We start from the raw sequence: 105,209 nt of genomic DNA on the forward strand, positions 1-105,209 counted from the left end.
CTTTCGTTGTTTTCTGCCCGAAACATTCTTAATTGAATTTTGCACAATATGGCTCCCCTAAACGTGTAAAATTACATTCTAAAAATATGGCTAATTGCATTTACAACATGATGAACAGTGATAAATGTAATTTGTGAAATTCTTCAACCTATTTAGATTTTATATCACGTAATTCCAATCGTTGGAAGGCCTACGGCTATTATTTTGCACTTTCCACATATGACAGAAAGGTCGAACAACTCATCCATTAAACTCATTTAACCTTTTGATTCATGATGGCCTCATTTTAAAATCAATTTATATTTTTTCGTTCTCTCCGGAATAGTAATTTTCAAAAGCATGTGGACTTTTTTCCTTTCATGTTTCAATGCTTTTTAATAACGCTTGGACGCTTTTTAACATTATTGTTAAAAGTTCGGAGCCCTATAATCTCTCTCTGTCTCTATGTGTTCGGCATATTCGGTATGTGTATTTCATGGTAAGAAGAGAATCGGTCTGTGGGTCGGTGACATAAAAATGTTGATGCTAATTCAAACTTATCAATTTATAATTATATATAGTTAATAATAATAATAATAATAACAATAAAATTATAACTTAGAGTAGTTATAGCAGTGACACCGGGGACGGCCATAGGTTTTGTACACGAATTTTTTCGTACTTATACTATTTCTAATTGACTCGTGTTCATTAACTTTGACATAGTCTATTTTCGAGAAAAAACGGACTTATAACACGCATGTCTATGGGGTTTTTTGAGGTCTTGACTTTTTGAATTTAATGAGGGATTTGTCATTTTAGACTTGTAAATTTTTTCGATAAAAACTGACTTATAACACGCGTGTCAATGTGATTGTGACTTTATGAATTTTACTTAGGGATTTTTTCATTATCATCTAGACTTTAAATTTTTCCGAGGAAAAATTGACTTTTAACACTTGTGGTTATAAGTCACTTGTGACTCCCACGTCAAAAAAATCAGAATTTCCATACTTTCATTAATCTCGACTCTCACACTTTCACCAATCTCGACTCTATTTATCTCGACTCTATGTCCATACTTTCACCATCTCAACTCTATTTCATACTTCCACCATCTCGACTCTTTTCATACTTTCACCATCTCGACTCTATTTCATATTTTCACCATCTCGACTCTTTTCATACTTTCACCATCTCGACTCTATTTCATATTTTCACCATCGCGACTCTATTTCATACTTTCACCATCTCGACTCTATTTCATACTTCCACCATCTCGACTCTATTTCATACTTTCACCATCTCGACTCTATTTCATACTTTCACCATCTCGACTCTATTTCATACTTTCACCATCTCGACTCTATTCATTCTGGACATACTTTGTATGTTGTACGACTATTGTGACGTAGAATACACACATCCATGAAATAAAACACTATGTAGTACATAATTATATTTTACTTTATTTTACTATATTTGTTTCCGTTTCAATGTGGACAACTTTATACAAAACCAGATTTGAATACAAAAATAAGAATTGGTCTTGACTTTTTGAATTTAATGAGGGATTTGTCAAAAATTGACTTATAACACGCGTGTCAATGTGATTGTGACTTTATGAATTTTACTTAGTGATTTTCTCTGTTGGACTTAGTTTTTTTTTCAAGCAAAAAGTGAATTACAGCACGTGTTTCTATGTGAATTTTGACATTTTGAATTTTACTTAAAGATCTTTAGGAATTATTGACGTTTTGAATAGTGGATAGGTATTTTATTTGTGGAACTGACTTTTAACACGAGTGTCTATGTAATTTTGACTTTTTGACTTTCTTTCTACCAGTATAATTTGTGTTTTACTTTCTAAGGAACCTTTACAACGCCGTTGTAGGTTGGATCAATATCTATTGTTCGATCAACTAAATAAAGGAACGTGTATTTGCCCATACTGTGATCCTCGCATGGCAACACGGGGAAGCGTATTGCAGTCTATGTGTATAAAAGGTATTGACTTTGTATAGGTCTAGTTTCTTTTGTAATTGAATTACCTCTTTTCAACAATAGAACCGTTCTTTCTTATTGATCGTGTATTGAGTTTATGAACCTCTCAACAGCCTTTCGACAAATGAAGCTCGTTTTATTCCGCCCTGTTCGTACCGTCGAGTTCTTTGGACTTTCACACAACACTTTGATACTTATAGTTCAGGGCTATTTTTGGACTCTCTCAAAACATCATCAAAACAAATTTGAATACACAGATAACAATTGCAATTTAGTCATGTTACTAGAGAACAGAGATAAAATATACAAAACATTTTTAACTAGAGACTAGAGAAATAGAACCCAAGTCACATTATTGTATTACTTCATCGTGAATATGTAAAAACTGTTAACACAACAGAGAAAATCACTAAGTAAAATTCATAAAGTCACAATCACATTGACACGCGTGTTATAAGTCAGTTTTTATCGAAAAAATTTACAAGTCTAAAATGACAAATCCCTCATTAAATTCAAAAAGTCAAGACCAATTCTTATTTTTGTATTCAAATCTGGTTTTGTATAAAGTTGTCCACATTGAAACGGAAACAAATATAGTAAAATAAAGTAAAATATAATTATGTACTACATAGTGTTTTATTTCATGGATGTGTGTATTCTACGTCACAATATACAAAGTATGTCCAGAATGAATAGAGTCGAGATGGTGAAAGTATGAAATAGAGTCGAGATGGTGAAAGTATGAAATAGAGTTGAGATGGCGAAAGTATGAAATAGACTCGAGATGGTGAAAGTATGAAATAGAGTCGAGATGGTGAAAGTATGAAATAGAGTCGAGATGGTGAAAGTATGAATAGAGTCGAGATGGTGAAAGTATGAAATAGAGTTGAGATGGCGAAAGTATGAAATAGACTCGAGATGGTGAAAGTATGAAATAGAGTCGAGATGGTGAAAATATGAAATAGAGTCGAGATGGTGAAAGTATGAAAAGAGTCGAGATGGTGGAAGTATGAAATAGAGTCGAGATGTTGAAAGTATGGAAATAGAGTCGAGATAAATAGAGTCAAGATTGGTGAAAGTGTGAGAGTCGAGATTAATGAAAGTATGGAAATTCTGATTTTTTGACGTGGGAGTCACAAGTGACTTATAACCACAAGTGTTAAAAGTCAATTTTTCCTCGAAAAAATTTAAAGTCTAGATGATAATGAAAAAATCACTAAGTAAAATTCATAAAGTCACAATCACATTGACACGCGTGTTATAAGTCAGTTTTTATCGAAAAAATTTACAAGTCTAAAATGACAAATCCCTCATTAAATTCAAAAAGTCAAGACCTCAAAAAACCCCATAGACATGCGTGTTATAAGTCCGTTTTTTCTCGAAAATAGACTATGTCAAAGTTAATGTACACGAGTCAATTAGAAATAGTATAAGTACGAAAAAATTCGTGTACAAAACTTATGGCCGTCCCCGATGTCACTGCTATAACTACTACTTAGGCTTCTATAGCGTATTTCTTCTTCAGAGAAAGTAACAATGCGCTTTACACTAATAAAAAAAAATCCACATAACTACTAATAATTCATGAACTAAAGAAATATCAAGGAAAAAATTACTAATAAATCATTATAAACAGTTGTAGGTAGATTGGATTGGTATGTAAGAAAAGTGGAGTAGCCTAAAGTAAAAGAGTGAAACTAAATGCTCATGATTCTTGACGTGAGAGCAGATCAAGAGATGGAATGATTATCATTCTTTCATGACCTTCTCAACCCTGCCAATACTCTCTCCAAAATGTCTCCAAGGACCCGGCATGTCAAGTTTCCAAACTAAGTCTGGCCTTGGAAAAATTCTCGGTCAACTGCATCTATAAGATTAGATGGTAGGAAGTGGTGTGACGGCCCCGTCTGAATGTCTAATAGAGAAGCGGCTAGCTGATGGAGTTGGCATTTGGCGTTGGCACAAGCGACATGCACCACAGACATTGTCAACATCGATAGAACACTCTGTGTAAATACCGTGAATTTTTGGTAATGCTGAGCGCGGAAAATTATAACTAGTGGTGTTTATCTCCTCCGCAACAAGTGCGCGGGAAAACTTGGCAGACGGATCGCTCTTTCCATCCTCCTTTTCATTCTCATTTTGGGTATCAGCTATTGAGCTGGAACAAAGTTAACAAGGAATGCACTTTACTCGAATGATTGAACTAATTACGTTTTACAGAGGAGATTGCCTATTTACAACGCATTTTGCCCTTCGTCATTGACCTTAATTTCATAATTACCACCACTACTAAATGGATGGTAGGGTCTCGTCACCTTTGTCCGTTAGATCAGAACGCATCGTTTCTAATTGTCAGACATGGCTGATAGGCCGTATCTCTATGGAATTACATATGCAGCTTGGTATTAATACTCTCAATGTTCTCAAAGGCACTTTGGTAGCTTAAGAAAGCAAGGCATGTTGTCTAATCCACTGGAAAAAAGACTGTGAAGGTTTATTTAACCTAATTGATGCTGATTAATTATCCATCCTAATTAGATGCATAATTCATACCTCTATTTGGATGAAAATGCAGAAGAGCCTAGGTTGATAACCATTAGGAGGATCGTTATTTTCAAAACCTGATTTTGATGTACTTATTTGAAGATACATGTATCTATTAGGTCTATTGAATTTCAAAATAATAAGAATATTTTATCCTTACACAATAACATAATATCAGTTTAGTTCTAACTGTTACTTATTAAGAAATGAAATTTGATAAATGAACGTATATCTAAATTTGTTTGTGTATACAAATTACTATCTTAATCTTGTCTTTTGTCATTATTTTCTTCATTATGACCATTTTTTTTTTCTCCATATTCCACAACACACAAGAAAAAACACATCCATGTTACTATATTGATGACATCAACATCATCATCGTCATCATCAACATCATCATGATAATCATCACCACATCATTGCCGTCATAATCATCATCATCATCAATAACTTTCCGATCATCATTGTCATCGTTTTTTAAGCACCGTTGCAACAGTCACCTAAATAACATTTTATATAAACGAAGGAGATCGTACTATATCACAAGTTTATGCGAGAATCCTTGTAATATACCACGACATCCAACATGCCATAAACATTACATAAACTACCGCTTTTCGACAAGATTTCTTCACTCAACCATACACATGGCTGAAAATAATATTTTCTACCATCTCTCTTTATTTGGAGGTCAGTTCTATCTGTAACGCCGTCCAAGAAGCGGATATTAAAAGGAAACCCTTGAGGTGTGTTTCCATCTCTCTATGGAGATCAATACACCTTGAGGATTAACACTGGTTTTCATTCATATCATCCCGTCACTCAGTGAAATATTAATGGCTTTGGTCCCTTTAGGGGGCTTCATGCATACACCTTTTATTGCGAATTAGCTGCTCTAGATTCAGTTGTATGCCCTTCTCATACCTTTATTTTTCTTTGTCATTTTTGTTGTTGTTGGCGCTGTTGTTTTTCTCTGCGTCTAGCGCTGTTTCTTATAGTATGACTATACACAGACCATCATATACATCTATGATACATGTCAGGTATCTTTTTCCCTCCTTTTCCTTCTTCTTCTACTTCTTTATCTTCTTCTTCTTCTTCTTCTTTATTTTCTTCTTCTTCTACTTCTTCTCCTCCTTTTTTCAATATTGCCACTAACTCGACCACTAACTTCTTGTTTCTATCCTTCTCGTGACGACCATATTCACATCTTCATTGGATCTCTGTAAAACGATTTTAGTCTTCATCCATCCCTTTTCTCTCTCTCTCTCTCTCTCTCTCTCTCTCTATTATATCTCTATCTCTCTCTCTATCGCTCTCACTCTATCTTCTATCTATCTCAATAGCTCTTTATGTGTGTGTGTGTGTGTGTGTGTGTGTGCGTGTGTGCGTGCCTCTTTCTCTCTCTCTCTCTTCAATCCTGATCTCTTTCTAATCCCTGCGGGAAGGTCAAGGCGGAGAGTGGACTGGATCCTCTCAAGTATTGATATCTAACACGGAGAAGTTAGCCCAGCTTGACTCAACGGACGTCATCACCGGTAGAGTGAGGGGATTCGATTGAATATAGCAGAACAGAAGATAATAGGACATCCTAGTTCTGTGTCAGGATCAATAGTCATGCCCCTTCTAATACCAGAAAAGCCTTTCCTTGCATTCTCCACTGCCCCCTCCCCTCCCCTTCCCAATCCCACCTCTCTCTCTCTCTCTCTCTCTCTCTCACTCTCTCTCTCTCTCTCTCTCTCTCTCTCTCTCTCTCTTTCTCCATCTCTCTCTTTGTCTCTCTCTCTCTCGCTATTTATTTATCCCTACCTCAGTTATGTTTTCACAGATCTTTATGTATACTTGTGAATATAATAATAATAATACAGCGCTTACCGCCGAAGTCTCTAAGCGCTATAGCAAACAAAATACAATGATAAATATTTACATATTAAGCGAGACAAAACAAAAATGCAAATCAACCTACAAATTACGAAAATATGAAATATACATCAATGTGAACAAAGTAAGTTAATCATCAAAAGCAATTTTGAATAAATGTGTTTTAAGACAAGTTTTCTAATTGGTTAACAGTCTGACAGTTTTTGCCATTTAATTAGTTTTTTACATACTCTATTTCTTCTCACATGATTGGCAAATAGTTGCTAATCTTCGCTAAAGCTATCGCTAACATTTGCGTACAGTCGCTAATAGTCGCCAACAGCCTTTCGCTAAATATCGCTAAACGTCTCTAAATGTCCCAAAGGCGAACCCTAATGTTTGCCAACATTCGTCAGAAAAGTGAGCGAATCCATTCGCAGCTCAATGAGATACACCCAGAATTGGTCTGGTGTTTGGTTGACAATAAAAATAATTCATGCTTTTTATGAAGATATCGATGGCTTACTGGCTGGTGTTTATTTCTGAGTAAATGATATTTGATTCTTTCGAAAAACAGGTCTGTGATATGGACATGATATTTTGATTAAGCAGAAAGGCCCTTCGTCCAAATATTCTATTCCAGTCCCTAAGAGGACATGTGTCAAAGAAGCTGCATCCTGAACGGAATGATAATGATAGCGAGGCTGTCAAACTTTATCACTCTCCCTTTTATTATCACGATGATGAACATCTCTCTCTCTCTCTCTCTTTCTCTCTCTCTCTCTCTCCCTCCGTCTCCCTCTCTATCTATTTCTCTCTCTCTCTCTCTCTCTCTCTCTGTCTCCCCCTCTCTCTCTCTCTTTCTATCTCCCCCTCTCTCACTCTCTCTCTCTCTCTATCTCCCCCTCTATATCTTCCCCCTCTCTCTCTCTATCTCTCTTTCTCCCTCTCTCTCCCTCTCTCTCTCTCTCTCTCTCTCTCTCTCTCTATCTCCCCCTGAAAGACGTCATATGCGACTATTCTGTTGTGAACATAAAAATATAAAAATCAATATTGTAAGAAACCTAATCTTCACTTTCCAGGAATGCAAACCTTTTCATTGAATCCCCACTCTCACGTTGGGGTAAGGAAATAGTTTTTCAAGAAACTATACGAAAAAATAGACTCAAGCGGGAACCGATGGGACACCGATCTTACGAGGTGAATACAATTCGAGAAAACAAAGTCATCAAGTGGGTAAGGCAGCGAATCTCATAAGCTTCATTTCGCCTTTGATATCCCTCTCTCTCTCTCTCTCTCTCCTCTCTCTCTCTCTCTCTCTCTCTCTCTCTCTCAGTCTCTCTCTCAGTCTCTCTCTCAGTCTCTCTCTCAGTCTCTCTCTCAGTCTCTCTCTCTCTCTCTCTCTCTCTCTCTCTCTCAGTCTCTCTCTCTCGGTATCTGTCTTGGTGTCCGTCCTTCCCCTTGATTTCATTACATTCTTTTAATATTTTTTTTAATTGGAATTTTTTTTTTTTACAGTATATGAAAACAATAATAAGAAGAAGTTTATATTCATGATGCCTAAGCGGCAAATAGGGTTGATTGATATTCGGGTCATCTCTAGAATTACTTAGTGAATGATTTTCACGTTCTATCGTGATGATAGAGCCCACAGTATTGTCAAGTCTTGAATTTATGCGCCGTCGCGTTCGACAATTCGCGGCTAAGAAACTCCATCACCGTTAAATTTGATGTATCTTGTACGTGCTAAATTGAAGAGATTTTGCGAGACAAGAATATTTAATACTTAAAATGCAAGAGGTATAGGGAAACGGTTCTGTGGAAGAGGACGCTTGGGGGCGGCATATCAGTTCAAGTCATTGATCCACAGAAGAGTGCTCATTTTTTAAGCTCAAGGATATTTTCTATTCAAAAAACTCTAAATCAGGAAAAATATAATTGTATAAATTTTATGTTGATTGAAACGAATTTAATGGGGAGTTTCTGTCAACTCTATGTCAATAAAATATATACATTTCTTTACAAGTCCATATGATGTTTATCTAATGAGTGCCTAATGCAGGTATAATGTAAATACACTATTCGCCCGTAAAACGTAATAATGCCTCATTATCCTGTTTTGATATAAAAAAAATGTAATCAAATTGTACTTAAAACATTGTTAAGCTTGTCGTATAGGTCTTAAGATACTCTTCGATCTTTCTTATTTATTTATTTTTTTTTTTTTTGGGGGGGGGGGGGGGCTCCCTCTTTAACATTTATGATATTACCATTTCCCAGGGCAATTATAAAAACTAGTGCAGAGGAAAGTGCCTTGTTCTATAGGCTTACCCTTGTTCGACTTTCTTTCCTAACTTTGTTCATTATTGACCTTCTAGGTCTGAGATGGCCATGTTTGCCGAGCTGAAAAGTGCAAGGTCATAGCTGAGAGAGATTATCCGTGAGCTTGTTTCAAATATTCTTCCAATCATCGTCCATGGCCTTCAAAGATTGCGCTGTCTTGAAGAGTTTGGTCACGCCTGGAGGTATGGTAGAAATTGTAAAGTGCCATCGGAACAGAGATGGTAAATTAAGCGAATATAGTCGCAAGGTCGCTTAAATTGAGGCTTTCTCACCCTCCGTCGTGTGATGAAGTAAAATGCCAGCTTCTGAAGTTTCTTTGTTCACAAATGAACTGTTGAAAGTACGACTAAGGTTTGACCAGGAAAGAGAGCTGAAATTTCAATTTTTGACAGTTTTATTGATCGCATTCTTCAGATACAAACCAATTTGTTTCATTCATCTGAGGGGTGCATGAAGGGGGTTCCATATGCTAGAAGTCGAGCAGGTCCATGCATTAAGACATTAACCCAATTATCTTGATTAGAGAAATGTCAACGCGGATGAAATCTACTGATGTACCAAAGTGGGCTGAAGTGAAAAAAGTAAAAGCAAGTGAGCGAAAAAGATGACCGAACACTAATAGGATAGGCTAAAGAAATGGGGAAGCGGGGAAATGAAAAAAGAGAGAGATTAATTTTAAGTGACACAGAGAGAAGTTGGCAATAGAGCGAGAGGAGAGTGGAGAAAGAGAAGGTGGTATTATGAAGAACGAGATATTTTGTAATCAAAGCGTAATTCGAAATTTTAAGAGGTTAATGACTTTAACACGGTTTTAATGGATTTAACGTTTGAAAACAACTTGCACTTTCTCTTTGCATCAGGGTGTATTTATATTCTCGTGTCAATTCCCTGTTTTGGTGTTCATTAAAGCCCCACTGCCTACTTGTAGCTACTTGCTCCCTCTATATAGAAAACTTCCCGAATCGGTGCCTGTTGGTCCCCCATGATCCTCTATTTCTTATGTTATTTGAGAACTGAGTTGATGAGATGGCCACCTGTCAGTGACCTCGCTGTGTGGTCTAATCTAGCCACACTAGTGTTGATAAGCTTTAAAGAGAAGGTTGAGTTCTGGGGAGAGGTGAAAAATAAATTTGTGAGGGTTTTCATTGTTATTATGCAAGTGCAGAAGAACATCAGAGAAAAAATGTTCCCTGAAAAGCATGGCTCTTCAAATGCCTTCATATGCTAAATATGACATGTATCTAAAAAATTGAGGAGCTCATTTTTATGCCACATGTTTGTGTAGTTCCATATATATCTTTCTGTATTCAGTTCTTACTTTAGCCAACTTGAAGACTGGGCCAAATTTCTTACATGAATTCATTTAGCGGAAGTTATTGTTTATTACCTCCTGTTTATATGGTATCATTCTACCTAGTATTTATTTGTGATTATTTCAGCCCAAAATTCAACTCAATTTTACACTGGTGCTTCAAATCCTCCCACCATGCCACAATAATGGTAATACCGGCTCCGAATTAAGAGGATTTAATGGGGTTCAGAAAACGTACTTGACCCAAATTAGGTGCGAAAGAACAGATTTTTTGGAGCGGGAAATTAATTTTCAACATGTTACGGGCGATGATATTTGTCATGGATAAAAAGTAATTTACGACATGTGACTTCAAAATAGCCATTCCACTTTTATGCACCGACACCATGAAGATGGAGATAATAAAACCATGGTCCATACTTCCAATAAATGCAGTAGAGGTATTGTGGTCTTTAGTGGCTAGGTCACTGGACCATATAGACTAAAAGTTACGGTGTTCGATTCCCTGCCACGGCACTAACGTCTTAGGCAAGATATACATATACGTTTACCAAATGATGCCTGTAAGGATTTATTCAATTTAATTTAAATTTTGATAAATTCTGTATAAGCATATCTTGTATAGATCACATTCTGATTACAAGTCAGATATAAGAAACAAACTAAAGACATTTTCTATACCGTCTATGTTTCCTTACATCATGACGTGGTGTCCCTCTTGTTTTTCGTTCTTTGTGGCGCCAAATTGAAGTATAAGAGATGTCATGGCCAGACCTGTCCGAAGGGCAATTCATCCATGGTGCTTTGATAAACAGTCCCAGGGCTAGGCTTCTCAGGGAATCGTCTGTCAATTTCCGTTGTAGGTTACATACCAAAGAGCTTCACTCTTTCTTTTCCCTCAACCAAGATGACAATATTTTAGGGGCTGCTTCTCTCTTATCCCAAGGCTATTATTCAAAAGCAATATAGACTAGCAGTGAAAATATAAGTAAGGGCTTAAAGCATGAGACGTACCCTCGTCATGTTGAAGTTATGTTTTCTTTTCATGTTTAATATGAAGCTCTGATGAGAAAAGATAGAGATGGCAGGTTAATAACATCTCCGTGTTAGACATTCATGTTACTATAGGTCACATCAGAACATGTATACTTCTGAAACATGCTCCATAAACATGGCAAACACAATCACACAAAATTTCACGAATCAACTATAGCTATTTCAGTAGTCCTGTGTATCACCTGTTGAAATATGCGAACACTACAGTGACATACGTGCGTGTGTGTGTGTGTGTGTGTGTGTGTGTGTGTGGTGTGCGTGTGTGTGTGTGTGTGTGTGTGTGTGTGTGTATTTGGGTTTTACAGACGTGTATCAATCTGATTGGTCAAAACTACAGGGATGTGATTCGCTACTGACTGATTGGCAGTATAACAAACAAATATTGACCGGGCATAGTTCTACTAATACTAATCCGAACATGATGTATATAGACAACACAATAGGGATTCAAATAGCCCTTGAGTTGATTTCTGGAATGTATTTGTATTTAACAATAATTACATTTCACACAAAAATTTGAGTTTCGAGACTTGCATCACACAAATGGTCAACAATTTATGCTCTCTTAGAAGAACTTTAAAATACTTATCAAAAAGTGCCAATCTATATAGGCCTAGGCCTAATATTCTAATTCATATACCGGGCATGAAGATTTTAGGCTTCTGATAGGTCAAAACTATAGGGATGAAATTCGCTACTGACTGATGGGCAGTATAACGAAAAATATTGACCGGGCATAGTTCTACTTGCGAGTACGATGCAAGGACGCAATGTTGAGATGGATACGTGCAGTGAGAGTGACACACGCAATAATCTGTAATACTTCTTAGAAAAGTACATTTCCTTTCACTCTACAAATCATACACCTTGGCAGGCATTTTTGTTAAATATCTCTTTATGAGAATTGACGCGGGAGATGCGGTATATAAAAAATATTTACTCCTTGTTATTAGGGTCACGGTTAAAACTATATAGCTCACCGGTAATTTCGAGACTGCAGTATACGTGCACCTCGACTTCGTCTCGGGGCACAGTACAGATCACCTTAATTGGGCAAGAGTTTAAACCGTGCCCCTCAAAGCAGTAAATATTTTGCCTAATATCCTTACTGACCTTTTCCTTGGATATAGGGAAAAGAAAAATGTAAGAAATTATAACAATCTCAAATTATCTTGCAGAAGATGTTCCTCGATTCCTCTCGTTCAGTTTAATCCTTTTGACGATATGCCATCCACCCCTCTTGTGGTGTTTGGTTACCATGGTTATATCTCATTTCGGCCTTCATACCAACTACGGGAACAAAACGACCACGATTTGGGTTATCACCTCGTGAAATTAATTTTAAGCAGTCTCGATTCACCTATACAATGACCGTAATGTTAGATGAGAAACCTAATACGATCCCAGCCCGATGGGAACGACTCGGTAATCGAACATGATCGACGTCACAAGCAAAGAAACTTCTTCATTTTCTTCTCGAGACATGACCCAGCTTCTCATATGTTCGTTCTTATTAATGTTAACCCTGGAAAGCGACCAAGTGCTAAGGGATTCGAAGATGAAGTGTTCTTTGTCTACCAAGTGCCGCCGAAAGGGAATTTATAGTTTTACAGAGTTGATAATGAATATTAATATGCTTTGATAGATGAATCTTCAAATAATACACCATGCCCACGGTGTAAATCTTGGTAGAGTTAATTTTAAAAGTGAAAGCATAAGTAGAGTGATACCCTCACGAGCTGAACAGTCAATAACAATCAAAGGAAATGAAAAATATATGACCGCCGTATTTGAAGAGAAATATACTTCGATAACAACTCCCTGTGCTGGAAATGGCTTGCTAATAAATATATTTCATGATGTATAAAATGGTTGCTCCATGTGATGACTTGAATCTGGAGAGCCTGAACATTTAGAATCGCGTTTTTTTTCCCCTTCTTTTTATTCAAAGAGGCTGACATTGAAGTATTGAAAGATATATAGGCCTAGTTGGAATATGATGAAAATGTGGTTGATGTTAGATAGACTTGATGCTCTATGCAGTGCCTATTTAAAAACGCAGCTGTAGGATATAAATATAATCAAATGGCCTTTACAAATTATCCTATAATCACTTCGGCTTTAGATGATCTACCATGACAAGACGCTCAACCATTCAAGAAATGTCTTCCTGTCTTCCTACGGTTACCCATTTACCTTAATTGGGTCGAGATTACCGTCTCGAAGGACCCAAATCACGTGACGGGGATTCGAACCACATATCAGTTTATCAGACTTATCCAGAGTATACTACGACAACTCTATGTATAAAGATGAGAGTGTCGTGGTCGCGTGGTTTAAGGCGCTTGACTGGAGATGCGAAGGCCGAGGGTTCGAATCCCGACTCGGCACTAATATCCATTGGCAAGATATTAACCTGCTTTTACTCTCCACCCAGGTGTTAAATGGGTACCCAGTACCAATTCGTTGGTCAAACAGTTTTTGAACGTCAAGTAACGCCTGGCTGGAATGCTCCCCAGGGAGCTCCCCCCCCCCCCCCCCCCCCCCCCCCCTGAGTGGATATTGTGCACACATTGTGTGCGGACAAGCACTGAATCCAATGACCGGGGTAATAGTATATTTGTAAAGCGCTTAGAGACATTTGTATTAAGTGCTATATAAAAGCTAAATATTATTATTATTAAAGATTGGTCTACCATGCTTTATATCCTTCCTTCGAATTTTAGAAAAAAATAAAGCTTGTTTATTTTATTTATACAACTTTTTAATGTGTTTGTGTAAAGCTTTCAGACGAGAGAAAATGTTTTGTTGCTGATATCTGTTTTATTAATGATTATTATTGAAGAACATTGTTACCAAAAAAGGGACTATAGGAAGACCACCATAATAGGTGAAATGTAAATATCAGAAATAAATCAGAAATAAATATATGAATAAATAAATAAACCATGAACTACTAAAAGAGGATAAAGAAGGTCAGGTTATTTCTTGAGTAATTCAAAAAGCATAACCTACTATTTACTATTCCAAGTGAAATGAATGATTCCGCCTTGGAGTACTCGCAAGGGATATTTAAAGTCAAATGATCGTTATTATTGTAATGTCTTTATTTAATGTGCTGGCCATTTTTATCTATGTTTTGTTTTGCCCGGAGCTTTAGCAGTTGTGGACGGACATTAAACAAAAGGGCAATAGTTGTTTACTAGAATATTTCTTGGAATATTATTCACTGGGGGAATATTTTCTTTCTTATCTCATATCCATAACACTTTTAATCGATTTTATGCCTTAGATAAATATCGTTAAACGTGTTTTGTTTCTCGTATTTTTCCTTCTTATCTATTCTTCAGGTCATTAGAACATTAAATTCCCACGCTATCTTTCAGGGGGAGAAAATATTCTCTTCTCTCTCTCGCCCCCATCTATTTTTATGCAACTATATTTATTTGATTGTTTTCCATTTCATTTTTTTCGCCTGTAGCTTTACAACGTTGTTGAAAAAATATCATTTTTCTGAGCATCTATTCAATTGTATCTAAATTGTTGTTGTAAAACCTCCAGCTGTTCTGTTATGTTTTTGTAGTTTTTACTTCTCTTTATAAATCTGTTTATGTTTTCATTTCAAATCATAGTTGAAATAATATCTCACCTTTATGTCACTCTGAAGCTCCTTTTATTATCTATGGAATTTGGATCGGGGTTGTTCTCTTTAAATCAGTTCTCTTTGCGATATCGACAAATTCATGAACAATTGTTATTTGGGGACAGGAATCAAATATTCCAGAACATTAGCCTCCGTGTTGGGGAATGCTAAGATATTGTAATGATAGTAACTTATTATTTATTCGGGGGTTTAAATAATATCACAGTTATTGCGCAAATACAATGTAAACCACAAAATAAATCCATGTTACATGTTTTAAAGAACAATTTACAGTACTACATAAACTATACGATGGAAGACAAAGCATATATCATTGAAACAGACATTGTAAACATTTAAACTGTTCCCCTGGATATCAAAATAATTGTTTGTTCTATCACAAAAAATAAGAGTTTCTTTGTTTCAATTGCACAATCATTAAATTGTCCTGACTCATATTTACGATGAATGATTATTGAATATCAGCTCGCATTATCTTTAAGCTAGATCGACGTCATGACTCAAGTCCTCTACTTAAATCTCTCGACTGGCTTCCCATAAAAGAAAGACTTCTCTTCAAAGTACTATTATTTGTTTTGAATCCTTCCATGACCAGATGGCAACATTATATTAAAGATTGCTTTACATCTCATAACCCATTTCACCCTAATCTTAGCTCTTCTCCAGACCTACTGTCTTTTGCCTACCATTCATATAGGATCCGTAGCAAAGCTGGTGATCGCATGTAACTGCATCCACAGAATGGAACAATATCCCGGCTCCTTTATTAAAGCATCAGATTCCACCGACCAATTTTAGAAACTCTGGAAAACATATATCGCTATCCTGAATAGCTAACTTAAGCCCCCCTTTTCCCTATCCCTTTCGAACATTGTGTATGTACCTATTCTGCTGAAATTCAGTTGCACGACGAGTGTTAAATATGATTATTTGTGTAAACGCTTTGATAAAGTTTATGGAGAGCGTACTTAATACTAGTTATTATTATTACAGATACTAGCTAGTTAACTATTAGTTTACAGTCATATATGTAACGGTGTCTATATAATTATCATCTTTGTTTGATGCTAAACTATTATTTTGGCTAATTTTTCTAGAAGAAGAAAGAAAGAAAGAAAAGGTGAAACCGAGCGACTTATCAGGGCCGCTCGGCTAATGCCGGGGTAAATAAAAGTACGCCGTTCAGAAACATTAGTATTAAGCGCTATAATTAAAAGTGTTACTTTTATTATCAATATAAACTGTTTTGCGAGCTAATTGTTTTACATATAAAATTCTTGGGACGTTTGTAACGTAAATGCAGTTTTGATAATCAGGTAGTGACGTGAAAGATGGGGAGGAAGAGAGGTAGAACAGGACACTGTGGATAGAGGGAAATGGAGATGGTAGAACTGAGAAGGATAGAGACAGAGACGTACGGAACAGTATCATCGCCAAAGTTCGAGAAACCTAAATTGAGAGAGAGAGAGAGAGAGAGAGAGAGAGAGAGAGAGAGAGAGAGACAGACAGACAGACAGACACAGAGAGACACAGAGACAGAGAGATTCCCCAAGTAATGACACTTTAACTGTCCTTTTTTTAAATTTTTTTTACTGAAGTTTCTTGATTTATCGGGTCTCTCTGAGGCTTGGTATTCTTCCCTGTCGCATTATCCGTCCTCAATACAAACACCGGAAGTTCTTATAGATTTGTTAAAATTTAACCCAATTTTCCTTAAAAAAAAGCTTGGATTTGTTTTGTTGACATTGATGAATATGTATTGATGTTGTCCTCCAGTGCCATGAGATGCTCTCTTTGAATCGGAAGGATTTGGTTGTTCTAGTTTGTCCATAGAGGGCCAGGTTCATTTAACATTCATGGAGTGCATGTGAAGTCGGCCTCGGTCGAAAATAACATCTCGCGTACTCCAGGGATATGTGTTTCTTTGATTTATATAAAAGAATCTTAGTGAAAAGAAGTGAAGGAGGAAGTCTTCCTATTGTCATGATTGTTTGAGTTCTTAAGATTGATCTGATCGTTCGCCGTCATTGCGGATATACCACAGACAAACTAAGAGTAGCTCTCGGCTGTTTTGTGCGTAGATTACAAGTATCGTTTGCCATGGTAACCATGTAGCGTACGTGTCACGAGGTAATAACTAACTTCGTGTTTATTTGATTTATACACGCATTAGGGATTCATCGTTTGTTTTGTTTTTTTATTTTTGCTTTTGTTGTTCTCCTTTTTCTTATTCTTGTTCTCCTTCACTTTCCATTATTCTTATTTTCTTCTTCTCACCTTCGTCTTCTTCTGAAAAATGTTCCTCTCCTCCTCTTCCTCCTTCTTTTTCCTCTTCTTCTTCTTCCTCTTCTTCCTCTTCTTCTTCTTCTTCTTCGTCTTATTCTTCTTCTTCTTCTTAGGGGGGAGGGTTTAGTGTGGCCTTCTCTTAAATAATAATAATAATAGTGGGTTCTTGTAAAGCGCTCATGTCTGTCATACGTGACACTCCTGGCGCTCCCAATTATTACTTTGGTTTGGTTTTGATTATGAATTTGTTGATATTTTTCGGTAGGGGGGGGGCGAAGGTTCTCACAATGAACAACAGGCTATTACGTTAACCTGATTTTGGCAGGAAGCCGGGAAGATAGCTTTTATCCAATTCAACCTTTACACACCTCCTGAAGCGATCTCGTCATAACATGAAATCTTTCTAAGATGGTAAGCAATTCTTTGGAGATGTTGTTTCCGCTATCTTGTTCTCGGAAATCGTTATATCTTTGTAGCTTGATATGTGAGCATCTGTTCCGTTCTAAATTGACCAAGATACCCGTTAAGAAAACAGAACGGAAACACTAAACACTAATTGAAAAGAACACCTACTCGTCGTTAATAGCTCTTTGATAATGAAGAAAAGTAACAGAGTACGAGTGAATGGCCTAATGAAATTATAAGAAACACACTCCTCTCGCTCTCATGTAGAGGGGTGGTATTCTGGGTTAGCTTGCACTATCAGATGGCTTATGACTCTATTCATGAGGCAAATTCAGTAGGAAAAATCTAATTTCTCCCCTTGAATTGACATTTAAAATGGAAAGGCCTATTACAGTGAGATCAATCGCTGGTGTGGACAGAAAACGTGTCCAAATTTTTTTTGGGGGGCAAAATGGAGTTTGTTAATTTATGTTGGCCTAAAATTACAAATTGTAAGTTCATTATTTTTTCCAATTTTTTGTCATCTTTATATAATCTTTTTTTAAAGATACGGAGACTGCCCACAAAGTATATTTTCTTAGTCTAATTTCTTAGCTAATTGTTGTTGTAATGTCTCCTAAAACTCATCTAAACAGACCATGGATGTTTAATCTTCCTGCTCTTTTTGTTAATCTAAGCTTCGGTTTCTCCAAACAACAGTCGTAATTAGGCGTCCTCATAAACATGTCTACCCATCTTCTCTGCGATAGACAGGGGCGTACGCAGAGGGGGGGGGGGTTGGGGGTTCAACCCCCCCCCCCCCCTTTTGTATTTTTATGTGTATAAACCCCCCTAAAAAACTATTAAAAAAACCTTTGTTTTTTTTGTTTTTGTTTTAAAAAAAAAAAAAAAAAAAAATTATGCCCACGGCTAACGTAAAGTGACCTTACCCCCCCCCCCCAACGAAAAAAATTTCAATTTTTCAAATTTCGAGACCAAAAAAAAAAAAGTGTCCGCTTACCCCCCCCCCCCCCCCCCCCCCCCCCCCCCCCCCCCCCCCCCCCCCCCCCCCCCCCCACTGAGCGACTTTTCGGCCGGCGCGATTTTCAGATTTTTGGGAGCAAAATATTTTGGGCCAGATTTTAAACCCCTCCCCCCTTGAAAAAATCCTGCGTACGCCCCTGGCGATAGACATCATGTTCATTACTCTTCACATGATCCCCCCTTTGCCAATGATCCTAAACTAAAAGATCTGTCGCCTTCCATGGTATTTTGCCCCTCTTTCATGTTAATTGGGGAAACAGTGAGATGATTATATCTTTGCATATTTATTCAGACGTGACATCTGTCATTCATGTTATTGTTTTTGATGAGGTTCATTCCTAATACTTCGAGTAGGCCTATGGCTCTTGGTGGTACCCTGAGCAGAGACTTGTGAACAGATGGGAAATGTATTTTCTTCAAAAGTCGTATTGACGTAAAGAACGGGTTAAGTCTAATGGCCACCTGGGTTTCAGAATCGATCGGGTCTGCATGCATGTCTGCTAGGATTGTTGTTGTTGTTGTTGTTATTGAAAGTTTGGGCTTTACACAACGCGATTTTATTTTGTAAGCGAGTTTCCCTACAACCAATCCAAAATTCATCTCTCTCTCTCTCTCTCTCTCTCCCCCCCCCCCCCCTCTTCCTCTTTTTCTCTCTTTCATCCTCTTCCCTTCTCCCCTGCCCCCTTTACCACCCATTCTATTTTTATCCCAGGACCCTAGCTGGGACGATTAATCGCCAAGCTTCCCTTAAAAAAGGCCTAGTTTCTGCAGATTTAGAAGACAATTAGGTCAAGATGACTATACGTTGATGACATTTGATCGCGTGAGAGCACGCTGTCAAACATCTCGCCCGCCCTCTTCTATCCCCCTCTCTCTCTCTCTCTCTCTCTCTACACCCTATACATCCTTTGATTACTTCGTGTGTATTCCTGGATATTTCTTAACACCAACTTATAATGCGCCCGTGTGCTTCCCATCTACATTCAATACATGGACGCTTTCGAATGTTTGTTCTCATTATTTTTGACAGGTTCAAGAAAAGTATTATGAATGATTATGATGCTAAGGATACCCAAATGTAGACCCATGTTTCATCAAAATGTACTGGCCCAACTAATTGGAATCAACTGCCCGAATCTAGTATGCGTTTCATAGAAACCTGACATGCCTTCAAAACCAATCTTCAATCACACATCAAAACATAAGCGTTCTCGAAATTAGATTCCTGTCTATTTGAATTGTCATCTAATTTGCCTCTTTTATCATTTAACAATGCTGAACATTTTTAAAGTCATGTGGACTATAATAATAATATAATATGGATGTTTACTTTATTAATCTATCTAGTATTTTACGTAATATATTTCAATTATTTTTGTATGAACGTCTACAAGCTGAACTGACTATCCTGTGTGACTATGTGATTTAAATAACTGAATAAATCAATGTGTTGCGTCTGAACAAGGATGCTATCGTAATTTTGTGGCAGGTGATACATTTACGATATGATTTACAGATGGTATTATTACCCCGGCCATCGGAATTAGGCTTGCCAGCCCACAAACTGTCCACATTCTCCACTCCTATGGACTCTTCCAGCCAGGTGCCATTTCACAGACACTCATTTCTTTTGCATCCTACCAGTTTCAAATATAACATGAACAAAGTGATTGTTGATGCCTTGCCTTAAGGATGTAAGTGTTGTGACGGAATCGAACCTATGACCAGTCAGTATATTTTATTTTTATTCTATTTTTATTGTTTTTTGGGGTTTCGTATTTCTCACGTTCAAATCTCTCATTGCCCCCATGTTCCATAATTAAAATCTCACTTTCTGAACAACATCACTTTCCCCATGTTCCCCTACTTCTCCCAAGCTATCGCACTTACTTCCATTTTCTTGCCTATCTCTCCTATAGCTCTCTTCAGGATCGGTTTTATTTCTTTCTTTCTCTTTCCCCTATTCATCTCCAATTACTTGGAGTAAATCTATAGTCTTGTCGTCACACAAGTTACCAGTCCGCCTCAGTGGTAGCGAGTAAAAAATAAATCGATGTATAGTCGAAAACGAGCCCTGGTCGTTCTTTCTTACCGCTTTCATTGAAAGCTTTCCGTGATTTGAATGTAAAGCACTTCTGTAAGTAGAGCAGAGGTCATTCTCTACCACTTTTCGCTTCGATATCTTTGACTTCCCTCAAGTTAATGATCATAGAAATATCCAGAACCTAATTTACTGATTAATAGGGGGTTAAAGGAAATGTTATTCGGACCTAGGGTGTACCTCGATAGCCCTGTGTGTGGTGCAGGTGGTGTTGCATTGTATTACCTTCAATTTTAAAGGTAGATGTGTACGCATCCCCCCCCCCCCCTCTGCCCGTACATTCGCTACGCCATCGATGTTGTTCCTGTCAGTCACAGTAGATAGCGCAAATGGGAGAGTAGTCGCTACGTGACCCAATTAATCCATATACAGCATCGTTATGATAGAAGAAGGAGGATTCTTTTTTTACCCCAAAAGATGATCAATCACCCCCCCCCCCCCCCCCCGCTCCCTCGCCAAAAAATTAAGAGAAAAGAAAAAAAAGTTCTTATACTTCATGCTTGCCGGGGGGGGTTTAAAAAAATTCCTATAGACGGTAAGAGAGTTTTAATATTTACAACCGAAATTTTAAGAAGCCATAATATAATAATATAAAACTTGTTAAATTTGAAAATAACCATCAGCCGCACTAAAACAGAAACACGTCTACTACTTTTTACTACTTATCAGAGCGTTTTTCTGAATCCCTTAATCGGAACACGATATACGTCCACGGTATAACCCCGTTGATTTCACATCTATAGTAATGAATAAAGTCCCTTTAATCGCATTTAGTATATACTCAAGCTCGACAAAGTCTGATTACTAGCATGTTTAAAAAATCTTACATAAAATGTAATTATATAAAAAGTAATAAAGGTTAGGAACCCTAAAGAGGCAAAAGCTTGTAAACAGGGCCCCCTGATTTTTTTTAACCTGATTTGTGGCTTTTCTTTAGGCCATAGTGACCTCATACTGTAGAGAGAGAGAGGGTGTGTGACTGGTCATTACCAACTAGAATATATAATAGTTACCTTGGGTGTATATACATTGAATTTTAGTAGCGTACGCATTGGTGCAACTAATTGTCACCTCAGGTATTCAAATAGATCTTGCTTTCTCTGGGACATTTTCTAGATTACTGTTGTTGAAGCTATATACGGTTAAAGCTCATGAATTTCGAGTTAGCCAGCTAAATCAGTCTATCGTTTTTTGTGATCATTGGTTTATTAAAGATAAACAGTTTCATATAATAGCAGAAGTTTGTTGTCTGTTTGCATCATGGTTTGTTTGTTTGTGTGTTTTTGTTTATTTTTTTTTCGTGTGTTTGTTTATTTGTTTGTTTGGATGTTTGTTTATTTATTTGTTTGGATGTTTGTTTATTTGTTTGTTTGTGTGTTTGTTTATTTGTTTGTTTGGATGTTTGTTTATTTGTTTGTTTGGATGTTTGTTTATTTGTTTGTTTGGATGTTTGTTTATTTATTTGTTTGGATGTTTATTTTTTTGTGTGTTTGTTTATTTTGTTTGTTTGAATGTTTGTTTATTTGTTTGTTTGAATGTTTGTTTATTTGTGTGTTTGTGTTTTATTTATTTGTTTGTTTGGATGTTTGTTTATTTGTTTGTTTGGATGTTTGTTTTTTTGTTTGTTTGGATGTTTGTTTATTTGTGTGGTTGTGTGTTTGTTTATTTGTTTGTTTGGATGTTTTTTTATTTGTGTGTTTGTTTATTTGTTTGTTTGGATGTTTGTTTATTTGTTTGTTTGGATGTTTGTTTGTTTGTGCGCTTGTTCGAGGTGCATTTTAAATGCTGCATGGTGGTAAAATAAATTAACGTTTTGTTCTGTTTGCGTGTGTGTTTGCGTGTTTTTCTCTCTCTCTCTCTCTCTTTATCTCTCTTGTATCTCCTCTCAAATTCCTACAAAACATTTTTCTAGTAAGTCCTTTTTTTTCTTTGTCTCAAAATATTCTGGTCTACAAGGCATTTCCTTTTTATTGTTATACTTATCACTACCCGACACAGTGCATTTTAATTTCAAAAGAGTTGTGCTGGGGAAAAATAGAGAGAACGAAAGAGCAACCTTTTTATTACTCGTTTATTTTGGTGCCTGGGATTTCGTACAACACCTTTAGATGCTTATTTCCCACCATCTCATTGAGAACTCTAAAATGTTCCGGTATATTGATCCAGCAGGTTTTACGCGGGGTTTTAAAGGGCTTAACAACTGTGATTCCTCCTCTAGAGTCTCATTTAAATTTGGAGAGATCCAGGCCAGGGGTATAATGTATTCCTTTCCCGGGCAGGAGGATCTGTTACATGCCGCATTTTATTCATTCATGTGTTACATGAGGAACATAAGTTAATTCACTTTACGTGTTACGTGCTCCAGGAATGAAGTTTATAGTATATCGACCATCTTCGTTAAGCATGCATTCCTTACTCTTTTTATTTCTTGATGAGAGCGGGGGATGCTTAAGTGAAATAAACCGTTAAAAAGGTGTAAGCATGTACGATCAAAACATCCCACATAAAATATTCTCCCCACCTCTCTCTCTCTCTCTCTCTCTCTAATTTCTCTCTCATTCTCTCTTACTTTACGTTAAGATTTTCTATTTGTAAAGCTCTAAAAATCTAAAACATAAAGATTTACCATTTCCTTAATACTTTTTATAATTCATCCATATATTATACATGATATACATGATGTGCATATATTTATATGATATTGCTCAGTATTTCAAATGGCCAAAGTAAACACATGCAGTAATATACATGCAGTCTTGCTCAATTTAAGCCAAAAGATTAGCATAGAATAGAAATAAATGGAGAAAGACAACAAGAAGATGGGGAGATGTGGTCGCCAATCGCCAGCAACTGACGGTGGCAGCCAAGTAGCCAGGTAGGTTCGTGCGGTGAAAAACCTATCAATCCTACAATTATATAATTTTAAGTTTTTTGGAAATTTTCACCACACGAAAAACCATGACAATTGAGTAAGACTGTACATTCCATGCGTTAACTTTGTTATTTTTCGGGACACCCCTGGAAAGTGCGTGTTGCTTACATGATTGTGCAACATCAACCTCGCGCACTCAGTGAATCTTAGAGCAAATGTTCGTTCTCTTCTGCATCAACTCGGTATCATTTCACCATGGCGAGGGTAAGCCATACAACACTCACTGGATTACGTTCCTTCTTCAGTTGTCAATCAGATTCCCCTCAGGAGTAATCATTCAAAATACCAAGCATGGCAACCTTAAACCATCAGACTCCTAGCTCTCTGCTCCTCTCGGTGTATCATACGTCTGATATTCGTCTTCTAGTCCATCTAAGGTCAGAAGAAAGTCGTTCAGTTTCCCACCATTCTCGAGTATACTGATCCTTCAGTCACAGTCATCTTCCAACTGACTGGAATTTTGGCCATTTATGGTAGGCCTAATGTGATTGTTCGGTCTAGTTACGGTCTCGTGTCGGCCTCGTCAAATCAATTCAAATCATATCAAATCATTTCGTTTCCACAGTCAGGCAAAAATCGATGACAAATTATTATTGTAAACAAAAGTGATGGGATCATAAAAAGCAAACAAAGCCTCGTTAGAAATGACCACTGAACAATCAAAGTGTCTTTGGGACTGGGGTATAGGGGGTCGGTGGGGGGGGGGGGGGAGCTATCGCACCAAATTCATGCTGCATCAACTGTCATCAGTACAAGCTACAGGCACTTGAAATGTTTGCGAATCCTTGTATTTGTTACCATAGTAATGAGCTTGCTCCCTCATCCTTCTCTTTCTCATTTCCTCTTTGGGGATGAAGCCACTGTCTGGGCTTTTTGATCTGTTGCTTCATTGAATTCGTCTCTCTTCTCTTTCCTTCTTATTCGTCTCCCTCTTGCTATCTCTTTGTCCCTCCCTCTCTTTTCTCTCTTTCTTTTCTCTCTCTCTCTCTCTCTCTCTCTCTCTCTCTCTCTTTCTCTCTCCTTCTTCCTCTCTTTCTGGCTCTCTTTCTCCCCTCATCTCCCCCTCTTTCTCTATTATTTATTTTCTATTTCTACTTTCCCCCGCACTCACTCACACGCACACACACACACACACACACACACACACGTAACTACGTCAATCAGCCAGGGTTCAGCTACGGTACTAGATGGCAGTCGGTATAGAGTGTGACGATCGCCCGGGATCGAACAGGATACGACAACGGAAAGCCCGGGTGCCCTCGGGGCTGGTAAAGGAGAGAAAGACCGAGAGAGTTGACAACAACGATCAGTTTGCTGCTTCAAAAATAACCTTCTTCAAAACATTCACGTGTTATCTAAGATCCACCGCGTCTACGATTCAGTTAACCTCGATCATGGACCTACTATCTACTCATTAACGGTTAAAATAAAAAGGAAAGACCAAAACCGCATCAGACTTCGACTTGGAATGCCGGCTACATCGTCACCCATTTTACATGATACCGAGAGGAAAAAGTAACACATTTGCCAACAAAGATCAACATAAATCGTATTGTTTCTCTCGCTCTCTCTCTCTCTCTCTCTCTCTCTCTCTCTTCCTGATTGAACACATACTTCCCCATCACTAATTGACCAACATAATATTAATCAAGGTCTACGAATATAATTAGAGTTAAATGTACTGTTTGGTGAGGGGGGGGGGGGGTAAGAGGACACTTTTTTTTTTGTCTCGAAATTTGAAAAATTGACATTTTGTTCCGTTGGGGGGGGGGGGGAATAAGGTCACCTTTTTAGGTCAGCCATTGGCATAAGGGGGGGGGGTTCCCAAAAACATACACTTAAAAAACTCTAGGGGGGTTAACCCCAACCCCCCCCCCCCCTGCGTACGCGCCTGACCTGGGTAGAGAGTGGCAAATGCAGATTAATATCTTGCTAAAGTATATTAGTGACGCGACGGGACTTGAACCGCGAACCTTGTGATCCACAGTCCAGAGACGAGTATACAGATGAAACTTTAAAGGGCAATCCAACCTTTGTTGAAAACTGAAAATAAGAGAAACAGAATGGCGATAAATCAGACCCATAATAAAAAAAAAAGTTATGTGTATTTGTAATACGGAATCAATAACTATGCGAATCGTAAATTGGCAATTTGGTCACTGGATTTCGACGTATTCACGGACAGCTCTCCCGTTTATCGTGTACAAAAGTATCACCATTTTGTATAGGGTTCTTTAAGCGCCTTCTCATTTGGGGCACCCCTCGAAATATATTTGCAGGTGGCTTGTGGAAGGTCTCTACAAAAGCCGTGTTGTCGTTTTGAGTTGGAAGAAATTTGAAACGCTGTCCGGAACATCGTCATAGTGACAATGCCAATTCAGCCTATTTGAAGTGCCCATATACGTACAGTGATTAAAACTTTCAAAAATTCATAACTCTTTTAATATTTTGGTCCGATTTCCTTCAAAGTTTTATCAATCTTCTTCTCTTAATTTTTCTTTTTCTAAGAGTAGCTAGTTTACTACTAAGGTGGGATTTCAATAATTCAGCCTCAGAATTGAGGAAAAGGTCCGTATTGCAACAATATATATATTTATCTTTGCGTTGTTTAACTTATTTTGTATTCCTTTGAAATAAAATGACACAAAGCCTTACATAACTTTTCCCCAACATACACTTTACATGTATTATTCTCTCAAACTTTAGCCTCAATGTTGGTTGCTCGGAGCATGATGCAATAGATATCTTGTGGAATGTTTTGACATATAATGATACAATAATGGGATGTATTACAATGGAATGGGAAATTCCCATTCTATCTTCCACTCCGAATATGCTGTATTCAAAGCTTTATGCATTGTCCGCTCGAGGTTCGTCAACACTGTCGCTAGATGGCGTACTTACTTCAATAAAATGCGCTAACTTTTTAATGCTGAACTATTGAGACAAATTTAATTCTAAAAAGTTTGTTTGTTTTTGTGTGTGTTTTTTCGTGTAAAATTGGCAGATGACTGTGAGTTATCTAATGTCGACAGGTTTTCCTTCATCTGTAGTTTGAAGAGAATATACGCCCAAGCTTATTTTTTATCATGCGGCTATAATGATAAATTCGCCTTTCCCCATTCCCACCTGTGTGCCCCCCCTCTCTCTCTCTCTCTCTCTCTCTATCTCTCCCTCTCTATCTCTCTCTCTCCCTCTCTCTCTCTCTCCCTCTCTCTCTCACTCCCTTTCTTCTTCTTTTTCTCTTGCTCTCTTTTCCCTCCCTCATTTCTCCCGCCTTCTTAATATTTCTGTATTTCGCCCTCTCCTTACTCCCGCTCTCTTTTCCATTTTCCCCGCTGTTTCTCATGTTTCTGTTACACCCTTCTCTCTCTCTCTCTCTCTCTCTCTCTCTTTCACTTTCTCTCTCTATCTTTCCATTTATCCTTCTTTTTCTCTCTCTTTCCCTCTCTCTTTCCCTCTCTCATTTCTCCCGCCTTCTGTAATTTCATCCTCCCCATACTCCCGCTCTCTCTTTCCTTTTCCCCGCTATTTCTCTTTTTTTTCTCTCTCTTTCTCTTTCTCTCTCTCTCTCTCTCTCTCTCTCTCTCTAAACACACCACACACACCTTTCTATATTTCTCTTATACCAAACAAAAAATCGTGTTCTGGAATAGGGACCTTGTTCCTATTCCTTGGCACACCCTTTGGAAGTACTCTCTGGACACTTAACAAAAATCCAGTTGTCCCGATGGAAAAACACTTGTCACAAGAGCTAAGTAAACTCTGCCAAATACCATCACCGGACCATCTTTCATCTCTACTGCATCTTTTCTGTTCTAGTCTTCATCTTCTCCTCATGACGTAGGCAAGCGATTAGTCCTCTTACAAGACAGAACTATTTCCAATCGGTGTGCAAATTCCACCCTCTTACTGTGAACTATCATCATGATGATGTTCCTCAATCTTTTTTAGTCAGTGGAGTTCTTATGTTCTCCCGGGTGCTTTGAGCAAAATGATCATCGCCGTGAAGACTGTCGGCGCCGTGTGATTGGTGTACTGACGTCATGTGACTATTCTACTGACGTCATCAATGATGTAGTTGATGTTATGGATTTGGTATTTGATGATTGTCATACGATTAGGAAAACTGGAGTAATTTGAATTACGTATACGTGTATAAAATGCGTAACATGAGTAAAGTATGGCAACAATATTGATTACGCATTAATGATACTCCAGCGTGCGTATATATTGACGCAAACACTGATACATGACACATTGAACTACTGTTTGTATTATCACTAATATATACTTAATGTGTAAATCGGGTGAATAATGGTTAACATTAATACATTAAGGTAAGGCCAGTATTGGAAACGCCCCAATTTCGAAAAATGAAATGGAAGCTCTCATTACCAATCATGTGAAAGAATATGTTTTGACTAATACATGATGATAACAAATTTGCCGGGAAACCGCCTAATAATTCATATATTTGGAAAATTTGTTTCTCTCATGGTCTGTGAGAGATATAGGGTAGTCATATATACATCTTTCTGTGTATAGTGCTTGTAACTTTACGAAGAATGGGCCAAATTTCTTATCATTTTGATGATTCCAGAACCTTCCAGATGCTAGACGCTAGATGATCAACCTTTTCTGATCGATTCCACAACGTTTCTTTCACAATGCAATCGCATGACCATAACTGGTCTTTACCTTTAAAGATAAAGACCAGTTATGGTCATGCAAGAAATGTGAGGAATCGATCAGAAAATGTTGATCATCTAGCATATAAGTATTGGTGTGTTCTGCAAGGTTCTGGTATCATCGAAATGATAAGAAATTTGGCCCAGTCTTGGTAAAGTTACAAGCACTGTACACAGAAAGATGTATATGGGACTACGCGACACATGCGTTATATCTATCAGGTCCAAATAGATATAATAATTTACCAATATATCAATTAGTAGGCGGTTTCTCGGCAAAATTTGTATTATTACGTATATTAGTCAAAACATATTCTTTCACATGATTGGTAATAAGAGCTTCCATTTCATTTTTTGAGAGGGGGGCGTTTCCAAAACTGTATTTTACCTTTAATGGTATCCTTACCGTTAGAATACGAATCAAATAAAACTGACACGTAGTGTTCGATGAAAGCGCAATATGAAGGCCATTATAGTGGCAGTTTTAGACCCTGACGGGAAACAGTAGAATGTTTGGAATCAGTGAGGAATGATCTCTCTAGAACAATCTTCCCGAGTGCCAGCTATTCTCTTTCAATCCATACTTCAGGTTGACACGAACATGCTTCATTAGCCTCTTTCTTCTAGCATACCATGACAGCAAATGGCCTCATCATAACATAAACAAAACATGTCGATTTACAAGTTTTGAAACGGTCTAATACTTGATGTAGTTTTCCTTAATTTTTCCGGAGGACAAACATATTTTGTATGCCTAATATAACAAATTCAAAAGTAACATCAGAAAGCAGAACATAATAGCTTTACAATTTGTTCTCTTTCTTTTGCCTCCTGAACAGTTTTTTCTGTCATTTCAGATAATACCTGAAAATAGTTGTAATTAACGAGGAACTATTCCAATGACGTTATAGCCCAATAATTCAATCAATTTATGGTAGAAGGTTAAAAAGCATGCAATTCATTTTAATCATCGTAGACCTTTTCAAGAATTTCACGGCCTAATAATTTCTAGGGCTTAGCATTCTTTTCATTTGAATCTTATTGATGTTGGTGAAGGAAATCAGGTGAATATCTTTTAATACTGAGCGATCAAACAAGTCTCCTTAATTTCATTAAATTACTGGGTCAGGTGTATAGTGATCATAACGACCGAACAATAATATTACAAAGGTTCTTCTTTTTCAAGTGTATTTTGCTTTCAATCTACTCTAAAGATATCCGAAATTAGGGCACCAAGCACCTAGGTAAGAAAAACACGAGTGAGACAAATAAATGAAATAAACAACGCAGAGCATATTAATTTTCCACAATCGAATTAGGGTAATTACAGCAAACTTTTGACTAACGTGTGCTAAACAAATGCAAAGGTATAATACTTAACAAAAGGAAGTGAAACTCGGAAGCAATATTAAAACCATTTCATTTTACTTGAACCTGTCCAATATCATGTTTAACAATTTGTTTATGCTTTCATAGACATAAATAAGGCCAACTTTACAAACTTTGAAATCGTAAAGATTCCCAAAGATAGATAGATAGTTTAGATAGATAGATAGTTTATTGGTTTCCACAATATCTCATTTTACAAAGAGTGTAACAACATATTGAAAATGATTATTTTATACATGTACATACAATACCGGTATACACTATTTAGAATATTGTCCATTAAGTTTAACTTAAGAGATAAAGTGGCGGAGCCTATGGAAAAGCAGAGCTTGTTGTGGAAAGGCTCCCTAAACTAAAAATGACTTAATTAACTAAAGTAAAGTTTATAAAATACAAATACACGCTAAAACAGGGAAAGGGAGATTACAGGGATACATGAACCGATACTCACAATTAACTACAAAAGACAGGGAAAAGGGAAGGGAATATATCTGCAGCTTATTGAAACAATATTACAATATAGTTTGTTCTCGATATGAGTATATTATAAACATAGTTGGTATGGTCATACCGTTAGTTACTCATTGTAATGAACAAAAGTATACAGTTTGGAGACAAGAATAGTCAGGAATCAGGAATGACAATATGTATTCAAATAATAACTTTTCAATTTTCTTCTGAATACATGTACATTTACAGACCTTTTAATCACAGAATCGAGAGAATTCAAGAACTTAGGACCTGTATATATTAAAGGAAACCAAAACCTTCAAACTAAGTTACTTTTATTGTAAAGTTTAAAAGATTTGAATAAAATCAGTGAAAATTTGAACAAAATCGGGCAAGGAATAAGGAAGTAAGAGCTTTTTGAAATGACTAGTCACTAGAGGGAGGTATTCAATTTGATGACATCATCTGTGAACAACTCCCCATGCCTTTTGTACATAAAATTTCACAATTTTTTGTTTTCTTCTTCGTATTTATTTGTGTTCTTGATCCAACTTCATAACATGTGAAGTAGAATATCATTTTGCATTCTATATCTTGCTTGCGGGGGAGTACAATATCTCAATCACAAGAATGAAGGAAAAACATGAAATTTGATGTACAAAAGGCATGGAGAGTTGTCCACAGATGATGTCATCAAATTGAATACCGCCCTCTGGTGACTAGTCATTTCAAAAGCTCTTACTTCCTTATTCCTTGCCCGATTTTGTTCAAATTGTCACTAATATTTTTCAAATATCTTAAACTTTACAATAAAAGTAACTTAGTATGAAGGTTTTGGTTTCCTTTAAGGTTTTTTTAGCAAAGTTTGTTCTCGTTCTAGGAAGGTGATAGGAAAACGCCTGTCGGGTAGAATATTCGTGGACTTGATTTCTTTTCTTAAACAAATAAGATAGTGCCTGGGGGCAGTTCGTTTCAGCTGGGGCAGCTGAAACATGAGTCAGCCTAATTGTTAATTAAAAATATCCCGAACTCTCAGTACTCTAGTATGAAAGAAAAGAGGGCTCGAGTGAGTACGAATAGGTACATTGCAAATTGTTCGTATTGCTCTTTTTTGAACAACCAGGATTTTGTCCAGTTGAAGTTTCAATGAACTACCCCAGGCAAGAATACCATAGTTCAAGTAGAGCAACATTAAAGTGGAGTACAACATTTGCAATACATATGATGGGAACATAGGTTTCAGTTTGTATATCACACCGGCATTTCTTGATAGTAATGAACACAACTAATTTGTATGTATTTTCCAGGACATATTATCATCGATAAACAGGCCAAGAAACTTGGTCGATTTTACTTTCTTAATTTCAACATTGTTGAAATAGATATCTCCAGGTAAATCGGAGATTGAATTGCTAAATAATATGAAATTCGTTTTGTCCAAGTTCAGTGACAGTCTATTCGCAAAAATCCATTGTGCAATATTCTCAAGTTCCGAATTTACAGTTTCAACAAGAATTTGAGGATTCTGATGAGAATAAAATGTGATTGAGTCATCTGCATATAGTATAAATGACAATAGTTGGGATTAAAATTTGAAGTCATTTATATATGTTATGAATAGTAGAGGCCCTAAAACAGATCCTTGAGGAACACCGCACGTGACAGGCTTGACACTCGATGCAATCCCATTTAATGAAACAAACTGTGTACGACTACTGAGATAACTTTTGTACCACTCCAACGCCTTACCCCTGACACCATAATACTGAAGTTTTGTAAACAACATGTTATGATCAATCGTGTCAAATGCCTTGGAAAAATCCAAAAATAATCCTACAATATGACAGCGGTCGTCAAGAGCAGACGCAATTTTATTAATAAAGACAAAATTTGTCTTTATTAATAGCATTTAATGCTATTAAATGACAGCGGTATTTTCACTTTGGGTCATGCGTGGGATACAAGTTATTCAAAATAAGATAAATTTGACACAGAAATGCACAAGAGGCCAAGAATTTATGAAAAATTTACGAGATAACAATATGCCAACCTTGGGAATACATGACAAGGTTACACAGACAAGGTTTAAACATAATGTTCCCTTTTGTTTATTCAGAGGTTGACATTACGGTTGAAACTAGAGAGGGAGATTTGTATGCTCTCATTAGCACTTCCTGTAAAAACTCGAACATGTAATTAGGCCCTCGAGTACTAGTCCTGATGACTGTTTAAAGGTAAAGACCAGTTATGGTCATGCGATTGCATTGTGAAAGAAACGTTGTGGAATCGATCAGAAAAGGTTGATCATCTAGCATCTAGCATCTGCAAGGTTCTGGAATCATCAAAATGATAAGAAATTTGGCCCATTCTTCGTAAAGTTACTAGCACTATACACACAGAAAAATGTATATGGGACTACCCTATATCTCTCACAGACCATGAGAGAAACAAATTTACCAAATATATGAATTAGTAGGCGGTTTCCCGGCAAATTTTTAATCATCATGTAGAAGTCAAAACATATTCTTTCACATGATTGGTAATGAGAGCTTCCATTTCATTTTTTGAAATTGGGGGTTTCCAATACTGGTCTTTACCTTTAAAGAGAGAGTAAAAGAAAAAAGAGGGATAAAGGAAGACCAAAAAAGAGAGAAAAGGGAAGACAGAGAGAGAGAGAGAGGCAGAGAGCAGTGAATTAGCTTTGGGCGGCATGGGATATCATTGTGCCCCCCCCCCTACCCCCTCCCCCTATCACATGGCATACAAAATGGAAAAAGAAAATGAAAATTGGGAAAAGGGGAAAAAACATGACAAGAAGTGGCGTTGGATATGAGCACCTCTATGCACGCCACCCCGACTAGATCCCTTTAAATTGCATTGCATCTACCTCCCCCCTCCCCCCCCCCCCAATAATGATGCCTGTGTCTGCTCAATGCCTGTAATCACGCTACACAAATAAGAGAGAGGGAGTAGGTGATGGGAAAGGGGATGGGAAAGGGAAAGAGGGGTGCACTTACAAAGGACTATAGCCGTAAAAACCAAATCCTTGTTTTTTCGAGACTGGTACTATAAAAACATTTTAATAATTAATAATATTTGATTGAAATTAATGTTTTCACAGAAGTTAGGATGTTATAGATTTAACTGTAGAATGATTTGAGTCCAGATAGTGAGAATAATCTTAGTGTGGTTTGATTTTACCTAATTTGATCTCTTGTATCAGCAATTGTTATCAAATAAATTCATCGTTATAATTAGATTTAGTCATTTTTGACGTTTTATTCCGCAATTTTTTGTCATTCATTTTCCTTTCATTTTTGTTTTGGTCTCTGTTGCATGTATTTATAGAATCTTCATTTTCTTTGATTTGCTTGCGAATTTCCCTAGCTTCATCGCATTATTTCAATTTTTCTTCCTCCCTCTCTTTACTAATCCAACATGATAACAGAAAATGAATTACGAAACGAGAAAAAAAACGACGGTAAGTGTTAGTTTTATATTCCATATTTCATGAGCCATTGCCCCAATTGGTGAAATGTTCTCTTCCTTCTCATTCACGGCTAGGAGGATACTGATTGCCATCAACCTATTTCTTCTAATAAATTATGACCATCTTTCATCATATACTCCAGCTTGTTCATCGCCATGGCAATGGTATTAGTCTGATATGAGTTTTGTCCGATCAATCTCATTGTGGAATGTATGAATCATCATTATGTGTGATGAAATTGATAAAATTAATCTGATATCGTTAAGTAATATTCTATCTGATATTATTATAAGTAATGTCATCAAGTTATATTATTAAGTAATATTCTATTTTTGCGCATGGTATTGACATTATTAATTTACTTCCAGTGATTTCAGGAAATGGGATAAGTATAGAATATCATTTGGATATGTCTACCTGTACATGAGGGAAGGGAATTGCTTTATAAAGCGGGTGTGCGAGGGGGTAGCATTATAGGGCCCGCGGGAGGAGGATTAAGAGGGTTCGATGAACCTTCATCTTTAACTAATGGATTAATGGACTAATCATTGTCTATGACATATTTTGTGCACCTCAAATTCAAATTGGGGTAAAGAATCTCTTATGAATCTACTAATTAAAAACGGAGGGCATTCTGGCAAATGATCGGAGCAGTTAGCCCGGCCACCCCATCCTTATTTGGTAGGTATAGAATATTTGTTATTCAGTGGCAGACACTTCAAGTTTTGTTTTTATTAAAAAATGAGAAAATCACCTTGTAACCAAGTGAGTCACACATACGTAACTTTGGGATTTTTCTTTGTAATTTTTACTTTATAAAATATAGCCTATGGAGGGCTAAAAAAATATTTAAAAAAAATAAATAAAATAAAATAAATTGAAAAGGCCTCTGCCTTTCTTCACATCCGACACACATCTATACAGTAGTAGGCTGGCGTATACCTTCTCTTCCCTTCCTACTTTGATATGTATGATAAGAATCTAACTGGGTCAAAATGCAATCACCACCATGTAGTTAAGTACTCTATTTACATTCAAAACACAGTTTTCATTGATGGGCTGATAACACAAGCCCAGCTTGTCTGCTTAAATTATGCGGAAATAAATGAGGCATGGTAATAAGATGATCAATGAAGAAGGAAATTCATTTTTTCGGGATGATGAGGATAAAAATAGTCTTTATCTCATTTCGAGAATTAGGAAAGGACCGTTGGTGGTTTTTAAATATATTCCCTGCTACTGCTCTGATTACAAATTACTGCCATGCCCTAATTTCGTCATTCTATACCTCAAGTCAGGTTTGTTTTTCATTTTTGGTCTCGATGGGAAATTGGAATTATGTCGTTATCAACATTGATGAAATAGTCGTTTTCCCCACATAATATAACAAAATAATTACATCATGGCAACGCACTTTTTATGAGTGTATCCCAGGCATACGGTACTTTAAAAGATTCGCGATACGAATACTCTTCATTTACCTCCCGCCCACCTATCCCCCCCCTCTCTCTCTCTCTCTCTCTCTCCCTATATATATATATATATATATATATATATATCTCAGTCCTCAATCTCTCTTTATTTATTTCACTATACCGTATAATAATGAAAATCCATATCTGCTATTCACATTTTAGTATGTAATCATAGTATTTCTACTATCTGAGGATCTACAGTTCTATAAAACATCAATTAAATTTCATATTCTTGAAACCTGAGACTTGAAAATCTTGTCAATGTTTGGCTAGCTTAGGTGAGCATTCTGTGACTGATCGAATTTCATTGGTATGGCAACCAAGTTGAACATTATGTCTGCAAATTTGGCTTCTTTTCAGCCTTGTCAGAAAACGTGGATGTATCGTGGTATAGTGGTTCATTCACTTGACTATCTATCAAAAGTTAATGACCCTTTTTGATATTTTTTTTGCTGGTATTATAAGTGTTTTTTTTTAATGTTATTGATTAGGGAGCTTCTTTTTGCTTATCGGAAACTATTTTTGAACCATCTTACAGCAAACTTTTTTTTTTTTAAGTTTTGTCTTGTTGTCTTTTTATTTTGCTTCTCGGATTTTTTTCTTCAAAAAGATATTGGTTTGACACGTCAATTTTAAAATGGTCTTACTATACCCCTACTATTCTTCCTAAAAATAATAATAGAAAAACAATGTTCACGTAATAAAACATATATGATAACAAATATTTATGGCTGTAGGAAATTAAGCATTATTTTTATGTCAATCCCATTATTATTCTTTCAATCAATCGAGCAGAGAGGAGGCTAGTTTCAATGAATATGTCACCAATTGCATTTCAGTGCTCTAAATAATCATTAAACCAATTCAAAACACTTATATAAGTCCTCGATTTTAGAAGAGAGATTTATATATAAATGGAGAGTTTGTATAAAGTAACTAATTTCATTTTTATTAACGCTATATATAGAGAGAGAGATCAGTTATTGGGAACATCTGAAAACATTTCTCAGGAATAGGATGACTCATTTGCTCTAAAAATAAAACAATTATGTCTGCACAATATCTTACGACTACAGGAAATTTAATATGATGGTTTATTAAAAAAAAAATCAAATTGAATTTAATTGATTGAAAGGATATTTAATATGGTTAAAAACAAGGCAGCCCGAGCGCTGAATTGTATAAAGTTTAAATCACACACACACAATGTCTTACAAATTTAAAACATCATAGTCATACAATAATAAATGAGAGAAACACAGAGAGGAGGGAGAGAGAGAGAAAGTGAGAGACGAGACAGAAAGGAGTGAAAAAGAAACAAACTTATAAAGGCAGAGGCGTGACAGTTTAGAAGAATAAGAGATTATAAATGACATAATAAATGAGTGGATTGACTAACTGATACTTCTAAATTAAAGAATATAAATAGTTGTCATGAGCATGAGTATTGGAAATAGAGGTGAATTGAGGGAAGGGGAAAGAAGGAGATAGTATTAGAGGGAGGGAGACAGACGGAAAAAGAGAGAGGGGGCAGAGGGAGAAGAGGAGTAAGAAAACACGATGTTAAGAGATATAAAAACATCGTGACATAGTGAGAGCAAATTAAATGATATAAGACTGTTAAATAAGGCATAACAAAATATTTCTTTGCCACAGATGGCGCTAGGCCATTCGACCATATAGAGATCCTATATAATTATATAGGATTTCTATGCATTCAACTGATGACGAAGTTTGACATTTAAATTGGAAAGTTGGAAATCGAGGCAGATACACATATCCTAAAATGAAGCATAATAATTATGTCAAATTTTGTGTCATTGTTTACCCATTTGTGTATATACTTGCAAAATGCAAGACGCTTTATGTCTGTTCCAAACATAATAATCTGTTTGAAATAAAGAGTCGCTTGCTGTAGTATGAGAAGGAAAACATGTACACTGTATAATAATGAATATAGTGATTATAATGTAAAAGAATTGACATTATATTTTTCTCTTTTTTTAACTTTTTAGAATTTTATAATAAAACATGCAAAAAACCCCGCTAATATACCGAGATACTCTGCCTTCATGGCCTGAAAAATAAGCAGTCAATATTTGTTTTATATACCGCATCCCCCCCCCCCCCCATGTCAATTCTCACAAAGAGACATTATAACAAAATATACCTAAATTTATGATTGACAGTTACAAGTTTTTAGTACAGGACAAAATGGGAGGAAACCTCGTAAGATACGTCTCAGAGTTTCCAATTTCTGTTTGATTGATTGCACCTTTACAAATTCATAACTTTCTTCCGATTTTTTTCTTAAATTTTCCCTGACCCGTTTCTCTCATTTGTCTGCGCACACAGTACCCGGATAAACATTAAAAAAAAATACCAAAATTTATTGGCAGCGGTGGGATTCGAACCCACGCCATCGAAATGACTGGTGCCTTAAACCAGCGCCTTAGACCGCTCGGCCACGCTACCTTGCTGGCCGATAGAGGGCATAATAGGCATGAGATCAATTTATTCCAGTATATTGATTGCGCGCTTCTTTCCATTAGAAAAAATGGTAAGGGCAAAGTACACAGTGAGCACTGACTCTATTGTTCACGTAGCTAGTACCGTGATACAGTCCTTCGAGTGGTAGTTAGGTCAGTTAGTCTAAACTTATGTTATTTATTAGTCATTGAAAATTCATGGTCCCTTTCAGGAAAAAAAAATTTCACTGGTTTTACAGTCATTGTACATACACATAATACATTAATATCAAATGTACATCGTCACAAACATTCTGAAAATGATTTTTACATTGGAAACGGAACAACATATGCATTGATTGCAGTATGAACATAAACATAAACTGCATCTATGTTACCATTAGTCAAGTGAAAAATCGAACATTAAGCTTACTGTTTATTTGAAAATGTTGGTAAGTTTAGTATTATGAACGAACGTGAACGAACGAACGTGAAACATAATAGGCCTACTCCAAATAAATCATAAAATAAATATCTTCAAGCTGATGGATGAAAAAAATATTTTAATATAATGAATTACGATATAGATGTAAGAGTACTTCAAACGCAAAAAAAATATGCCCATCCTAATATGGTAAACGTTGGTTAGAGGATTACAGTAAAATACCACTTCGTGAACATAATATGATACATATAAAGGCCGAAGGAACTTTATCATTATAGAGACCAACAACAATAATACAATTCTACAGAGCAAAGTCCGATGTCAGTGCAAACACTTACAATAACAGGCTTGCGCCTAGTGTGCAAAGTTTTGTCAACATTTAAAAACGATTAAGAAAACTAAAGAAACTAAGAAAAGAAAAGAACCTTTCGTTTCTATTTTCCCCCCCCCTTTTTTTTCTCCTTTCTCTCTCTCTCTCTCTCTCTCTCTCTCTCTTTTCTCTTTCTTTTCACCTTTTCTATTCCCTTTCTCTTCTCTCAGAGGGCAGAGGCAATTTAAACAGAAAATTCAGATATTCACCTCTTTGAACTACGAGTATTTCTGAGAAGAGCCCCCCACCCCCCCCCCCCCCACACACACATACTTATATTGATTTTAAATTAATTTCAAGCGAGGCCACAATTAGAAAATGACTGCATGAACCCCAATTAACCCCCAGGGAAATCTCTCTCTAAAAAAATATCTGTCTCTCTATAATATATTTATCTATATTCTTCCAGAACCGCACCTGTGGCAATGATATTGACCACTCATTTAACCTTTCAAGAACAGATAACAACCTCATGATTGTATCGACATTGCAATATTGTTCGATCTTTATGCATTATTGGAGTTTGAGTTTTTGTTTCATTTCTTCTTTGAGTTGAAACTTCTTCACTTTTCCCGTTGTGGTCCTTGGGAATACCTCCACAAATTCAACATACCGTGGGACCATGTAATGAGACAACTGCAGAAATCAAAAACAAATAAGTTATGTAAGTGATTAAATTCAGAAGTGTAAAGGGGACTTATAAATATCGCTGTGAGTCGTGATTACGCAGATTAGATATTATAGATGCTCACTTTTAAGGTAAGCTTTCATTTAGTGGTATACATCTCTTATACCAATATTTAATCAGATAGCAGCCTACTCTCTATAGTCATATAATAGTTATTTGAAAGTATTCATTACAAAATAAAGATCTTTAACATTATTTTAATCTAGGTATACAAAACTTTTGAAAGCATTTCAGTACAAAAATTTACCTTCTAATAATTATATCTTCCCCTAACCGGTATCATGACTTGAAGGAGTCTTATTACTTCCGGCAATACTAATCCAAAGAAAACAAATAAAAATGAAATATTGGTTTCATAGCAGGTTTGATATTTGCTCACCTTTCCTCGGCAAAACTCCCTAATGTCTTCCTTCTCACATGTCTCTCCCGCCTTCAGCTTCACGCATGCGCAGAGTTCCTCTATCATTCTTTCGTCTGGTACACCGACTACCTACACAATCAATAATATCTATTGATTCACATTGAAATTCTATTTCAAAAGTCTCTATTTAAGTCATCTCTACATTCTAACCGATAGACATCAATAAAACAATTACATATATTGTTTAAATAAGCTTGAAACCCTGAAGAAAGGAAATTACGTACCAATACTTATCATGCCTGTACATTTACATGTATATATCTATTTATTTCACATATCTAAAAAAAAAAAAAAAAAAAAGTGTAGCCCAACCACCATATACATTGGTTTTCGTTGGGCACTTTAAAATACGAACAAATTGTATATGGCAATAACATTCAGGTCCGACTATTTTTTTACTAAGGTGATTTATAGCACTGATAGAGTATCAGGTGACTAAAAGTAAATGGTTACCTGAACATCCTCTATTTTAGGATGAGTATGAAGACATTGTTCAATCTGGATGGTGGAGATGTTCTCTGCTCCTCGGATGACGACATCTTTGATCCGGCCTACGATGCTTATGTATCCTTCGGAATCCATCTTAGCTAAATCTCTAAGAATTACAAAAAAAATGATGTAAGGCGTTTTAGTAAAGAAGACACTCAAGGCATGCAAGGAGAAGGGCAGAATCCTCTCTAGAACTTCAAGTGTAATAACTCGGGACAAATAAATTTTTCACATACTGTATTGTGTTTTTTTTTAAAGCTTAATAAACCTGGATTCAAACTCATAGCCCCTTGTTCTTTAGACACATTGCAAGTTGTACCCCCACCCCCCTCCCCCGGGCCTTCGAACGAGGGGGAGTGTCCTACTTTATTCTAAACTGCCATTGTCAGTGTTTGACAACCTGTTATATAAATCCTCCTGGTGTGTTCTTTCTCCTCCAAACAAGTCCATCATTATAACTTAAAGATAATACGCGCAAAGTCATCTTTTACAGCTACATGTTTAGTATTTTTCATTCCACCTTTTCTATAAACGCTTAAACAGCCGTCCATACCCTGTATGAAGCCATCTTGTCTGATCCAAGGTTTCTTTCGTATTCTCTTCATCACCCCAGTAACCAACCATCACCCAAGGTGCCCGGATGCAGAGCTCTCCTTGTTTACCTACAGGCATTACGTCACCACTAGATGGATCTACCATCTTCATCTGAATTCAACAAAAATAAAACACAGAAAATAAAGTTTTCTTACATCTTAAAAGTTTCAATTTAAAGTGAAAAGGTCGATTATTTTCTCATTATTTATCCAAACCGTAAATCAGGAAAGTATCGTCTCTTCTACGTTCTTTGTTTGTAGAAAATGGGAAAAAGCGTTTTTAAACATCTAATTCAAATGTCTAGCCCACTAACTACAGTATTGGAATAGCATTTTTCATTAGTATTTTTGCAGAGGTCTATTCTATCTAGTTGAGTTGTGTATATACGTGTTAATACATTTTGTTTACTTTAACCTGGGAATAAAGCCTTAAACACCTGAATTTATTGTAGCCTTTAATAAGCTCCTACCTCATAGAACTGCAAAAACCGTTTCCCCCAAACATTATTGTACTGTTGTCAGGGAGCGTCACAAAGAGTGATTTTTTCCCAAAGAGTTTCGTCAAACCCAAAGATTGTATGACGTAATACATACCTCACACCATGGTAGGGGTCTTCCAACAGTTGAAAAGCGAACTTCTTCCGGGTCACCATTAAGGGTCCCACAAGTAGCGCCAGTAGATTCAGTCATTCCATACACCAACTGGAATAAAGTTTGATTTTCTTTCATCACTGATTTAAAATTATAATGCAGTTTTCAAAATCTCAAATAACATTGGATATTACTGACGTACTATAAATAATAAACATAGCTTCGAGACATAAATGTTGTTAATTACCCGACTGAGAATGCATTGTATTAAAGGGAGAAATAGGTTACTTGTTTTTCTCAACTTGTGCACTAAGATTTTAAATCATACTACATTTAACTACAAAGAAATTAGATAACAAGATGGGTGACCCCTCCCCATGCAAAAATATAAATATGTCGGCAAAACTGGATGTTTTCAATTTAAAACCTTTTCGGCAAATATAGATTTTTAATTTTTTTCTTCTTCCAGGCAAGATGATAACAATACATATAAAACATCACAGGGTTGACAAATGATATAACATTAACAGTATCACTTAGCACCAGCTAATGCCTAAGAATCACCTTTGTATTATGGTTATTGTATAATACTATTTCACATGATTTGCTATGTATGTAATAATATGTGCAAATGTATAACCTTGTATTTGTTATTTGACGCAGAAATAAAATCAATCAAACAAACAAACAAACAAATTAAAACTGCTGTCGAAATCTTGAGGTCTTTCCCTTGTTTAGTGGAATTTTCAAGCTCCAACATCTCAATGGCCTCCATAAAAAAATTGACTAGAAGTAATTAAATCTTACAAGGAGTTCCTTCATGGAGGGCACTTCTTCTGCTATACGTCTGATAATCTCAATCGGTACATGACTTCCTCCAGTATACACAGTCTCCCAACTACTGAGGTCAAAGGTCTCAAAGTCTGGGTGATGTAGCATGTCAATCAGCATGGTTGGAGGACCAAAGAAAATCGAACATCTTTAAAAAGAAAGAATAAAATATAACATCAATGTCTCCGACAATACACCTGCCAAATTAAGTCTCAGATTTTTATAGCATTAAAACATAAAGAGGAGAAATATTGGATTAAAATGAAATAAGAGTCATTCAACCTATCAACGTAAGAGCACTGCGAATAATTGTGTTAAAAAGCCATCTCGTCGTGATTAGTGAAATAATTATGCCACCAGGGACAGAGCTTAGTATGTGAATAGTGGTGCATGTATTGACCTAAAAAAGAAAGATGAGATGTAGGGGACAAATTTAAACCCCAAGCTCTTCCACACTTTACTTGTTGTACAGGAGTTGACTGAAAACAAGGTTTTGACTTGGCTGTGGGCAAATAAACCCTTGCTTCATCCTCCCTCCCCCCCCCCCAAAAAAAAAAACTTGGTCTCAGTCAGAACTATAAAACTATGTTTTCCAACTGTGCTCGATTCCCCCCCCCCCCCCACACACACACACACACACAAAAATTGCTCCCCGTCATTTTCCATTATCTCCATGGGAAAGCTGGAGAATGAATTGAAACGTCATAAAAGAACAACTGCTGATTTTCTATGTGATAATTATATATCTATTATAATTATATATTCACCCTTTTCCAATTAGGACTTACTTCTCGTCTTGGATAGCGCGGAGGATAGCTCCGCTCTCGTAACCTGCTGATGGTAACACGGTGGTTATACCCTGCATCATTCCAACCATCGATGTCGACATACCCATCACATGAAACAGAGGAGCAGGCAAACAACTCACCTGTTTATAACATACATAAACACTATAGGTCAGTAGTACATAGTGTTTTTGATTACTATTGTTACATCATATCTAAAGAAAATAACTGACATGCATACCAAATTAAATTTAGCTCATACACTATGGCCCAAATTCACAAAGGAGGTTTGTCGACAAACCTATGTTTTCGTGCGTCATAATATTATTATGACGCGTTCCGACGCGTTTTTACAAATCAGGGGGATGTTTCACAAAGATCCTAAGTTGAACTTATCTCGAAGTTGGACTTAACAATTATGGAAAGCCATTAACATCCTTGAAAATATTTTGTAAAAGTTATTTTAAAAGGCATAAAATGTTGATTCAAATCATTCATATTTTCTATTGGGAGATTTCATGTTTTTGATGTGGAATTTATGAAAAGTCTAAAATACCTGAATTTTTGCTTTTGAATATATTTTATTATAAGGCTACAAATGGCTCTCCATAATATTTAAGTCCAACTTAGAGTTAAGTTCGACTTAGAATGTTTGTGAACCCCCCCCCCCCCCCCCCCAGGTTTGTAAAAAACGCGTCGAAACGCGTCATAATTATGACGCACGAAAACCTAGGTTTGTCGACAAACCTCCTTTGTAAATTCGGGCCTTTGAGCTGGTATAGATTTATGAGCGCGTTTAACAAAAAAAGTCTCACCTAAAAAAATTTTTTTATAAGAGCTCTAGCAGAGAGCTTGGCAAAACAAGAACTGTAGATAACATAATATTTCACGTCTTAGATTTGATTACTATCATTTCATTTCATTTTTAAGTTGACATTAGACAAACATCTTTGAAGCAATCTCTCCAAGAGCTGGGCTTGTATTTTGTAATTTCCAATGGCATGTACATGTTCTACCTACTATCCTTCAATAACTAAAACTAATAACCTTCAAAGCGACCCCGCCCTCTATTCTGTACTTACATCACCGGGTTTGACTGGGAAGACGAAGGATTGAGTGTTAAGGTTGCTGATGATGTTGTAGTGCGTCAAACAAGTGGCTTTGGGAATCCCCGTCGTACCCTTCGAAATTAAAATTGAAATGGTATTTATTTTTACAAATCCACATGGCAACCCAAGAGCTGAATCCCTCCCTCTTACCCTCTGTCATTCTGTCCCCATTCCCTCAATTCCCCGCTATTTTCCCTACTCTATTATTATTGGTGTTTGAATGACAGAAGGCCAAGGGGGAATTGGGGGAAGGAGTAAAGGAGGAGGGAGAGAAAGAGAATATGGAGATCACATAACGGTGAAAGGGAGGATAAAGAGAGCAAGTTAGAGAGGGAGAATGTGGGGAAAGACAGAAATGGGGGGGGGAATACAGAGAATGAGAAACAGAGGGGGTCAAAATACGGAAAGGTAACCAAATCAGAAATGCCAAGAAAGCAATACTGGAGAAAGTGAGACCAACAGGGATGATATAGCTCGTGGTTTACGAACAGTAGGGGGACATGTTACGTTTCCGTTTGACATATTAAGATACTGCTCTACCACTTTATCACTGTTTATGATTGCCCATTCAAAATTCGCCGTCATCCCAGGAGCCACAAAAGTTGAAAACATATACAAAATATATAAGGAAAATGTCACTCTACAATTTCTTGAAAACTAAAATTTAAATGCAAACTTTAATAATTGTTGTATTGTATTGTAGAAGGTAGGGTTAAGCAATGCCCCCTCCCTATGCTAATTCACTGAGGAACGTATAAAGACAAAATCAAATTATTATATTCTATAATTGATTGTACTTCTACTAAAATTGAAGTTCTATACAAATTTGCAGAATTCAAGCGGATTACCGATGTGAACTGAATATTGATGATGTCATCGAATTGAAGACTTTTTCTGCATCGATCAATGACGTCATAATGCTCGGTTCGTCCCATGTCCATGACGTCGTCGATATCATAGGCACCTGGTAAACTCATAAGCTCGCTGTCGAAGATGATTACTGACTCGAGTTCGGGCAGGCTGCAGTTTGAAGTCAAATTTGAAGTCAGTTTGATCAGTCATTGTGTCAAGATATCATTAAAACGAACGATTTTGATTATTTTAGATTTGATTTGATGTCATTTGATTTAGTGTGATTCATATATTTTACATGAATGTTTTTTCCAACATTCCTGGAATACTATGAAAAACATAAACAGGGAACACAAAACAAATTAAACAAATAACAAACAAGCAATAGGGTGAATCCTAAAGGGAACCCCCCCCCCTCCATAATAGAACTATGCTCTTTGCTTATCAATTTTAAGGAAACATCGCTGTTGATATGGTACAGCTCACGTCGTCCTATTCTAGCTTAACCAAAACAAGATAAAATTGCCAAAACTGACTTATACTAGATTTCGTACATGATTACCCAATAACGATGTGTTGATATAGAAAAAATATAGAATTTTTCAACCAATTGTATTTTTTATACTTTGTCAGAAATGTTATGAATCACAAAAGTTAAAAATTGACGCAAACAAAAACATAATCTGAGCTTCTGCAAATTAATATGCTTACCGTTTGCTTTTCAGTTTACCAGCACCAGACATCGCCTTCATCTCTGGACACAGGTCGGTTAGCATCTTGTAATAGTGCTGCGTCTTGAAATTCTCTGGTGCTATTAGGACCTTCACTCCAACCTATCGAAAAGGATTTTTGAAATGGGCATCTTCTGAAGCATAATGAATTGAACCAATCACAACAAAAATAAATTGAATCATAATCCAGTAGACATTCATTCAATGTTATCAACCTTTCCATTCTACACTTTCCTTAAATTCCACTATTCCAATGACATTACACAACACTACCCTTCGTTTCGATACTTTTTAGCAAAATTGTAACGCGCCCCTTTATAAACAGTAAGCCACATGGAGGAAAATGCCCAAACAGTGACAATGATGTTAGGAATGGCACGATTTCCAATTAGGGAGTAGAGATGGTGTATGACTCGGATCGATGTGATAACCGAGAAAATGTATGTATTAATAAGCGTAAAAACTAATAGGGAATAAAAACAAAGTCAAAATATCAAATTGAGAAACTGTAGAAAATTAACCTTTTTGAGGGTGTACTCGATCTCAGTGATCTGATAAGCAGGGTTTAGATTGACAAGGATAGCACCGATCCTAGCTGTAGCATACTGGGTTAAGATCCATCCTAGGGTGTTTGGACTCCAGATACCAACTCGATCACCCCTCTGCACTCCTAGGGATAGGAGACCTGCTGCTAAACTATCAACCTGAAATCAAAGGAAAATCGTCAGTGATTTTACAACTTATGATGTAGCAGATTTCTTTTTTAAATGGTAATAAACGTGGGTAAATAAATCAAGATGCATGAAAAGAACAGGGACGTTTTTATCCATCCTCTCAACGTAACCCCCTCCCACCCTTGCTTCTTTTCAAAAATTCAAGCACATTGAATGATGGTTTGATGAAGACATATTTTAATCGACCGATAAGAGTCAATGTATGTTTGTAGAACATTGTAGATAAGTAACCAGTGCCCAGTGGACAGGGACTTTTTGAGGGACTTGGTGATTGAGAATTACTAACGCACGGACTTTTTTCTTCATTTTTCAACCCCCGAACCACTGATTGGGACAAATGCCCTACCACTATACCACCACACCCCTCGCGTTACACATTGAATATACAGTATTAAACTATATAATTACTTATCAAGATAGGCGACAATCAGGACAATTACTGATTATGACACTATGAAAAAAGTATTAAATAGGTGTACAGGGAATTGACTGCAGCATGGCATCAGGATGATTACCAAGTGTTAGACGTACCTAATTAAAGATGGTTCCACTTACAATAATCTAAATCGTCAGATCATAATACATTATTATTGAAAGAATAGGGTTTCATAATATAAGTCACCTTTTCTTTGATTTGTTGAAACGTTCTCCTCTGCCCAGTTTCGGAGAAGACCACAAAGTCATTATCCGGGAACTTTTCTGCACTCTCATCAACAAACTGACCAATCGTCTTCACTTGAGGGGTGGGTGCGTTAGGAGTGACGTCATGACCGTGGATGTAACTCAGAGTGTATTTGGTTCTGCTAGAGTGGTTGTTGTGGTAACAAGATGCAGTCCTGTAGCGAGAAGAATCGAGGAACATATACTTTTGAAGCTCCTATATGGTTTGAAATAATTAGGTTTACTTTTTATGCTCATTTTTTATAATAAAATCTTGCACATTTGAGTATAGCCCTTTCATACCCCTCCCTCCCTCTCTCTCTCTCTCTCTCTCTCTCTCTCTCTCTCTCTCTCTTTCTCTCTTCCCCTCTCTCTCTCCCTCTTTTTGATATACGGTGCTTTGTCAGAAATTGAATGAATCACAAAAGTTATAAATTGACGCAAAGAAGACACAATCTGAGCTTCTGTAGATTAATATGCCTACCGTTTGCTTTTCAGTTTGCCAGCACCAGACAGTACCAGATATCTCCCCCTTTCTCTCGCTCTCTCTCTCTCTCCCTTTCTCTCTCGTATAAGCTTGATCCTTTCATTTCTCACCATGGTTTAACGTTCTTTGCAATTTGATCACTAATTAAACACTATTCATGTCGACGATACTGTGTTACGAATACTTATTCACTTATCTGTCACTAATAACGTGTGCTAGAACTAATGAAAGCCATTATAATTTCCAAATTTCTTTGTAAGGCACTGGGACGTTATATCAATCTGATATGCGCCATCATACGGGAACGGTTGATCATCATTATTTGTTGCTTTCGGTGGACACTTTAACAAAAAGAAATAAATCAAAACCATTCTACTACCATGATCTAGATTACATATAGACCTATATGATTTGTATAATTTGTGCACAGTCTTCTAGTGTAAACAGGGCTCAAATTAATTTTTTGTCCACGGGGGCTCTCCCCCCCCCCCAAAAAAAAAGAGCCCCCGTGAGCCTTTCTCATAGGGGCTCTTTTAGTACTGACGGGGGCTCTTGTTTATACAAATATCCATACAAGCTACATAGCTGTTACTGACTTTCATCCCCTGATGACATTCTCTCGATTTTTTCCCGTTCTGCACATTATTTCCTCCTCATTATTCGGAGCAACCTTTACATTCTTACTTTACTGAGCCGCGTAGCGGCGAGGCGATTTTGTGTGTGTGCTATTTTGGACAGGCGCGGATCCACGGGCCGATTCTACCGGCCCGCCCCCCCCCCCCCCCCTAGCCTCACAAACCGGTAAAAAATAGGATAGTAACGTACATTGTACCTTAATAAATAAAATAGAAAACGCCCCCCCCCCCTGACCTGCCAGTGACACAAATGCGGCATCAAAATATTTGTGCTTCTCTGACCGTAATTAAATGCCTAAAACCTCTGAACCCCCCCCCCCCCCCCACCAATTTACGCTCGCTACCCTCTACCTGATCGTAAATACTTTAGACCCCCATTTTGATAAACGTTCCGCGGGGCCTGTGTATATAATATATACGCATACAACACTGATCTTTATGATGTCTTTAACGTGTCCTATCTTCTTCTCACCTTTCAAACGAGAAAGAAAACAAGGTCATTAAAAGGGATTAAGCGACAAATAATGATTGTGATTCAAATTGATGCGAATATTTGTTTGAATAAGCACTGCTATTCACCCGAATCTTCTTTGTAAAAACAACTTTTACAAATCTCTGCTCATTAAAGAATACATTTCTCCTAATCTGAAAGTAATCTTACAACACAGTGGCAGATTTGCATGGCTGTGATTTGTAAAAGTCGTTTTTTCAAAGAAGATTCTGGTGAAAAGCATTGCTTATTCAAAAAAATCCTTGCAACAATTTGAATCACAATGATTATTTGTCGTATGATCCTTTTATTAAATAACCTTGTTTTCTTTTTTGTTTACAGGGGGAGAAGAAGCTATGTCACGTTAAGAAATCATAGAGATCAGTTGTATTATGCGTATTTTTATGATACCAGAACAAAATATTGATTATCAGAATGTCATTTTGGAATACCTCTATACAAATACTTTAGCTCGTATCAGTATCAGTATGAGCCAATATAAAGATATTATTCTTTATTCAGTTCAGTATAATGATTTTCCTCAAAAATAGTTTTGCTATTTTTTTAGGGTTGAGACGCTAAGAAATGGTTTCAAATGTACATTACACAAACCCTGAACCATTGCAAAATGATGGTGGTTCCCCCCCCCCCTCTCTCTCTCTCTCTCTCTCTCTCTTAATTTTAATCATGCATTATCAACTACATATAAAGCAGCAACCAAAAACTTAGGGTTATCTGAGATAGGTGAAAGTAAGAGTTAAAAAGAAAGTCATGCTAAAACGGCGCTTCACCCCCCCCCCCCCTTGAAAAAAAAAAAATAGATTAGTAGTCCTCCTCTCCAGCATCCCCCCGCTTTAATATTCACCGGCCGGCTGAGTCGGCCCAAAAATGTTCCCAAAAAACTGGACCCCCCCCCCCCAAAAAAAAAAAAGAAAGAAAAATATATATGTGCATTTATCCAGCCCCCTCACACATGTGACGTCCTTTTAAGCACTGGCAGTGCCTTAAAAGGAGGTCGCACGTTGCAGTCCACGTTCTCATCGTGCAAATCTAAAAGTCCCTAATATTGATTTACTGGTCGTGGTTCATTATTTGCTGGTCATTTAAAATTACCAGATTTTAGCGGGTTTACGCTTTCACAACGAAAAACTTCTCCATGACCATGTTTCTGCCCTTGCGCGATCGCCTCCAGCTCCAGCAGACATGGCGCGGCAGCGTGCACACGTACCGTTACTAACGGCGCAGTAGGCCTATAACCACTGCTGACGGCGGCACTGCACTGCAAGCTGAATCGGTGATAATTATTAGGCCTACTCATAGAACGGGAAATCTTGCACGCTAATCTAAGTTCCGTTTCATTGGTTTAAGGTTTGAAAATTGAAACTAAATATTGTGTTAAAGTTATAACAGAAAAGATAATCTTTATTCTATAATTCCACGGGGGCGATTTTTAATTTTGCAATCGCCCCCGAGCAACCTGACGCCGGGGGGCGATTATGTAGCTCACGGGGGCGAATCGCCCACCGCCCCCGTGTATTTTGAGCGCTGACTGTATAAACAATGCTAATACTTACTTCTCGAAAGGTCTGTTGCATGGAACGGACCTGGCAGAGAACCGAGATGATGTGCTTCTAAAACCAGATCTCAGATACATTCGCAGAACACACGAAATATTCATCTTGACTTCAATAATGGTTCCCGTCTGCTCAACAAACTGATTTAATTTATAATGGTACAGTTATAGCTGTACCAAATGATGTTTTGGTGGACATTCAAAGTGAACACTAAGTTCTACTTCAGATTTTTAGTTGAAAATGCACAATATGTAGTTGCAAAAGGCATGTCAATATTGAAAATAGGATTTGTGTAAACAACTCTAATCGATTTCTGGACCTCCAGAATAGAACTTTGCACTGTGGTTTTTCGTTCATTGAAACTTTAATTTGTATTCATTGTCCTTGACTGGATCAAAATGGGACATTAATCTCGTGCTCTGGACAAAGTTTAAATAATCAACCTTCGTGGACTGCATGGTTTGAAGGAAGAGAGTAAGAGAGAGAGAGAGAAACAGAGAGAAAGAGAGAGAGAGAGAGAGAGAGAGAGGGGGAGAGAGGGAGGAGAAGAAAAAAATTGTGTTGGAGAGAGAGTATAGAGTATTATAAGACAGAGTGAAATAGAAAGAGTTAGAGAGAGGATAAAAGAAGTAGAAAGCTTGGCAAACATCTCTCTCCTTGTCACTTTTGTAATTCTTCGCATGAAAAGATTATTTCTTGTAACATTTTCCTTAATCATCACCCCTTTCCCTGTTCTTTGTCTGTCTGCCCCCCCCCCTCTCTTTCTCTCTCTCCCTCCTACTTTTTTTATATTCCCTTCTTTCACTGTGTCTCCCTTTCTCTCCATTTCCCTCTTTAACAACTCTCCTCATAAAAATAACTCCTGTCATGGATGTTTCACCCAAGACCTGCATATCAAAGAACCACAACAATGATTTGACAAAATCAATCCTTTACAATATTCATCAGCACTTTATTACTTTTTTTGCTTCACAAAACACAGATTTGACATTCATTCAATGACAATATTTACGATAATACACATTATTTGAAAGCATTTAAAGTCATGTGCAGATCATTCAGAAGAAAAAAAGATTGAACACGTTTGACGGTACTTCCCTCCGTATATTAAATGACAATGAATTAAAGATAAACCTCTGAACAAACTGATCTGCAAAATTGTTGCCTTAGCTACAAAGACGCTGATGGTTTTTGGCAAGCTATTTAACATCTAATACATGAAAATATTTCTGACATCTGTAAGTTCACGGAGCTATTTACATGTACATATGCTACAACACTGCCCAGTCCAATAGTAGCATCTCAAAATAAATATCACAGACATACTATCCTTAGTGTGTAATGGATCTCTGTTTTACAATATTACGGATTTAATATGGAAACCAAACATTTTCTGAAGTAATATTGTGCTCTTATTTCAGGGACCAGAATTCTACTCTGATATGACTAAGTCTGGACCTAAATAAATACATCTATAACAAAAATTGATTTTTGTTACAAAATAGTGATCCCATGTTCACCTCAAATCCAATTTCCTGTCACTGCTCAGCTCAAAAAGTATAATCTATATTAAAGTAACATATAAAATAAGTAATGCAACATATACAGTTATGTAAACAAGAGGTATATCTCAAGTTCAGTTTAGTATGCTGATAACAGTGCATTTTAAACATAAATTAATAATCAAATTCAAATCATAACATTTATTTCTATATTGCTTAAAAATAAGTAATGTATCCATGCTATACATTACAGGGAATATGATTTTATATAATAACTTCAACACGATCGCAACTCTTCCGAAAAAATAAACCTAAGGCAATTTCAATAGCCTTGTGCATTACCTATTAAAATGTATGAACAGTACAATGAGGTATAACATAATGTGAATATGATTTCTAAGGGATGTATAACAGGGTATTGAAAGTGCCCTTGATTTTATTTCCCGAAAAAAGTTGCGATTGTGTTCTTTGTAAACTTGAAATTAATTTAGAAGCAATACAAAAAAAATGTTCAGGTTCCAACTGTAAATAAAAACAAAGTGTAATGCCTCAAAGATATCAGGAATGTTTTAGTCATGTAATCATTATGACATACATGATGGGTATCAGATAATAAATGCAAACCAAACAAATGTATTGCACTAACACCTCATTAACTTAAATTTCAAATATAAGCCAGCTAATGCAGCTAAATAACTTTTAAGCCTTTTAGTGTCAAAAATGGTTTATACCACCACAAATCTGATATATGTCAAGATGTTAGATTTTCATTTAAAACTGATAATTTTCTTCTTTTGGATTAACAACTTAACTCACTTCAGTTTCCTCTGACACATTAAATACATATAACATCCTTTTTCAGTTTTAGTGACATCTTCTGTTGGCATTTAGAGAGACTCGATCCTTACATTACATCAAAATTGATAGGCCCATTCCCACATTGATACAGATTTAATTTTCTTTATGATATTCCATTTCATATTGTATCTTGAACCTCTGAAGATTTCATCAACCTCTGTCTTCATCTCCTATTATGTACACATCTTTAAGCTTAGAGCATGTTTAATAGTATAAATGTACAAACAAAATATGCAAAATATAAAATTAGAAACAAGCTAAATAACTGCTAGTATAATAGATATATATATATCATACATATGACTGAATTCATATAAATAACATAAATTTAAATTACTAAAAGAATCTTCGTTTTATGAAATCGCTTTAAAAACATTCTGACATATATGATTAATATCTATCATATCTTTTACATCATATTTTATCAATAATATGAACATATAGATGTTCTTGATATACCAGGACTAAGATAGAGGTCTTTACAAACAAATGTGGGGGAGCTTGTCTAAAAAACTCTCTTGACATTGCTGTTTTTCTTACTTTTTGTATTGGTTTATCCAAAAATTGCATAAAAGGCTTACCAAACTTTGTCTTAGGTAATGTGCATTTATAAATGATAAAGAAAATTATAAATGATCAGCCCTATTAAAAAATAACATGTTGCATATAAAAGACATTAATATACTTCCCACTTTGTAATCATATCATCATGTCTTCTTTCACATGTACTACTCACTTTGCATCCAACATTGGCTGTTTCACAAGGGAGTCCTGGGCCCCATTTCACAAAACTTGTCATCAGCGACAAAATGACAGTTCTGATAAAAGCTACTGAACTCCTTGCTTCTGATAGGATATCAGCAGATTTGTCACTGATTTTTGTCATTTGTCATTGAAAAAGGCTTTGTGAAACACCTATCTGTAATGTTCCTAGTCATATCATGGGAAGTGAACAACAAAGTTATGTATATGTCACTTGCAAAGAAAAGAAGCATAGCTTGTCACAGCAAAAACAAAATTGCAACTTGTATTAGCGCAGAGTAATATTAGAAAAAAACAGAAGTTGACGGGTAGTAGCAACTAGAGTTGGTCATGAAAGTTACATCATCACATCTCCTACACAAAGTTCTGATTTAAATGAATATCGAAATGTATTGCTAACTCTTTGATCATAGTGGGTTTTCTGAAAAGTTATCTAAGGTGCACTAGACTAAACACCCACAATACTGGCAGCCTATGAGATCCACATGTTGGCCTTCTGACCCTTCTGAACACTGTCTAAAGGGGTCACGAGACTTGTTGGTCTTGTGGGCTGTCGGTCTCATATGGGCTGTCATATGCCCCAGAGCATAACATATGCATAGATGAGAACATTTAACATAATGATATAAACATTGGAATTCAAATTTAAATGTACAAAGTACAGGGGTTGTTTCGCCAAGCCCTAAAATCGATCTTAAATTCGATAGTTGATGAAACACCCCCTAGGTATTCAACGGAGATTGAGGAAGAAAAACTGCAGTCGGATCTTGTGGATGTCCTATGCTTCTGTTCAGTCACAGTAACTTAATATTGAACATCTTGCCGTTCGATGTTCGGTGTAAATCTTTGATTTTTGGTGAATTAGCAGGCAAGAATACATAGTTATGATTAATCTTTGAAATTATTCTCTTTAAAAAAATTAGCTAATAGTGGTGGTTTTGGAAGTAGGAGAAAATAAATAGTTCATACAATCACTTGACACTATGTGATCATCAAATACAGTCTTATGCTTAAAAAAGTTACAAAAAGGTTGAAGGTTTAAGCCTCTCAAAACCACACACAAAAAGAAAATCCCACAATAAAATCTTGTTGAAATTAAACCCATTCTATAACTTGCAACCCTAATAAACAGTATTATCTACTGTGACATATTTTCATTATCATATGGCTTGGAGTTTTAGCATAGCAGATATAAAGTACCCTTTAAAAAAATTGACACAGCCAGAGTCTTTTAGTGAATTTCTATACAGTAGTCATTTACAGGTGACTAAATACCCCCCCACCCCCAACAAAAAAGGCGACAAAAAAGGCAAGCAAAACAGAAGATGGAGAGATACACATATTACAAGTATTTGATCAATATTGGCAAAATTTTGTTTGTAAGTACTATGAAACTGTAAATTAAAGCGTTTTAAAATCTGTAAACCAAAATTAAATCTACTATCCCTCTATAAACACCACAAAGTAAACATTGCACACTATACTGGTCCATACTGAGGCATGTAAAATAATGCTTTATAAATAAATAAAAATATTCAACCATGGATTTGTCTAACTATCGTGAATGATCAGCTGAATAGTTTCATAAGGAAATACATTCCCTATTATATCTGGTAAGCAAATAAAATCTAAAGAGGTGTAAGCTATCGAAAGGACTGATAAAAGATAAGCCTTAATAATAACTCACTTTATCTTAAAGCATAAATTATATCCATTCATAATGTCATTTTAAAAAAAACATACACAAATTTTAGAATTCTAGCTCTTAACCATCAGGGTACGTCATTTTAAGCTCTGAAGCACAGTAATATCTATACAAGCTATCACTATATTCATCATACAGGATATTTTCTTTACAAAATAAGCCATTTGGGGGGCAAATTCAGGATGAAAATGTGAATTGTCTCTTTGCAAGAGCTTAGCTAACACACCTATATATACACATATATCTTCATAAGAATGCTACATCAATCAGGCAAGCAAAGACACTTATGAATATTCATGAACCTCAGCCACTGTCAATAGTTTACTTGTACCTATATATGCCAACAAATTATACCTCACTTACTTCTACAGTTTGTATTTTGGGGATCTATTTGAATATGACATCAATGTTCCATAAAACATACCCCATTCAGCTTCACCATATTTTTATAGACCCGAAACTATTCATCATTGAAATAATACTGCTTGAATTCTGCTCTTATTTCATCAAAATAGCATACAAATTGGTATGTTGTCAATAGAATCTAAATTATTTTATTTTCCTTTGAGTATCAATTTTATTATCCTAATAATCAAAATGATGACTCTCTGAGATATTTATAATAATGTACACTGTAATATTAATATATCAAGTAGACTGATCACATCAGTAAATAGAGTTAAGCCGAGAGCCCAAGCATTACTTACAAAATAAAATGTTCATAGTTACATTAGTTGAACTTTCAACACTATGAGGTCTCTCAAATTACTGTTGAACTTGTCTCCTTACTGTTTTATCTATTGATGTCAACACTGCCTCTCAAACACATGTACATGGACATAGAATGTGTAGCTAGAATGACTTTTATACTGGCTGCAAGGGAACACGAAGAACGACCCTGTTAGCTCCATAGGCATACATACCCATGTATGAAGACAGTATAGCATTTGGGGATGGTTGTACCAGAGATTCAACCCTGTTACCGGTCGTGTAGGTTGAACGGTTTGAAGATGGAGCTTCAATGTCTAGATCTGGAACTTACATCCTAATCCTAGATAAAGGTAACAAATAGTTTTCTCTTGGTACAGGTCCTGGTCTTGGTCTTCGGACCTCTGGGTCTCAAGACCTCATCTGCTGAGAGCCAGAAGGGCATTGATCAATAATGCCATAGAATGAATCAGGAGTGAATGCCCTTATGAGTCTCAACAAACGATGTATAAAGGCAAGGAATTGATGGGTTCTGGTTCACAAAGAATACAAATGAGTGCACAAGGGGGTGGGAGTATAATATACATACATATCACTGAGCTTCTAGGCTAGGCTGGATAAGATATGGGGGTTAACATAAAACATAACATATATTCCTTGACCGCTAGTTGAATGATTGTCAGCCTACTTTGATGGTTCTTCATGGATGACCACAGCACCTGTTGGTCTCTTGGTTGTGTCGTATGCTCGGATCACCTCCGCCTAAACAAGAAAACCATAATGAAACATATATTATATCATACCTGGGGTTAGTTTCACAATGATCCTAAGTTGAACTTATCTGTAAGTTGGACTGAACAATTATGAAAAGCTGTGAGCATTTTTGAAAATATTTTGTAAAATTTATTTTAAAAGGCATAAAATGTTAATTCAAATCATTCAAATTTTTCTATTATCAAGGAGATATCATTTTCTTGATGTAGAATTTATGATAAGTCTAAAATACTTGAGTTTTTGCTTTTGAATATATTTTATTGTAAGGCTACAAATGGCTCTCCATAAGTTTTTTATCCAACTTAGAGTTAAGTTCGACTTGGAATCTTTGTGAAACACCCCCCAGCATACAAAACAATACTTGTTCAGAAGTATAAGCATACATATATAGATGTGGAAGATAATATGACATTACAATCTAATCTATAGTTTTATGCACATCAGAGACATTGAAGAAAAAAGTCAATATCAGGAAGGCAGATAAATTGTTTAAGACAAGCTTTGAAAGATTTGGGTTTTGAGGTTCATTCCACAATCAAAAGCAGCAGTATTCATCATTACTTCTCTTAATTATCTAAAATGTTTCACTAATATTTAACATGATGGTGGAAAAGAACTCATTTCATTTTCACCCTACTTTTTCGTTCATTCCTGAGATCAAGATTAATCTAAAGTTCCTAAGTTACCCTACTGATAATGCCCCTATTCTCAACTTTTACATATGACATATTATCATTACTCCAATCATAATCAGTTTATTACAGTTAACCTATTAACACTTGGCATTATTGCAACATCAAATATTTATATATAAAGACTACCCAAGGGAGACAAGAAAAGTGATCTTTATAGGCAGGTGGTCTTTATGTACAGGGTCCTTTAGTACATGTTTCAATGAGAAACCATTTTTAAGGGAAACAAAAAAATGTGGTCTTTGTAGACAGGTGGTCACTAAAGCAGGTTTGACTGTATATGACATTTGACATTCTATTGTGATGTGAAGTCTTACCTGAGTAATAACTCCATGTTCCTCCTGAGAGAAAGCAAATCCATCTAAAGGGAAAACAACAGTTACTGATAGATAACAGACAAACATTCAACATCAGCATAGTAACAGGAAAGTACTGAGTAGAAGGCACATTGGTACAATCATATATAAAACATTACACAAGATCAAAATGACTCATGAGGAATGGTATGAAAAACATTCATTGTTGATCAAAGAAACATTGAGATCCATTTACAGATTAGATCTAGCACAACCACTTGTATCACATTTCCATTCCATCTCCGGAAAGAGAGAATTTATATTTTCACCAGTGTGCCCCACCTGTTCCCTGGAAAATGAATCAAAACACATTAATAACAACCACTCCACTATGCAACTTAAAAAGAATCCTCTAGTTGAAATTATAAGTTGTTTAAATACATTTCACACAAATGGTAAGTATGAATATAGTTAATGTATTGGATCAAGTTATATATATTTAGTGAGTTTTCCATACGTCACCATTTTTTTTCCAGTCTTACCAGCCCCTTTGATTAGGCAACCTAGATACTGACGCTCTACTTATTCATCAACACTGTCCTCTTCAGATTATTGCATCAAAAATAAGCCGAACCATCAAACGTGTCACAATTTCTCAAACAAATGTAGGACTTATCAATGTCTTAGGAAATAAAAAAAATAGGGGATAAATAACTTATGGACAAATTGTATGTTTCTCTGATTAGACAATTCCTATATAGAAAGGTCCATGCCATATGTAGGTACATGACACTGCATTCAATATACTCTATCTGTATGTATGCCGAAATTTTTTTTCCAGATGACTAATTTGTGTAACTTACGTCGAGGGGTACCCTCCTCCTCAGCAAGATGCCGTGCGCTACTAGGCGATCGTTTGAACAATCTAGTTAGAAGGCGAGAAGTTTCACTAAAACTGCAATACAGGAAGAAAAAGATGTGAAGAAAAAAAACAGTATGTTATAGCAATGCAATTCATTGATCTTTGATACAAGAATCAATTCATAAGAGAGCAACTTGAACTAATGGTTGGATGTAAAAGAGTTTACTCTGGATCACATCATATAAGTTGACTTCATACAAGCATATTTCCATATGGGTTTTTTTCAAAAAGGGTTAGTAAAAACAAGCTTTTATCCAGGAAATAAATGAATAATTAATGTCAGTTTATCATTTTAACCTTCATTTTGTTGAGTGGAAAAGCTAATATAACTTCAATCTTATCAACAAAATTACAACTCTTTCAATATTTACTTTTTTTATGATATTTACACAGGACACTATTGTCATTTGAATGTGTTAATACAAAGTACTGTAGCTTAAACATGCAAAAATTTTCAATTAAGTGTGTCCCATCCTCACAAACTTGTTTTTTCTGTTGAGAGCCAGAAGGGCATTTAACTCTTTGTTTAAAGTGTATGATTAACATCCTTCTGGGTCTTAACAGATGATTTCGTTTTTGGTCCTTTTTAATGAAGATTTTTTTTGTTTCACTCAATATTACCTACATGTATCTTATCTACCTCTTTCAAAACAGGTTTTTTTTAATACCAAGACTGCAGTAAATAATGAGGCTTAGGTTATATGCCATTTTAAGTACTTAATGAATGATTTTGTGGAAGTTCCCCGGATTCCGCATATGGAAAAGAAATTTAATTTTATATTATATTTGTAAATTTTAATTTTCATCAATTCCAATGGACTTGACATATTCATTCTTGTATAAAGTGTTACTTTGCGCCTTTAATCACCTATGAATTAACATTATTTATATGTATACAGTATTTTAAAACACGAAGCACAGACAAAGTCTGATAAAAGACTTTGGCCGGAAAAAAAAATGAATTAGATTCAAAATAATTCTAGACTAAGAGACAGCAATATGGCAAGAATTAATGTGAAGATTAGGTGCATTTGTGAGAATTATAGAATATATGACTTTGTAAAATAGTTATTGAATTATCTATCAATAAAGTGCTTGAATCGGAGTTAGCTGCAGCTGAAATTAAAATCAATCAAAGAATTTCAAGTGTTAAACATATGTTAGTAATAATTAACAAAATCAGAATGAAAAACATGAAAACTGCATTCCAGACGATTCAAACAGAATATCAATGAATGGAACAAAAATGATTTGAAGCAGCAGCAAAAGCTGAAAATGAAAGGTAAAGTGAAATTATTCATGTTAGAATTGAACAAGTGGAAAAAAAGCATCAAATTGTTAAATGTTCTCTCAAAATCATAAGAATAAGTGACAGAAAATGGCAAAAGCAATAGCACATAAATTGTGAGAAAAACTGAGGTTTCTTCAAGTTAATCATAAAATGTATATCGGTGACTAAGTAATGATATTTTGTATTTTGAAATGAATATCAGTGATAATGTTTGAAATAAATAATTTCAGATTTCATTTTATAAGTGTAGAAAGGTATGAACTGTATAGAATTATGATTTTTTTTTTTAAATTCACAGATACTTGGGCTTATCACATTTTATTGTTCAAATAACATAATCAGTTGATTGACTGATATAATTGATTTAGTTCTATTTCAAAAGAATAACCTCTTCAGTAAAGTAAATACTGTTCTTTACGAGGGGCCCTGCTGAAAACAAAAATCATGTACAATAACATTCAGAGCATGATACATGTGTTGTATGAAGAAGCAAGCATGATATTGAGCATGCATGTGATATGAGTATAAAGCTTTCTTTGTTTCATTCTGTGTTGGAGCCAGTGCCATGCTCTCTTACCCATTCTTAGCTTTCAGAGCTCGACTGCCAATGTAGTGAACACTTCAAAAAGAGAACAATATAACACTCAACACAATATCACAAGACATTGAATACTATACAAACATTCAGGGACCTGTTTCACAAAACTTTTTTGTGTTGAAAAATGACAAAAATCAGTGACAAATCTGCTGATATCCAATCAGAAGCAAGGATTTCAGTGGCTTATAACAAAAACTGTCATTTGTCACTGAGGACAAGTTTTGTGAAATGGGGCCCAGAACAACACAACTATGATAGCCTAGCACAATGAAGTTGCACAGAAAGACGCGCCTGGAACGCAAAATGGATAGTTATGGAGAATCATATTTTTATGCCATTAAAGCCCCTCTAAAGTGTTGGGAGCCCTAAATTTGCCAAAAGTTTGATGGTAAAATTTCACTTAGGTAAATTGTATCATAATGTGAAAGAGGATGTCATTTAAGACACAGTTCTGCAAAGATTTCCCCCCAAAAGTGTGTTTGAAGACATATATTGATAAAAGAATACATAATTTTGGTTGTTCTGTTGTACGTTCGGAACCTAAATTCTGTATTCTTTCATCAATATTCAACTTCAAACACATTTGTTTTGAAAATATCATCAAGTTCATGCTAAACTACAACTTTTCCTACACAGGTATCACCAGCTATTGTGTCCAGATGCATTATTTTGTGCCATTACATTCTGATAAGCTATATCAATGACAAAGATAACAATAATAACAAAATTCAGAAATGAGGGAATAAAACTAAGAGAGAGAATAGTGATTCTACAATCAGCATGAAAAGGTAACATTGAAAATGAGGAGACATTGAACACAGCTAAACCACACTGATGTGAATAAAGTGATTGAACATCTTGGTGAAGTGTGATCCTAAACATATTTAGAAATTGACATTGACTATGGATACAAAATAAACTTCAATTTCAACAAGATTTTAAAAAATAGAATATGGGAATACAAATTTAAAGAGACAATTGGGTGAGGACAAATAAAAGTTGAGAACACAGACAACATGTCTATATTCCAAGTGAAGTATTAATATCAGGAATAAGAGGAATGAGCCCTGGAAGTACATAAACATACACAATATTAATGACTCACATATTTCTGAAGACATAGAATTAATAACTGAATAGTTGACTACTGACTCAAAATAAAAGCCTAACTATTCATTTTCAGCCATGTAGACTAAAGGCATACTAAAATGAACTTACAAGTTGTAGATTTTTCATAGAGAGGATTTCAGTAAGATTATGAGAGTGTGCATGCTGTGTTCTACTCAAAATATCATGAGACACTAGTCAAACTTCTAAGAAATTCAAATGTTAGTCTATTCTATTATCAATTCTATCTATCTATTCCTACCTCTTTGGTTTTAACAAAATTAGCCTGTATATTAATTGGTTTCATCTCCCCCTTCCCCCTTTTTTGTTCTTGTTAAAAGTCCTTATTCTTTTTTAGTCAGGAAGAAATACCATCCAGACAGGCATATCAGAGTCAGTAAATTACTCCCACAACCTGTGGGCTTAGAGAGGAATCCTCGTAGAGTGGAGTAATCATTCCAAATATGAGTCACACTAAGCAATTTTTGTAATGCTTATTTGGTCTATCACACTACTCTCAATTGAATTGGAACTATACCATCATCACCTACAGTAGATGTGTTTGGAAAACAAAAAAATCAAAAAAATCATTCCAATATAAAATCTGGACCCTCTGTAAAGTAAAAGGTGTTATTAGTGTATCAATTAAAAACACAACACAAAATCACTAATTAGAGACGGTTAGAAAGTACTCATACTATCCCACACTAATAAGAGATCCCCAACATACTTTACACGCTCAGGTCTGATGGGGATAAAGTCATGCAAAGAGAATAACATAGGAATAACTTTGAATACCTACATGTATACATGCAATCTATAAAAGACAAAACAAAATACAAAAATCATGCTATTTCAAACATCACTACTTTTAGCAGCTCTACACAAAATAATTGATGTCAAGCTTGCACTAACATCACTCATGAAATACATACAACATTCATAGGCACTATACATGTATGAATGATTTTGAAGTGACATGTTCATGTAATCTTATGTTCCCTCCAAAACATCAAAAAGTCAATAGAAACATATTTGACAGTCTTTCATGATAACCATATTTATGAGAAATAAAAAGACTTCATGTTGCTAAATGTGTAAATGGTTTTTACACTAATTTTTAAATCAATGTTGCTGGTGCCAACCAAACTTATCTATGCAATGAAATGGTGGACAGTTATGCATGTGACACAATGTCAAGGAATTAAATGAAACAAAATTTTTGAGTTAAACAATTTTTAAAAGAACTCTGTCATTGATGGGAAGCTAGGATATCTAGGATGTAATAAACACAACAATACTAACAGCACAAAGCTATTGCTAAAACCATCAATACATCATCTTACAAACAATACAAGCCTTGAATAGAATCTGGTATGATTCATCACGACCTTTGACCTACCTTTTCTTGACTGACTTCTGTATGATGGACGTTGGGTCAATGAGCTGGACTTCAGCTTCTTGCACCTCTTCGGCCAGAGTCTTGAACATCGTTCGTCTAACACTGTTGTCATAATGGAATAAACATAAATCTAAAAATAATAAATCTAAATTACGTGTGACAGATTTGACAGCTGGAGCAGCCGTAAAGCAATTACCATGGTTACAACATGCAGATATAGAAAAAGGATTATGGGGAAGAGGGCGATTTTTCAACAACTACCATCAAAGAGTCTCCCTACCCATTTTATAGGAACATTTCAGATAAAGGACTTCAAGCTTTAAATGTAGAATACATAGATACCTCCTTGATGTGCCATCACTTTGTTTTTGCTCCTATTTTGTGTTGGTATTAGTTTGTTCATTTGTATCGCCTGTTTTTGTGTGTGTGCAATGTATAGCCTGTTGTGTAATCATTTAGTTCTGAGATGCACTTGATTGGCTCACTAGAGCTCTCAGTGAGAGTCCGCTCTTTCAGCACATTTTGTAACATGTTTGGTGGTGCTATTGTTCATGCTTTACACCTTTTGTAACAAGAGAGAAAGACGAGTTAAAGCCCGTCTGCACAAGTTTGGCCAGGGGATTAGACCTCCCTGCAAGGTCACTGACAGGTGGTTATCTCATCAAATCAGCTCTCCATTAACATAAAAAAAAGGGGATCATGGGGGACCAACGCGCACCAAATAGGCACTGTTTGCTATATAGAGGGTGCAAGTAGCTATAAGTAGTACAGTGGGGCTTTAAGCATAATAATGAAGGGTTGAGGGAGGTTTCAGCTTCCCATGCAACATCTTACAAAACTGAAACGGGGAAAAATTAGAGAAACCAAGAGGTTGATGGGTTAAAGGAGGTGCAGAATCACAAAAGGAGACATTTGAATCAATTGAACTGACAAACACAGAGGGGAAGAGGGGAAATAGAAGTGTATAGTAAGAGGATGTAGTAAACTTACGCTTTCCAAGCGATATCTCGTACGAGTGCTGCGATGGGGATAAGGAGTAATAACATCCAGAAGATAGTACTTGAGAACACCATCGTAGCCTGGAACAATTAAATTGTAACATTTTACAAAAACTTTAGTGAATAAAGGTCATTTTGGGTTAGTAAACTTAAGAGTACAGTATATGATGTAAAGATTGCATGATATAGTCCAGCAATACTTGCTCTATGGTCAATTTCCAACATTTCCTTACTTAAACCCCAGACCAAACCCTAAACTCGAATGAAAACCCTCCTGTAACCCTAACCCAAACCCTATATCTTTGATGATATAAATCCAGAAGAAAAATGTTTAACTTAAATGTATAGCTTTCCTGCTCATTGCTAGTCTCCAACACTGACCAGTAACCCAATATCACTCTTGCAATTTATATAGCGATGCACATAACAGTCATATCCTAATTTATTACATAGCACCACATACACAACATCAGATACTATGAATCATTGTAATAGTCATACCAGTTTACCTCCAAGAGATTTGAACTTACCTCATTGTACATATCCGATGCAAATGAGATGAATGGGAAGAGAACTGAGTAGACACCGAAGAAAACAACCCAAGCAATCAGACCAAACCATAATGATACATGGACCGGCTGCAAACAAACAATCAAGAATTCAAATCATGATTACAGTCTTTGATTTAGAGCAATTCATAAATAATTCCCTACCTCCTCTCCCCTACCATTCTAAAATAAGGTCTTGTAGTAAAAAAAAATATCTGACATTATTATCTATATGAGGCTTCCAAGGGGTACAATAAAACAGTGTATTTGATATCTTTAGCGCAGTAATATATTCTTGTATCCCACTCAAAGCCATCCAAAATTATATAAGTATTTAGTTGGTAATACACTCTATATAGACCATCTCCACTATGGAAAATTAGAACTATAATCATAAGCACAAAGGTAAATGGTTCATCAGGAATAAATGACCGTCTTTTGTAAAAGAAGGCAATCGATATCAGCTAAACTTTAAAAAGATGGATAAATGATACTTTTTATGGAGTTTAAGTGATTATAATATTGCCTCTCTCAATGTTTGAGTCTTGTATCATGAAGCGTATACTTACCCAGGTCCATGTATCCATCTCCAGGCCAGCCTTTAATGTAACAACCACCAAAACACACTGAAAGAGAGAAGCCACACAAAACAATAAAAAAAAAACATTACAGCAGTACAACAGGACAACTTATATAATCCTTTTACCTATCATTATTTTGATTGATGCATTTTATCTTCAACCAATACGGTTGTGTACATGTTCATCTGAAAAAAAAAAAAGATGCTATTAGGTCTTATCAAGTCTTTGTTTACTACAGGAATGTACATAACATGGATTTTCTTTTTATTCTTTAAATCATGTTCCATTGTCCAATTTTTCAGCATATACGTATGAACATGCAAAATCATACCACTGATTAACAATCTTATTTCAATTTTACACATTATACTGCATAGGAAACTTACTGTGTATGCGATATTGCCAGCAACAAGGTAGTCTCCTGCCTTGCCGTTGCCCCAGGCAACGTCTTGGTTCATGGATGCAACCACAAACCAATAGATGAGAAGAGAATGGTAGACAGAGTTCAGAGTCCACATCCAAAACACCTGAAATGATAGTTATAGTTGATTGATACATTTTATTTCAAATTCAATAAAAAACACAAAAAACAGGTTATAAACATTAACAATGTACATATAAAATCAACTTAAATATGTGAAACAAAGTAATAACATTTAAATACAAATGGTGGGAAAATGAAATAGGGTGTATCATTAATGATGATATTCAGTATCTAGTTTCTAAATCTTTACACTGGCGTGCATGATTGATGGTACGGTGCATCCAATGAAGTGATGAGAGTTTGTTGTTTATCTGTTATCATGCCTGATGCTTGTTATCTATGACTAAGTATCCTTACTGCTGGTTCAATTTTTTTTCTTCCTTTCAAAGACTTTCCATATTTTTGCAAATGAAGCTTTACAGCTACTACTTCATCATCGTTATCATCATCATAACTATCACGTCTGACACTTGTAATCTACACTATACATGTACATATCCTTACTACTGGCTCTTATCTACTCTTCTCCACTAGTGCTTTCTATAAATCATAATCATCATCATCATCATCATTATCCACTATCATCATCTTCTTGCACATTATCTGTATTTTTATCAGCATTATCAACAAAATCACTACAACTACAAACACATACATAGTTCCTTTCTATCATGCAAAATTATCATGACTGGCGAATGTAATCTGAATTCATTTATTGTATGAGGCATTCTTACTTTTGAATTAAAGTACTCAGCATTCTGAGATGACTTGTAAAGCTGAGGGAACCTCTTCATACTCTCTACACTGATGTTACGATCAAACAGACCAATGGCAAAGGGTGGCAAAGCTGTGAAGACCTATTAAATACAGGAATAAAATCATTCATAATACTGTAGGTTTTTCATATCAGCTCTTACAATGATAATCCTGCAATCCAATATGTAGACCCGTTGTCATTACTTTCTTCAAAAGACTAAAGGAATTTATTCCTACCAAATATCAATCTCGCTCAATACTTTATTATCAATCGTTTCACAATAACTTCCTTTTTTTTTCCTCGACACACTAGTTATAAAACATTTTCATACTGTACGTTATCCTCATTTAATCTAAGGACATTGCACATACAAATAAAATCTATTACCTAAATCAGTGAATGGGTTAAACGATTATTCAACACTGCATCTGCCATCTTCTCTTTACTTTAAATACAGTTCTAACTCATTGATTATGTATTTATCACCTTTAACAAAAAAATCCAAGATAGGCTATTCACTAATAAACCAGTGCTGTACATAGCAGCCCTGTAAACATTAACTTACCAGGTTGTAGATACCAATCGACCATCTGTTGAAGAGGATCTGTCCAGACCAACCATTCACAATCGCAAACCAGAACTGAAAAATACAAATTTAACAAAGAACACTAATCAGTCAAAGAATTGAATTCTACTTTGAATAGTGTTCCCCCTGTGATTGCATTCCAATATTGTGACTGTAACAGAACAAAATTCAGTTGACATTCGATGCCTTTGACATTTACTTTCACAGACAACTCATTGAAACATTCACAGAAATATACAAATGTTGCCAATTTGATGATGTACATACCTCCATGATGTAGAGACAGATGTTCTTGTAGAAGGAGTAGAGAATGACCTTTGAGATACGATTGTAGCTCCAGACTCCATGAACCAACATGAGTTTATGAAGGAATCTGAACTGAGCGATGGAGTAGTCTGAGCAATTAGCTGCTTGGAGTCCCTCACGACCACTGATACCAATACCTACATCGGCAGCCTGTCATGGAATAATCAGCAATGATTTTAAGCGATTAATCCTCATATTTTGAATGTTTACATAACTTAGCCTTTCCAGTTACAACAGTTCTGACAATTAAGAAGATATTTTACGAGCATCAGCTCCCTGTTGCTTACTAACAAGCATCTTTGCTTTCTTAGCAGTCAGGTAAAATAACCACCACCACTACTACTACTACTACTACTGTTTATTAGCATGAACTTATTTCTAAACCATTAAAAAAAAATCTAAGTTATCTTGCTTAAAGAAACAATAAGGATTGAAGATTTCAACCATTGGGCCTCTAACATAGAATCTTTATCAGCTATCTTTATGACGAATAGAAGCTAATTGCAAGACATTCCCTTACCTGTATCATGTCTACATCATTAGCACCATCTCCTATGGCAAGGGTCACAGCATTGACATTCTGCTTAACAAGGTCACTTACCTGTATCATGTCTACATCATTAGCACCATCTCCTATGGCAAGGGTCACAGCTTTGACATTCTGCTTAACAAGGTCACTTACCTGTATCATGCCTACATCATTAGCACATCTCCTATGGCAAGGGTTACGGCTTTGACATTCTGCTTAACAAGGTCACTTACCTGTATCATGCCTACATCATTAGCACCATCTCCTATGGCAAGGGTCACGGCATTGACATTCTGCTTTACAAGGTCAACAAGCTCAGCCTTCTGCAGTGGGGTCACTCTAAAGAGGGAGGAATAGACCATAAAACATAATCAAGCTCATCAAGGAGGTTTGAGGAATAGAGTTGTCAAGTTACATGTTTCTTGCATATCACACTCAAAATATTATTCAAAGGTATATGGATTTCTGAGAACTTTTATCTCCAAACTTAACATCATTAACACTTTTGAAATCACTATCACATCAGAGGTACAGTGGTTCTCAAGAAAATTATAAAAACGAAAATGTTCCTACTGAGCTAATTATTTGAATTTTTCTTTTACCTGCAGCACATGACAGACTTGCATGACATGGCGAGTTCCAGGAAGTCTTTGCGTAGATCAAACGACAGGGCAAACTTCAGCGCCTGATGAGGAAAGAGAATTATAAAATCATCAAACATTGGAATATTGGAATCTTCAGAAACATGGCAAAAAGAAAATATACACACTTTACACACGACGACAGTGGTTCATATTTTTTACAATGTCTTGATGATTGCATAAGGTATGAGATAAACCATCGTATCACGGATGAGTTTGGTACTGCCCATTGAGTAATAGTAAATGAGTAAATGAATACACCGCACACTTACAAACTGAGAAAGAAAAGGACCATGGCAGTGTTACTTCGACTATTATTGAAATAACAAAGGGACAACTCTTTGTATATTTGATGGTTCTTACCTCTACATCTATGCCTAATATACCAGGGGGTGTTTCATAAAGCTGTCCGTAAAGTTACGCATGATTTTACGCATGACTTGAATATGAAGAGCTAAATGGGATTCTCAAATCCTTTTAATTTCATAAGCTAAAATTGAAATTTGCAGATGTAGATTAACCTTATCATTATTAACAAAACATTTTAATGCAAACGGTACTTTTGGCTACAATTTAATAGAGATTATAGGAAATACAGTCACACTTTGTTAAATGTCAGGAAAAGCTTTGGACATCCCATTTGGCTCTTCATACTCAAATAATTTGTAAACTCATTCGTAACTTTACGCGCAGGGATGCTAACCTGTCAAACCTGGCATGTTGCAGATCAAAAGTGTGTGAATGATTGCTCAAAATACACAGGTCATTGGCTCATGGTCTATAAGTTGTTACTCAGAGTTGATCTGCAGTACTAATTGAAAGTCAGCCCTCATATTCACAAATAGTGGTTAGAATTGACAAAATTAAAACTGAAATCCACAACATACCTCTCCATTAATGATGAGTGCTACCTCATTCTCCTTGCCTATCTGATCTCCAAACGCTGTAATGTGTCTCTGTAACGTCTCTCTGATCTCATCATGACTCGTCTCAGTGATGATCAACAGAGGCATTGCAGGGTTCAGAAGCTTACACGAATACCCTGAGGGGAGAGAAAATAATGTTGATTTGTAAAGGTGTTGTGGTTTTGGACTGTGGATTGCATGGTTCCCGGTGCGAGTCCCGTCGTGGCACTAATGTCCTTTGGCAAGACATTAATCTACATTTGTCATACTCCACCCAGGTGAGGTAAATGGGTACCTGGTAAGAAGAAATTCCTTGAATGCTTGAGCACCTTTAAATGGTAGCTCAGCTTAAGCCGGGGTAATGATATAATTGCATGGCCCTCAGGGAGAACAGTATGAATACTCATGAGGCTACCCTGGGTAAATGAGACATTATTATTATTATTATTATTATGATAATGAGCAAATCAACCTGCTACTCTTATAAATGTATGTGTTGATAAAAAATTGAAAAGGAAAGGAACTCCGACAGCAACTTGCAAGTTATAGAGGTGATCTCTTCAGTACTCCTTTCATATACGCCTTATGAATAAGGGTTTAACTAGTATATTACTACCATTGTGATTTTTTCCTTTTCTGACATTAGTAAGTGCTACCATTGACCGAATGATGTCAAAAATGGGTTTAAGGATCTTTTTAGATTTGATACTTAGATATGGGTTATAAACTTACCAACATTGATGGCAGTCTCTTGTTTGTCACCAGTCAATACCCAGATCTTGACATCAGCCTTCAGGAGAGTGTCTATCGTCTCAGGAACACCCTACAAATCAAACCAGCAATAATCATGATTATGATCTCATTCTATATGACCTAGCAAGCAGATTCTCATCCCCTTCATGATCATCACAATGCACGATCTCCATCTTTTTTGACATTACATAACAACATCATAAACAGTGCTTTCAATACACCCTCCCCAATTTGGAAATCTTCATCTTTTTAAATGCATGGTGACAACCATGACCTCTTTCATATCACAACTTATTGCTATTGTATTTTACATTTCTTTATCATACCTGAAAAATTTATTACTTCTTACATTTAAATTGTAATTCTTTCTAGGATTACATTAGAATATAAACATCAGTAATAGAACACAAATCCATGACTTTATGTTTCTACTACCATAGAATTTGAGAAAAGGAATTAAAATATATTTACATCTTGTAGTTTGTCTTCGATAGCTGATGCACCAATGAGGGTAAAGTTCATCTCAATGAGCTCAGCAGCTTCAGCTAGCTTCTCTTCTCGGTTCTGTATCGCTGTGCTAGCCTTGTAGTACGTAGCACTCCAGTCCTACAAAGAGAGAATAAAAAAAGATAGTCACAAGAAGAAGAAGGAAGATTTACTGTTTTACTCTGATACATCATCATAAGGTGTAGCTCTCATTCAATATCCCTTACTGCATCGCTGAGTTAAATCTCTGAAACAAACCTGTCTATTAAGGCCACCCAAGTGAAACAAAGAAAGTGGCCTCTGTAGACAGGTGGCCATTCTAGACAGGTACTACAACACACATTTCTCTCTTGAGGGAGACAAAATACATGGCCTATAAAGACAGGTGGCATTGTATGTGCATAAATATTTGTAACATTTAATTCATTGGTCATTGACAGGCTTACTTAGCCATATCTTGTCAAAATACAGTGAACTATGTAAAGATCAAGGAGGAATTAAATCATAAGTTTGTTAACTAACAACTTATCACAATTCTAGGCATGCAAATATAATAAAATAATAACTTCTGTTAGAAACTTACCTCATATTCTTCCTTTGAAATCTCCCTGAATGCAAAGCACAATGTCCTCAGACCTGTGATACAAAATAAAATCATAATTATGCTTCAAAATTAAATCTGCATTAAAATGACCTCCAACCAATGAAGCTAATTAAATAATAGGACATTGATATCTTAGAGTGAGTACTGGTATCTTTATCCAAGCGAATTTTAAAATTTTGGGGTTTATTCTTTTAGTCAAAAGTGTATTTCTATATCAAAGATACACTCAAATAACCATCACTTAGCTCCTCATGAGTAACGCAGGCTCTGAATAATTACCAAACAAAACTTGATTCAATGTTACCTCAATCCCTACTTTTGTCACAAAGACATGTAATACATAGTTTTGATTGTCAAGTCATGTGAGCAACTCCCATTTACAGGATTATTCTAGAACATTGAAATTAATAAGTTACCTTCCGATGCAAACTCTTCAAGATGACGTATAGTGTCTGCAGTGAATTCTTGGTCCGATGCTAGTCTGTCATAAATCACATTATCCTGAAAGAAAGAATGATTACTATAAGAGTGATCGTATTGCTCATCTCATATTCTTGACTATGATACAGTGTGAATACATGTACAACCTACTTGTATGCTAAATATATGAATAATGTGATGACGTTCATACATCTTTTACCCCCGGTACATACTTTTAATAAGGGGGCCTACACATGAATTATTTCTGTCTATATCTTTGATATGATTTAAAATGGGGTTTTGTTTAAAGTTGTTAATGTAGTTTATACATACAATACGAAGCAGTATGAAGCAATTGAATATATCATAATGAATAGACAATAAGAAGCTAATACATGTATACTAGGTGTACACTTACCGCTCCTTTACAGAATAGAAGTATAGTTCCATTGCTGGTCCTGACAATCACAGACATCCTTTTACGATCACTGCAGGAAGATAATAAAACCAATCAGACAATAAGTGGGTAATGATCTTTACTTGGAATTTGAAGAAATATGTGCTATGTTCCTACCTGTCAATTAACAGATGGATAAATAGCCAACTGTATTGCCCATAGTTTTGTAGTGAATGGATAAATCAAGAAATTGTGCAACCATCACCATGTCGTGAGGATCACAACTGTTCATTCATAGACTTAAAGAATAATACAGAGCATGAAATAAACTTGCATCCTTTGAAAAGGAAATACCTTCATACAATAATAATAGAATTGGACTACATTGAATTTATTTTCCTTCAATCATAGAAAACCAAATAAATATAGTGAAGAATGATTTCTTCATCAAATTGTATATTTATTATATGAAAATATGGAAGGATAACTCACCTTGTAAAATCAAGAACATTCAGAATTTCATATTTTTCCTGCTTGCCCATCTGAAATATAAAAGAAAACAGTCCACAAAGTTCAAAATGAGCGTTTCCCTGTTACAGCAATTTATGGGTGCATGGTATGAAAGAATCCAAATACAGTTGAATATTTGTCTGTAAGGAACTCCAGTTTAGCCCACTTACATCATCACGTTGAAAACCCTTTCCTGTATTTCTCCCTCTGTCTAAGCTCATCCTGTACTTCCAAATCTTATACTTTTCTCCACATTCATTTCATTTACCCCTCTAATCAAATTGCCTCATCTGTCATGAACACTAGATTTAGCCAAACCAGTTCATCTTCATAATATCCAATAGTCTCAATCCACATTATATCTTACATCCAGAGTATCATTTTTCTTCTCTCAAATCCATCTTTCCTATTTTGTCATCAGTGCCAAATGACAGTTTTTGTTATAAGCTACTGAAATCCTTGCTTCTGATTGGTTATCAGCAGATTTGTCACTGATATTTGTCATTTGTCTTTGAAAAAAGGCATTGAGAAACACCCTCCAGCTTTGAGCCTGGGTATGAAACTTACCACGTCTATTTCTACACTGTCTGGTGTCCTCTCGATGAACCTGAATCCAAGCCTGGCCGCTGCCTCAACAAGTGCGCCCTCATCTGTCAAGAAAGGTACATGGATTGTTCAACAAGGCCTTTCTACACATTTTATCTCAATAATATATCATGTTTATAAAAGTGTTCAACTGGCAGCCATCAACTGGAAATGTCAATTATTTCCCTTAATTCCTGAACCATCATACACTCTCACTTTAGATATGCCTTATGAATTGAGTATTTATAAAGACTTGGTTTACTTACTAACAATTTTAACATTACATATTCAATGAGAAAAATTACGGGGTAATATTCAACTGGATCAGAACATAATGACACATCTGACATACAGAGATTGAAGAAAAATTGAAATAGTAGTAAAGGTGTGTTGGTCATTTACCAGGTGAGGAAGCTTGGTAGATGATTTCGTCATTAGAACCTTTCTCTGGAACCACTGTATGACACACTGCCATCATGGTGACAAACATACGTATATGTGGGGCTGTGGTCTAAAAACATAAACATACAAAGAGTCAAGTACATGGGGCTGTAAACTTTAAACACACACAAATTTGAATAGCTGTACTTATGAGCAGCGTTTCATGAAACCTTCATAAGTACGAGTTCAGCGACATCCCATTGAAATGCGTGTTAAACTTAATACACGCATTTCAAAGGGATGTCACTGAACTTGTAGTTATGACAGTTTCATGAGACGCAGCCCTAATGTACAATACAAATATTTGTATACATGTATGTGGACCTAAGTACTTATATAAACATATATTTGTACAAAAATCAGTGACTTAAAGTGCAAATAAATAAGCAACAATTCAACACTCATGGTTCATTCAAAAGTAAACATACCGATTTATTATACTAGGTGCTCCTGTTTTTCCATTCATTCTAATGTCATGGTTGTTGTATCAAGTATTCATTTCCTATAAAAGATCTTGTAAAAATTATCTTTGCAATTCCTGATATTAAGAGATAAATAAATAACTTGTCTTCTCAGATAGAAAGTACTGAATAATCTTGACAAAGTGACCTTACATGCGTCTCCAGGTGATCGGCCATCTTGTTATCTTTGAAAACACCTACATCAGGGTTATCACTAAAAACAAAGGAGAGAAAAAGGATACAATCATTTATTAAAATATCAAATATGAAACCTAAGATTCATGTAACTTGCAATAAAATCATTGAAAATACATGGCAAATACATGGCATAAGAAAGAAAATAACCATAAATGGGTTAAATCAGCATATTTGTCCACCCTTAAACGAGCAATATTTTTCAGGGAAAAAAACATAGCACAAATAAAAGATAGGAAAAAGTTGATAGCGTAACACATAGTCAAAGGAGATCGATTCAAGATATAGCATAGGGCATCAGGAACTTTAGGAATTTTGAAAAATCTTGATAACATTAACAATCAGTTTGACATTATCCTTTTTCATTGACTTTATCCCTTTTCTCTTTTTTCATGTAAATCTAACACTTATATCACTAATCTGTCATATCACCTTCAGTAGTGAATAGTTTACACCTTCAGTAATGACTACTTTACACCTTCAGTAGAGTTTACCTAACACCTTTAGTAGTGAATACTTTACACCTTCAGTAGAGTTTACCTAACACCTTTAGTAGTGAATACTTTACACCTTCGGTACGGAATACTTTACACCAAGAATGGGAAGGATGGCTATTTATAAACATTAAGTACTCCTAATCCACCAAGGTGTTAAATGGGTACCCGTTAGGATGCGACCGTCATTGTTGGTCAAACAGTTTTTGAGCGTCATGTAACGCCTGGCTGGAATGCTCCCCAGGGTGTGGAGATTGTGCACACAATGTGTGCGGGAAAGCACTGAATCCAATGACCAGGGTAATAGTATATCTGTAAAGCCCTTAGAGACATTTTTATTAAGCGCTATATAAAAATTAAATATTATATGTTATCTTACCCGTAGATGATTCCAGCTATCGTGCATATCTTGAACTCCATGATGTTCTGTGTGAGGGTACCGGTCTTGTCTGAGAAGACGTATTTGACCTGACCTAGTTCATCATTGAGATTAGATGTTCTAGCTGCTGCTGGTGTGTCTGTCTCTGCATGGTACATATCAAGGTCCTGATGAGGGATAACACACAAATACAAACATTGAGTTGATTTATTTTCCACATTTCCATAAAAATAACAAAACAATATTCATGATATAAATAATAATTATTAAACACATTAATGACAAAATACAAATTAGGAAGAAAACTAGATGGAATTTTGACTGCGCGCAGTCGAAAATGATGCCTCCGCCATAGAGCAATTTAAACAAGTTTGGAGTTTAAATCTCCAGTGGTTCTTGAGATATCATGATAACAATCTCAATGTATGGAATTTCATAAGTTGACCTCTGTGACCCTTGACCTTTGACCTACGTGCTCCAAAATCTAATCAGATTGTCTTTCTATGGTGATACACACTATCATTAAGTTTGAAGTTTAAATCTCCAGTGGTTCTTGAGATATTATGATATGGTGATACATACTATCATTAAGTTTGAAGTGAAAATTCTCCAGTGGTTCTTGAGATATCGCGATAACAATCTCAATGTATGGTAATTTCATAAGTTGACCTCTGTGACCCTTGACCTTTGACCTATGTGCTCCAAAATCTAATCAGATTGTTTTCCTATGGTGATACACACTATCATTAAGTTTGAAGTTTAAATCTCCAGTGGTTCTTGAGATATTATGATAACAATCTCAATGTATGGAATTTCATAAGTTGACCTCTGTGACCCTTGACCTTTGACCTACGTGCTCCAAAATCTAATCAGATCGTCTTCCTATGGTGATACATACTATCCTTAAGTTTGAAGTTTTTACATCTCCAGTGGTTCTTGAGATATCATGATAACAATCTCAATGTATGGAATTTCATAAGTTGACCTCTATGACCCTTGACCTTTGACCTACGTGCTCCAAAATGTAATCAGATTGTTTTCCTATACACCGATTCGGGCGACTTCTGGTGGAAGTGCGCCCTCATCAGGTGACGCCATAACTGGGGGGCGTCTAACTGCAGCTAGCTAGCTTACATTGCAACGGGTATGCTTTACCTATACCGAACCTCGCCCAGGCCGGCCAGGGTCGCTGCTCCGCTAGCTAGTAACCGCTCTCGAGCTCTCTGTACTGTCAGCTGGATCGGAGAAGCCCCCCAGTTATAGCACCGCCACCGGCGGGCAGGTACATAAAACCCCCAAACCGAATCGGTGTATAGTGATACACACTATCACTAAGTTTGAAGTTTAAATCTCCAGTGGTTCTTGAGATATCATGATATCAATCTAAATGTATGGAATTTCATAAGTTGACCTCTGTGACCCTTGACCTTTGACATACGTGCTCCAAAATCTAATCAGATCGTCTTCCTATGGTGATACATACTATCCTTAAGTTTGAAGTTTAAATCTCAAATGGTTCTTGAGATATCGCGCTAACAAACTCAATACAAGGAATTTCATAAGTTGACCTCTGTGACCTGTGACCTTTGACCTACGTACTCCAAAATCTAATCAGATCGTCTTCCTATGGTGATAAATACTATTCCCGAGTCTTAAGTTTAAATCTTAAATGGTTCTTGAGATGTTGTGATAACGGTCAAACGGGACGGACGTACGGACGGACAACCCGAAATCATGATGCCTCCGGCACCACCTTCGGTGGCGGAGGCATAAAAAATCAACAAGAATAAAAGCAGAAATACAGAATAACATTAGACTAAAAACAAACTAATGTCCACATGGGAGATTATAAAAAGTGATAAACTTAAATGTGTAATTTATGTTGGAAAACACAAGTTCAAAGCACTGTGAAAAAAAACAATAATTCACATTTAAGGTAAAATAATTATTACAGATTTGAAGAGAACATTCCTGATTAAGGAGATAGAGAAGAGAAGCCCAAACTCACAAAGTTGATGAATAGAGCCTGACCAAACTTGACAAGCTCCAGCGTAACAGGAAGACTGATAGGGATGAGGTTGTTGTACAGGATGATGAACGTCAAGAAGTTGAAGAAGAAGCCATTGGGAGGCTGGTCTGAAAGAAAAACAACCATGCAACCGTTAGAGGCCATGGAATACTTTGTACCTTTAGCAGTATATGGTATATTTTTTGGAGACATTACACATGCATCTATGCATCAAATTATATAGGTTTGTGATATGGCAATAATGTTTACATCCATTTCTGTTTTAAGCATGTATTTCTTTTTCTCAGTATGCTTATAATTTCACAGCTAATCAATATTAATCTTTATTCATATTTTTGATTATATTTTTGATTCTACAAAGTGTGATAGAAGACAAGACTTGGTATTGCACAAAAATATATATTATTGATAAATTTGTGCAGCCCTGGTCCAAATAGTACTAGGTCCATAAGGGTTAGCTCAGGATATATCTTATTGGACAAATTAACCACAGAATCAACTGGTTGAAATTGAATACAGAATATAAACCAATGATATTCACTTAATTAGATAACAATCCTTCTTCCAATTGATAAATAGCTCACCTTCGAATCCCAGGTACCAGTCCTTGTGGGAGTGGTTCTTGTTCCAGATCTCCGCTGCTATGGCACTGATTAGGGCCAGGACCATTAAGATCAGGAACAAGAACAAGATCTGAAAGGAAATATGAAAAACACATGACTCATTGTATACAACTTGCTCAATGCATAGTCTTCAAGGCAGCCCATCAAGTTTAGCTTAAAAACAAGTTGGACAAATTACAATGACCCTTTACTTGGGTTTTTCGAAGAGGAATTACATGGCTGGATGAAGGGAAACTATTAGGTTTAACAAACAACAAAATACAATCCTTAATTAATCAAGTATTGTATTGATAATTATTCAGAGCCTGAGTTGCCCATGAGGATCTGAGTGATGGTAATTTGAATTAGCAAGTAATTATTTTTCATATCAAACTTCTCTTGTCCAACCTCCATTCATTACTTCATTTCATATTAAGCAAAGTGTAGCTCAAGACTAACCAAATAATGCAATATTTGTGATTTTTTTTTTTTTTTTTAAATAATTAAATGAAGCTTTCTAATTTCAAATGGAATTCAATCCTACCTGGATGTTTGTAGTTCTATCAACAGTTGACCTCTTTAACGGAGCAGCCTTGGAATTCTATAGGAACAAAGAGATGAAACTAATAATAATACATTACCAAAACTCATTTTACAATTGTGTATGATTGTAACAAATTAATAGAAAATACTTTATTTGTTTAACTGTGAAATCATAAAATCTCACAACTGCTTTATAGCAACAAAAAAACAAAACTAATAATAATACATAACCATAACTCAATTTACAATTGTGTCTTAATCTACATGTAACATAGGCATCATATATGATTGTAACAAATTATTAGAAATCATCTGATTTGTTTAATCGTGAAATCATCAGATCTTACAATTTTAACCTGCTGTACAGCAACAAAAATCTTTTGTTTTCTCCTGAAAAATGAAGAATCCTTCCTGAAAGCATATAACATTTTGTACTCATGTACATGTATCAATACTTCTAATGGTTCTTCTCAGTAACAAACTACCTGAAATATTAAAGATGAAAGTGGCTTCACAGATGGAATCTAACATGCACAGATAACTTGCTGCTATGTTGGGCAAGCATTTGGATAAATGAAAGCAATTTAATACAGAATTATGCAGAAATACCAAATACATATTCTTTGTCATACCAGTAATAGCTTGCTCTCATGGCCTGTATAGATAACAATAGCATTTATCCACTTTGTGTTTCTTAGCATCGCCCCTCTCAGTAAGATTTGATCTGTGCTTAGGGGTACAGCCCTGAAAGGATAAAAAAAAAGTTCATTCATCAACAGTGTACAAAGTATTCAAACAAATACAGAGAATATTAAAATGGTATCAATACATTTTCTTTTCCTAATATCATCCCGACACATCACTGATAATCTCTCTAATATGAATTAGATTTAATTACAATTACATCCAGCTTTGTTGGTTTATGGTTCCTTACAACAGTAGTATTGGATACCTTGAAAGTACGGGATTATTTGTCCTTAGATCCAATGAAAAGATATACTCATTCAAATAACTATAAGAGATTTTATTGGAATTTGGAAGGACAAACATAATTCTAACAAAAAAATCTAATAATTTTCATTTGAATTGTTCAAAATTGGACAGAAACAATTCTGATTTTCAAAATGAAATCATAGAATGTCCTGATATTTTCATTTAATAAACTATCCTACTAAAAAAACACATAAATGTTAAAAAAAAGATACATACCGTAAATCTCCGTGTATAAGGCACACTTTTTTGCCGCCAAAAAAAAATGAAAGTCGGGGGGTGCGTCTTATACACAGGTATATTTTTTTTTTAAGTTTTTTTTTTTAGTTTCGATTTATGGCGCTATGCCTGGCAATATCTCCCAGCTCAGTAATCGGTGTGTTGACTCACCACTCGAAAACTACAACAACACTTAAATTTCTCTGTCATCTTGGTTTGAAATTAACCTGTCTAATAGATCTCAATATGTAGTTTAAAATAATAATTCCTTAAATTTTTTTCTATTTATGGTGTACCACAAGGTTCTATCCTAGGTACTCTATTGTTTTTAATTTACATTAATGATCTTACACATTCTTCTAAAAACGACATTGTTACTATTATTTGCGACTAGTTCACAAGCACAAATCGGCGCCTTCAACTGCACCTCCATGTTAAATGAAGGACCAACCCCGCGTGGGTTTTTCAGCAACAAAACAACAACAACAACAACAAAACAAACAAAAAAGGATTTTATTTTTTATTTTTATGCCCCCAAAATAGGGGTGCGCCTTATACACAGGTGCGTCTTATACACAGAGATTTACGGTATCCAAGAGTTCAAATTACTTACAATGTGTGGTTTTGTTTGACTTTCATGTTTCCTACAAACTCATAGAGATGTCTGTTTGGTAGTTCACATTCTATGGTCCCATCTATTGTCATAAGATCAGCTTCTGAGCAGTACTTCGCCGTCTGAGGTAAACCTTGTCTAATCTTCAGGTTTGTCTCTCCGTCAAGCTGAGCTGTCTCGATGTAACACATGGCCTGAGGGGCACTGAAAGAAGGAAAGAAATCACAATGAATCAATGGAATAAAATAGAGGATGGACTCAATGGAGAAGTAAAGTGGTCTGGGACCCGTTTCAAAAAGCCTTTTTACAATGACAAGTGACAAAAAAAGTGACAAATCTGCTGATAACCAATCAGAAGCAAGGATTTCACTAGCTTATAACAACAAATGTCATTTGGCACTGATGACAAGTTTTGTGAAATGGGGCCCTGGTGATTACAAACAATCCAGGTTCACACATAAGGAGCATCTTCCACATGGTGACATTAAAAATTGTTCCCCAATGTCAATAATCATATCAAATTCATACAACAACACTTATAAAGTGAACAGTTGTTAAAATGAAATTGGAGCTCTTCATCACAGCATACAAAGAACATCTCTGAGTCATCATACCCCAACAAAAATATTATAGAATCTATTTCACCCAGTACCCACTGTACATTAAATTTTAACATAGAAATCGTTCTGAATCCACAATGTCCCAGATGAGTACAAACAGAATTTGTATGTACATCACCGTGGCAATTACCAAACAAAACCAAAACAAATTAAAGGTCAAATATCTTCACAATATACACAATGATGAGAAATTTTATTTATGAATGTATACATGTTGAAGGGAAAGTGAATCAGGAAGAAAAGTAAATATCACTTATTTTCAGAAATGCATGTGTTTCTTTACCTTGATGCTAAGAGAACCAAATCAGCAGGGAAGAACTCTCCTCTTTTCACCCGCACCACATCACCTACTCCCAACTGTACAAAAACACATTGAATCATTCATTTTAGATAGGCTGTCAAGATGTATTAAAATTTTGTTCAATTTCCTCTGTATTTGTCATCTTTAATTTGTACAGGCCCTCCTAGAAAATTAGTTAATACTGATAGAGCTAACCTGTTTCATAAAAAGAATGAATAAATAGATAAAATAACATGACAAATGCGTGAATAAGTGATTGGAAGTAAGGCACAAATATAGCTGAAATGTGAACACAATGGTATATATGTGTACAGATAAGATACCAGCAAGTTTATATTGAGTAACTATAGTAATATAGGCCTATATTGCATCCATGTATCATTGCAGCATCCCTCAAGGTTGCTTCAATGTCACCCATATATCATACAGTGTATACCACAAAAATATATTCTGACAGTGTATACCACAAAAATATATTCTGACAGGTCTGATTTGTGATCTTTACGATGTTTTGAATTTCGATTAACAAGGATTTGAGGGCAAATTACTCTATGGATGTCTATATTATAATACCTTCTAGATTAAGAGAAAAAGAAGCTTCCCTTTTGGTAGAATTTTTTCGAAATGACTCCCTACATGTACATGTATACATGAAATTGGTTTAAACTCTGCATGTGTCCATGGCCATTCACACAAGATCTAGACAGAATCTGATATTAACCACCATCAGGAATCATAAAACCCTGCTTTTTAATTTGATGACATACCCTGTAGCTATCACCATGGTTATTGATGGGACTACCATGGATCCTGGGTACTTTAATTACAATGGAACAAACCCAGGTCAGCTGTGGTTTATTTAGCTGCTACTCATGCACAGGACCTCTTAATAGCAATCACATGAATTCTTCATATCAAACCAGAGCTGACGGTACTGAGTCTATTTATTGCTCTGCTCTGTAATGAATGACTGATCATGCCTACCAGCTGAGCCATGTACTTTGCAATTTGTCATGTCATTTATTTATACCATTCAGAGTGACCACAGGAGGTGGTCATACTGTTTAACATGAAATTCAGACAGCGATATATTTTAATAAAAATAAAAATCATTAGTAATAGAAAGAACTTTATATATCATGATCTTGTAAATACATCACAACAGAAATTCAAGGAATTTGTGGATTTTAAAGATGTTTTTCTACTTCTGTTGCTGACAGCTGAATTTAAGGTATTATAAAGACATCACAGAATAGTTTATATCACCATCAAAGTTTAAATAAATCTAGAATTCTTTATGATTAGTTTCTAATAAAGTATACACACATGGTGGTATGCCATGTTATTTCTTAATGCACAAAATATGACATGAACATGTACAGGTAAATGTTAACAAATGGACTATTTTATGACACAATATGCAACACCTAGTGTTGAAAGTTAACTGATATCTGTTGTTACCAAGTGCAGGTAATGTTTGGAATGAATGTTTCTACGTGTCATCCTGCCCTAATGAATGTTTCCTGGCAGTTTCTCAGACCCATTAGCACACCACGATGGTAATGGAACATTCACAGTTGACATGTGTTGCAGAGTGTGGTGTTGAGTGATGATTCATAGTTTACATGTATGATCTCCGACAGTGATATTCATGAAGATGAGTGGTAGAATAGTACAATGATCTCAACCAAAGTCCAATATAAAGCATGCTTTATAATATAAAGCTCAGTCTGAAGGTTTATAAAGATTTAAATGGGAAGGAGAATACAAGAGAGATTGACAGAAAGGCACACATAGGACTAAATAGAGAGAAACAGAAGATAAGAAAGACAGATGAGTGGAGAGTGAAAGAGAGTGATAGACAGAGAAGAAAGAAAGACACAGATACAGATATGTAGTGCACACATGTTTTGACCCCCCCCCCCCTCAAAAAAAAAAGGGTAAACATTGACAGAAAAAGGAGAGAAATAGGAAAGAAAGACAAGAAAGACTACCTAAGAGAAAAACAGGCAACTAAGAAAGAGAATGGTAGTACATTTAAATGAAAGAGAGAGAAAGAAAGAGAAAGATGGGTACGTGTATAATAATACTAATAATATTCGGTTCTTGTATAGCGCATAATAAGAAAGTGATGTGATGTGATGTGATGATTTCTCTGTTTGTTGTTTTTATTTGTATTTTCTGTAAGTTCATTTAGCTGTTCATGAAATAATTTTAATGATGAAAGAAAACTTTGAACCACACTCACCTCTCTCCATCTCATAGGAACCCACATACTGTCCCTCAGCACTGGATAGTAAAACAAACAAGGAAAGACAATTAGTGCTTTCTACGTTTGAAATACAAATGACACTCCTTTTTTTCACTGCACAATAACATTAAAAATTACAACAAATCTTGTTTCTTCGATAATGAAACAAATATCATCATGAAAGCAAAATCTACATTTTATCACGTAACATATTAATTCAACATTCGGCATTATATTCCTTATGGAATATTTTATTACTTGAAGATTTACTTCCTTATTCATTCAACTCTTTAATAAAATATTTTCAAAGGAATTTTATGAAGCTTTTACAACATTAAATTGTGCCATGGTATAGGTATAAAGATACTAATAAAATGTGATATCTTTGTCTTCCTCCTCTTTAGTTTGAATAGTTCAGAGCAATGACTGTCATAAAAATGCTTTTACAGCCCTTTGCAACTGTGTACACATACCCATCCATCATAAATTTCTTTCGTTTTTTGTTGCCGTTGTCGTTTCATGTTACTTTTGGGAGATGATTATCAATTTTGTGGATCACTACATGAGCTCTTAGCCTGCTCTTCCATTGGATTTATATCTTTGCTATTATTAGAACAAAAGAATGCAGAGTCTCTCCCTTCTCACTATGACATCATGCTTGTAGATGTTGTTGCTTAGCAACCCCTAACCCAAGGGTTTGGGTTTTTATCTGATGACTAGCCCTACATCACAGCTGTTATACCCATTTTAGCAAATGACTTTTTCCATACATTACAGGTACTCTTGGAAAGTAATCTCCGATGTCTGGGAGGCATACATAGCAGAGACATTTGCCTGCATTCTAGCTATTGTAACTTACTTTATGTGTACAATGTATAATGACTAAAACCACGCTATCACAAAAACCATATGGATAACACCACAGCTCCACTAAATTAGTTTTTTATTTTTCAAGGTACCAAAACAAGAAATTTAAATGATTTGATCTACTAGCGATACATGAATTTGTATCAAAATGATTTGTAAGTAAGAAGAAAAAAATTGCAAGCATCTTGAAAATAGGAAACAAGATTGGTTTTTGGTACATGTATACATGCAATGTAGGAAAATTTACCATATTGTTATTTCTACGGATTGATTTGATTGATTTCTTACCTAAAACTTTTCTGTTGTTCACCTCATCATCTGCTTTATGTCTTTTCTGAAAGTTAAAAATGATCAAAGCAACAAAATTAATATTGTGAAATAATGAAATTATGTTCAAATGACTGAAATTTGTTTTAAACATCAAACATTTACAATGAAGGCTTTATGTAGTCCATGTAAGCATATCAGGAGCTCTTGTAGCGCAGTAGAATATATACTTAATGTCGGATAGTTTCTGCGCTCTATAAATGTATTATTATTATTATTATCATTATTATTTAATATATATACAATACATTGCAAGTTTACATCTTGTTCTTCACATACAATACACTACATGTATATCTACAGTCCATGTTTACAAAATCTTTCCAAGTAGATTTTATTGCTCTTTACATGAAAAGAGTATATTCCGTTTAAAATGGAAACAATGATCCTTACACTTAACTTGAAATAAGCCTTTGTATCTGGATAATTCATTGAATTGCAATACGAAAAATTAATTCTTCTATATTCACCTCAATATCTGATATCCCTTAATTTTACAGTTCATAACTATAGACATCAAAGTACTTTAACAGGATACATGTCATGATACTAAACCAGGCAAATATTATCATTATTTCAATATTCTGAAACCAATATGTATATAAAAAAAACATTAAGGAATAATGGTAATGCATTCATAAAATGCATTGTGTGTGTGTGAAAGTAAATAATTATAAGCATGTAGGCAAATATATACAAATTGTAAAAGGTTAGTGTGATTTGTTTTAATATGTGCATTGTAATTGTAAAATTATTGTACCTTGTAACAAGGCCAATGGTAATAAAATTTCAATGTTTAGCCATGGATCGATAAAGATGAAATGAAATGAATAAATTACCCACACATATCACAAGGGGCAGGTCACATATCATTGATTTGATCATGGTAGTGATATTGATTTTAAAGATGTACTCAGCAAATTATGATAATAAGCCTTCAATATTGATATTCTTGGATCCAATACATTTTATTGTTACTCTTATCAACTCATTAATATAGGACCAACTCTTTACACATTCAACTACACATAGGTTCCTCATCCTCAGTCAGAATGAATTAAACATAACCTAGAGGTAATTAAATCAGTAATGACAATGATATACATACACTCCAGTGTATCATCCTAATTATGAGGTACATGTAGGAAGGATAAGAGGAGGGAGTGGTATGAATGCATTCAACACACCCAAACACAATCAGACCGCACATACAGTCAAGATCGAGTAACCGATGGGATGATGATGATGATGATGGTGGTCATGACCTTATACCAGGCAAGGTTGATGCTGATGTATTGTTGATGATGGGATGCCAACAGACTGGGATCATCAAGATTATTATTTTGATCGTGATGAAAGATATGAGAGTTCATTGGGGTTTCTGATAAATTGTACATCTATAAACAAAGCTATTTGATAGATTAATATTTAAGAAAGGGTCTAATCATTCAGACAGTATCAACATCACACATACATTTATACGTGTACATGATGACATCCAATCTGATACAGGTAAAACTAAAAACATTGTATTTCATATTATAACAGTTATATGTGTATGTGTGTGATAAATGTAGCAAACTATGGATGAAATCCAACTTACATGTATATACAATGGCTATCCCTACCTTTGGTAAGCCTCTAACAGTAACATGCTTTGAGGTACATTTACGTCGCTCAGAGAACAATGAGGAAAGACTGTAATGAAAGGAAACTGGTCTATATTACAAAAAAAGAATGAATTAGAATCTACATGACTTTATGGGATGATAAGTAGGCTATATAATCAGCCTCTATATATACTTACAAAATCTTCTACGATCTCCTTGGCGGCTGATACAAGTAGAATAAAGATGAGAGGAAGTAGGGTGGTATAATTACCAGTAGGTGATACGGTCGGGATTTGCTGTTAAACACAAGGGTAAAAAAGCAAATGATGAGGATTAATTTCATTTTATTAGTTGCACATACTGTAGATATACAGTACATAATTTGGCTTAATTATGGATTTCAAGTAGTTTATTTTACCCTTAATCCACCTCTATATCGGGACAAATCATAAATAGTACCTTAGTGAAATACAGGTCTACTTAGTATTGCAATCAGCATGTTCTAATGGAGTGGAACATGTGGTAGCGAGGCTGCTTGTTGTAGACATACATGTATGTATATTATGTGTACATGTACGTATAATCCCGATTTAATGAACCCCTTCTCATCTACAATATTGGAATACCACATGCTTAATTACGATTTCACTATGTGCTACACCGCTTTATCTGTTAGAAAAATCAGTGCCATGAAAAAAGCAAGTGACCTTTTGCTGATTTCTGACGATCACTCCCTGATCCTGAGTAAAAACAAGAGGCATTCAATCACACAAAGAGCAATTAGAGATAAATTTGGTTTCTTGAATCGCAATCAGAATATCTCTACTTGCGTATATGTGATGAACCAAAAAAAAAAAAAAAAAATGACTAATTAACAAGTTAAATTTAATTTGTGATGTTGAAATCACACTCTGTGCATATTGGGGCCTTTGGGGGGAATAGCAGAGATTGTTTGCCATACACTGTGTATCCGTGTTGAGAATATTAAAGTGAGATACGAAAATTTGAAAAAGCTAGATTAAAATAGCAAATTTGAATCTTCTTTTTTATTCTGTTTGAGAGTGCATATACATGGATACGCACAGGGCTGACTAGAGAACGAAGCACAGGGAAAGCAAGAACTAATACAATATAAATTGAGATATTTACACTCCTCTGTTTATAAAAATAGCAACATTGCACACTAATTGATAATTAGCTACACAGGGCAATCTTGGCTGCCTACTGAGGCACAAAAGCCACTTGATTACAATTTTCATGGACCTATGCATTATAATGTACATGCATGCAAGCAATACACACTACTAAATGTATAGGCCTACCCATAGAAGCAAATTTTTAAAAATTGCAACAAGGCATCTCATTATTAAATTAATTAATTGACTCTTCAACTAAGTATAATTTCTAATTTCAAAATGTGAAAATGTAGGCAGCCATTTGTTTAATAAAATACAGTGACCCAAAATACATTAGATAATAAAATTATATGATATACTGTACTATCTAGATGGCAAGATAATTTCTCTGATTCTACATGAAGAATGATTCATTACATATTGCTACATCATTGTATCTCAGAATCTTAGATCTCAGAAACATTTTATTACACAACAGCAACAAAAAAAATGAATTGACTTGCGAAGTATCTTTAGAGTAAATTCCCTCCTAAATTGGCAAGGGGCCTAGCATTAAATTAAATATAAACACAATTATTTGACTGATGACTGATTCACACTCATAAAATTGGCACCTCGCCTGGTTTTCCCCCATCATCCCCTTGACGCATGGGAATATTAAATTGTGCATTGATAATTCTGCAAACTAATTATCCATAACATCCTGGCCATATTTACGCAAGTAACACTGAACTACCTGCGTTAATTACGTGAGGGAAACAGGAGTTTTGACTTCAAACTGACAAGGATAAACTGGAGTTTCTTGCCCTAGCTGTGAAAATGACTGACCTCTGGTTAAATTGGATAGGGGAAATGAAGGGGGAAATTATGCAACATCCTAGCTATATGCTGGATATGATACTCAAGCTTCTCCAAGCTAGCTTTCTATGTGTTTCATTACATTGCCACCTCTGTGTACCCATAAGCATACGGGTATACATGTACATGTTAGTTCATTTTTTCAATTAAAAATCCTAATAGCTTGTTTTTACCATCTGCTTTCTTAACATAAGACTATTAATAATTGTACATTCATGAACTCCCCCAAAATACAATTAGGTGCACAGTGACCACCCTGCCCCCCCCCACCCTCCACCCCCAAATGATATTTTTGAGAGCTCTGTAGCCAAATCTTTTTTTATTTTTGACCATATTCCTTTAATTCAAATACATGAAGACTCTGTAAAAGGGGCAAAAAAAAATGACATGTAAAATATATTTTTTCTAGTAATATTCCCATTTCGTCATCAAAATGTATCGCACACACACTATCTGTCCCCATAAACAAACATGAGGAGTGCATGCATCAAAGTTATTTGTCTTTCACAAATGTCTCCTCACATAACTGCAAGAAATGAACCAACTTACCTGAAGTAAAGCGATGAAGAGGAAGAAGACGTTGGCATAGCGACGGAACTGCTCAAACAAAAACTTTGGAAAGAAAGTGATGAAGGTGTACTTTCCAGTGCTGCAGTAAAAGAGAGAGAAAGAAAGATGTACATGTAACACACCAATGAGATATTAATCTGTATACAAGGTACTATATGCAAATGTAAAATCATCAATTCTCTGTGGAATCTGGAATCAGAAGGGCAAACTTAACTTTTACCCAGAGTTAAAAGGTCACTTTTGGCTCACAACAGACAATTTCATGAAAGTATTAAACATTTGTTGATAATATCAAGTATTGTTCATTTATTCTATCAATGTCCTTGCAATGTTGCTATAATATAATGGTGATATAGATTATAGAGTATATGTTTATAAAAATGAGCTGAAGAATGTAGCCAATGAGAAGGGTCGAAATGGATCACGAGAGTGTGCATTAACTTTTACCATATGCACAGGAGTGCATTTTGGTATTGAAAACCATCCATTTCTTGACTTTATACTCATATTGTAGACCCATCTTATAAAACAATTTTGTTAAAGCTTGTGCATTAGTGATATGCACTGCACCTGGTTAAGTCACAATGAGATGGACAATGAACTTGACAAGTCTTGTTTATTATCCTACTGTGACTTAGCCTGCATGTAGCACATATTCACTAATACACTCGCAAACATGTATTATTTATATAATGTCAACCACCTTTTGATATCTACATGTATGTAAGTGCGCTCTTTGAAATATAAAAAGTACCATCGTGTTCAAAGTACAACATATATTTTGTAATTAATTGAAAGAGAATACATACAGAACTGGTTTTATTTAAACGAGACAAATATGCAACCAGGGCTACCAGGCAGTCACATTATTTACTCATGTACTTGAACCTGCATGTACACTTCATGTTTCTAGCATAAGTACAATGTGGACATTCAATCTTAGATGGCATGATATCAAATCAGCCCATGCTTTTATAGGCAGCAAAGTAACAAAGCAATCAATCGCCAATTATATGTCTCTACAAAAATAAATGAAAATAGGAAATTAAAAAAAATATCAAGGTAATTTACTGAGTTCCCTTAACAAAGTACATGTACACAAATCTTTTTGCAACAAGGTATAAAGATAATAAATTAGCGTCATACATTTCATTCATTCTAGAATAGATACAAAGTGCACAATCCAAACACAGGATGAATGTTTAAAAGAAATAGTAGGATACATTTTTGGTAATAAGACATGTCACCAGGGTACCGGTATCCTTTTTCTCTCATCATAACTATGCCTGTCTTCAGCAGCTCGAGATTGCCAAATAGCCAGCTATTTCTAATTTGGGAAATAATCCTGAAGTTACAAATCGCATCTTCATCAGCTCGAGACTTGATCCTCGAAACTTGACACTCTAGCTCGAGAAATTAGCTTGAGATATTTTGCTCAGAGTTTGCGCATAATGCGAGTCTTCGGGCTAGTGAAGACGCACCGGACAAATAGCAGAATATCTGCAAACTAGCCCAAGATATCTTGGGATGATTATCTTGACCAAATATCCCGCTAATTGCAACTTCGGGCCGATGAAGACGCAAATTAACTGGATAATTTGCGATCGGGATAGTTCAAATAGCGGGATATTTGGCAATCTCGGGCTGATGACGACAGGCCTATTATAAGGTCTGTAGATGCCTGCCTTCATGGCATCCTGCACCCTCCCCTGGAGGTCATAATCCACCAAGGCTCATCTCTGTCATCTCCCATCTGGTGATGATAGCATCAAATATTCATTCAACCTCAACTCAGTCTCATTACTATGTCCACAGCCCTTTATCATACTAGATACTGCAGTGAAGGGATGGGATGGGATAGTAGTTTACTATCATCACCATAATTAAATATTCATTTTTAAATCCCCAGTAGGCTCAGTTAGAGGTCAATATAATACTAAATATAGGACTCATTTCTGTCATCTCCCATCTACATGTAGGTAATGATAGCATGAAATATTTATTTAATCTCAACTCTCATTACAATGTACACAACAGCCCCCTGGCTAGACTAGACACCAGTAGATCTAGTCACGGTTGTGAAAGTAGTTTACTATTATCATATAATATGATTTATTTAATTATTTTGTTCTGTTTTTTGTCTAAATCCTGAGTTTGAGGTCATGGTAATGTAATAGATTAGTATTACCATCATAATTTATCATTATTTAGTTCTAAGTCCTCTGTTACATTGTAAGTTATAATATATAATATCCCTCATGTATAGTTGTTTGCATTGCGATTGTACAGAGCACGAAAAAGGTATACATAAGTACTATCTACCTGAGATAGTACTTATTGTAAAGTAATTTTTTGCTGCTACCCCACTTGCCCACCCTTGCCCATTGAATACGCATAGCAAAGTAGGTTACGCGAAATGTCAAAGTCAATGTCAATGTCAAATGAGCGCGCATCAACTGTATTACATGTATGCATGTTGCGCTTTGTAAAATCTAGCTGAAGCTAAACTGTCTGCAGAATCAGTTCTTATTATTATGTAAAATTCACTTTAAATAGACCTTATTGCCGATGTGGGATATGAAACAAATATTAACCTCCTTTACTCGGGCAATGGATACAAACTATCATCGCCTCAGTGACGATAGTTTGCACCATTACCCTCGTAGTCGATTAATATTTGCTTACTACTTTTAGGCTTATCTGAGAGATCTCCCATCAAGTAAAGATGGCATGAAATATTAATTCGACCCTAACTCTCATTACTATGTACAGTGTACATGTACACTGGTCTCTGAATTATATACTGCAATCAGGGATGGACTAGAATATATTTCATGCATTCTGGCTATATTAGAATATCCGGGATTCAGTGTCTGTTCTAGTACTTGCATCCTTTTATATCATTTCCTTTGATTGCCAGTAACATCTTTCTCATAATAATTATCAATTATACAGACTTAAATACATCTAAACTTCCCTATCTTGTTATCATGTTATTCTGTAATAAGAGACCTCTCTTCTTCTGACAAATTGAAAACATGGAATTGAAGAATAGAATAAGTCTTTTCAATATTGTATTACATCAGGTGATAACCCTTGATAGCATACACTTTAGAATCTCTCATGAGAGGTTATATACTCAATGCACACAGACCATAACATTGCAATTAGACCCCCACTGAAAAAAGAATGGCCGGAGCTCTGTATCAAAGTAGATGGTACACTGTAGCTTTACACATTCCAAATAAAAGAACATAATGACATATAAAGCCCTGACGTGATTGCTCAAACTTATTTCTTACGCCGGGGACCCATTTCACAAAACCTTTTTTCAATGACAAATGACAAAAATCAGTAACATATCTGCTGATAGCCAATCAGAAGCATGGATTTCACTAGCTTACATGTATATAACAAATAGCAAAAACTGTCATTTGTAACTGATGACAAGTTTTGTGAAATGAGGCCCTGTCACACATCAAAACCAATATGAGCAAAGGGGAAATCCTTATTATGTGATTCCAGAGCGGAACCACATGCAGGTCTTTCCTATACGACATGCCTAGGACGTGGTAATTAGTAGCACCGGACAGGGTGGGTTTGGTGCGGGTATGACCAAGATTAAAACCAATTCTATTACGATATCCTTGATCTGGTTGAAGTTTGTGAAAGGTCATGATCAAGAAATGGTTTTAGTTCTGTTTAGAAACCATGGCCATACTGCCTATGGGTACAGGCCAACATGCTGTGACACATACTAACCAACATGTACAGTATGTAATGTGGACAGTACGTGAAAATCATGTATGGGCACAAAAAGCAATTTCTCCCTCAACTCTTTAATTAAAAAGCCACTGTTATCAATGTGATACAATGTAGAAAAATCATCTAATGTCATAGCCTGCAAATTCGTCCCCAAATCATGATTCCTAATTTTAGAGTGAAAAATCATAGAGTATCTAAGATTGATGCTGGAACATGATGCTGGAAATTAGACAAAGCTACCCAACGTGTAACTAAGTGCATGACTGCATGTACATAGTATATTATTCTATAAGAGGACAAACAAAGAAGTAAATCACTAAACATCCTAAACATCCTACCCATCTCCTCTCTGTACACAAACACACATGTACAGCACTTTTCTTTTTTAATGTGATCGTATTGTATTTGGATGACTCAGAATTTAAAAAAAAAAAAAAAATTACTTCAATCTTTAATTCTGGAAATGATTTGAACAACCTGATATTTGTTTTGTATTTCGTCCTCCAAGCTCTACTTGGCAGTTTGTTATTAACAACAAATAAAGTGGTATTATTTCAAGTAATGCTGATAAATATGCTATTGCATTGGATACTGTGTGTGCATGGTTTCCCACACCCTTTAATTCCAATCGGCCCACTGCAATTCAATCATTTCTGTGGGATAATTCAATTTTAGAGCAAGTGGAACGGGGGAGTACTTCTACAGGAAACTTTTCACTTCTCGTTTCCTGTTATCGCAAAAACATGTTATTAATAGACCGAATCAGGAGCCGAAAGGATGGAAAGATCATCCCAGATTTGTATAAAACTTGATATTTTTCAGCCATGTATAAATGTCTAATCATACCCAAACTCAGTACGTAAGTTAATTAATTAGTATCAATTTCCTAATTGTCTATGTGAGGACAGCATGATTACTTGATAATAATCAGATACTTGTTATATTTCCTAGACACATTAGTATGCCTACACGATCATGCTAGATGAATCAACCTGCTACTGCACCATGTGATGATGACTGTGGCAAGGTAATCAATCATGATCTTGTGAGTTCTTATTGCTCAAATGTACAGACACAGCCATTATAGTGACCAAGCAGACCACCTGTCTATATCAGTAAACAATCAAGACTGATTTTTTCAAATCTCTATGGGCTCCTTTTGCTTTCAGTAAGTATGTAACCTTCATCAAAATCAAATGCTTTGGGGCTCCTGTAGATTTTTGGGGCTCTAATTCCATCAAGTGTCAATGACTATGTCAAACTGTTTGAATATTGATACTGTTTTTTAATTTCCTGACAACATACCGTAATTGATTTTTCTTTTGATTTTTTTTGTTGATTTTTTTTGATTTTTTTTTTTTTTTTTGGGGGGGGGGGAGGGGGCTTCTGAAATACTTTGTTGGCAAATTGTTTGCCTCGCTTGATATACACCTATATCTTTTTTTTAAAATATGAAGAGTAGAAAGGGGGGCTCCAAAGCTTCATGGGACAGTAATTTCTCTAATTTTCAATGACCAAAATGGACCAGGCTGAGATAGCAAAATATACAGGATGGTTTAAGAGGGAAGGAGGAGTGGATACTGTCTCTTCAACTGTCTGTTTCCAAGCCTGCACCTGATTGTCTGATATCAGTAAGTATCCTCTGGGCAGATAGAATGAAGAGAAGAGGGAGAGGGATGAAGGGAAGGAGGTACGTAGGAAGGAAGGAGAGAGGAGGCTCCAAGATTGTAAGGTACTTACTCTACTTCATTGGGGCAGTATTTGATTGCCTGGACCTGGTTGATGTTAATGACACGTATGTCGGGGTCTGCTGATGTGCCACAGTCCGTCTGGTCTAGGGGTTGTCCTGATCCCCCAGGCATTGACGACCGGTCTTCCATTTCTGTCAAAATAAAATTATACAAAATATAATCAATCTTCATCTGACTGAAGGAAAAAACTCAATGGAATCAAACAACTACATGTATTCACTTCTTGAAATGTAATGACTTTCACTCATACACACACACAAACGTGAAGACATAATCACCTAGAAATTCTTGAAGGAATATTGTGCACCTCTCTCAGGTTTTAAAAGTAAGATTCTAACATCACCTGTGCATGTACATATACTCTGTAGATTCATATGCAGAGCTACATGTACTAGTGAGCCACTAGCTCACATGACCCCATAGTACAGGGTGTATGCATATCAAGTCATACCGATAATTGGTCCTTCATCATAAAATGTAAGAATTTAATAATTATACTGGTATAATGGTATTGTTGTTCAATTCCACCATGTACTGTGGGTGAGGGATCGGATATCAAGAAGCATGATATTGAGAAGATGATCAGATACAAATATTACAATAAGGATACAATAAGGATCACTTAATAACTTAATACATCTACTTTGTAAAGCTATGGGCAATCAGATTATGACACGCCCAAACATACAATGTATCCATGGCACCCACCACTTTGTAAACCATATCCAGATTTTCTTGTTTGCTCATAGTTTCTTTGGTATTATAAAAAGAGTACATTTATCAAAGTAAGTGCATTTCAAACATATATAGTACATGTATAAAAACCAAAAGAACCTCCCAATAAAACCAAAAGAAAAAATGAAAAGAAAAAAAAAGGTAAGTCCTATCTGATAATGATAGATGGAATATTGCACTTTGCTGTGATCAACTTTACATGGTCTATGGTACGTGTACTTACAAGCCTAAATTATCCCAAACATAATGTTCCTCACAAGGAACCATATGTACTGGATGATTTTGCTATGTGTTTTCATGCCTAATGAGAAAAGATGCTTATTTTGATGTACACTGTACATGTGAGCAGGTAAAATAGTACATTCCAGTCGAGAACGATCTCTTTCAGGTATCATTGACGGAAGAGTTCTCAATTCAGGCTAAGTCCCCTTCCTAAACCTCATTTCCAGAAGATGAGTCATAACAGAGACAGGAGAGAGCATAAAACAATCAACGGACCATCCGAGGGAGCAGGACGTTACAATTTGCTCACTGTGCCATATCCTGATTAATAAGCAACTCGGGCAAGAACTATCATTTTTCCCCCTGCTCTGCTTATCAATTTCAATCAGCATTCAAGGTACAACTACAATCAATAAAATAGCATTACTGCCCTTACACAGCCTATGGTTGAAAACAATAGAAATTGACACATTCTAGGTGTAATTACACACCATCTATCTTTTCTCTCTCTCTCTCTCTCTCTCTCCCTCTCTCTTTCTATCTACATACATGTATGTACATGTATCTCTATAATCTATATATCTATCATTTTCTTTCTCTATTTTTCTCTTCTCTTCTCTTCTCTTCTCTTCTCTTCTCTTCTCTTCTCTTCTCTCTCCCTCTCCCTCCATCTCTCTCTCTCCCTCTCTCTCTCTCCCTTCTCTTCTTTCTCCTCTGTAGTTGTTAATTTCAAAATAAAACAGATACTTGTATGAGCATGCCCTTCTTATCATTTCTATCTAAATATTGTTTATCACTCATTACCTTTATCTATTTTATGATGTTACCTGCATGTTTGCATCCATGTATTACAGGCCCACGTACAGGTGGCAACAATATTACCTCACTAGAGTTATAAATGGTTATCTGTACATTGTACAGTTGGTTGAACCTTTACTCCATGTTTAGCACTTCACTTTTTCTATCCTTACGTTCAGAGTACAAGTTGACATAAACATTTCAAATGACTCCCACCCTACCCCATAGCAGTCAAACATTGACATCTGTGTTTATCATTCTCCTCAACTTCTATACAGTAACCTACATACCTATGGCATCATGTGTACCATTTTCCTCTGGTAGACATTGGTTTGTTTCCTGCAATGATTCCATTGTATTCCTTCCTGATTCCGATCGATCAAAAGCTACTGTAAATAACTGTTCCTTTCTGCTTCACAATCAAATATCAAGTGTATCATCAAATACAAGCACAAAACATCATATTCACTGCAACTCCAAAGGAAAATATTTCACAGAAAGTCTGACTTTACTTTGGTTCTGAAGGCACTTATATCTTATATTCTGGTAATCATGCCAAGGCTCATTTCCTACAAAAGAATACAAAACAAATGCATGTACTGCACGCTGAGTTGTCAACCTGTCTGTGACTGAGCTGAGGTGATAGGGATGTGCTCGTGGCCGAACGGTGGAGCTCCAAATCTTTAATCAAGTGAATCCTCTAGCCATATATGGCTTGAACAACAAACTAATTTAAGGCACTCTTTCCCACTAAACTGCATACATGTAGGTAGGTAGGTTGATCTAGTTTATATACCGGTAGTTGATGTTTATTCACCAAATGATGTTCAGGCAGCCTTGTGATTCAAAATAATTGAAAAGCTGGTTGAATTGAACAAAGCAGCACATTCACTCCTTACCTTCATAGAGGATTTAACTCTTTCTACAAATGAAGGGCAAAATAAGAAGTCTAGATTATTTTTTCTTTATAACTCCTCAATTGAGAATAGCTATGAAGCATAGATACACATCAATAACAACTGTTCATGTTTTTGTATTAAAAGTTTTCATACAAAAGAAAACTCTTCAAGAATCAGCTATAGGCAATCTGGTCTACCCTTTTTTTTCAGACATCAGTCTCTTTTGGCACAAACATTGTATTATAAGATGTTTGTAATGATGTAGTGACCACTACTTTTCATAATTTCCACTTGTATGGTACATATAGTAAAGTTGCCTTTGATAAAACAGCCATGGAGCTCTTTATAAGTTCATAACCTTTTTACAATTCCAATCAATGAAAATCAAATGTCATGTTTCCCAATGAGACGCATTCGCTGGATAGAGTAAATCCTTTCTAAGTCCTGTGATGAGCTGAATATATAATAATGTCACAGTATTAGGGCAGTGATGGTCACCATGCATCGCGCATCCACACCATAAGGCACCATCATGTATCCTCACATAGACACTACACCCATCCACTGGACGATAACCTAGTGAGAGTTATTGAGTACGTCCGTTCCCAACCAGGCTATCCTGCTACGATGCACACAAGCCGGTATACACTGACTACCACGGAGCACTGGTGTATCGGCTACTGAGGCTTTAGTGACCCTGCAGGGATATTTGGGGGATGATTCATGTGTATAGGCCCTGCCTGAGCTGAGCTGAGCTGAAGTGCTGCTAACTCTATCTGCATGACTGGAGTTCAGTAGGATCAGGTTACATGAGGGAGCTGTTTAACTTATGAACTTGATATCTGGATGGCGGTCTGTTGACAGCAACCATGGCTTGACGCACACACATGGCTGCCTGGTATGCTTGATTGACAACTGCTGCTGATGCCTTGATGCTAATCAGCTTGTTTTCATGGTGCAATTAAACGGGTAGCATTTGACATTTTCAATTGTTGATTGCAGATTTACATTGTAATTTATAAAAAAAGGTAAACTTTAAAGCGGTTGATGAGAAATATCTCTCTCTCTCTTTACAATGGACGGTTAAATATATACCCAATATTGTATGATATTATTAGCCCATATAATCTGTAACAAAACTGTAAGGGTAACATAATGCTGGAAAAATTAAATGACTTGCCATTAATAAATGTATGTACAGTACATGAATAATATATGAATGAATAAATAAAATAAATCTTTTCTGAACAATGTTACCAAGTCCCTAGAAGACACACTTCTGCAAAGATTTCCCCCAAAAAATGTGTTTGCAGACAAAAATTGATAAAAGAATACATCAATAGGGCTTTCTTTTGTACACAGAAAACCTAAATTTTATATTCTTTCATCAATATTCAACTTCTTCAAACACATTTGTTTTGAAAATCCTTGAAGAAATGTGTCTTAAATGACAAGTAAAATTTTGCCATCAAATTTTTGGAGCTCCCAACACTTTAGAGGAGCTTTTAATAAATAAATAAATAACATGACTAATATTACACCTTGTTTAACCAGGGTAACCGCATCAGTATTAATTCTGTTCTCCCGAGGGCCCCTCAATCATATTTCAAGGGTTAAACATGGCCAACACAACCAAATGTACTTGTACTGTAAGTATACCTTTAAAGTCAAGACTAGGAAAATGAATTTGTTAGTATCTGTGTCATTAATATTTCCTTGTTTCACTATTTAAGGTAAGCCATTAAATGAAGATTATAAAACAAGTCTACGTCACGGCAGCATTTCTCAACCTATATGTAGTCATTAACCTACAGTTTCTGTTTCATTTTGTCTCTAAATTACATAGAGCCTACACAGAAATTCTATGCAGTCACAGAACTTATATGTAAGGCAAAGAAGAAATGAAGGTCATGGGTTAAAGCCCAAGCATTGAACTAATATTCTTTGGCAAGGCGTTCATCCAGATCGAGCACGAGATCTTTATTTACTGGGTGTAAGCCATAAATGTGTTTAAAACATTTGAAATTTCTTGCAGGAAGCATATACATTTATACAAAACTTTGCCCCAATGGCGGATTAATGAATATTAATAAGTCAGAATGAATAAGGAGAGCTTGGGTATTTGTTTCTAGTTCATCGTGACTGTGCCATGGACCATTGATGGCCTGGTGGTAGAGTCGCTGCCTGGCAAGCAGTAGATGTCAGGTTCAAATCCTGCTGGTTCAAAAGAAATAATAGAAGTATTGATGGGAGCATCGCTTTGATCTCCCATGACTCCACTCCTGTGTATGTGCATACATAGTCTTCTTTTTGTACCAGATGATGATAAATATTTTTTCTGACTTGTTTTCAATTACAGATCGAGCATGTAATCTTTATTTACTGGGTTTAAGCAAAAAATGTGTTTAAAACAATTAAATAATTAATCTCATGTTGTCACTCTTATGCCATGGGATACCTGATAGGACGAATTCCCATCCGTCTTAACAGCAGGACCTACAGACACTAATACATTATTAAAGAGCTAAACATTTACTGCATGTATTGTGATTATTAATGTCAGTTTAAATCCGTATCTGCTTTGGTCAGTTCATGGAACATTCAAGTCAACAAACAGTGGACTGCTAAAGTCTACTTTTGCACACAATGTGTATGTAACAATCTGTGGCAGTCGAGGGTTTTAAAAGGCAGCAAATAGAGTGAAATCAACTATAAGTAGTATAAATAACCATGCAAAAAAAGATTTGAAATGTAGAGTGAGTAACCTTCAGACAAAAAATAAAAGTAAATATTACATTTACACACATATATACCATTTGAATTTTTTGTTCAAAAGATCCATTAATGCGAGAACTACGACACAGAATACGCTTGATTTTAAATAAGCATTAGACTAGTAAGGATACTAATAATCATCCATTTCCTCATGACTGGTCATGAGGAAAATCTATAGTCCTTCTAGACATACATCTCTAATACAACAAAAGTAAGTTAGTATGATAAATTCATACATTACAGGGATTGAGTGTGGAGATAAATCAACTGACAAGGATACATGACATGTGTATGTATAAAGTGCTTAGAGACATCTATTATCCAATCAAAACATGTACATGTAAGGTATTAAAGGTCTGTTCAGTCATTTCAGTGAATTTCTAGACAGATTTAAATACCTTTCGACAAAAGTAATACACACAATGTAACCAATACAGGATTAGATTTACTTTGGGAATACAGTATACACACTTCAAACATAACACACTCAAGATATCATTATGCAAGACTTTAAACATTTGCTGCTACAGTCTATGTCTAGACAGATATAACCGTTTGGTTTAGGGAATTCTTAAATAAAACTTGTATTTTTTGGTTTTGTAACACAAACAATGCGGAGTTATCTTAATTGCTACTGTACATAGATCTAGGTCTATTTAAGAAGCAATTTTTGCCCCAATCTGGCAAAGATGTTTGTCCCCAGTTTGTCTTTAACCAGACCTAAATAAAATGTACTGTTGCGGCTGTTAACAAATAGCTGAATAGGGTCGGGGGACCACAAAAATTACGAATATAAACAGTAATCATATCAACATCAACAATAATTATGATGGCATCAACAAATTTTTTTTCCCATGCCCTCGATAGCCTGTTGCTGACCTCAACAGATCGCATTCGATAGCAACAACAAACAACATGCGACGTAATCGGGCGTTGAGGTCTCCCTTCATTTTGAAAAAACGTCATATAATTAGAAAATGCGGAACATAGCTGAGAACGTTGGGCCCAATCAGTATTAACGCTCAAATATCTGTAAAACCAAGGAAATTTTCACCAACAAAACAGACTATTTTATTGTTCCATTTGTTACATTTGTTTAAAGATGGGCAACACTACACTTAGGGAGGCCAATGCCCAAATCTAACTTTTTAATTACTAATTTGTTTATACTAAAACTAAGATTAAAAGAAAGCATTTACTTTCACTAAGAAAATCCACCCATCTGCCGACTCCATAGGTTCCATCAAATAGGAGATATCCAGCTGGTTTGTAGCCATTTCCTTCTACGCCTTTCCGTACGTAAGAGCCTTGAAACAATTATATTTCATGTCGCAAAGTTACGTTCATAATTAGACAGGCCCGAGGGACAAAGTTCATGATGAAGTTTAAAACTTCGCGCGAAAGTGCAATCACTCAACAGCGGCTAGCCTTGAATCGGTCGCACACGTACACACCTTCTTCTTAAGTTGATCCCTCCACCGACACAGGCAAGCCCCGATGCAGGCTGAAGTCCAGCCATCAATGTGCGAACGATTACATCTTCTACTACTACGAGGCGAAGACGATGGTTCAAAAAAGGAAAGAAATATATATAATTCATTGATATTTACCTTAGATGTGTATTCCAATAATTTGATTTCCTCATGAGTATTCCTTATTATCAACGATCGAGAAGTTACGAGGTCCAATTAAAATCCATCTTGCAGCGAACACAATCATAGCGCACATCCATGCATGCACGTACGTGTACTAATATTTCTCTCTCTCTCTCTCTCTCTCTCCCTTTCGCTATACGTAACATACACACTCACTAACCATGTACCATACAACACACACCTTCAAATCATGGCTTTCATTTCAATTCTCAATTGGAGTATAGACTGCTCACGTAGACTTTTTTTTTTACTGAAATATCTTTTTTAACACTTCTCATACATTACTGCACGACACTCGTATCTAGTGCTGTGAGAATAAGGTACTAGGGTCTATAAATAAGACTACGCCTTTGCGCACGATCTGACCGGAGCTCAGATTATGTCGCAATACCCTTTATTTTTGGCGCGAACAATGACGTCACTGTTCACTGTTTTCCTTCTCATTTTGAGATGGATGTAGCTATAGGGCTCAAACCAACGCAAGATTGACAGAAACATCGTACTCTATCTACTTTCGAATGTTCAGTTTGTAAAAATCTGTATTTAAAAAGATACAATCTTTTTTCTTTATATTTTCTAGTTGTTAGAAGTGGCAATTGTGAACATCTGAAATGTTGATCTCTATCAAAAGTTCTTTACTCAAAACGGATCCCATATTTTTAGGGTCTACCTTCTGCCAATGAGAAGGTTTTTAGTGAGCAAACCTCTACGCCCTCTAGGATTTTCTTAGTCGGTGGTGCGAGTGCGTCAAGGTCGTCTGCAACCACAATTATTGGAATAAAAAACGTCAAAATCTGCAAGATTGTCAACAAATGGTGAAAGACTGTTACAGATCCGTGATTATAGGTATGTTGTGAAATGTATAATTGTATTTTCTTTTCATATTTTCTTCAATTTTTATTTTTACATCATTTTTTTCCCTTTGCTAATTTTTTGAAGTGGGCGACGAGCGCACAAATCGTAGGTGTAGAAGCCTTACGCCCGGGCATTGGCCTCCCTACTACACTGCAGTACATTTATGCAAAATTTTGTAAAAACCTGCTGTATGCTACTTTCAAATGGTTGGATGAACAATTTATTGAAGAAATCCAACCATTTGAAAGTAGCATACAGCAGGTTTTTACAAAATTTTGCATAAATGTACTGCAGTGTAGTGTTGCCCATCTTTAAACACAGCCAGGATAGTATTAGCAATGCTGCTATATGTGTGGGTCATCTTCATCCTGATCCTGCCCATCCCACCTCGCTCTCTCTTCAATCTTAAACTCCGCCCTCCCTCAGCCTGACCTGGCCGCACAGGTTCCCCATTTAGTGATTTACCCATACTAGAGGTCTACGACAATTTTCTCTAACATACTAACCTTCTAAACGGGAGAAATCAGTCATAATTGTCGTTGTCCTCCGAATGGGCAATCTACTAGGATGTAGTCTCTATATATATTTGACTGGATAGGTCATCTAAGCCATAAAAACATCGTTATCTGGTTATCATGTCACAGGTTTATGAGCTGTAGTATGTATGTCAACACTCAATTCAGATAAGATAAATGTCAATGGAAACATGATCTAATTCGCCCGGCTCGCACGCGCCGCACGTATATTTTATGTACAACCATAAACTTGGGGTAGGATATCCAAGTACTCACAACATAATTCTATTTTTTTTCTTTCTTTTTTTCTTCATTTTAATACAGAAAAATACTTTTCATTTACTTTTAAAAATAGTGCTTTAACATTTAAAATGTGTTCTATTTCATGATTCCATTTATTTCCAAAATACTCCTAACCATAAAATCTAGAAACCCCTATTAGTGATATGTTTTGTTCCAAAATACATTCTTAATGCATATCGACTGAACATATCGGATATTTTTCATTTACTTTCGTTATGTTACTCGAGACAGAACAACAGTAGGAGGGCATCATAGAGATATCTCTATGGGGGGCATAGGAATATTGTACACTCCGGTATCTTGTAATCATATAGCTTGGGGAAAGAGAGGGTTTTCTTGTTATTCATCAAACAGCATGCATAACCCATAATACAACAAGAACTCTTCCTCGATGGAGATCTCAATGATTACATTATTTTGTTATTGATTTATTTTCAACTTGGGATGGATGAGCCCTTTCAACAAGAGTTGGTTTTCAAAGAGGTACCGTGAAGAAGCGCCCCTTTTCACTTTCGATAAGCGCCCTCTTCACCTTTGAAAGCCTAATTACCCTATTCAAATCTGAGAGGTTCCCCCTTTTTCTTTGACAAGTGCCCCTTTTGCCTTGTAAGAAGTGCCCCTTCCCTGTTTAATAACTAGTTTTAACTTGAATAAGCGCACCTTATATTTTCCCATTCGCCCCCTTTCCTTATAACAAGTGCCCCGTTAAAAAAAATATCCTTCCACTTCTCATAAATGCCCCTTTTCATCTCTTGTAAATGACCCTATTCAATTCTGAGAGATACCCGTTTCAATTTGAAAGTGCCCCTTCCTCTCCTGATAAGTGCTCTTTTCATCTCTAATAAATGCCCCTGTTATTTTGACACGTCCCCCTTTCCTTCCTAATAAATGCTCTTTTTCCTTCTTTTAAGTGTCCCTTCCCCTTCTCATAATTACCCCTTTTCACCTCTGACAAGTGCCCCGTTTATTTTAACATGTGCCTCTTTTTCTGTTTAATAACAGCCACTTCCCCTTCTCAGAAAAGCCCCCTTTCACCTCCGATAAATGCCCCTATTAAAATCTGATCGGTGCCCCTTTTATTTCAACAAATGCACATTATCCTTTATTATTAGTGCCCCGTTTTTATATGGTCAGTGCTCCTTCTCAGATGCGATAAGTGCCCCTTTTCCTCTCATCATTAAACGTGCCTCTAATTTCAAGCGACTAAGAGAATTTTCATCCAAAGCTCGTTCACATAAAGTGTTACTAATCAAAGGTCTTTTCAATCTTCCGTTATGAGAATGTGCTTTTAACCTCATCAGGATTGGGTTTTTCCTCTTTATAAGATGTAATTTTTCACACTGCGACCTCACAAATCTTAAAATTTTTCCTCGCTCGTAAATGAATTTTCATACCTTCACACCGATGCTTAAGCTATATCTTATATGATGTATACAAAGAAACAAATATTGAAATCATCCCTGATAATGTAATAATAATATTTATAGGGGTATATACCAATATTTAAAAACTTGTATATTTTCGCTTTGAGATTTCCATTTGAAAGTGCCCTTTTTGTTGGTGCCCCCCCCCTACTTTGGAATTCGCTCCGCTGCCTCTGACATAATACCTATGCAATATCCAGCAATGGTTTCTTATAGGTGTATTTCGGTGGAAAGTGATCATCATTAAACTTGTGAAAATGTCCTCTCTCACAAACAGGCGCATACGCAGGATTTGTTCAAAGGGGAGGGGGGGTTAACAATTCAAATCGGGCCGAAAAATTCGCAACGCCTCAGCCAGCCGATGAATAAGCGGGGGGGGGGGGGGGGTAAGAGGACATATATTTTTTGGGGGGGGTCCCGAAATTTGAAAATTTTACCGATCAACATTTCGTTCTGTTGGGGGGGGGGCGTGGGTGGGTAAGGTCACCTTCTTTAGGTCACCGTTTAAATTTTAGTTTAGTTTTATTTTTTTTTTAAATATAAAAAAAACGAAGGGGGGGGGGGTTTCTTCAAAAACACACACATTAACAAAAAATTAATGGAGGGGGGGTTTAACCCCCCCCCCCATGGGTGTCGATCCCGGGGAGGGGATGGGGGGGTATATTCCCCCCCCCCCCCCCAATATTTCAGGTGGGGGGGATGGCCTGTACAATTATCCCCCCCCCCAATAATTCACCCTCAAAAAAAAAAAAAAAAAAAAAAATTAAGGCCATTTAAAAAAATATACATGCTTAGCGTCCCCGCCCGCTTCCTTTTCGGGGGCCGCCTCCTATTTTTTTTTTTAAAAATTTGTTGAAATTTTTGATTTTTTTTTTGTTGAATTTTTTTGAATTTTTTTTGAAATTTTTTTTGTATTTTTTTTTTTTGAAAGAAAAAAAAACATGAAAAACACTGCTAAAATGGCTCTATTTCTGACTTAAAAAAAAAAAATTGTCGGCGGTCATCTTGAAAAAAAATAGCCTCGACTGTCAGGGAAAATGTATACCGAGCGGCCATTTTGAGCGGCCATTTTGAAATAAAAAATAAAAAATAAAAAGGGCCTCCTCCTTCCTATTTTTCAAAAAAACAGGACGCTAAACATGTTTTTTTTTTTATTTGGCCTAATGATGAGAGCCCGATGAGAGTAGTTGATGGTTATTACTCGCAAGATGACCGTCAATATACACATTTTGTTATCTTATTTTCAAAATACATACATATATACGAAGTAAATGTGACAACCGTATATGAGACAAGAATAAATTGAATTCTCGTTCATACGGCTTCATCAGGAATT

At 35.8% G+C, this 105,209-nt stretch overlaps 2 protein-coding genes and 1 non-coding gene across 8 annotated transcripts; all 3 read right to left on the bottom strand.

Moving 5' to 3' along the window:
- Positions 1-37,403: 37,403 nt before the first annotated feature.
- On the bottom strand, positions 37,404-37,485 carry TRNAL-AAG. The gene has a single exon. It is a non-coding gene; the product is annotated as a tRNA-Leu (tRNA).
- A 1,195-nt stretch (positions 37,486-38,680) lies between these two features.
- LOC578862 (medium-chain acyl-CoA ligase ACSF2, mitochondrial) lies at positions 38,681-50,250 on the bottom strand. Its single transcript, XM_011683185.2, has 13 exons — positions 49,964-50,250; positions 46,740-46,953; positions 45,905-46,087; positions 45,364-45,485; positions 44,649-44,820; positions 43,774-43,872; positions 42,695-42,834; positions 41,883-42,054; positions 41,079-41,186; positions 40,445-40,596; positions 39,856-39,997; positions 39,361-39,471; positions 38,681-38,929 (listed from the first exon to the last, which is right to left on the bottom strand). The coding sequence occupies exons 1-13, from the start codon at positions 50,065-50,067 to the stop codon at positions 38,807-38,809; spliced, it is 1,842 nt and encodes a 613-aa protein (XP_011681487.2). The 5' UTR covers positions 50,068-50,250; the 3' UTR covers positions 38,681-38,806.
- A 5,723-nt stretch (positions 50,251-55,973) lies between these two features.
- LOC764069 (probable phospholipid-transporting ATPase IA) lies at positions 55,974-102,331 on the bottom strand. 6 transcript variants are annotated; one of them, XM_030980303.1, is made up of 37 exons: positions 102,138-102,331; positions 93,682-93,823; positions 88,156-88,255; positions 85,810-85,908; positions 83,964-84,009; positions 82,806-82,846; positions 80,540-80,613; positions 79,637-79,840; positions 78,447-78,558; positions 77,816-77,872; positions 77,254-77,362; positions 76,649-76,776; positions 74,641-74,807; positions 73,726-73,786; positions 73,073-73,181; positions 72,653-72,735; positions 72,068-72,117; positions 71,597-71,666; positions 71,175-71,259; positions 70,738-70,790; positions 70,140-70,274; positions 69,648-69,738; positions 68,898-69,052; positions 67,972-68,054; positions 67,603-67,708; positions 66,802-66,990; positions 66,514-66,588; positions 65,926-66,048; positions 65,094-65,234; positions 64,696-64,752; positions 64,109-64,216; positions 63,571-63,659; positions 62,581-62,682; positions 60,051-60,092; positions 58,124-58,215; positions 57,282-57,325; positions 55,974-56,260 (listed from the first exon to the last, which is right to left on the bottom strand). In XM_030980303.1, exons 1-37 carry the CDS (start codon positions 102,160-102,162, stop codon positions 56,183-56,185), a joined length of 3,525 nt encoding a protein of 1,174 aa, XP_030836163.1. In that variant the 5' UTR covers positions 102,163-102,331; the 3' UTR covers positions 55,974-56,182. The 6 variants fall into 6 exon arrangements, with proteins under 6 accessions (XP_030836163.1, XP_030836160.1, XP_030836161.1 ...); XM_030980300.1 differs by lacking the exon at positions 102,138-102,331 and adding an exon at positions 95,738-97,189; XM_030980301.1 differs by lacking the exons at positions 60,051-60,092; positions 102,138-102,331 and adding exons at positions 61,909-61,923; positions 95,738-97,189.
- Between the last annotated feature and the right edge of the window lie 2,878 nt (positions 102,332-105,209).

The sequence above is a fragment of the Strongylocentrotus purpuratus genome, unplaced genomic scaffold, assembly GCF_000002235.5.
Source record: "Strongylocentrotus purpuratus isolate Spur 01 unplaced genomic scaffold, Spur_5.0 spur5_scaffold_11, whole genome shotgun sequence".
NCBI lineage: Eukaryota > Metazoa > Echinodermata > Echinoidea > Camarodonta > Strongylocentrotidae > Strongylocentrotus > Strongylocentrotus purpuratus.

Bases quoted from the DNA above. Each gene is read 5' to 3' on its own strand.
- LOC578862 (XM_011683185.2), bottom strand. From the start codon at position 50,067: ATGAATATTTCGTGTGTTCTGCGAATGTATCTGAGATCTGGTTTTAGA. The intron at 41,187-41,882 runs GTAAGATTTAAT...ACTTTATTCCAG, and splicing joins CCTCCATGAAGGAACTCCTT to TTGGTGTATGGAATGACTGA. The intron at 39,472-39,855 runs GTAACCATTTAC...TTGATTGTGTAG, and splicing joins CTAAAATAGAGGATGTTCAG to GTAGTCGGTGTACCAGACGA.
- LOC764069 (XM_030980300.1), bottom strand. From the start codon at position 95,801: ATGGAATCATTGCAGGAAACAAACCAATGTCTACCAGAGGAAAATGGT. The intron at 73,182-73,725 runs GTAAGGTCACTT...TTATGTTTTTAG, and splicing joins CCGATCACCTGGAGACGCAT to ACCACAGCCCCACATATACG. The intron at 60,093-62,580 runs GTAGGTCAAAGG...CTCTTTTTGAAG, and splicing joins CAGAAGTCAGTCAAGAAAAG to TGTTCACTACATTGGCAGTC.